The sequence below is a fragment of the Glycine max genome, chromosome 12, assembly GCF_000004515.6.
Source record: "Glycine max cultivar Williams 82 chromosome 12, Glycine_max_v4.0, whole genome shotgun sequence".
In the NCBI taxonomy this organism is placed as follows: domain Eukaryota; kingdom Viridiplantae; phylum Streptophyta; class Magnoliopsida; order Fabales; family Fabaceae; genus Glycine; species Glycine max.
The window spans coordinates 8,135,210-8,279,388 of NC_038248.2; the positions used below are offsets into that span (position 1 = coordinate 8,135,210).

General features: G+C 33.9%; 9 protein-coding genes and 2 pseudogenes across 10 annotated transcripts; 5 read left to right on the forward strand and 6 right to left on the reverse strand.

Annotated features, from left to right (window-relative positions):
• Positions 1-6,418: 6,418 nt before the first annotated feature.
• On the reverse strand, positions 6,419-6,880 carry LOC100792178 (uncharacterized). Its single transcript, XM_003540779.4, has one exon. It carries the CDS (start codon positions 6,878-6,880, stop codon positions 6,419-6,421), a length of 462 nt encoding a protein of 153 aa, XP_003540827.1.
• A 15,676-nt stretch (positions 6,881-22,556) lies between these two features.
• LOC100793234 (outer envelope protein 61) lies at positions 22,557-27,487 on the reverse strand. Its single transcript, XM_006592303.4, has 11 exons — positions 27,005-27,487; positions 26,233-26,463; positions 25,744-25,800; positions 25,473-25,601; positions 25,103-25,180; positions 24,944-25,014; positions 24,607-24,656; positions 24,305-24,488; positions 23,637-24,198; positions 23,182-23,325; positions 22,557-23,001 (listed from the first exon to the last, which is right to left on the reverse strand). Exons 1-11 carry the CDS (start codon positions 27,098-27,100, stop codon positions 22,855-22,857), a joined length of 1,749 nt encoding a protein of 582 aa, XP_006592366.1. The 5' UTR covers positions 27,101-27,487; the 3' UTR covers positions 22,557-22,854.
• A 4,440-nt stretch (positions 27,488-31,927) lies between these two features.
• Positions 31,928-37,586, forward strand: LOC100793772 (condensin complex subunit 2). Its single transcript, XM_003540781.5, has 14 exons — positions 31,928-32,309; positions 32,397-32,498; positions 33,105-33,222; positions 33,525-33,592; positions 33,668-33,728; positions 33,832-34,032; positions 34,129-34,415; positions 34,543-34,690; positions 34,777-35,033; positions 35,160-35,190; positions 35,560-35,705; positions 35,873-35,983; positions 36,252-36,515; positions 37,181-37,586. The coding sequence occupies exons 1-13, from the start codon at positions 32,052-32,054 to the stop codon at positions 36,468-36,470; spliced, it is 2,007 nt and encodes a 668-aa protein (XP_003540829.1). The 5' UTR covers positions 31,928-32,051; the 3' UTR covers positions 36,471-36,515; positions 37,181-37,586.
• Positions 37,587-38,500: 914 nt separating this feature from the next.
• On the reverse strand, positions 38,501-40,998 carry LOC100527412 (uncharacterized). Its single transcript, NM_001248775.2, has 3 exons — positions 40,590-40,998; positions 39,822-39,845; positions 38,501-39,127 (listed from the first exon to the last, which is right to left on the reverse strand). Exons 1-3 carry the CDS (start codon positions 40,786-40,788, stop codon positions 38,781-38,783), a joined length of 570 nt encoding a protein of 189 aa, NP_001235704.1. The 5' UTR covers positions 40,789-40,998; the 3' UTR covers positions 38,501-38,780.
• Positions 40,999-65,428: 24,430 nt separating this feature from the next.
• On the reverse strand, positions 65,429-65,989 carry LOC100794294 (uncharacterized). The gene has a single exon (XM_006592976.1). It carries the CDS (start codon positions 65,987-65,989, stop codon positions 65,429-65,431), a length of 561 nt encoding a protein of 186 aa, XP_006593039.1.
• Positions 65,990-76,651: 10,662 nt separating this feature from the next.
• Positions 76,652-79,749, forward strand: LOC100794810 (uncharacterized). Its single transcript, XM_026124767.1, has 2 exons — positions 76,652-78,262; positions 79,705-79,749. The coding sequence occupies exons 1-2, from the start codon at positions 76,652-76,654 to the stop codon at positions 79,747-79,749; spliced, it is 1,656 nt and encodes a 551-aa protein (XP_025980552.1).
• A 6,048-nt stretch (positions 79,750-85,797) lies between these two features.
• On the reverse strand, positions 85,798-93,996 carry LOC100500469 (cellulose synthase-like protein H1). 2 transcript variants are annotated; one of them, XM_006592305.4, is made up of 9 exons: positions 93,701-93,996; positions 92,957-93,284; positions 92,503-92,625; positions 91,312-91,428; positions 90,838-91,050; positions 90,566-90,674; positions 88,471-88,658; positions 87,170-87,520; positions 85,798-86,508 (listed from the first exon to the last, which is right to left on the reverse strand). In XM_006592305.4, exons 1-9 carry the CDS (start codon positions 93,955-93,957, stop codon positions 85,954-85,956), a joined length of 2,241 nt encoding a protein of 746 aa, XP_006592368.1. In that variant the 5' UTR covers positions 93,958-93,996; the 3' UTR covers positions 85,798-85,953. The 2 variants fall into 2 exon arrangements, with proteins under 2 accessions (XP_006592368.1, XP_006592369.1); XM_006592306.4 differs by lacking the exon at positions 91,312-91,428.
• Positions 93,997-105,063: 11,067 nt separating this feature from the next.
• On the reverse strand, positions 105,064-106,222 carry LOC100796924 (cellulose synthase-like protein H2; annotated as a pseudogene).
• A 903-nt stretch (positions 106,223-107,125) lies between these two features.
• LOC102661675 (uncharacterized) lies at positions 107,126-107,914 on the forward strand. Its single transcript, XM_006592978.1, has 2 exons — positions 107,126-107,482; positions 107,576-107,914. Exons 1-2 carry the CDS (start codon positions 107,126-107,128, stop codon positions 107,912-107,914), a joined length of 696 nt encoding a protein of 231 aa, XP_006593041.1.
• A 2,530-nt stretch (positions 107,915-110,444) lies between these two features.
• Positions 110,445-118,139, forward strand: LOC100797457 (protein usf-like; annotated as a pseudogene).
• Positions 118,140-125,647: 7,508 nt separating this feature from the next.
• LOC100797998 (probable WRKY transcription factor 31) lies at positions 125,648-129,155 on the forward strand. Its single transcript, XM_003540786.5, has 5 exons — positions 125,648-126,324; positions 126,591-126,689; positions 126,826-127,383; positions 127,486-127,599; positions 128,386-129,155. Exons 1-5 carry the CDS (start codon positions 125,926-125,928, stop codon positions 129,058-129,060), a joined length of 1,845 nt encoding a protein of 614 aa, XP_003540834.1. The 5' UTR covers positions 125,648-125,925; the 3' UTR covers positions 129,061-129,155.
• Positions 129,156-144,179: the final 15,024 nt, after the last annotated feature.

Below are 144,179 nucleotides of genomic sequence, written 5' to 3' on the forward strand. Positions count from 1 at the left end.
TAATTCAATTCACGTTATTTCAACACTTTATCATTTAAATTTCATATTTCAATCACTCATCACATTATTCATGAATCACCCACTCAATCAAGGCATAACAACACTTGTTGATTTCATAATAAATAATTCACATGCATTATGCAACAATTATACTAAGACTCAAGTCTATATGCAATGTGGTTTCATATCAATGAAAAACCACATTGGGGCGTTTAGGAGTACATAACAAGACACACCACACAATGGGTATGTCAGGTCACTCTCACTAAGTAAAATCATAAGGTGACCAGTCAGGGTTACTCTGTTTTGTAAGAATTCTCCAACTACATGGGATCAACATAGGCTTAAAGGAGCACTCAAATCGAGTATATTTACCCCCAAGGCCTAGACTCCGAAGAATCTGTTTGGGCCTCAATTTCCTGATTCAGGTTCAACCCCTAAAATATTTTTTTTGCATGCAGACACTGTTCATGAATTATACAATACCCACGATCTCACACTTATATTTCAAACATATTTAACAAGTTGCGCTACATTTTAACCTTTCAGGATCCTAACTAGGAATCCTCACATTGTTCGTATAACATTGCGCATAAAAAATTTCTCTAGGTAAACACTGATCGGGTTACTGTATAACTCATAATTCATTAGACAAGTAATATCACTACAAATATTAATCACACACTCATTCACAACCATATCTCATGTCTACAATTTAACCTTTCACAATTTAACTAATTACAAAATATACTTAACAATTAAAAAAAAATATAATGATAATAACATAGCACCTCTAACTTCAAGACTTATAAACAAATATATATAACATATTACTGTACAATTATATGTAATACTATATATATATATATATATTAAAGCATTCACATAAACATTAAAAAATATTAACATAATTATATTAAAATTTTAATATAAAATTATTAATAATATATATATATATATATATATATATATATATATATATATATATATCAATTTGAACGGACATATTTTATATATATATATATATATATATATATATATAACAAATAAAAAAAATTATATACTTATATTGATTTATATGAAAAACATGTATATCTATATTCTAAACATATTTCAACTAAGTCACCAACATCAAGAAAATGCCTAATTACAATGTAAATAAAGCTTTAGTTAATTTTTTTAAATGATTTTAGTCAATTCAATTATCCAATAACTCCTACACATTAATTTCATGATGAGAAATCACCTACGCAGAATAAAATATAAAGTTTGTGAAATAAGAGTGTCAATATATGTACGAGTATATATTGCGGCGTAAATTTTTTTTTAAAAAAAATAAAAATAAAAAATCAACTAGATTGAAAGGCCAATATATATGATATAAATAAAATCACTAGCACACAATTTTTATGCTAATTATAAAGAATCCTAATTCCTAAGGTACACACCCACATAGGAACACATCAATTTTACAATAAATTTGTATCAGAACACCAATTGGTTCATCAAACATACTCAATCCGCGATTAAAACATGAAAACATAATTGAACTTCATAAAACACCCCAAAATAACCCAAAAATTGATCCTTTAGGAATCCCTACACATGTTTATTCTAATCCCCGAGTGTGAGTAGCTCATCTCTTATCTCGATGTAGTTGCTCAAACGTTCTTTGTTAGAAATTGTGGCGTTTCTGGTGCTCTCTAGAGCTCCTCCTCCGGTTGTTCTGTTAGGACTCTTGTGCCTCAGAAGAAGAAAAAGAAACAGAATGTTTTTGTAAAAGCTACTCTAGGTTAAAAGTTAGTTTATATAGTGGGGAATTTATGACCTAATTAATTTTATTTATTTATTTAAAATGAAAAACCCAAAAGGCATGGCTGTTACAATATGCAGCAAGCAACCATGTGCCTTGCAGAGTTGGACCAGTCACCTTTGACATCAACATTGGAGTAAATGAAGCCATTTTTTAATACAATTGTCAAGCTTCTAGTTGCAACGTGTGCTTGTGAGTTAACTTGGATCAGTGCACTTGAAGCTCCCTACAGTGATGAAAGTCTAAAGGTTCATTTCATTTACTCAGATTTTGTAATTGTAGTTCATGTTCTTTTTTGCTGATTAAAAATACAATCATTTTGCTCTTGGGAACATAATTTACTATTATCCTTTGTCCTGATCTTTGGTAGACCTCATTGCAGGATATCTTCCAGTTGATTGTTGGTTCTTTTCGCGGTCTAAGTGATACAAATGGTTCATCCTTTGGCTGGAGAGTTGTCATATTGGAGACTCTCGCGAAATATAGATCATGTGGTGTGATGTTGGATCTTGGATGTCATGATCTAGTGAATGAAATGTGTTCCGTATTTTCTTTGTGGTTGTTAGGATTATCATGAAATCTTTATCTATTGAATTATGAAATGTGTCTTGCTATATAAACAGATCATCTAGTATAAGGCTTGATTGTTGTTGTTTTTGTTGAAGCTTTAAAGTGAGGCAAGAGTTAAGAAGATATGACTTAATCATCTCTTGTGTGTCAGATTTTCTACGTTTGTTCCTCTTGCTGCAACAACATCTTGCTCTTCCAAAAGTATTATTGGACTTATCCCTAAAACATGAATAATATGAGTGAATGATATGTTGAAGGTGACAATAATTAATAAATGAAACAATTATGTTATGTTAACTAATAAATGAACGAACTGTGTTGTGGAAAATTTTAATACACTTCTAACATGTCCCCTCATTTCATGTTCCTAATTGTCAGGTATGATAATTCAGAGTATGTGGATTAACGACATTGGCATAGATACAAGGTTTGCCTATGAACATCCTTTTTGGTGACTGCATGATCTATTTTGGAGATTGATGGTTCTGTAATTTGACATTGACATTATGCAGGTAAATGCAAATGTTATTGGAACTTTAGAAGAAGATGGACTAAAATTTATTGGGAAGGATGAAAGTGGAAAATGAATGGATGTAAGTTTTTAGCTTGGGTAATGTTGCGATGCAAAGCAATATTAACTTGGTGGAAACCAAGGTTGAGAATCTCAGTTTCAATTGGATGTGGTTGCATTTGTTATCCTGCTTTTGTATTTCTGCTTTCTATATATTATTGTTACACAAAATTCACTTTTTTATCACCTGTTTCCTGCATGGACACTGCATCTATTTTCTCGATGTTTAGAAATTCTTCTTGTGTGGATCTTAGAGCTTCCAAGTCATCCATTCTATGTAGGTGCACAATTCCAAGTCATCCACACTGCATCCATGTGAAATAGATATAAGATATTCTTATTTAAATAAGGATACCTTGACAACACATGTATACAATTTGAAACTTTTTTTTTGAAAGTCACATAAGAATTGAAACTTGAAAGAGAAAGCAATAGAAGAATTAAAAATAATAATTAGGAATGCCAAATATCAATCTTATTTTTAATATTCTTCAAGGATTGCTCTTATATGGGATATAATGTTGTTCTTAATACTCACTCTTCTCATTTAATATTCTTTCAGGATTACAATGCAAAGCTATCTGATTTTGGATTGGCAAAAGACGATCCTGAAAAAGATGACACCCATGTTTCAACCTGAGTTATGGGTACACACGGCTACACAACTCCATAATATGTCATGACAGGTACGTAACCTTACAGCTTTAAATTTTCAATTAATCCACTTTCCATATAATAATAGTAATAATACCAAAATATAACATAGTCATGATAATTAAAGATTTATAAGTCATTTTTTTATAATAAAAAATGTAACATTTAACTCGAGTAAACATGTAGTATTAATTAATAAAGGTCAAATATGTTTTCGGTTTGTACTTTCAATGATTTTTTTTTCAGAATTTAAACTTTAATCAATTTAATACTTAAATTTTATAAAAAGTAATGATTTTCGTCATTCTTCATGATGAAAATCGTCTTTGATAAGAAACAAAAATCATTACTTTTCTAAAATTTAGGAATTAAATTGATGAAGATTAAAGTATGAGAAGTAATATCAATTTTTTTCTAAAAATACAAAAATTAAAAATATATTTTATCCAAATAATAATATAATATATAATTAGTAGTTAATCATCCACTTGAGCTAGAATTCTTGTAGCTAACTCAATATACTTTTTTTTATAGGTCACTTGACAGCAAGATCATCTGCTTTGTGTATATTTTAGAGCTTCCAAGTTTTAGCTAACTCAATATATTATTTTAATTTTTTGTTTAAAAAATATTCTAAGACACTTATTTAAAAAATCGTCTTAGAATCTAAATTTATTTTAATTTTTTATAAAAAAAAATATACATTCTAAAACAATTATTGAACAAACCGTCTTAGAATGTAATCCTTTTAAGACGGTTATTTTCTTGAGAACCATCTTAAAATGTGTAGTTTTTCTAAGATGAATTTTTAAGAACCGTTGTAAAAAGTCAAAACTTTCTACGATATTGACTACAAAGACAATTTAAAAAATTGTCTTTGAATGTATCGTATAACCAATGTAAAAACATCTTTTTAGAGTAGTGTTTACTGGAATAGTGGTAGAATATTGTAAATCCCTTAGTAGAAATGATCTTCTTTTTATAAGAGGGGTGGGAATCCAGTGGCATACGAGTTGGCTAGGTGCATGCTTGGTTTTCAAAAATACTTTTTGAGGCATAAGTAACATTCCTAAAGGATCAGGACTCTTATTTTTGTTTTTATCTGTTTGAATTTGTATTTAAACGTGTGCATAATATTTTTAACTTCAATCCAAAAATGCATTAAGTTAGTTTTCAGCTTAGATGAGAATTTTTGGATAGATGAGATCCCTTACAAATTAGATTTGTTGTTGACTCAAATGTAATTTCATATGATATTTTACAATAATATTCTCAATATTCTCGCTAAAAAAATAAATGAATAACAATAAAAAAAACAATTTACATGCATGTCCTATTTTGTCATGTAAAAAGTGCATGTATACTAGACTTATAAAAAAAACCCATGAAAATTCTATAAAAAACAAAGTTTAATAACTATACATTAACAATATAAAATAAATTTATATTATTACTTAATTACAAATAAGATAACATACATACAAGTTTATGCCTTTGAAAGGAAGACAACACAATTTGTAAAATTAACAAAGAAAAAGCAGCATATTTTAGTTAATAGGAAGGAAATTTTTCCATACAAACAAAATAACAGTCAAGTTTTGCAATTAAAATTCAAATTCAACACATAAGCTATTGTCACCATAAATTTGAACAAGGATTTTTATTCTAGAGTGAGGACTAAGTTGTGGATGGTAACCATCACACCCATTCAGCCTCCAAATTTCCAGCGTGGATTTTAATTCTATTGCCCGAATGCCAAGACATAGTCAACGACAACTACATACTCTCAAATATCATACCTATTACTTTCACTAAGTCGTCCCCAAGTCGCATTGGCGTTTAACATTATTACGGTGTTTGGTTTCTATCTGATACGTTAGTCGTTGATGTGATTTTTTCCGTATGTTAAGAACCTAGTAATTAGGTGTTTGAATCAGCATGTAGCACTCACGTCTTGACCTCAAAACTACACCAAAAAAGAAAGAGATACGAAGAAACTGATGTTTGTTGCTTTTATTATTTTTTAAACAATCAAACATCAACATGCGACATATTGCTGCATTACAATTTCTATACCTCAAGTGTGTTTGATTTAATGTTAGTTTGATCGAATACAAATTTTTATTTATATTTTATGAGAAATAAAAATTCAGAATTTTTGACACGGTTAATCAAACAAATGCCCACTTGATGAAAAACAATGATCTAAAACGGCATCTTTTAGCTCCATGTAGCAGAGAATAATATATATTATTTTCTTTAAAAAAAAAAGAGAGACCAAACAAATTAACAGTAGTATACCTAGCTAGCTTAAAATTGCACCACGGAATTGCAGAATTGGAGGAAAATATAAAAAAGCTACCCACAAGGCCACAACCAAAAGGTTCTTAATTTCTTATATTTATAAATTGCAGAAACGGATAATAACCGTCTAGTGGGGGGAAAAAACTTTTATATACACTTATATACAAGAGATGAAGAGAATGTTCCTCCATATCAGCATTACCAAAGTTCAAAGCAAAACCAAAACATCAGTTCTAAGATACACCATGTTTGGATCCTATCAATTTCAGGAAAAATTAAACACTTTCTTAAAAAAATTGTACCAGATGCTTCTAATTAGGAAATATCCGGAAACAAAGCAAAATAAAATCCAAGCACACGTTGAGCCATAACATAACATCAACACATCGCTGTCTCATTTGGCTTTTTCCACTCACACGAACATAGCTTCTGCCGTATTCATCTCCACGTGTCCCACAACACAACCTCGCCGAAGCGCTTCACAAAACGACGCCGTTTCGACGCGGTTAGGGTTGACGCTGAGACTCGCTCCGCCAGAACCCGGTTCCCGCGAACCGGGCCCACATCTCCATCTCCAATCCTTCTTCTTCTTCCTCTTCCTCTTCCTCTTCCTCTTCCTCCTTGCCCTTCTCGTTCTCGGACTCTTTTTCATTCTTGAGAAACTCTTCAAAGAACATGGGCCCCACCGCGAAGTCGAGCGCGTCCACGCTGCTCGATCTCTGCGGCTGCAACAGCACGACGTCGGTGCTGTTCTTCTTCGGCAAACGGCGCCGTCTCTTATTCGCAGCCTTCTTCACGAGTCTCTTGGGGAGTTTGTACACCGCGAGGACGACGAGGTTGACGACCGTGCAAGGACAGCAGCAGCACACGGCTGCGCAGTCGGCCGCGACGCCGCCGGCCACCTCGCCGACGCCGCGTCTCCGGTGGCCGTGGGCCGGCTGCGGACGGACCATGACTTGGTGAGCCATTGATTGGAGAAAGAAAAGAAAAAGAGAGAGATTGTTTTTAACGGTTTTTTGTTTTTTGTTTGAATGTTGGAGAGAGTGTGAAAATGGATGGTGGTGCTTGAAATAAGGGATGATGTGAGAGAAAGAAATGAATTGAGCAAATTTGAAGAAAATAGAATCAGGGGAGGTTGTTGCGGATGGCTCTCTCGTTACGGAAGTCGTGTTCGCACTTCACACTGAAAGTGATGCACCCGTTTCATATACTTATAATATGGTACGTTATACTTATAGGATTAATCACTTTTTTTTTTCTCTAATTTTTTTAAAAATTCAATTCAAGGATAAATTACTCAATTTTATCTGTAAAGGTGTAATACTGTAATAAATTAGTTCCTAAAAATTAAGAAATATAAATTTAGTTTTAAATATTTAAAAAATATGATAAATTAATCTCATAATTAAATTTATGAGATTATTTTATTAAAAAGTCGTACCTATGTTTTGTAGAGAGGAAAAAAATTGAAGGAGGAAAATAAAATTTGAAATTTAAATTAGAAGGAGAAAGGAAAAAAAAATTAAATTTATTATTTCATAATATTAACTTTTTTTCATATTTTCTTTTCATTTTCTACTCAATCAGACAAAGGAAGAGACATCATTATGTATGTTTTCTTTTCTCTCAATGTTCATTTTTTTACTTTCACTCATTTCAAACACACTCGTAATATTTAAGGATTAATTTGATGATAAATTATATTTTTTATGATCAATTTAGTATCAAGTTGTAAAATTTAAGAATTAATTTGTTGCATTTTTTGTATATTTAAGAACTAAATTTAAAATTTTCATTTTTTAAGACCAATTTATTAACGTTTCACGGGGAGATGTAGCCTGACTAAATTTGAGTTATCTTATTTTATCGAGATCAAACTTAATCTATTATTGTATTTACCAAAATCGGGAGTTGATTGACATTAGGAGAGATGTAGCTTGACTCCACGATTCGCACGTTAGACTATAGGTTATTAGGATAACATGAGGGGAACATGCAATTCAAACTCAAATAACTTGGATAAGATGAGATAAAACTTTATATTTACGGATAGGAGTTTTAAGTCTTTAATTGCAACTCTTGTAAATAACCCCAGACATGTGTCCAAACAAATTAAAAATTTCTTTTATTAAGAGTAAGAATTCTAGACATGTATCCAGACAAAAACTTCTTAAGTAGATAAGTGTAAATATGAAAGAGGAGAACATATAAATAAATAAAAAGTAAAACTGGAAGAGAGAAAAAAAATTTTAAAATTTGGAGGGGATTTTTTTAATTAAAGAGTGACATGTGTATGGGCAAAAACTTCTTTCCCTGAGAGTAAGTACATAAATAATAATTAATTTTGATAATAAATAAATATATAAATTTATCATAATATAATACATAAATAATATAATGTTATAATAATATGATAAATCATAAATGTATTCTTATATATGTGATAATAAAAATAATAATGATAAGCATAGAGAGTTTTGACTTCCAAAATGATAAAGATTTTTTTCTTATAAGTATAAATATGAAAGAGGAAAAAAGATAAAAAGAAAAAAGTTAAAAAAAGAAGATAGAGAAAAGTTAAAAAGAAATATAATTTTTGGAGGAAGATTTTCTAATTAAAGAGTGAGATGTGTTCACGTAAAAACTTCTTCTATTAAGAATAAGTAGATAGATATTAGAATTTTTAATTATTAAGATTATTTTTTTCCATTAGTTACTTTTTTACTATATTTTCCTATGAATAATGAGTTATGTAATTAAGAAACATTAATGTAAAGTTGAAAAAAAAATTAAGAGTTTTCTTTTTTTTCTCCTCTCTAATTGTGTTGTACTATTGTATTGTACTTTAGTTCCTAAATAAAAAATATACCAGCTCCTATTCCTAATCATATCCAAGCTGCTCATGACCCTTCTAGAATAACTGAAGTCTGAAACTGCGCTTTTTTTTTTTAGCTTCATACAATGCGTCGCCACTAGCTTAATTATTTAATTAATTACACGCGGAAGTATATCAGATTTTGGGTAAGACTTGTTTGTCTATATGTCAATTCTAGACAGATTGTAAAATCGTGTATGTCAAACACATTAGGTTAGGTGGTGTTTTAAAGAAAATAGTATTAGCATACGATTTCAAATTAGTTTTTAATTGTGACCGTTTAAATTCTTTTTTGATAAAGTGGTTAAAATCTATGTTCGGAATTGGTAAAATCATATCAGAACCTTTAGGTTTTAACCAAGCAAGCTAAGACATAGTTACGTGGTCAATATTTTTAGTCTATCCAATTAACCAGGTTTGTATGAGTTATATACATGATCTATTACTAATTTCATCAGAATTGTTGCGGGTCCACATAACATGTAATATCCTATCATTAATTTATTTATTTCATCAAGGAATTCAAGTCCAATAAGAACTGATAAAGAAAAAGGTCCAATGAGAGAAAAATTAATAAACCATAATTCGAATATTATATCAAGCATACGTTAACTCTATTTTTGGTGAATACCAAGCATATGTTAACGGAATAGCCTATTTAGTTATAGTATTATCTTTTCGTTTATATCTTAAAATTTGTGCTAATTAACAGAAACACACACGCATCAACAAAATAAAATTAATCTGGAAAATGAGATCCCAAAATGTTGGCTTACATTGAAGAAGTCCTTTTTCGACCCAGATATCTTTGCTGATTTGCATAAGCTTTTGTATGCATGTTTCCTTAAGGTGGGAAAAAACTATAATTGATAATTAGTTTCCTCTGCTAACATGTAGATAGTTATAAGGGTAAATATCAAGCTCAATTACGTAGATTTTATATAGATTTTTAATGATACTGATTTTTTTTTTCATATTATCATTCAATCGATCACAAATTGCTATTATGATATAAAAAAAAGTTTATAAAATTTACTTTAAAAGTATATTAAAAATGATTTTTTATAGGTTGGTAGTGTAAAAATTGTTACACTAACGATTTATGTTTTTTAAAATCATAAAATAAAAGTTATAAATAATCATAAATCATTTATAAGTTGAAATATTTTTTCTCTTTTGTCCTAAATTGTCTTAGTTGTAAATTAAGGCTTTTGCGGGAAGAAATTGGGATCTATTATCGTATAATACATTTTTGAAGGAGATGAAGGACTTCAAATGTGATTAAGTTCCAAAAATAAAGATCAATTCCATAATTTATATGTAAAAATATCTTAAGAGTCCTACCAAAAAGTGAAAAAAAATAATTATGGTGATTAAAAGAAATTTACTTTCATATAAAAAAATAACAACTAAAAGATCTAGTTGGATTAGTTAAACCTGGCACGTGAATTATTGTAAATCTATAATACTTATCTTTCATTAATTCTTATGGATAAAAAAGAACAAGCTAACTAACTCAAAGTACAATTATAGTATCTACATGAAGGGAGCACCGAGAGGGTAATGGGTAGTAAGTAAAGTATATGTGTAGAGGAATCCATGTCTCATGAGAATAAATATTTCATATCCTTCTTTCGCGATGATTTACTTAGGAATAAAATATACTTGAGTTAATTATTTTTATTACTTCATAACAAATACATGATAAATTTCCCTTTCCTACTATATTATTGGGACTAAAAAAAACTATCTGTAAAACAATCACCTCCTTAAAATAAAGTAACATTTGTAAGAAAAAAAAATAAAGTAACATTTTTCAAAAAAAAAGTAAATTATATATATATATCTCCTGAAATTTAAAAAAATTATACATGTTATTTTTAAAACTTACACAAACTCCTTAAATGTCATCTAAATATTTGATAGGATCAAGTTATTTGTGTTGACAATTTTGATTAAAAAATGCTAAAATATATTTTTTATCTTTATAAATATGAAAAAATTTAAAATTCATCATTGTAAAAAAAATTTATCTATTTTTCGTATTCACAAAATTTAAATTTGTTACTTTTTGCGTGAAATTAAATTCGGGTACATCTGAACCTATATGTATGTTGGTGTAAAAAATGTCAAATTTTTTAAATTTTTTACATCATTTTTTTAATTTTTTTAATCAAAATTGTCAACAAACATAATTTTTTACAACCAAATGCTTAAACGAAATTTAGAAGATTTTTATAAATTTTAAAAATAAAAAAGAGGATGTAATTTTTTTAAACCTAAAAAAACATATGTAATTTTTTAAAACCTTAGAAAAAATTTATGTATACTTTTTAAAATGAGAAAAAATATATGAAATCCTTTTTAATTTCAAGTACTTGTAATTTACTCTTTTTAAAATATGTAAAATTTAGCTTGCATCCTTATCGGTTCGACATCACTAGCCAGTGACAAACCATCTATTATATTCTGATAGTAACACACATGGCTGTGTGTCCCTGCTGTTGCCTTGCTCCATGTGGCTGCTTTTGTTTATGATTATCATCCGATGCCTATTGTTTTGGTTTCACAATAAAGTGCTTTAATGGGTTAGCTAGTGGTTTTCCGTTTCATTTTTCTGGCTGCTCATGAGATAATTGAGTATTTTTAATTAATAGTTCATTTTCTTAATTACGTTATTATAATATGCACAAATTATCAAGTTCCGTCTAGAAGAAAATTGATTAAAATATATTTTTTATCTTTATAAAATTAAAAATATTTAAATTTTATTTTTATAAAAATTTTAGTATTTTTTTTGTTCTTACAAAATTTAATATACTACTTTTTTTGGTATGGACTCTGAAGCTAGACTAGGTTAATTCACATACCTTTGTCCAACTCTTCTATGATTTTCGAAACTTTCAATGGTGGTGGACTGGTGGAGGTATTGTTAGTTGCTTTTGTGATTGTGATTATGGCTGTGGTGAGTCTGGAATTAATGTTGTTGTGTTGTTTTGATTGTGATTTTGAACCTGTGATTTAATGGGGTTTCAAGAAGATGGACTAGGATGGGAAAGAGGAGTTCAAAAATTTTGTGTAATTTTTTAGATTTTGTGAATTTTTAATCCTAAAACTTATTTGTTAAAATTTAAATTAAAAATTATACAGGCTAAAATATTATAAATTTTAATTTTATAAGGATGAAAAAAATATCAAGACTTTGCAAAACATAATTTAAATATTTTTAAATTTTATGAGGAAAAATATATATTTTTATCTTTTCTACTGCATAGACAACGTTATTTCGTTTGTTAGTAAAAAAAAGAAGATAAAACACAATCTAAATATTTTTAATTTTATGAGGGGAAAAAATATATTTTTATCTTTTCTACTGCATAGACAGCGTTAATTATTTCGTTCTAGTAAAACAAAGAAAAAAAAAAGATGCATATACGGATATTTATTACTCAGCTTGCAAGTGAATTCTCTGTCGTTGATATATAATTGAAGTATATCAGAAGTTGTAAATCTAATGGTGGTTAAAGGAAATTTTTATACTTCAATAATAATATTATTATTACACTTTATCCTTTAAACTCTAAAGTGCACTCTCACTTTTTTTGGGGGGTGATTTACGTTCTCTCACTTTAGAGGAGTGAAATCCTAATTTGATATTAAAATAGAAAAAACGAAAATTTGAAAAGTTTAGATGCAGTTAAAAGATATAACTGTAGAATCGAAAGTATTGATCCTTGTCTTGACATTTTAATGAATCGAATAGTGATTCAAGGTTTAATGTTGCAACTATAGTTAAATTAGTAATAATTAAATAATATTATTTTAATTTGCAATATAATATAATAAGGAATTTTTAAAAAAAAAACACGCGCATATATATATATATATATATATATATATATATATATATATATATATATATATATATATATATATATATAATTAACGTAAGATTCGTGTGGGAGTTCTTTGTCTAGTCTAGTTATGGGTATTTATTTAATAAATAAAAAAATATAAATATTTTATTTATAATATTATTTTAAAAAATATTTAAATCATTAATTTTTCAGTAAATATATATTGAATAAATTTTGTATCAATTCTTTCAATTTAGTTTTGTATTAGTTTCAAGTGATTTTAGATGATATTTTGATTTCTATTCATACTTATTTAAATTTAATATTAAATTGATAATAAACATCGATTTTAAAATTTTTATAACTATAATAATGATTGAAACAGTTAATATTAATTATATTTACAATAATTACATGTAAATCACGTATTTTTGGAATCACATGAAAAGTCAAAAGATAATAGACACAATCATATTTAATATTGGGCTTTTAATATTAAGTTGATATGAGATTTGAATCATGAATGTATCTTTGAAATTATAAATTATCCTTAATGAGATAATACCTCTCCAACCCTAACATCCTGCTCCTTTAGAAATCATTTATCCTAGCACCTCCTTTCTCGTGATGGCAGCTCCCGCAATGGCATCTTTCCCTCCTGTGAAAGTTGTTGTTCTTCCCATGACGACTCTCCTCCTTCTCTCATGCCACCTCAACCCTCCTCGCCACAGCTCTTCATATGCTCTCTTTCCTTTGTGTATCACCATTCAAGATAAGTTCCTTTCGTCTCATTTAGGTTCTGGTGGGGGGTTGGGTTCTAGTAGGAAAGGTTTTCTCTTTTAGGTTCTAGTGGGAGGTTGGGTTTTAGTAGGAAAGATTTTCAGTTCAAAAATAGATATTCTAGAACATGTGTTTCGTATATGTTATAAACACATGAAAAATATACTCATTCAAAAAGAAAAAAATGTACGTTGAGTATTAATAAAAAAAATACAAATTACATAAAACAATTCAAAATAATTTTTTTAAATGTTGAATGGAAAGTATACAAGATAAAACATCATATAGCATAATTCTACACCTAAGCAAAGCATAGCCAAGACATAATAGCATTATAAACCCTTAAAAAGGTGCCAAACCCCTAAGCAAAACGTAATAGCTTTGTAATACTTCTATACCACCACCACAAAGTTGCATTTCTTAGTTTACCATCCTCAGGAAGCATCTTTGCTACATCTTCAGATACCTTTCAGTTACCTTGCCACATTTCCTATCACTTTTGCCACTGTTTTAGACTCTTCAACCACAAACTTTACCTCTCTTGAATGCTGAAAACAGTTTCGAAGCAGAGCAAACCCAACCTTAGAAAACAAAAGATATGGCAGACTCGTCTAGCGTCGCTATTGTTGAAACTGATAGCATTATTGGAGTAAGAAAACACATCTCAACAACGTTTTTGTAGCAGTTCCAAAACATTCTATGTTGTTGGTCTGTGATTTGAAAAATTACAGTTGGTGATTTGAAATTGATACAATGTGAAAATCCCAAAAAGTTGTTCACCTGTTGCTTGTACATCTCAAAAACCTAATGCTAAAATACCTTCAAACCTTACATTGTCTTAGCATAGTTAAATGCTTGGTTTAGCTTAATCATGGTTAATGGTTAGAACTCTAGTTAGTTAGTTAGTTAGAAGTTAGTTATTCCAACTAACTTGTGTATATATAACTGCCGTAATAGCATGTAACTAACTAATTTTTACACTTCAATAACAGATCAAGCTTATTCTTTTTTTCTCTTTTGCTTTCTCTGCAAGTTTTCCAAGCTTGCATTTCTCTCCCATGGTTGATATAAAATCTATGATGGTATCAAAGCTCTTCCTTTGAAGAGCCCTGCTGCGCTACTTATATTCTTCCTCTCGATTATCATATCCTTCATTCTTACATCATGAGTGAACAACAACAAGATCAATCACTTAATGTACACAGTCCTTATTACCTTTATCTGGGAGAAAATCCAGCGATAGCTTTGGTTTCTTCGGTTCTTGATTCATCCAATTATAATTCATGGAGTCGATCTATGCTTATTGCATTAAGTGCAAAGAACAAATCTGAGTTTGTCGATGGTTTTATTCAAAGACCTGCATCAGATCATGCACTTCATGCAGCTTGGAAGAGGTGCAATAATATGGTGATTTCGTGGTTGGTTCATTCAATCTCTCTTTCAATTAGGCAAACATACTATGGATGGATAATGCACAAGGTATTTTGGAAAGACTTAAAATCACGATATTCACAAGGAGACCTTTTAAGAATTTTAGAATTGCAGCAAGACATGACACCAATTAAACAAGGTGACAAGTCTATAACTGAGTATTTTACAAGATTACGTGTAATTTGGGACGAGTTAGAGAGTTATAGACTTGATCCTATATGTGTTTGTAATCCAAAATGTTCATGTGATGCACTTAGTAATGTTTTAGAGAGGAAGAAACAGGATCATGTGATGCAATTTCTTAGAGGACTGAATGATCAATTTAGTACTATTAGATCTAATGTCTTGATGATGGATCCACTACCTAGCATAGCTAAGGTTTTCTCATATGCAGTACAACAAGAAAGGAAAATTAACATAAATGATGCATTAGGAAGCACTAGTTTGATTAATGTAGCAAACACTAACTCATCAAACTCACCCTTTTCATGTACATATTATGGTAAGGATTGGCATATTGTTGATCAATGTTATAGAAAAAATGGATTTCCTCATAATCCATCTTCTAGAAGAGGAAGAAGTGGTTCAACTGGTTTTGGTCGAGGAAATTCAGGTGGAAGAGGCAATGAAATTTGTACTCACTGTGGTTTTACTAATCACACTGTTGATGAATTTTATAGAAAGCATGGATACCCTCCTGGTCATAAATATCATAAGCCTCAAGGACCATCAACCAATAATGTAAATGTTGTAAAAGATAAAAATGCAAATTCAAATGTAGAGCAGAATCAAGAGGCGCAAGGTTCAGATGTCAAATTGACTGCTCAACAATACAAAGCCTTAATGACACTACTGCAACAACAAGGATCTTCAAGTCACAATAGTTCACATGTGAATCAGATTGACACAATGATTGGTTCTGGTCATGTACTTATAGGTAATGTGTCATCAATAAGTTGTAGTATGAGCAAGGCAGGTGAGAATGAATGGATATTGGACTCAGGTGCCATAGACCATGTTACACCCTCTTCTGACTTGTATTCTTCATGTAGACAAATAAGTCTCATTATTGTTAAACTTCCCACTAGTTATATAGTTACTACAACATATGCAGGCACTGTTAGATTTTCTCATTCCTTATACCTTGAGGAGGTATTATACATTCCAAGTTTTTAGTTTAATTTGATTTCTATATCAAAGTTATTGTCTTCTTTGTCATGTAAGCTAACCTTTATGGTTGACACTTGTTTTATTCAGAATGTACAAACCTTACAGAGGATTGGTACAGTTGATTTGGTGGATGGTCTTTATAAGCTCAACATGAAGAAATTTGATTTTGTTTCTGTCATAGCTTTTGTTTCTTCTAATATTTCTACTTGCTCATGTAATAAAGCACCTATTGATCTTTAGCACTTTCGATTAAGACACCCCTCATTTGAAAGATTGCAATTGTTGAAGCAATCGCATCCTTTACTTTCGGTTGACAAATAATTTATATGTCCAACTTGCCATCATGCAAAATAAAGAAAATTTTCTTTTCCTAACAGTGATTCACATTCCTCTTCCCCCTTCTCTCTTATACATGTTGATATTTGGAGTCCATGTCATATTACTTCTTTAAATGGTCATAAATATTTTCTTACCGTAGTGTATGATCACTCAAGATTTGTCTAGATATTTCTTATGAAATCTAAAGCAGAAACTCAATCTCATTTAAAGTCTTTTGTTTCATTTGTTGAAAGGAAATTTGGTACAAAAGTAAAAATGATTCTCTCAGATAATGGTTCAGAGTTCATCATGAAACAATTTTATGATGAATCCGGTATCATACATCAAACTTCTTGTGTTGAAACTTCCCAACAAAATGAGATTGTCGAACGAAAACATCAACATTTACTTAATGCACTAGATATCTACTCTTTCAGTCTAACTTGCCTCTTGTCTTTTGGTCCTATGCTCTTATTCATTCTACTACTCTTATAAAATGTATGCATACTCCCTTCCTTGACAACAAAGCTCCTTATGAGAAACTCTATGGGCATCCCTATGACATTACCATTCTAAGAGTCTTTGGTTGTTTTTGTTTTCCTAGCACACTTTCTGCAAATAGGAAGAAGCTAGATCCTAGAGCTGCTACTTCTGTTTTTCTGGGCTTCAAGTCACATACAAAAGGTTATGTCACTTTTGATCTTAAAATAAAGGCCATCAGTGTATCCAGGAATGTTATCTTTTATGAAGATTGTTTTCCTTTCAATGTCCAGGATTCTCATGATCCCATTACTGTTTTGCCTATACCAATTTCTTCTTTTCATGATGGCATTGAATTTCCTACCTCCACTTCTTCCATATTACCATTTGTCCCACCTGATTTTTCTCCTGCAGCCTTTACACCCACAGAAATACCACAAACTTTTAGAAAATCAGAAAGACAGATTCAAAGACCAGGCAAATATAAAGATTTTCATGTTAGCTATTTACCATCAACTGTTGCCAATCACTCTACAGGTAGTCTTTATCCCTTAAGTTTTGTACTTTCTTATAACAGATTATCTCCATCTTATCATAGTGCAATTTTATCTTTCACTCAACAAGTTGAACCTAAGTCATATAGTGAGGCATCCAAAGATCCTAATTGGATTCAAGCCATGAATGTTGAGATTCAGGCATTAGAAGCTAATCATACATGGACACTTACTGATCTTCCTCCACATAAGACTGCCAATGGTTGTAAGTGGGTCTATAAAATCAAACATAAATTAGATGGTTCAATAGAACGATACAAGGCGAGATTAGTTGCCAAGGGATACACTCAAGTGGAGGGTCAGGACTATCTAGATACTTTTTCTCCAATGGCTAAATTGACTACAGTCAGACTATTACTTGCTCTAACTGCTATTAACAAATGACACTTAAGGCAGCTTGATGTAAATAATGCTTTCTTACATGGAGATTTAAATGAAGAAGTTTACATGGTGATTCCTCAAGGTATTAATCCAAAAAAGCCAGGTTTAGTGTGCAGACTTCAAAGGTCTTCGTATGGGTTGAAACAGGCCAATAGGCAATGGTATCCATGTTATCCTTTTTTCTGATATTTCATGGTTACAAACAATGTGCTTTTGACTATTCTTTATTTCTAAAACATCAACACAATTCTATCACTGCTTTGTTGGTTTATGTGGATGATATAGTCTTATTTGGAAACAATTTTATTGAGATTCAGAATATTACACACCTATTGGATAATGCTTTCAAAATTAAGGATTTGGATGATCTAAGGTTCTTTCTAGGCTTTGAAGTGGCTCGTACTTCTATTGGTATCAATCTTTTCCAAAGAAAGTATGCATTAGATATTCTTACTGATATTGGCATGTTGGGTTCTAAACCAATATCCACTCCCTCTGATTACACTACCAGATTGCATCAACATTCTGGTTCTCCTTTCTCAGCTAAAGATGCCTCTTCTTACACGAGATTAATAGGTAGATTAATCTACTTAACAAACACAAGGCCTGATATCACATTTGTTGTTCAACATTTAAGTCAGTTTGTGGCTTAGCTAACTTTAGCTCGTCAACAAGTTGCTTCCCAAATTCTAAGATACATCAAAGGGTCTCCCGGTGCAGGCATTTTCTTTTCAGTAGATAGTTTTATCCAATTGAAAGGCTTTAGTGATTCAGAGTGGGCTGGCTGCATTGACACTACAAGATTTATTACAGGATTTGCTGTTTATCTTGGTTCTTCTTTAATTTCATGGAAATCTAAGAAGCAAGATACTTTTTCTATAAGCTCTTCAGAAGTTGAATACATAGCTCTAGCCAGTGCCACTTGCGAGCTGCAGTGGCTAACCTTTCTATTAGAAGAATTCAAAGTTATTTTCCATCAACCTGTTGTTCTGTACTGTGATAACAAGTCAACTTTACATATTGCTACAATTCCTGTGTTTCATGAAAGGACCAAGCATATCGAAATTGATTGCCATATCATTTGAAAGGAGATCCTTGTAAGGCTTGTCAAACCAATAACTTCTGCCAATCAACTTGCAGATATATACACCAAAGCACTTATGCATGGTGCTTTTTAGTTCTTATACACCAAATCAGGAATGTCCAACATTCATTCCTAGCTTCAGGGGGGATCTTAGTATAGTTAGATGCTTAGTTTAGCTTGATCATGGTTGATGGTTAGAACTCTAGTTAGTTATTTAGTTAAAAGTTAGTTATTCCAACTAACTTGTGTAATATTGCTGCCATAACATCACGTAACTAACTAATTTTTACACTTCAATAACAAATCAAGCTTATTCTTCTTTTCTCTTTTGCTTTCTCTACAAATTTTCCAAGCTTGCATTTCTCTCCCATGACTAATATCAAATCTATGACACTGCCAAGTATAATTAGAAGCTCAGGATGCATTGCATAGGATTCATAATCCAGTTTGATAAGGAATAAAAGAACCCCCTGCAGCCTTGTTCCATTACCAAGTCAGCACTTGAATTTTCTCTAACAGCTCAAAAGATAGTTATAAAGGCAATAGAAATTCTAATTAACTAATGGACTAAAATTTTATAAATCCTAATGAAGCCAAAAATTGCAATACTACTCTCAAGAATGATGTCCTAGACTCTGATATTTCATGTTGTCCATACAGTTGAACCTTTTCAATAACATAGTTTTGACATGGCTAGAAATTGAAAACCATGCATTCGTCCAACTTCTTTTGTACTCCCTATCCAACTAGGTATTTGCTGAAAAGCCAGAAGAAGAAGAAAAACCACTTAGAATAAACCTGAAAGATACAACATATCATTAATGATTAAAATGCCGTGAGTTTAAATTATCACCCAAATAAAGAATAGATTGAATTTGCCTCCTTCAATATTATTATTGGGTTTTGTTCGGTTGAGTGAAACTCATAGCATTAGAGCCTCACATTTTTTTTTCAATTAATATATGAAACATGTTATTTTAGAACCATAACAGCAGAATTCTTACATCAAGTTTAGCAGTAAAAATCATTCCAATAGAAAAACAACTCTACAAATGAGTAAATGATAATTTTTTCAGAAAAATAAGACGGATTTAATATATCAACTCACATGCAAAAATATTCTAACGTTTCTCAAAAGTTTTACAAACAATGACATAGTAACATCTAATGTTTACAAATAATTACATAATCTCATCATTGCCTCAAAATCATAGAGCCATGGTCAGGCATGGACCAAAGGAGCAAATTATCATGATCTTGGACTCAAATTCAAACTAAACTTTGTTAATATCACAGCAAGCCTTTCCAATCAAATTAACTAAGGATCAGCCTCAATTCCAAAAACTTAGCAATGTATAAAAGAAACAAGTCAATCTTTTGTAGTACTCCAATTTTGACAAATTCCGGTCCTAGTTGAGAAGTCATCAATGCATAAAAAATAATTACTATTGAAACTCAACTATGCTATTCTAGAATCAAGATTAACAGAAAACATTTGATTGGAGCCGAGACAAATAGTTGACGATAATTGGAATTATCTGAAAGAAAAAGAGACAAAGGTATTTAAACTGTGAGCAAATATTTTATATGGAGGGAAGGTGTAAAAAGAAAGCGAGATAAGTTAGCAAATGCGACCACTATTTTTAATGCAAGTAAACTACTTTTGATCATGAAGATTTCCTACATTTGAATATTCAACTGCAAGAACCTCAATCCAAATTAGATAGAGAAGTCTATAAAATGCTACAGCCAAGAACCACAATCATTTTGAAGGCAACACCTATTATAGATCAGCTCTGTCCTAAAAACCAGAACCACTATCATTGTAGCACCCCACCTATTAAAATACTTATGCAAGGTAGTAGACCGTTGAAATTGCACCAGTTGTCTTCAGTTAAAATGAATGAGAGGGTACATTATAGTACCAACACAAAAGCAAATGGAGAAAAAACTGGTAACACTATGGTGTACATCATGAAGAAACTCTAGCGGAGCCTAGCCTCGTTTCAATCAAGAGAAAGAAAATAATTCTCATGCAAATTTTATCCACCCACGTAAAATTCCTTGCTGGATCAACTTAATAGTCTCGCACATTTTTAATTGTCCATTGTTATACACATATTGGCCCATACATCTCTTTTCCTTTAAAAACCTGAAGTGTAATAGAAAAAGTATTCATAACAGTAAGAAAGAAAATTCATTATAACAAAAATTAAACTTATTCAAGAATTAAATAAAAACATAATACTGGAAAGGCATATGACTTGTCAACATTGGAAATATAGACAGCAAGCTAAACTTGAAGAAAACCCTTTCAAGAAGAAGCTAACCAATGAAGATCTCACTTAATAAGCACAAGTAGGGAAGATAAGAAGATAAGTTGCAAAGCAACAATAAAAGACAGCAACATGAGAAGATAAGAAGCAAAATTCAGTCCTATCAAGCATACTGCTGTATGAAATAATATTGACCTCTCAACAACTGAATATAACCATCACTCTTTAGTCCACACAATTTTCTAAATATAAGCCAGACAACCATTAATGAAAGCTCTGCTTTAAGATATTTGGTGACAACCAAAAATCCCAAAAATTCAAACTTCATGCCAAACTTTATCCAATAATGAAAGCTCTGCATTAAGATAAATCAATAAAATATTTAAGAGTTTGGAATCTTTGTAAGTGTTTCTTGAGATGAGACACAACAATGAAGCAATCTTCGATCAAGTGAGTTTGTCAACAAAATTCCAACAGTCAGCTATATCACAGAATTTTGGTGGAAGAAAACAAAAAACATGAATAATTGCATCGAATCTTTCACGTAACTGAAAACAAAGAAGATCATGATTTGATGGTTAGGCACTTGAGTTGACAAATAGGATCCATTATTTTGTCCACGTTATAGAAAGAACTAATTCTGTCGAGCACTCTTAGCTGTGAAATTCAAGCATACACATTATGTATAACCACATGAAAAACGTGCAGAATTTAAGGCTAACTCAGGTAAATCATTGTTAATTGAATAGTGATTTAGCACCCTCTATCTCCCCGATAACATTGTTATGTTATAGGTACTACCAATGTGGATGATCTTAGTTATTATACATGCAGTGCATTCTTAATTTGGTTCCTATAAAAATTAAGAATGTGATACATATACATGTGGACCAAATTAATGTTATATTTATAGAGACCAAATTAAGAGTGTACTATACATATAAGGATCAAATGATCAAATTAAGAAGGCATTACATATATAGAGACCAACGTAAGAGTCAACAATCAACATAGAACGGTTATAGACGACATCTTCACAACAAAGACCAAACTAGTTTACTAATTTAATTTTTACGTACAAAAACCAAATTGAAAATCCACGACACATGTAATGATCATTAAATTATGTATTTGACCAAATTGTTATCTATGACTATGGCTATACACCACAGCCACCACACATGACCTAAAGACTTTACTTGGTTGGAAAATGACTGTCACAACTCACTAACAAGTCCACGTTTGACACGACTTTGAAAACGGGAGATGAGACAACAAATAACTAGATAAAGCATATCACATTAAGACTCGGATAAAACTATATCCTCAAATTATTAGTTCTACATGTGAGTGAGGAAAGCATATAAAAGGGAATCGTGTAAATTTTATAAATAATAACGCACCAGACCAATGCTACATTAGGATTAGGGTATAAGAATGACAAAAGGTTACAAATTTATTGAATGGTAGGGTCCTTCCAAGTGCTAAATGGCAAACAACTCAAAAGCTAATATGTTACAACAAAAAAAAAAAGTGCCAATCACATCCACAATTTGGACATATCTGATGAGAAGCCATTTTGGCATTGCTTTCCAGAAAACCAATAATATGTCCCCTCCTCTCTCCAATGTCTCTTGGCTGAGACAATACATTCAATCATCTCATATTCTCATCACACAAGAAGGTTATGCCTGAGTTTGAATGCCCAAGGAATCTCATAATGTTTGCCCCTTACTCTAGCCACCAATGAAGCCTAACCGGTGAAGAATGACAGCCAAAATGAGCATTAATATAGCAAAGATCATGCCAGGTTTCCCTAGCAGCCAGTTCTTTGTCTTTCTCGCAGATTCAACTCCTCTTTGAATCCTGTCTGCCCAAAGCATCTACAAAGACAGTGAAAAGATTCATCTTAGTACTACTGTACAAGTCTATAACCATCCAACCTAAGTTTATCTACCCTATATTTCCTAGAATTGCCACACCTTTATTTTACCATCCTCATCTAAGGTAAAATTTTTGTTTACAAACTAAGAATATATTGTAGAGTTTGGAGAAGAAGATACCATTTTATCCAAGCTCTCCGGTGATAAGGATGACATGGCTTGCTGAGCTTTTGCAGCTTCTTCTGGTGAAAGCTTAACACCAAATTGTTCACCCATGTTAGCCATCATTTCCGGGCTCATATTTTTAACCATGGATGTGAACATCTGCCAAAACAACATTAAAAAATTACGGGAATACACATATAAATGCCAAAGACAAGAATGTTTCAAGATAGAGAATCTGTACTACTTGCCAAAAGAAAATACAAAATGAGCATATGAAAAGTCAATCTCAGACAACAGAAGTGACAACTAAAGAGCAACACATTTACATAATTAAAGGGAATACTTGATCAGAAATTACTCCTTAGTAACATGACAAGTAAAAGGGGCAAGTTGATTGCATTTATTCCAGCCAGGTATGTGGAAGAAAGCTAGAGATCATTTTATCTCCTTAACAAGAAATACAAACATACCTTCCGCATAGCTGGATCTTTCATCTGGTTTCTCATCTGTTCTTGGAGATTGGCACTTGAGGAAGGGAAGTTTGACTGAGAAGCATTTCTCATATTTGAAAACACATTATGAGAACTTGATTCTCCAAAAGCAGTAGTTCCATTAGTACTTGATGATGGTAAGTTTGACCGGGAAACATTTCTTTCATTCTCATCTACTGCTGCTGCTAATGGAGTAGATTCTTTCCCTTTCAGTGAGGATGCCATTTCAAACATCCTCTTAAGGTCATCTGCTGGCATTTTACTAATCATATCACTTGCTGCTTTAAACATATCAGGTGTCACATTTGGAGGCATTGATCCAGGGTTGAAAGAAGAATCAGGGGAACCTCCTCTAAAAATTGGATTATCCCCTTGAAATGAAGAAGCCATGTCAAGCATTCTTTGAAGTTCCTCAGGTGACATTTTACTAACCATATCAGAGGTAGTTTTAATCATATCTGGAGACACATCTTTGAATTGTCCAGCATTCAAAGAAGCCAGTGTGGCAGGATCGGTATTTGAAATAAAGTTTTGGAATGATCTAAAAAAAGAAAAGAAAAAAAAGAATGTAAATCTTTTGTAGACCAATCGTTAAATTGAAAACAAACATAAAATGCTTAGAAACTTTATAAAAAAATGCTAACTACCTGACAGCTTCAGGATCTTTTTTCAATGCATCTAAACTGTCTGTCTTTGTTTTTGGAATTCCATTGTTGGCTGTACTGTAACTCTTAGAGGAGTCACCAGATTTTTTTAGTTGAACCACCGATTGTTTCAAAGAGCTTCCAGAAGGAACATCCTCAACTTCAGTTATTTCTTCAGTTACTATTCCTAGATGCATTATGCCAAAACTGAATTGTTAAATCTGACATCTATTTATAAGCATAAAGCTCATGAGGATTAGGCGAAGTGAAAGGTAAAGTAGAAAATAAGTGAGGGGAACACATACTTCTAGGTGCATGCTCACCACCTTCCATTGCCAATTTTTCCTTGGTATCCCTGAAATAAGCACTTCATATCAGCTTACTTCCAATATATCAATTCCTTCATTATAGGTTATACAAGATTCAATCAGGAAAAACAGAATGGTAAACAGCTCACAGATATACTTAACTCAGCATACAATCAATTGTTTACATTAATTTGAAGCAAAATCAATCTTAAATAATAATTAGAGACTCATCAGTTACAACAGCAGATGTGTCATATATGTAATAAGTAGATCAATAAATAGTTCTGTTTCTAATATAGATGCAAGTATGTAGTAGAAGGGAGCAAGATCATACCGTAAAAGCTCTGTAATTGTATCATCATCAGGGGACACTTCAAGTGCCATGCTCAGATCAGAAACAGCATCCTAAAAAAATTACAAATGTCATTGAATATAAACCAAATTCCACATCAACCTTAATGTTAAAATGTTAGTCAAGTAACAAGAAGCTCACTTTTAGTAGACCCAGTTCCTTATAAGCTTGACCTCTTCGATAAAGAGCCTTAAGGTTCTTCGCATCATATGCCAAAACCTACCATAGTTAAAGCACATTAATGCACTGCTATATAAAACAGCCAACTTTCAAGCAATGAACTTAAAATAATAGCAAATTACAATCTAAGACCATAATCCAAATTTGCATTGTTACAAAAGCAAGACAAAAGGGAGCAACTATTTTCTTGCATAATACAATTACAATGTAATTTTCTTTCCAATCTTCTAAGCTGATAAATTTCCTCATAATACCACTACTTAAATATTACAGTTGGCTATTACAATTAGCATCATATTTCAATGGTAAGAGAAAAAGGAATTACAAATACCTCAGAACCTTCTTTTATGCATTCATTATACTGGCTTGTCTTCAAGTAACAGGACATCAAGTTCAGAGAGCATGCCAAAAGAAGCTTTCTACTCTGGAAAGATGGTACCTCTTTAATGTTTTCCTTAGCCTAGAATATATAAAACGAAATTAATGTAATAGAACCAAAAAAAACAGATAATTTCATCATAAGTTTCAATTCTCAAAACAAGGATAAATAAGAGAAAGAGGTGTGGGAGAGAATGTTAAGCGGCCACAAAAAGTTTACTTACAAGCATATACTTCTTCAAAGCATCATTGTACCTTCCTTGATTATGAAGATCATTTCCCTGCAAGATTTAATTTTAGTTTATCAAGGCACATGATAGATTTTTACAGAAACTGAAAAACTATAAAAATATATCAGGGTAGTACACAGAGTATAACAGATGTCTTATTATGCAATGACAACGAGTTCCTTTTCTGATCAGACCATTCTATGGAACTAAAGTATTATCCAAATGTAATTTTATGTATGTATGTGTGTGTGTGTGTGTGTGTGTTAGAATGTAGTTGTTAACTGCTCTTTCAAACCACAAACAAGGTGAACTGCAAGAATAGTGGAACTTACTCCAGGTTTTCTTTTGCCTACAACCTTGGATTCATTGCAAGTCACACATATAATTCATCAATATCAGATAAAGAAAAAAAAATCCCATGGTTGTTTAAGATTCGTGTTTCACAAAGGCACAACCAGCTGAAGTTCTCACTATACGACTCACCTGCTTCTTCAACATCTCAGCCGCACTCAACTGATATTTGATCTGGGCATCAACCCGGGATCGCATCGCTGCCACTTCCTCAGGACTCGCATTAGCCACCTTCTCACCAATCTCGGCCATTTCTTCCGGACGGGTATGCTTTAATTGCTCTGCAGCAAGTTTAAAGTCTTCAGCACTCATGTTCTTCATGCTCTCCGAGGCCATCCTCATCAGCTCTGGATTAGACATCATCTGCAATCCCAAGAAACATCGCACAACACCACAATTAACATTGATCCTAGATAGCAAACCTCGGCATCAAAACCCAAAACATGTTCCCTCATATCAAAAACCATAACCAACACACTTATCCTAAATACTAACATTTCATACCCTAACGTTCAAATTTAAATATCCACAAAACACGGACATTAAAAGAAGGGTTTGAACCACAAAAAATCTCTTCCCACCCCCCCCCCCCCCCCCACCACACCCCCAGGAGAAGAATTCCATTAAAAAAGGGCCACGATTTTTTGTTTTCACAAACGAATTTGTGTTCATTCTGAACAATGTTTTAAAAAAGTTCCACAACAGAAATTTCAGCTGCAACATCAAGGTATTTTTACTCATCGCGACTGCAATTTCCCGCAATATCAAGGATCACGACAAAACTGCGACCGCGACCGCAATTTAAAACCTTGATCCTGACATTGCACCTCAAAGCACAAAACAAAATGCGACAAAAGTCACAAACACAATTGCAGAGGCAAGAAGAGGAAGAGAAAAGACACGCCTGTTGTTGGATCCGAGCCAACTCAGCGGGTGACATGCGACTCATCTGCTCCTGAGCGATCTTCATCAAATCGGGATCCATCATACCGTTGAACATTCTCGATACCCAATTGAAATCTAAGCAACCCCAGCACGTCAAAAACGAAGCTTGAGACGATTCCCAATGATGAGAGGGAAAAGGGGGATGCTTTTGTTTTTGTTCAATAGAATTGGAGAAAGTTGCAGAGGTTAAGGAAAGTTTCCTAGTTATGTGTGTTTTGGGAAACTTGAGGAGAAGGTGTTGTGTTGGGAAATTGAGGAACAGGGGAATTGTTGGAAAGAAAAGAGGAAGAAGGGGTCCGATTTGGAGGTGCCGCCTGCCAAACCTGAAAAGAGGAAAAATTAAAAGTAAAATAGGAATGGAACAGGAATGTGAGAGAACCCCTAACAAACAAAACAAGAGTCGAATATGCGTAAAGAGTGCCGACGAAATTACTCTCTTGCCCTTGACACGTTTTTGTTGTCCTTAATTTTCTTCAGGTTTATAGATGTAATTGGAGCATGATATAACATGAACAAGACTATTTAAGATAAGATAAGATGAATTATTATATTTTATTTTAAATAATTATTTGATATATTTATAAGTTATAATTAATTTATGATAAATATTATCAATATATTTTTTAACACACTTTTTCATATATTATTTTTCTTTTATCAATTAAAATATATTAAAAATTATAAAATTAGGAGAGAAATTCAATAAATAATACATGAGACTCATTAAATTTTATGGTTTTCAATATATTTCAACAACCAATAAAAAATGATAAATTCAAAAGAATGTGTTAGAGATAATAATATGACCATAACATTTCTCTTAATCTATTTTATTACTCATCTCATTTTGTTGGGTCAACCTAATTTTTATTTTTTTTAAATATTGAGTTAAAATGTAATTATATTATATATACTTATAAAAAGATTTATATTCAACATCTTATTGTATACATATTTATAGAAAAATGGTTCCCCTTATTTTTTATGATTTTACCTATTGTTTGGGAGAGAAGAAAAAAAAGAAGGAGAGAAAATTATAAAATTTAAATTAAAAAAGTTTAAATTTTTTTCTTTTATAAATCAACTATTTTTCTTATTTTTATTTCACTTTCTCCCCAACATAAACAAAGAAAAATACATCGTCATTTGTGTTTTCTTTTTTCTTTATTTTTTTCTTCCACTTTCATCCCTTAAAAAACATTTATCAATAGTAATTTCTCATAATTTTTTTGCCTGAGTTTTTAGTCCTTGTTGCTAACTTAGAAAATCAAAATGATAATGTAATATCTACATTGACATTCATGTGACAAGTTACATTGGACTACTAGTCTGACGTGACAACCACATGATAAAATATTATTCTTTAAATTTAGTTTGATTTTTTTTTTTGGTTTCAAAATCATCATAAAAGATAAATTATGGAAATGATCTCTCGTTTTATCACAATTTACATATTTAATTCTTAAGAAAAGTTTGACTGATTTTAGTCTTTAAATATTTGTTTGTATTTTTGTCCCTCACATTAACTTAGATTGTTAAACTTAATAGTTAATTAATTATTATTTTTACATAACTTGTATTATTATTTAACAACAATTCCATATCTAATAATAATCATACTTGTGACTATGATACATGTTTCCTTGTATCACTGCTTTCACCATCCATATCTTATTTGCTTCCAGGTGAAAGGTTTGAAAATATGATCAAATTAGATTGATCACCTCCGCTTCAAGAGAATGACCATTGTTTGTATGTTTCAGACTATGTTGTGTAATGAAAATTGTTGTTTCCACCAAGGGTACACAACAATTGTATTGTAGAACCCAACTATCAAGGAATTCAAGGTCACTCATCTTAATCCTACTAACTTTCCACCATCTCAGGTGGATCTTATATCCTTGTCTTTGTGGATTTCATGATGAAGATGATTACAAGGAGATTTGACATATGAACTTTTATCATGTTACCAATTATGAACATGACATGGAAAAATTGCCTCTACCACGTTTCCCTTTATGGCAAATATATAATTTGAAAAGTAACTCTTGGAATAGATTTGATGTATGTTTGATCTTGATGGTGTAAGTGACCATGTATACCTGGTATATAATATGTAATTAGCTAGCACATGATTTAATGGTGTTATTTGACTTGAACAATGAGATCTTTCTTATGACACCTTTACCCTCAAACATGGTTGTTAGTCTTATCTGGAATTGATGGTGAGACAATTAGTAGTGTTAAATGGATCATTTGCTTTGATCACAAATAATGAAAAAAAAAAACAATATTTTTCACATTTTAATTTTGTGACAAACTTGGCATGAAGGAGTAGTGGATTGAACTCTTCATTGTTGGTCTATTCTCACATGGTGTACATCTTATTAGAGTAAGAAAAAAGGTTGATATAACTTTCATCAAAGATAATGAACCTATTGTGACTTAATTACTCGAGTGATTAAGAAATTCGGTATTAAAAGAATTATTCGGTCTTAGATATTATTATATAAGGAAAACTTTTTTTCCATTTATTTCAATTGAAGGAATGTATAATTAATTTTTTTTCCTTATTTAAGTTCAACTTTTACCTAAGAGATTCATGTTTCTTCTCATTGTTAATCGATTAACAAACGAATTAAATCGAACAAGTAGTAAAAATGGTAAGACTAAGTATCGTGTCTATAAGAACTTTGTTTATGTAAGACAATTTGTGTAAAACCAAATTTTTAAGCAATTGAAAAGGATAAGTTGATTTAATTTTAATGTAAAGGTGCAAAAATTTAAAGGCTATGATCTGCAAGCAAGATAAAAACATAACAATCTTCACATGAACGAAAGATCGAACACTTGGAATGCGAAGGGTGTAAACAATAATTAAAAGACATAGTTAGGGATAATGGTGATACTAAACCAATATCTCACTAATAATGAATGTTTCTCCCTATTGAATGAAGTTCCTATGTCATCTCGACTCACTATAATCTTCTAACGTTGATTCCTCAATTGCTAGAAGCTTTATAACTTAACCTCACTCCTAATTTCTTAGCAAGTGCAATTAAATGATTTGATATGAGCAATAGTCATTAAGAGACTAACAAATATCACTCTATTCCTAGAAGAGACACCCATTAGTTACCATTCTCAAAACTTAGTTTTCAAAACATTTTCCAATGACAAAGAAAAAAAGATTTTCATTGATTTGAAACTATCAAAAGAAAATAATAATGGTTTTCAATTTTATCCAAAAAAGGGGGGATGCACCCTTTTTTGAAATGATCCATTGTTAGAAATATATTCTATTACCTTTATTGATAATAATTAAAAATTTTGCCGAGATACTATTTTTTTCAAATTCCCAACTAGTTGGAAGATTATAGGGATTGGAAGAGAGAAATGTATATTAAATGCACGTATAATGGCATTCAATTATCCGAAAGAGAATTTCCCAAAAAATGGGTAACAAATGGTATTTAGATAAAGATATTATTTCTTTTTTGTCCAAAACCTTGGCACAAATCTAAGCTACAATCCAATGGTAAGAAAAAAGATTTAATGAAAAAAAAACTAAAATATAAGTGTATGATTGATCAATCCACAAACTAGCATTAAAAATAGAGAAATGGAAATAACATAAAACATTCATTAAATAGGTAGTTAAGATAATTACATGAGAGTTGCTAGTACACCAATCCCCAATTATGAGAAGAAAACTAGCCTCTCATAGTCATTGACATGTGAGGCATGGAGGGGGGATGATTACAAGAGAAGAGACGAAGAAAAATGAAGGAAAAATGATGAAAAACTCAAAAACTCAATGATTTTTCCCTAAAATCTAGGTTGATTCCTTTTTGATTCCAATGAGAATGTCCTTTTATATTTGGCTCAAGGCCCTTGTTTTGTCACTTCACTTTAGACACTATTTGTTGGATGAGCTCTTTTGAATTCTCGTATTGAATGATTTTTTATTCCTTCCCGAGGGATTTGCTTGCAGGACAAGTTCCTCATATGATCTAGTCCTCTTTCTTCGCTCTTGAGTTGACACATGGTCTTTTCTACCCGAGCTTCCTTGTTGGGCGAGCTTTCTTTTAGCGACAACTTCCCTTCTTCTTCTTGGTGTTCCAAAACTCTAATAAAAATAAAAGAAAAACTAATAAAATGCTTAATGTTTTATTTACCATACTAAAGTTCCATGAAAGCATTAAATTCTAACTATTTCAGACGAAACTAAACAAAAATTAAAGAAAAAACAAATAAATTAGTAAGTAAAATTGATGCCAAAAGTAATCATGCACAACAATAATTACTTATTAGGATATATTTCCTTGCATTCAAAGTGGCTAATTCGAAAACCAAAACTTGTTCAATCTGATTTACATACATTAAAATTGTGAAACTTAATTGATGTTAAAAATTAATATAATATTAATTTATTTATTTATTAATTTTTAATTATAATATAATTTATAGATTTAAAATTATTAATCATATAAAACCAAATATTTTTTAGTGTACAAAGATTTAGAACTTATTTTTTTTATAAACTACCCAAACCCTTGCTTATTAAGTTTGACCTTAGTATTAAAAAAATTATATGTATTCAAATATTTTTTATCATAATTTTTTTTATTCTATAGATTACAATTTACATTACATAAATTAAAATTCAAATACTAATTAAATTCTTTATTTTTTGGGTATTCACCCAAATGTTTACTTAAAAAGATCAATTTGAGATTTCAATCTCAATTGAATCAACGATCTATTATCCATTTTTATTTTGAAACAGAAAAAAAAAAGCCATCACGATTCCCACTTGAGACACGTGCCCTTCTTTTGAAAAGTAAAATGTGTTTCTAAATTCTCAGCGAACTACCAATTCAAATCACAGAAATGGAGGGAAACCACCTCAATTCCGTTTCTCCCAAATCTCTCTGATTCCGACGTTCTCACTTCCGAACCGAACCAAAAAAACCCTATCACCGTTCCGCAAAGCAAATCCCTCCATGGCGGAAACCCTAAGCCCCAACCCCACGATGGATCAGAAGCAGAGGCTCCGCATCCTGTCCCCGACCAGCCCCTTCATCCTGGGCTCCAACGACGACAAGCTCGAACGCGCCCAGGCACGCGACGCACGCGCCACCGCCATCCGCCGCAAGAGCCTCGCCCTCAATCAGCCCCTTCAGCCCAACTCCGATCCCTGCCTCAACAAACAGCAGATCATCGACTTGTTCCAAAACTGCATCAAACTCGCCAGCGAAAACGTAAACACCCCCCCCCCCCCCCCCCCACAAAAAAAAAACAAAAAGAAGAAATAATTTTTTTATTTTTTTTATTTTGTGTGCTTGCAGAAAATTAATCAGAAAAATACGTGGGAGTTGAACCTGATTGACCACCTCACAGATATCATCAAGGCGGAAGAAGAAAATGATGCGGAGACTAATTTTCAAAAGGTATGTTATAATTGATGTTAAATTATTCATCTTCCCCCTTGGTTGTTTCCATTTTATAGTTTAGTTTCGAGAAAATTGTAAATTTTAGTTCTTACACATGCTTGAAAGTTAAGCTTTAGTCTCTAACAATGACAGCAGAGAAAATTTTCTGGTTGCATAAAACTGCTACAACAACATTCTGGTGGTGATAAACCACTACAACAATTGCCTAGGGGACTAAAGCTTATAATTTTCTCTCACAGGAACTAAAACTTAAAATGAGGACAGGTGTAGGGATCAAATAAATAGTTTAGCCTGTGATTACTTTGCAGTTTGATAAATTATGAGATTTTTGTTATTTAAGGTTTTATTGGATAGTGTTATGTCACCTGCGATACTAACAAATCCATATGCAATGCACATATATTTAAATTTAAATTGGTATGCTGAAGGGTGGTTCCATTGTTTATAGATTGCATAAATTAACTTCCTATAGTGATTATTTTTTTAATCAACAAGAGTGAATTTGTTACCATTGTAACCATTCTCACAGCAATGGCACAAGAAGTGAAGTTATGTTTGTGTAGAATGTAGATGTTCATTGAAATTGAAATTTTGTTTGGGCAGGCAAGCTGCACTCTTGAGGCTGGAGTCAAAATTTATTCATTAAGGGTGGATTCAGTGCATTCTGAGGCATATAAAGTTCTTGGTGGGATGAATAGAGCAGGCCAAGAAGCTGAGGAAGGTTTCAATTTATATACCCTTTTATCAAGCATAGTGCAGCTTTTGCCCTCTTATCATTTTCGTTTATTGAAAAATGAAAAAATGCATTTGTAGTGAGCTCCCTTGGTGATTGCTTTGTGGGCGGAGGTTATGTGGGATTGTTTTGCTTCCTTATCATATAACTAGTGCTCTAATTCTGAATAATGTTTGGTAACTAATGATTAATGAATGTTTGAATGACTTTGAATTCAGAGTGCAATACATTATTTTTGGTTTTGTAATCTTTCGTTCTCAATTAGTTCTAATGCTAAGCCATGATGTCAGATACTACCCTGAATGGTGTTAATATTGAAAGTGGACAAGTAGAAAGCAGGAAAGAAACGAGCAAAAAGGTCTGTGGTCTTTGGATCTCTGGACTTGACTGGTTAAACATTTTGCTTAGTTTTAAGAGTTGTTTTTGCATGCAGTTGTCACCTTTGTCAACATTGGAATCATCTTTTGAGGCACTTAATGTAAAGAAGTTCGATGGTGATCTCAAATCCTATTTTATTTCTGTTACTTGTTTGCTGAGGCGTTGTGTTGAGGTTGTGCTGAAAATGGGTTATACTATTGTTTTTTTTTTTTGTTAAAGCTGCATTTGTCGTGGATCCTCTCTATCGCCAAACAACAGCAAAATTCGATGAAGGTGGAGCCAAGGGTCTTTTAATGAATAATCTCGGTGTATATGGTGACTGTAGGGTGCTCTTTGATTCACAAGAAGTTCCTGCTAAGTGTATGGCAAGCCAAAATCAATCTGATATTTCAGATACTATTGATCTTTCCTTTGCCAAAGGTTTGTTACTTTTTGAATACTATGGCGTGAAACTGTTGTTACATCTGCAAAAGAACACATTCAATGTGGACAATGATGACTTACTTTCGTCTGTAGATTGTATTGATCAAATGGTGTTGGACATGCGTGTAAAGGATGAAATTTCTCCAAGTCTCAGGACTATAGTAAACCAATTTGATGAAAGTAACAGAAGACCCGCTGATATTCAACTTCAAGGCCAGAATTCAGCTGAAGATCTTGACAATGCTGATAATAATGAAAATGGTTTTTACAGAGAAGAATATGAGAACTGCATGGCCTGGAGTGATGATCGTGATGACCAAACAGTTGTTGCCGATCCAGGTTATAATGATGCAGATCCAAGTTTTCCCAGTTACCCTCAGGTTTTTCTGTTTTTCAAACATAGAAACATATGACTGTCTTGAATGAGCTTTTAAATTTTTTCTTTAAATATTTTAATATGTGAATGATGCACTTGTTTTAAAAACATTCCAAATCTTGTACTTGTAGGACAATGATGAGCCATTTCCTTCCCCAGAAATTGATATGGATGGCAGATTTGAAAATGTTGACGGGTATTTATTTTTGAGTCTGGGTTTTAGTTCAAAACAAAATGCATGGGCAGGGCCTGATCATTGGAAGTATCGAAAATCCAAAGGTGGGGTTTGGATGCCAGATAAAGATTTTAATACTTATATATTTTTAGAATTCAGTAAGGTAATTATTTTAGAATCTTTATTGTAGTCTCAGAGGTTCATCCTACTTCTGAAGATGGGTCGACCCTAAAAAGTAGACAGCCAAAGAGTAAGAGACAAACTGAAGTTGATTTAAATTTCACAAATTCTCTTGAGAAAAAAATGCTAGATACATTTTCTCCTCCCAAGAATCCCAAATTGTTACTGCTTCCTGAAAGCAGATTACCTTGCAATACAAAACTTCCTGAGGATTGTCACTATCAGCCAGAAGATCTTGTCAAGTTATTTCTTCTGTCTAATGTAAAGGTAGTTTCTTTTAGATGAGTTTCAAAGTGTTCTCACTGGTGATTTCTTGTCAAGTTTCTTTTAGATATGTGAAGACATGTAGCGGTGTTTATTTTATATATCTGATGATTTCTATTCTTTCTTTAGTGTCTCGGGAGGAAGGCAAACAGGTTCTCAGGTAAAATTTGCAGTTGTAAATTTGTGATTTCAATATATGTGTGTGTGTGTGTGAAGTATGAATTGATTTTTAAATTCTATGAAAATTTGTAAATTTATTCTATTTCATAAGACTATCAACACAATAGTTGAATTGCTAAAAATATAACTTCTATCAAAATTAGTTAAAACTTAAAAAAGTGTCGTTTTCCCAAGTTTGACGAGGTGTAATTGATCCTATTAAATTACACCAACTTCACACTTTGGTGTAATGTGATCTCATCTCTCGCTTTATATACATAAATATAAAAAAAATTTAGAGAACATTTTAGCACGTTTTCAGCTGTCACTAGATTGTGTTTCAGCTCTCAAGTTCCTGTGTTTTTTGCAGATGGATCTAGAGAACAATCCGATGAATATGAATCATTCCCTTCGTGGGATAATGGAAGTGTTTGTGGGGATGACGCTGGTGACTACGGAGGTGATCTTCATGGTGACATGGAGGACACCGACACTCTTGTTACTCAGCCTCGTCAGGTGGGTTTTGACTTTTAGTGAATAATTTACACACTTGCTCTTGATATATTGTTTTAGATAAAGTGATGAAAGAATAACGGTTACAGATAATCCTTATCATTAATTCAGTCGAAAATATGGCAGTTAGAACTCACGTATATCATATTTTCAAATTTCAAATGACACAGGTCAGTAAAATTGAAGTCCAGTATGACAAGACTTCCAAACAAGTCGATGTTCATGCACTAAAAATTACTCTTTGGGACCATGTTCAAGAATCTGTTAAACTTCCTTTAGAGGTATGTTAAGATTTCTCCATTTCCTAGGACTCTAGGAGTGCCGAGCACAAAATATGTGTTGTCTAGTTTTAAACTTTTTAAATTAATCTTTCCCCTCACGAGTTATTTCAATTTTCTTTCGGATCCTGTTTCATTGCTAACACTGTACATTTTTTCCTTACCATCATATCTCTAAATAAGCAATTTAAGTTATTTTTCTATTTGTGGTTGAATTGTAAGTACTAATTCTTATATTGATTTGTTTTTTGACCCTCTCTTTATTCTAAAGGGTCAAAAAGATACCTTATCTTTCAGGAATATATTAGCCAACTTTCCTAGCGAATGCAATGCTGCTGCAACAATTAGTGACATCTCTCCTCATCTGTGCTTCATATGTCTATTGCATTTGGCAAACGAGAAAGGATTGAGCATTCAAAACTCCCCTAATTTGGATGATCTTGCCATACGGTTTCCACAAGTTGCTGATTCTATGAGGGGAACAGTTTAGATTCCTCTTCACTCAATTATTCTTCAGCTCAGGAATCAAGAAACGGTATGTGCACTTACGATTGCTTTAGGTACTGTTCTTGTCAAAATTGGATTGATGGATGTTCATTTCATTGGTTCCCCTTGCTTGTTCCGATGTTTTTTCCCCTTTCAAGATAAGATAAGCACGTTTTTTGAGAAATGTTTTTTTTTTCACCTTTGGAAATTTCCCCAAAAACCTGTTGACTAAAAACTTTGCTGACTCAGGTAATCTAAACACGCTTCCGAGATTTTTCGCCTTCTTATTTTTGTTCATAAGCATCTGCTAATTGAACTTTCTCAATCATTATTAGGGTAGTTAATTATTATTAAAGGATTTAGATAATAGATTTGGCTGTAAAACCTTGATAAAAAAACTTGAAATCAACATTATTCCTAAGGTTGGACTTCAATATGTCTTTTTTTGTGTGTTTGATTTCACATTAGGGAATTGATTCTGAGTTCAGAATTGATTTTAGTGCATATATTTGGTTTCACATTATAAAAAATTTTAAAATTTATTTTAAATTCATAATTAATTTTGAGTTGAAGTATTTTTGAGGAATTTGTGTTTCAAAATTTATATGCTCTTTCAAACATGCACTACACGTATAACTCAACAATCAATTTTGGCTTGATTCATTCATTCAGAGTTCAGACACGTGAGATGCATATTTATGTTGTCATTTTCAGATGGGGACTGTTTTACTAGTGAAACACGTCCAAGAAAGCATTGAAGTGAGCAACAAGTTTGTGGTTGGAGGTTGCAAATATCAGTTTGCTTATGGTGGTTTAACACTCGTTAAGGAAATTTCAGACCTATAATGGCTCCTTGTTATTATTCTGTACATGAAAGTATGCAACACATGTAGTGCTCAATTTCATTCTCCACTGCAGCCCGTTACATGAAAGTATTCAACACATGTAGTACGAGAATGGCTAGTGTTGGTATAAACAAAGGCATAGACTGATGGATGAGCGACTGATTATTGAATCGCACTTACCTATCCCTCCATTTTCTATTAATTGTCAAACTGAAATAATCAAATTTATTTGTAAATAATAATAATAATAATAGTAGTAGTAGTAGTAAGTTTTATTTATCTGCCTGAATTAGGATGTATTTAGATAACTAACTAAATTATGTTCCTAATCTTTTCGTGTATGACTTTATTATTTCTTGAAATAAAGTAAAAAGCACTTTCGATAAGCTATTAAAAAAATCTTATGAAAATAAACTAAAAATAATTTGAGTTATAACTTTTTTTTATGAAGTTATAACTTGTTTTTGAAAGTTAAATAAGCGGTATAAACGTTTTTAGTTGTTCTCAATCATTCATTGAGTTGGTAATTGATTACCTACGTAATTCGGTGCCAATTTTACATATTGCATTTGGTGTCATTAGACCTGGTTATGGACTTGAATTACATATAAATTTTCAATGAACAATAACTATTTCAAGACAGTTTTTAATGATACTGCGATTGTTTTACTATTGCTATTTTATAACCTGCTATTTTTATTATTTTTCCTCATTTTGAATTGTACATATAAGGGTAATATTTATTTTTGGAAATTAGAAAAGACTTAAAAATATAATAGAATTAGAAAACACTTACTATTTATATCATTTCCTTTTAAACTAACCTTACCCTGTATCACATACTACACTTGGTTTAACCACGAAATTTATTCATGGGCAGTCATTTTGGATATCATTCTACACTTGAATACAAGTTAGAACATTGTTGCAAGGGTCAAATGGGTAAAAGTGCTTAAACAGTACGACATATTCTGATTGATCGGTAATAGAAATGGTTGATGGATAAAACCCAAAAAAATTGTTCATGGATTTTTTTATTGTAAATTAACTAAGCTCCAAGAACTGAATAAATACTTTAAATTGATTGGGCAAAATTAATTTAGTTGATGGACCCAGGAGATTCTTCTATTATCCTTGTCAATCAAACCTAAAATTGATTAAACACAACGAAGAAGCAACAGTCTGAGCCTTGGTTCAAATCAGAAGCAAAAAAATAATACAAAAAGATAGTCTCAATATTCTTTATGCAAGTTTTACCCAACATTTGACGATTTCTAGCTTTAAACGGTGTTACACATGGAATAAATACCCAAAAAAGAATGATAGAAAATACAACAACATTTGTATTTTACACTTGACCTTTCGTGAACACATATGAGCCTCGATGACTTGCTTTTGCTATCACCAGCATTTGAAAACTATTGTAGTATTATGCAACCACTCACCTCCATGGAGACCGTGTAATGTATCTAAGAACTCTGTACTTTCCCTTGAGAGTGTGCATGAGAATTGGCAAGCCCTTCCTTCCACCCTTTCTTGCGCGCTCTAAGTTCCCATAATGCAGTTAGCTTCTTCTGCGTGACTAATGTCAACTCAGCCTTCTCCCTAGCCTCCTCGCACGTTTCCATCCCTGAATTGCACTTGTCTGCTTCCTTCTGATACTGAGATGCAATCTTCTTTGCCTCAAGCAATGCCATGTCAGCATGTTGCTGATTTTCCACGGCTTGGTTCTCCCGTAGCTTGAGTTCTTCTGCCAATAGCTCAGCAAAATTCTTTTCAGTGTCTCCACTCACTTCTGGATCAGGCTTTGCACAATCTGAATAACAGTTCAAATCAAGAAAAGAAAAAGTAGTTGGTAAATTTAGTTGAATCCAAACAATGCATCAATAAAAACAATGTTTTATGACAATGCGGCTGCGGGGAAAATAAAATGTGTCATTGAGCGTATTTAAAGTGGGCATCAACACACCAGAACCATGAAGCAACATGTAATCCGAGCAAGTTTAGTACAGCACAAAAAGGATATATGAATTCTTATTAGTTTGATACCTTAATTTAAACACAATAGATACTAAGTTGCTTAAAGCAATATTGAGCAACAAAAGCACCAAAATATTATTTAGCACATTGACACGAATACTGGGTTGACATAAAACAAAATGTTATAGTAGACATAGTCCATGATAAATGGATTTTTTAAAGATGAAAATAGGCCTGTAATATCTGTTTTTGTTTTTTACAATAAAAAAGGAAAACATACAAAAGATGCATGAGATTTAGGATCCTAAATGATGATCTCATATAAGGATAAATATGTAGCTATCTTACTGCTTAACGTGAGAACAATGTTACTTTAATACCTACAATCCTACCACCAATCCACCATAAAAGTATGTGTACATAGAAAAAAGTATAACAAGTACAAAATGGGTGCTGACCAAAAAAAAAAAAAAAGTACAAAATGGGCTATTTATATAATTCACAGTAGTTCATCAAGGAGACAAACCAACCTCCGAAGGAAGTGTTGCTCAGTCCTGCAGAAACACACAGAAAGAAACTGAAATAAGTACATGCTCAATTTGCAGTTAGATGAAGAGAAGGGACAACCAGTACATTACGATAAAACCACAAAGTCATTCAATTGGAAATAGCACAAAATTTTGAAACTATAATTTATGTGATTATGGAATTTTCAAATTTATTAGTGATAACCAAAGGAAATAACAGCATCCGAGGTTATAGTACTTAGTTTCATATTTGCTTATACATAAAAATAGGTTATGTGGGGATGACTAAGCCTGATAAGTTTGACAGTGAATGTGCAAATCAATATGGCTGCAACTTTTAACTGCTTTTAGTTAGATGGACGATGGGCAGTTACTTTATTCATAAGATCTTGTGGGAAAAACCCAAAACCCTAGGTATAATAATGTCAAAGAAGCAAACCAATCTGCAACATCGATTGACACGTTCTATTAACAGTGTCTTCTCATCAAATCACTAATGCCAGAGCACATGAATCAGAAGGTTAAAGGGATCAAATTGCTTATATCAGTGGAAGGAGTCATGATTCAACTTTCACAATTGAACTATTCCCATTTTACATAACTAAAAAAATAAAATAAAAATACCAACACAACCCAGATCTTAAAAACTCATCCAAAACCCAGATTGGACAACCCAATTAAGAAAATATTAGTTTTTGAGCAAGATCATGAGATGAGTAATTGAGAAACTAACGAAATCAGATCTGAGAGAGAGAGAGAGGAGAGAAAGACCTTGTGGAATAGAAAGAATGGGTTGTGAAGAGCAATCGCAGATGCAGGGGGCACAAGTAGAAGAAGAGTGGTTGACCGCAGCCAAACCTTCAACGAAATGCCAGTAGAGAGGGGGACCCACTATGTACCCTGCTATGAAGAGCGCCACCACCACCAAACTCACCCTCAACAACACGGCTTTTGATTGGTTCAGAGCCATGTTTTTCGCTCTGTGTTGGCACACACAAACAGAAGAAGACAGCAACAACTAAATGAAATCTAGAGAGAGAAAAAGAATGATGGGTGGTGTTGTGGGAAAGTTAAGGTTGTTTATCTGGAGGCGTCGGCAATGTCAAAGTGGAAAGATTGACAAGAGTTACCACTACACTGCTTCATCTTCTGTCTTCCACTTTTCTCCATTTTTAATATCTTTTTCCCCTTTGTTTATCGAGAGATTTCATTTTGATGACACTTACTGTCCTGCAGAATAAATTGTCTTTTTTTATGGTTTAATTAACTTTTTTATACATAGAAAATACGTTATTTTTATATTATTATTTAATATTTTTTTTTCAATGAACTTGAAAAATTTAAAAATAACCTATTTTTCATATATAAAAAATATATTAAGCCAATCTCAAAAATAATTTTTTTAGTTAACAAATGATAAATTTTTTTTTTATCAAAATAAATAATTTAACTTTAGATAAAATGACAAATAATCAATTTTATTATTTCATTAAAAATAAAAATAAAAATGATAATCATAAATTTAAGTTACGTTTAAAAATGAATCTTATAAATCAATAAGAATAATTTGCTTCTCAAACACTTTTATATGATCAAATAAATTTGTAAACTTGTTAAAAAATTACAAATTAATTAAAATAATTTGATGAACACATATGTAATTTACTTTTATATAGATTTAAGAAATTTTATCCTATTTATTTTTTAAGATAATTCATCATTCAGAATAAGAAATAAATTAAATTAATAAGATATTTTTTTATTGGTAGAAATAAAAAAATATTATTTGAAATTTATAATAACTCGTCTATCAATTTATCATGTTTAAGCAACTGAACTAAATTAATAATAATATTAAAGATGAAATTAAAGGGTTAAAATGCGTATATTTAATATCCCGACGAAGTTAAAAGAGAATCCAACAAGAGATTAAATGATGAGACACATATTTTGGGTCTAAGGAAGAGTGAGGAAAGACATAATATGTTACATGCATGTTGCATGCGTACATTGATCATAAACAATAAAGCACGAACTGTATATGGTTTAAATATGTTTTTCACATATGAAAAATTAGATCATTTTCAGATTATTACCTACAAATTCATTTTATTTTTCAAATAACAACCTAAAAAAAAATTATGTTTCAATTTACTACATGCGTTAGTCTCATTCCGTTAACTGATTATATGATAGACGAATTGACACATCATCAAGCCTAATCACTAACATGTGATTGTCACGTATGTTATTAAAGGTAATGTTTGTGACAATGAAATATTAGTGATAAGACATAATGACATGACACTATCATCACTTAACGGAAGGAGACTAACAATAAGTAATATATTGAAATATAAATTTTTTTCATGTACCTAATTGAAAAAAAATCTTAAGTTGTAATTTAAAAGCGATCTATTTTCTATGTATGATAACTTATTTAAGCTTTTTTTTTTAAAAAAAAATACACAATAAAATTTCAAATTTAGAATTAAAAAAAACAAATATTTTTTTATTGTTTTTTTATTTTTACTAGCATTATAGTTTATCTATGGCACAAAAGAAATGTTTATTTATATAATTTAAATTTACAATAAATAATAATTCTATATATATATATATTATAATTAAAATTTATAATAAATGAATACTTTTGAACATATAAATTCAGTTTTAGAATTATGGTAAATTGTGATATAATGTTATTTATAATTATTAAAAATTTATTTTAAAACAATAGTTAAATTTAACTTAGAACTAAAAATATTAAAAAAATATAAATTGAAAGAAATAAAAAATTAAGAAAAAATACCATGGTTGAAGAAAAGTCCCTAAAAATGACACCTAAAGACACTCTCGTTCAAAAATTACATCAATAAAGAAAAAACTCTACTCTAGTAAGCATTCTGTTGACTTTAAAACTATGGTTGGCTTAGAATATCTTCAACATACAAGTGATTATATGAGTTATTTAAAATTAAACAATGTTGCTCAATAATATTTTTTATGAGCAGATGACTTAACAGTACATTAATTGAGTTATTTAGATAAATAACTGTTTCTACTAATTCGTACCAGTAAAAAGAAAATATTTTTTTAGTCAAAAAATTTATAAAATTTTTAGTTTGTTAGAATGTTAGTTTTGTTAGCAGAGAGAAAATTGAACCCTGCGACCTTTTCCCTCTTCCCATCCAATGTTGCTTTAACAACTTTAGTATTGACGTATTTTATCTTTTTTTTTTTGCAAAGTTCTTAAATCTATATGACATTGTAGAGCATAACATTTTAAGATAAGCAATTCATTTTGAACGATTTGTCATTGCTACATGATAATTTGATGCCTACTTTAATTTATTTCAAACTCTTCAATTAATTTATTTAGAAAATGAAGTGGATTAGAAGGTCATAGGGGGGGGGGGGGGGGAAAAAGGGGCATTTGACCGACTGTGACTTTTTTTGCAAGAAAGCACACAATTTATGAAGTTATTTTTTAGACTACTAGCTTTGATTTCAAAAGCTTTGTTACGAGAAGAGCTAATCCTTTTATATTTCTTTGGATGAAAATGATTGTCTAATAAAATACTTCCAAGTTACTCATGAAATATTGTTTCAGAAGCTACTTCAAAAAGTTTAGATTCTAATTAATGTAGATTTTGGTTTTATCTTATCTAAAGAAAAATAGATGTTGCTTATCATCCTTGAAACACATTTTGTAAAAAATTCTTATGAATTATATAAAAAGACATATCTTTTTAAAGTCCAAAACAAAAAGAAAGTAAGCAACCTTGGGCTACATTCCATCCCTGCACTTATAGGATTTCCACTAACACAAGCACCACTCATGGTATTATTTCTTCTGAAGCCTCCACAAGCTCTTACAACTAGTATTCTCCAAGCCTTTATAGACTCCTCCCAAGTATTCTTTTTAAAATCCTTTCCAGGCTTCACCTGGGTATTCTTTCCAAAAGCCTCTCAAGGCTTCACTTCAATATTCTCTAAGTCTTTGTAGGCTTTTCCCAAGTATTGTTTCAAAAAGCCTTTCTAGCCTTTAAACCCAAAGTAGCAACTGCTACTTGACTCACACAACACTTTGTCATATTCTCTCAACTTCTAGAAGCAGTAATCCCCTGCTTGCTCTCCTGATGTTCCATATCCTAAAAGGTTTTGTTTAAGGACAAATATCTAATAAAACTTTTAGGAAGCACTCATTAGTAAGGCTCTACTGAAGAGGTGTTTACACATACACTCTATGGCTAAATGGATTTGGATCTAAAGTCATTGAAAGCCTAGGCTAAGGAAGACTATTGTTAGAAGAAAATGATATATATACGTATAATACAACTTCTTGATCTATACAATCTCTATCCTATTTTCCTTCCTAGCAATGGGCTTCAACAACTATTCCTCCTTTCATAGAGCTTGCAAGTGGCTATTGCTGGTTTCTTGAGAGGCTTGAGGGACAAGGAGATTCGTTGTGTGTTATCCTTATCAAAATAGGTAGATCATCTTTTTTCCTTAGTTAGATGACAGCTTGAACACAATTTAAATTTTGAAATTGTTATTGTTTGTGTTTGTCACGTTAGTGGCTCATGACTTCTCCTTTCTCCAACTTAGTCATGAGTTTGCTACTTTAGAGAAGTGAGTCTTTTGTAGATATTGAGTGTTCTCCTTTCTTTATATCACAACAACTTTGTTAAGAACACTTCTTTTATTTTTTGGTTGCCTTGCTTTGATTAGGATTTGTAGGTGAAAACAAGCTCTCTTCTCTAGAATCACTTGTGTCTTTTGGAGAGCTTGTTGCTTTAGATGTAATGCCTTAGTGCATTATTGCATGGTTTCTTCCTTTATTGCTTCTGGTGAGTGCTTCTGAATAATGTAGACACGTCTATCTTCTCAACTTTCTTTTGAATTGCATCTTATGACGATCTTTTAGTCATGTCTAGCTTTTGGTATCTATCCTTTGACTAAAGATACCTCCAAAATTATACTTCTAGTCATATACAAATTATGATATCTTCACTTTGAACTAGAAAACATGACTACCCTCCTACTTTTAGTATTTGCTCCTGAAGTTGGACATACCCTAAGCATGGAAACTCTTCACTATAGGCCCATTCTTTACACCTTCTCCATGCTTTTGGATTAGGTCCTATCTTTTAAATCACTTAAGACAAACCATTAGTAACATAAGTCTAAAGAATTCAGATTTTTTTTTCTCTTAAAAGTTTGTTTCATTAAAATATTTTGATTCATAAAAAAGGTTCTTCTTCAACAGAAAGTACTTGTGAACTTTTTGGGTTTTGAAAGCCTAAAATTAATCTCAAAACTTTAAGATAAAACATCATGTGATATATATAAGCAACTGGATATGACTATGTGTCTTATGCCACTTCAACATCTATCATAAGATACAACATTAGAACAACTCAATGCAATCCATAAGTACATATATGTACAACTCTTAAAAGATAAAATATCCTAAACATCTAAGTTGATCAATATTATACATAAACTAATCAAAGAAAAAAAGATAAAAATCACATCTTTACATCCATGCATGCCCATCCATGATGTTTCCAAAACAATGGTTCACTTCTTAACTATTTGCTTCCACAAACATAAAGTTCGAGTTCATCATAATCACAATCACGTGCCACAACACATGCAAGGTAACTTTACAAAAACCAACATACTTAAAATAATTTAAAACTCAATAAATAAAACATATTTAAAAAATTTAAAGGTCAAATAATAAAAACATTCAACTAAGATAAAAGAGCACCTCGAGTACAACTATCATGAATCACAATCAATTGTCAACATCATAATTCAACCATTAAATATCATCATCATAAGTTTATTAGTCATTATCACCATGCACACCAAATTAACACAATCATAAAAAATGAACTCTACTCAATGGAGATTCACACTACATGGGCGATCATCATAGGCCCCATCCCTCAACAAGGTACTCATCTTCGACCATTGGAGAGTCTCCTGACTAATCCAACAAAAGAATTGTAGTTTTGTTGAAATAGATAAATATGAATAGTGTCTTACCTCGATCAAGCCCTAACCTTTAGAGGAGTTCATCCACTCATCTATTCTATAGAGTCATTCAGTGTTAGGCCTACATTATTTATAATTTCTAAGAGTAATTATAGTATTTGTGTAATTCTAATTATCATTAACTAACATTGCGTGATTTATTATTTGTATTATTATTTAATTCCCTAAATTTACTCATTCATTATTTATTAATTGAAGATTCATTAGTGATACTTAACTTTTAAAAGCTTTTATACAATCTATTAGTGATAGATCATACCATCTAGGCATCTAGCTTATCGTAGAATGAACATCCACTTGTTCTCTAACCTTATTTGGAGAGGACTATCTTTACAAGTAGGATAGGGTGAAAACGTTCATCAAATCCTGTTAGAGTGCTAAAACTACTCTACTTGTACTCATAAGAAAACACCATTAAAGAACTATAAAGAAAATTAGGAAGAAGATAAAAATAACAACTCATATATTTTTCATTAATGATAAAAGGTAAAGAAGGATACACTTATATAACCCTAAAGGATTTTAATCAATGGATAATAATTATCCAAGTGTCAACATCTCATTATTTATAATAAAAGCAAGAGTACATTACAAATACCTCCCCTGATGTTTATCATATTACACATGTGTCCCTTCTTTTTTTTTTCACATTACTTTGGCCTCCCCTCCCATAACACCATTAATTAACGTTTACATCTTTTTTTTCCAAACCCATATTGCCCTTCTCTATTTCCAACAAACATTGGAACAACCAAACATTGATGCTCTCTACAGAAGGAAGAGTCATGTCGTGCCACGTTGTAGCACAACTCAACGACATCATGGGGTTTGGCGGTGCCACTGGGAAGAGCCTCGCTGATAATTGTGAAATCCGAGTTAATTTGATAGTCAATTTTGGCTAATAATGATTGCAATTTCTTCACTTTACTATTGTTTTTTATGAAATAATGGAGAAATTAACATCTTTGCAATTTTTTGATTATCAAAAGTCAAAAGAAGAAGATTTTAAGTGCTTTAGAAGGAAATTGATGCAAAAATTGGAAGAAAAAGACTTGAACAAAAGTTGGAAGAATTGGACAGCCAGCTCAGCGCGCATGCTTGCTTAGCGACCAACACACACTTAGCGTGAAGAAGGCCCATGAGAAAGCCCAAGGTCGCGCTTAGTGCGAACACCGCGCTAAACGCGTGATAAATCACCATTCCCTCTAAGCCCAGGAGTGCATGCTCAACGTGAAGTCTACATGAAAAGTAAGCTACCTTAGACCTATAAAAAGAGTATGAAGCAGAAGGGAAAGACACATTGAGTCTCAAAGCTCTCTAGGGAAGAAATCCAAAGCCTGAGCCTATTTCATAGGGGAAACCCTCCTTCTTTAGTCATTCCTCCCTTTCTTTCTTCTAGTTATCCAACCCTTCTTCCATCCATATTAGCCCCTGAAGTGTAAAGCCTATCATGGCTATGAGAGACTAAACCCCCATTGTTGGGAGCCTGACATACCAAACTCTTGTAATGTAATTCTGTTCCATTATCTATTCAATGTAATCTTGTTTCTATTGCTCTTCTCTGTGCTTCTCTGTTTATTATGGTTTGATCATCCATATAATGTTTAGGGGATAATGCATTGAAAAATAGTTATTTTCTAAAGAACTGGGGAAATGTATCTAAATAAAATCATTGCTAGAAATAGATTGATATTTGTTTTGCCCAATTCATGCATCTTTAATCTTAATGTGATTTATTAATTTTTATCTTTGCAAAAAAAATTGGGAGAAAAGAATAAATAAGTTAGGCTCTTCATGTGAGAAATCAAAGATAGAATGTCTTAGTAGATGTGGGTAGAAACAAGGATTTCATTAGATAGAGAAAATCATTAACATTGCATTACAAGTAGTTTTGGCATACTAGGCCCTAACATAATCAGATTATGAATTCATCTTTCTACATTTAAATTATTGTTTATTTTTCTTGCTATCTCTTTTTTTTTTTCCTTTTACCCCCAAATTTCACACTTACAATTTCTTATCTCATCTAATTTTTCTAATCGCTTAATAATTGGGTTTGCATCTGTCGTAAACTACCATTCGGCGGGAGGGTGAGGCGAAACAAAATGGTGCATCTTCTCATGAAGAAAATGCACGAAGTTGCCACCAACGTTTATTCGAGAAAAACGTTAGAAAAACCAAAAAGACAGAGGTCTGTGGATTTTGAAAATAAGGGTTTGGGAGTTGTTTACGCACGGGGAAGGTATTAGCACCCCACGCATCCATCACAAGGGACGACAACCTTTAATCGAGTATGCAAAAACGTGACTTCAAAATTATGTATTTCCCTTTTTATATTTTTTATATTTTTTATGTGTTTTCCCTTTTTATATTTTTTATTTTTTTGGGGTCGACAAGGGTGTTGCCCTTGTTCCTACGTATCTTTAGGTGCGATGAGGAATTTAAACCTACATAGTTCTTTAAGTCTGAAAGTTTGTGTATTACATTGATTTTATGTTTTTTGAAAGATTGATTTTAATTGCGAACAAAAGTCATTTAAGGCGTTGGACCTTGAAACGATCTTTTGATTTTTGAAAAGAGAAGAGAATCGTTAAGGCGTTGGACCTTGAAACGATCTCAAGTGATATTTGATAAAAAGAAAATAGTTATGAGTTGGTTTTATCTTGGTTTTTGCTTATTAACCTTCAACCTTTTTTTTAAGATAACTTGCGACACTAATGATCGGTTAAAACTTACTTTACAAAAGAATAGCGATTACCAATGATAAGAGAAGGAGATGAAGATGCATAAAACAATAAAAAGGACCCCCCTAAGGGTACATACATCATGTTCAAATCCTTAAAGACAAACACTAACCGAATGACGAACAAAGAACGAATGAAGAACGATGTAGAAGTCGATTACGGTCGCAATTCGGTAGTGCCTCGGCCTTGTTTTTCTCTTCTTTCTTCTTCTTCTCTCTGATTTCTCTCAATTTCTCTCAATGCTGGACCTTGGAACCCCCCTCTCAGTCCTTCTTCACACCTATTTATAGAAAAACAAGACATTTGGGACAAAGGCAGCTCGCCCAGGCGAGCTGTTGCTTCACTTTGAAGTAACCTTGCTCGTCAGGCGAGCTGGTTACTTCACCATGAAGTTATTTGGTGGCCCAGCCAAGCCAGAGGCTAGCCTGAGCGAGCTAGGGACTAAAAATCTCCCTGAAATGACCCATTTGCCCCTCCCCTTTGGTATCTTTCACAAACTTGATCAAAACATTGAATGATCATCTGTTTTGGACTGTAACTGGCGTTCAACACCATAAGCCGACTAACAAGGATCAAAAGATCAACAAACCAATAGTTCCCGGATGAAATTAGGGTGTGATAGTTGCCCCTCTTTACTTATCTTTTATTGGAAATAAAAGGGAAATAAAGATAAGGACACTAATTTTGTTCGAGCGATCCTGCCATTTGACCGGGCAACTAGCGAAAACCAAGAAAACATGAGGACATTGAAGTTCTATAGAGTAGAAGATATCTGAAGTTCTTTTTTTTATATACATACATACATATATACATACATACATATATATATATATATATATATATATATATATATATATATATATATATATATATATATCTTTTTCTTTTAAAAGCATAGAAACAGAGGACGTCGTGTCCTACGAAGCACAAAGACAAGGACATTGAGTCCTATAAAAGACAAAAGATGTTGAAATCTTTGAAATATAAATAAAGACATTGTAGTTTTTCGAAAGCGTAAATGACTGAAGACATTGAAGTCTTTGAAAAGTAAATGAAGACATTGTCGTCTTTTGAAAGCGTAAATGACTGAAGACATTGAAATTTTTTGAAAAGTAAATGAAGACATTGTCGTCTTTTGAAAGCGTAAATGACTGAAGACATTGAAGTCTTTTGAAATGTAAATGAAGACATTTTCATCTTGAAAGCGTAAATGATTGAAGACATTGAAGTCTTTTGAAAAGTAAATGAAGACATTGTCGTCTTTTGAAAGCGCAAATGACTGAAGACATTGAAGTCTTTTGAAATGTAAATGAATACATTTTCGTCTTAAAAGCGTAAATGACTAAAGACATTGAAGTCTTTTGAAATGTAAATAAAGACATTGTCATCTTTTGAAAGCGTAAATGACTGAAAACATTGAAGTCTTTTGAAATGTAAAGAAGACTGTGATAGTCTTGACAAAAGACATTGAAGTCTTTGAAATGTAAAGAAGGTTGTGATAGTCTTGACGAAAGACATTGAAGTCTTTGAAATGTAAAGAAGACTGTGATATTCTTGACAAAAGACATTGAAGTCTTTGGAATGTAAAGAAGCAGATGACCTTGATTGTCTCTACAAGACAAAAGACTATGATATTCTTTGAAAAGTAAAGGTGGACGACATTGATAGTCTCCGCAAGACAAAAGACTCTAATGGTCTTTGAAAAGTAAAGGAGCATATGACCTTGATTGTTTCTGCAAGACAACAGACTATGATAGTCTTGGAAATGTAAAGACAGATGACATTGATAGTCTCCACACGACAAAAGACTCTGATGGTCTTTGAAAAGTAAAGGTTGATTGTCTCTGCAAGACAACAGACTATGATAGTCTTGGAAATGTAAAGACGGATGGCATTGATAGTCTCCGCACGACAAAAGACTCTTATGGTCTTTGAAAGGTAAAGGAGCAGATGACCTTGATTGTCTCTGCAAGACAAAAGACTTTGATAGTCTTTGAAATGTAAATGACAAAGGACTTTGAGTCCTATGAAAGCATAAAGACAGAGGACTTTGAGTCCTATGAAAGATTAAGACAGAGGACTTTGAGTCCTATGAAAGATAAAGACAGAGGACTTTGAGTCCTATGAAAAATAAAAGCAAGGACTTTGAGTCCTATGAAAGATAAAGACATAGGACTTTGAGTCCTATGTGTTGGATCAAGTGGCCTCAGAATAATTAAGAAGGGGGGGTTGAATTAATTATTCCTAAACCTTTACTAATTAAAAAATTACTCTTCTAAGGCTTTTACTAAGTTGTTAAGAGAATAAGGAGTAGAAGAGAAACTTAACAGAAAGTAAAAGCGGAAATTAAATGCACAGTGGAAATTAAAAAAGTAGGGAAGAAGGAGACAAACACACAAAAGTTTTTATACTGGTTCGACAACAACCCGTGCCTACATCCAATCCCCAAGCGACCTACAGTCCTTGAGATTTCTTTCAACCTTGTAAAAATCCTTTTACAAGCAAAGATCCACAAGGGATGTACCCTCCCTTGTTCTCTTTGAACCTAGTGGATGTACCCTCCACTAGAACTGATCCACAAGAGATGTACCCTCTCTTGTTCTTAGTTAAACCCAAGTAGATGTACCCTCTACTTGTACCACAAAGGATGTATCCTCCAATGTGTTAAGACAAAGATCTTAGGCGGTTAAACCTTTGATACTTTGTGAATGGGGATACAAAAGAATTCTCAGGCGATTAGTCCTTTGAACACTTTTGTATAAGGGAAAGGGAAGAATCAAAAGAATTCTCAGACTGTGTCGTTTTGAATTCTTTGACAAGGAAGAAGGGAGACACAAAAGAATTCAGGAGGTTAGTCCTTTGTTCTTTTGGAAAAGGGAGAAGAGAGACACAAAAAGAATTCAAGCGGTTAGTCCTTGGCGAATTCTTTTTGGCAAAGGGAGAAGAGATGAAAAGAATGAATAACACAAGTTTTCAAGGTTCAGAAAACCAGAAAACTTTGGAAAGCTTTTGGCACAAAGAAGAAGAAGAAGTTCAAAGAGATTCAAGGCTTGTAAAGGATTGTATATAATTGATTGGAAAAGTATATTGAAAAGCAAATCAAAGCCTTGCTTTTATAGACTCTTCATGTCTGGCCAAGAGGACCATTTAGAAGAGTTATAACTTTTAGAAAAACTTAAAAACAATTTGAAAAAGTCAAAAACCTTTTGAAAAGTTACATCTTTTGATTTATTCAGAAACAATTACTGGTAATCGATTACCAAATCAGTGTAATCGATTACACAAGACTTTTATGTGAAAGGATGTGACTCTTCACATTTGAATTTGAATTTCAACGTTGAAAGGCACTAGTAATCAATTACCAAAACATTGTAATCGGTTACAACTTTTTGAAATTAATTGGAACGTTATAAATTCAGTTTGAAAACTTTTTCAAATCCATTTTGCTACTGGTAATCGATTACAATAATCTAGTAATCGATTACCAGAGAGTAAAAACTCTTTGGTAAACATGTTTTGAGAAAAATCCATGTGCTACTCAGTTTTTGAAAAAACCTTTTCATACTTATCTTGATTAAGCTTTTTCTTGATTCTTGAATAGCCTTTTCTTGATTCTTGAATCTTGAGTCTTGAACCTTGATCTCTTGAATCTTGATTCTTGATTCTTGAATTCAACTTTCCTCTTGAATATTGAAGTGTTCTTGATTCTATCTTGAACATCTTGAACTCATTCTTTGATTGACCTTAGAGTTTTTTGTCATCATATTTTTTTATCATCTTTGTTATCATCAAAACATCTTTGAATCACTCTTGATTCATCATGAAGCTTTGCTTCTACACTATGAAAGATAAAGATAGAGGAATTTGAGTCCTATGAAAGATAAAGACATAGGACTTTGAGTCCTATAAAAGATAAAAGTGAGGCGAGGACTTTGAGTCCTATGAAACAAGCCAATAGGTACTAGTACTGAAGGGCTTAACCTTATGAGAAAGCAAGAGGTTGACTCTTTGAGAGGGCTTCTCATCCTAAACTCAAAAGATAGGACATTAGATTTGAGAATTTGGTATATAAAGAGAAATCTATGCACTTATATCCTAACATGATTTTTGGGATGCAGATGCATGAAACCTTCATCTTGAAATGGAGTAAAATGCAAATGGTTTTGAATCATGAAAATTGTGTAATGCTCATTACATTCTTTCCTATTTTTGTAATTTTGATTTGATTTTTTTTCTTTTTGTGGAAAACACAGATTGACTGTCTCTTTTTGAAAGATGTGATAGCTCATGCAACCTCATCCTATCTTTCACAAATCTCTTTGGGGACTCCCTTAGAGTGTATGTTTCGATTTAATCACTTGACAATTTTGGATGATGGCAGTGGAGCTGTTTGACATTTAATCAATCAATTGAAATATTGATCCTAGGGTTCGTCCCATTCCTTTTAAAAACTTTGATTATTCTGCACAGCAAGAAAACATAATGCTTTGGGATCAATCATGCGCCCCACTGAAGGATGGCAATGGATTGTCACACTTTGGTATGTGACCAAGTGAAACTTTCCTGATTTAAGGTCATAGAGTGATGCCAAGGGTCTGTCGATCCCGCTGAAACTTGATGACATGAGCTGATCCCGAAAGAATTTATACAACAAAAGGCCACCCTTGGATTCAAAGGGAATCCTAAGAAGTCTGCATGAGCGACTAACATCAAATGTACCCTACTATCACAATCATCTTTGGGCATTTTCCACGAGCTCCTGGTCGAATGAGTTTTCTTCTCAAATGTATAAGTGCGAAACCTCGAGGATTCTTTATATATATATATATATATATATATATATATATATATATATATTCAACAATCATCAGCATGTACGGGTTTCATTCCAGAATCCCAACTTAAAAGCAAAATCAGTCATTCCTTGATCCACATGGGCTTTATTGGGCTTGTAACGTGGTTAGGGGTAAGAGAGCTATGAAAGAAAAGATCAGAGAGGCTCAAAGAGTGTTTAAGGGCTATATTGAGTAGGAACTTGAGAGTCTTGCTTGTACTTTATTCATTTCAACTTTTGAGTTGGACTCTACTCCTTTTGTCTTATACATTAATCCTTATTGCACTTTTTGTGTCTTCCTTGTAAAATCTAGAGATCTTTTGTCTTTTTTTTTCTTCACTCGCCTTTGGCGGATGTTATTTTGTTTTTTTTGCTCAACTTCATGCATGTGTTGTTTGCATTGCTCTTCTCGCCAGTTTAGTGGTGGTTCCCACTCAGGGTTTCTATTTTGCTTTTGCTGTTTTTTTTTTTGTTTTTTAGAAAACAAATATACTCTGGCTCGGAGGGGGTAGCAAAGGATAAACTAGTGTTTGAGATGTTGAAACATGGCCATGTGTCATTTCAAATCTTGACTTAGATCCTTTCGCAGTTTGGATTTTGGGACAAAACCTTAATAACACGCCCTTGATTGTTTTTTTTATATCAACCCTAATTTTTGCTTAGGCCGCCCTTTTGGGTTTTCAACTTATTGGGTGAGAACTTATAATTTGCCTCTAGGTTTGCCTGAGGCTCATGTATAGTGTCTCTCATTGCCCTAGTGTAGGGCTCTGAGGTATCCATTGTTGTCTTTTGTCATGACCTTGTAGCAAGGAAAAATGAAAGAAACTGTGTAGATTCTCGAAAATGAATTTTCAAGGACGAGAAACATTTAAAGGATTTTCAATTGATAGATTAAGTTGAACGACTCCTTTTCTTGATAACTCACTTTTCTCTCTAAAAGACAACTTTTAGGAATGATAAAATGAGGTCATATGAATGTTTGTACTTCTTATTTTGATTTAAAAAACAATCAATCAAACGTTCTTTTTCTTCTTTTATACTTTTCGTTTATGGCACCCCTACCAAACGTATAGAACGAGTAGTATCTGATTGAACAGACTTGGAGATCAACTCAGGAGCGCAAGTCACTTGAGCAAAGAAACCAATGGCTTACATTCACATTCTAGTGAAAGTTAAATAAGCAAAGATGTAATCATGAGAGAATGAGATAAGGACATCAAATTTATCCATATTATTAGCATTGTGACTATTGTTTACAGTAATGGCATCAACTTGAAAATCCTAATGAGTCATTGGAGACATCTAACAACAACCTTCAAATTGCCCCATGCATAGTAGTGCTTGCCAATGTCAGAATTCACAAGCATTTATCCTCCTCAAATTTTAGCCAGCCTGCATCAATAAGATTTTGCACCTTATGTTTCAGGGTCATACAATGCTCAATGGAATGTCCCAGAACTTCTCCATGATAAACACATGTTGCGTTCGAGTTGTATCCTCAGAAAAATGGAGGTTAGGGAACCTTGGCCGGGGTTATGGCTACCATTGCATTATTGAGTAGATATAGGAGTAAGTTAGCATATGACACCAGAATTGGGGTGAATTCTTCAAGCTTCTTTGTTGGAAAATCCCTTCTCTGGTTGGTGTTAAGGGTGGTGTTTGGTATTGGATGATTTAGGGGTGGCCTTTGTGGATGATTGAGTGTTCTTGGTTGATAGGGTGGTGGGTAATGAGAAGGGCTAATATTGGCTGAGTATTGATATTGTTGAGTTGGTGGGAAATTTGACCATGTAGGAGCGACAGTGACAGCATGGGTTCGTCCCTTCTTCTCATTTTCTCCATTTGCCCAGGCTTCCTATTCACCAAAGCAGGATAATCAAATTTGCCTCTTCTCAAACCCACTTCGATCCTTTCGCTGGCGAAAACTAAATTGGCAAAGCTTGAAGGTGTGTAACCCACCATCTTCTCATAGTAGAACACTGGTATCGTGTCCACTATCATTGTTATCATCTCCTTCTCCGTCATTGGGGGTGCTACTTGAGCTGCCAGATCCCTCCACCTTTGGGCGTATTCTTTGAAAGATTCATACTCTTTTTTACACATGTTCTGCGGCTGCATCCTATCCGGAGCCATATCAGAATTATACTGATACTACCTAATGAAGGCAACCATTAGGTCCTTCCAAGAATGGACTCGGGAAGGTTCCAAATTAGTATACCAGGTGACGGCTGCCCCAGTAATACTTTCCTGGAAGAAATACATCAACAATTTTTCATCTTTCGCGTATGCCCCCATTTTTCTGCTGTACATCTTCAGGTAATTCTTGGGGCAAGTAGTCCCCTTGTACTTATCGAAATTTGGCACCTTGAACTTCGGAGGACAACGACATCGGGCATTATGCACAGTTCTGCCACGTCAGGAAAGGCATAATCCCCGCCTCCTTCAATAGCCCTCAACCTTTCCTCTATATGATCAAATTTCTCCCTTTCTCCCCTGACAGGAGGCAATCTTTCCAATGCAAAATGCTAGAGTTGTGGTTGTGGGCGATACTGAGGGCCCTCCAAAGTGTTTGGTAGGGGTACATGTTTCACCTGTTTACAACTACGAAATTTATCAGCAAGTGTACTGAGTCACACAAGTAGTATAAAACGGTAAGACCGAGTATCGTATCCACAGGGAGTTTGTTTCATTCATAAAAATGTTCATTTAATGAGTAGACATTTGTATAACATCATGAAATGGAAATAAAAATAGGATATAGTTGAAACTCTAGAGATAACTACAAAATTAACTAAGTAAATGCGAAAGATAAATAGATGATTAAAACGTTGGGTCCTTCTACTGAGTAACTTGATACAATTAAGGGTTTTTCTCTATCTAATGTTGTTTATGTGTTCTATGTTGAGGACAATTATCCCAAACACCGATGTCTCGTGTGAATGGGCTAATTCTAATTAAACTCCATTCTCAGATCCCTCTTCGAACTTAGCCTAACCGAACAAGATTAAGATCACAACATATTAAAAACTAGAGTCCCTGCACTCCGTGTCCAGACAATACAATTATCTAGCCTTGCTCTATCCAGTTCCAAGGATTCAAAACATTTCCTAATACTAAAAATCCTAACTTTACACACAAATGGATGATCAGACCAAAAGCATGAAGGAATTAAGTGCAGAAAGAAGCAATGAACACATCAAAACAACATTCAATAGATATTAAAGAGTATTTACATCAAGGCTCAGTAGAAATTCCCAACCAAGAACTTAGCCTTTCATCGCAAGGAAACACCTTTCAATTACAATAGGAGGCTTTGGAAGCAAAATTCAAATTACACAGTGGTTGGGATGTCTCCTCCACCTCTTGGAACCTAGAAATTACTCCTAATCCTAAAATCCTCTTGAAAGTTGAGGTTTTTGGCTTCCTTGCTCTGTTTTTGCGCCTCTGTTTTGCTCTCTATGCTCTTGGATATCTCCCCCTTGATTTTTCCAACTTCAGCCTTTAAAGGGCTTTCTGACCTCGAAGGCTCGCTTAACGCCATTTTCACGCTAAGCGCGAGTTAGTAATTTTTCGCTGAGGGCCAGAAGGACAAACTACTTGCTGGGTGAGCTGATGGCACACTGAACGTGTGCATGCATGGCAGATTCTTTTCCAAATTCTCCTCACTCGCTAAGCGGGCTGATGTCTCGCTTAGCAGATGTTGCTCGCTAAGCGCATATGCCTCGCTTAGCGAGACACCAACTACAACAACCTTTTATTTCTTCATCTTTTCACCTGAAACTGAAGTTGAAAACTCATTAACTCACATTGATGGGCATATCTACTGCATAAAAATCAAACTAAACCTAGAAATATATACAAACCTACAAAAAGAACCATAAATTGGGGAAAAAATATGATTTTCATAAAGCTTTTCATCACAAAAGTTAGTCGTAAATTGTTAGGACTTTGGCAAGTGCACCAAATCGTGACAAGTAGTAAAGCTCGGAAGTCCGAGTGTCGTGTCCGCAGGGATTTTATTGCACTTATTCAATACCTCTCAATTTGTAAGTGGGAGTAAAGTAGTAAAGTAGGAATGAAAGTAGGAATAGAAACGAGTGCAATTACTAAAACAAATAAGTAAAAGGGAAAACAATTGATAGAAATGCCAAGACTAGACAAACCCAATTGGCCTACGATGCATGTAAGTATGATATTCATTACCAATGAAATGGTGTTAGTTCTACCCACATCTGTTGACTACTTGCCCCTGATGCCTCACGTTGGCAAGCCTATTTTAACTACCTATCTCCCAAATGCCTTTGCGAAGATTCAATAATTAAAATGCGTTAAGATTAAGTTCTAGATGTTGCTTAGATGCATGGGCAGTGAGTTATCATTCTATGCCTAGTAATGCTAACCCAATGATTCTTTTCTTTAGATGTTCTATTAGGTGTTACCCTTTCCCAAGCGTATAACCCCTAAAACTGATGCATGCATTGAATCTTAAATATTATTGAGAATTACCCTCTCCCGAGCGATTAAAACCCAAAAAGAGATCTAAGAATGAATGCAAGAATAAAAGAAAAGAAATAGAACAGAAAAACCTGGAATAAATTCCTTTGCATTGATAACTGTTGAAGCTCATTGTACATCGTTGGCTTTTTAGGCCTGCCAGGCCCTAGCTAGGGGTTTAGCCACTCATGGCCATTGAGGGCTTACAACTGGGAATGAAAGAAAGCTAGGCTAACAAAACAAAGAATGTAGAGAGGGAAGAGAACTCAGGCTTGAAGTATTGAGAGTGATGTTCTGAGATGGGATGATATTTCCTTGGGACTGCCTCTCTATTTATAGTGGCTGTAGTGGGCTTACGGGCCTTCGTAGTCGCGCTCAGCGCCACACCTAGCGCTTAGCGCGTTCAGATCGCGCGCTGGGCGCGCCATGTACACTGGGCCTGTGCTTCTGTTGGATCGGGCGCTGGGCGCCTAGCTGGGCTTAGCGCGCGCAACGGTTTCCACCTTCGTGCTTAACGCCACGCTCAGCGCCTGCAGTTAGCTGCACGCTTAGCGCCTGGTGCGCGCTGAGCGCCCCTATTGGATTGGGCCTGCTTCAGAATTTCTTTTTTTTTTTTCTTCCTTTCTGTGCCACTTTTGCTAAATGCAACCTTATTTTTTGTATCTGCAACCAGAAATTCAATTTAAATTAATTTTCTCACTTTTAATTACAAATAACTGCTAAATAATTAATTTTAAGCCAAAATTTGACTATTTAACTCCTATAAATTCACACTTATTTAGCAGTTATCAAAATCCCCCAAATTAAACTTTGCTTGTCCCCAAGCAAACTAAGAATAGAAATAATTTCCAAACAAGTTCTGAGTGTTTCAACGCTATCAATGGCCTTAGTTCCTCCTTCTTCCAGTGGTCCTTTCCGCATCTGTCAACATCTCAAAATGAAAGCATAAAACACACAAGTGGTTAGTTAGTCCTTTGGAATCTTGATCAAATCTGGCTTGCCTTACTTTCCTCACAAGGCTGGTGTTTTCCTCTGCTCACAAGTGTATGGTTTAGTGTCTGCAATTTCTAACAACCTGCAAGTAAGATTCCAAAGTTTTGCATTTCCTCTCAAGTACAATTATCTTTAGTTACCTTCAGGTGGATCACTAAGGACTTTATCGGCTTGTATTGGGGCTTGGCTTAAAAAATATTGTTTTTTCTTGAAGATTAAAAGTAGGATTAAGAGAGCAAAAATTTCTAATACTTTCGATGCCTTTTTCTTAACCCTTTTATTTCCCCGCAACACTTTTCTTTTGACACCTCTCTTGCTCTTTGTTTCTGCCCTTTATTTTACTCATGATGATTTTTTTTTTCTGGAATAAACTGGGCTTCTAATTTGTGAGAGGTGTCTTACTACGTGTTGTACTATTGTCTTAGCTACCTATTTTCCAAAATCCCCCAAATTAAGACCTTTATAACCCATTTTTGCTCTCTTATCATCCTAAAGGGTAGGACTTATCATTTTATTGGCTCAAGGGTTAATTTGGAATGATATATAGGCTCAATCATGGGTGCAAAGGGGAAAAAAACTGATGTCGGGTTGGCTTTTTGGCTAAGTAGCTAGGTATAACAAACATGGCCTTGATCATATCCACCTTAAGTAACTATTCTAACAATCCAAGAGTGATGCAAAACCAGGAACTTAAAAACAAGCGTTTTCTCTCACAATTAAGTTCACACTCTCACCGGAATTAAAACAAGTATACGGCATACCAGTTATGACCTTGTTCCATCAGACTATCCTTCCCACCTTGTGCTATTCATGTTCCATTTCCTGACCTGACTCGTGCTTCCAGAACCAATGTTTCCAGGGACTAGTGGCATCTCAAGTGTTTCAACCTTTTAGAATAAGCTCAAAAATTATGACTGCTCAAGTTATCATGCAATTATTATTCAGAAAACAAATGCTAAATCTCTCATGTTATTACTACTGCTTCTTTTTAATACCTAAACAGACCACAAAACACAAAAGAAAACAAAACATAAAAGAAACATCAGAACATAAAAGGGAAACATCAAGAAAAATCAACTGCCTCCGCCCAAGTCCGCCCATGGGCCCAGTCAGCAGTGGCTAAGTCAGCAATGAGGTCCTCATCGACTGCAGGATCCTCAGCGGCTCCAGAAGGCTCTTCCCCCCTGTCAGTGGAGGGCTGGTCTCCTGGCCAGGCGACTCGCTGACGATAGGCCTCTGGAGTGGTGAGCGGGGGGTCCATCTGCAGGTGTAGGGACAGCCTATGCATATTCTCCATGATGAGCTGCTGTCCAACGTGAAGGGACCTCAGCATCTGCCCATGCATGTCCATGGATGCTGAGGTGAAAGCAGGTGGATGTTGCGGTCGCTGGGATGGCTGAGACGGAGACTGGGTAGGGAGAGGGGCCTCGGGAGCTGATGCTGAAGCTCTGGTACGTGTGCGGCGAGGCCCAGGGAACGTGATCGATGGGTCGGCGGGGTTCCAGTAGTTCTTCTTCACATAAGCTAGGTTGATCGCAGGGCTGAGTGACTCAAAGATCAGGGTATCAGAAACCACCCCCTGAATGTCACACAGCGCTGTAATCAACGCTGGGAACCCGAGCCTCAAGGTGCTGGACTGGGCAATCTGGCTGATCTGCTGTGATATAAAGCTGCCCACATCCATGTCCATGCGGCTCACCAAACCGTAGATCAAGTGGGCCCTGTCAAGATTAACATCAGAAGTATGAGAAGTGGGCGCAAGATCGTAGTAAGAAAGGACACTCCATGTCTGAGCAAGTGTCGTCATGTCCTTCCTCAGGAGCTTCCAGGGGAGACCATCAGCATTAAGGACAAAGCGCCCCCCTGGAGTGCACAGTGTGGCCGCGATGGTGTCAGGATCGGGGTGAGTGCTGAGGTATCTGGTGTATGCTGTATACTCCTCCCCGTCCTCCAAAATAACTGGGGTGTCGAGGAAGTCGTTAATGGTGTCAGCATCAAAACGAACGACCTGTCCTCGCACCCTGCAGAATCATGGACTGTGGTCCTCTGGATCATAAAGGTTCGAATAGAACTCTTTCACCAGAGCCACGTCAATCCGCTTCTCCGGAAGGTGAGTCAGCACCTGGTCCCATCTGCGCCTCCTGAGTTCCTGGAGGAACTCGTCAAACATCCCGGGTCCCAGTTCAACATTCCTCTCCGGAAGGATGTTCCGGAGCTGAATGTTGTCTTGGTACCTGTGCCAAGCAATCTCAGATGTGAAGCGGGAAGTGTCCCAGTTGGACGCTTCCCCTGGTGTGGGCACGGCACGGCGCTTGCGAGAAGCCATCTGCAACAAAACAAAGTCCACAAAAAAACAGCAAACAGATTGCAGTTAGTAATTAGTGGGGGTGCGAAAAGTAAACAAATTAGGGGTGAAAATAGTAAAGAAGGGGGTGCAGAAAGTAAAGAAGAAGGGGGGTGAAGTTAGAAGGAAGGGGGGTGTGAAAAGCAAAGCAGAAGGGCTTTTGGACCCCGAGGCCCAGCCCCGCGCTTGGCGCGCCTCCCTGCAGCTGCTGCTGGCACGCGCTTAGCGCCACTCGCACTCGCTTAGCGCGTTCACTGATACAGTTGAGCGCGCTTAGCGCGACAGTGCGGCTAAGCGAGCGCTTCGTGGTAGCTCCTGTGTCTTGCAGCGGCTGAGCGCGCTCCTCGTGTTGTTCTTCACTTGGTTTGCTCCCGCTAAGCCTATGCGCAAGGCTTAGCGTGATGATACCTGCAGATTAGGTTAACCTATGTTCAAAACCATGTCTTACCTATGAAATCCGCGTGAAATAGCACAGGGACACAGATATCGGCAAGTAGAGAAAGAGAGAATGCAGAGAGGAAAGGAGAGGGCGTAAGAAAAGGAAAAAAGAGAATGTGGGCTTCTGAAATAAAAACCCCTGGGAGGCAACTGAGGGGTTGGGGAGTTTCGAAAACTCCCCAGAATTTATGGCATTCGCGCTTAGCGCGTCTGGGCGCTGAGTGCACCAAGGAAAAACGTCCCTTGGTTGCCCCTCAGTTTCAAAATTTAAATTTTAAATCTTACCTAGGCGCTTAGCGCGACGTCGGGCACTAAGCGCGTGACTTCGTGCAGCCCACTGGACTTCTGCTCTTAGCACCCCTCCTTTTGCTGTCTGTACCTGTGGACCTTTGCTTTTCGTACCCCCTGTTTGCTATTCACACTTGCTGGGCCTTTTTTTTTTTTTTTTTTTTTTTTTTTTTTTTTACACAAAAACAAAATACTACAACTTTACACTAAATGTTGGGTTGCCTCCCAACCAGCGCTTAGTTTATTGTCCTTAGCTAGACAGTAGGCTCTCTCAAGGATCATTTAAATAGATAATGGTCGTCAATCGCTCTAATTGTCCTCCGTTATACGGCTTTAAGCGCTGGCCATTGACGATCCATTTCTTCTCGAAGCTCCCTTCTCTAGGGTCCACCAATTCCACTGCTCCATGAGGTCTAACTTCTTTTATGATAAAAGGCCCAGACCACTTGGATTTCAGCTTACCTGGAAACAGCCTTAGTCTTGAGTTAAAGAGCAATACCTGCTGTCCTGGCTGGAATTCTCTCCTCTGTAATTTCTTATCATGATATGTCTTTGTTCTTTCCTTGTAAATTCTGGACGATTCATAGGCATTCAGTCTCATCTCTTCTAACTCCTGAAGCTGCAATTTCCTCTTTTCTCCGCATGCATTTTTGTCAAAGTTAAGCAATCGGAGAGCCCAATATGCTTTGTGCTCCAACTCCACTGGTAAATGGCATGACTTCCCATACACTAGCTGGAACGGTGATAAGCCGATGGGGGTCTTGAACGCTGTCCTATAGGCCCAGAGAGTATCATCGAGCTTCAAGGCCCAATCCTTTCTGGATGATGCAACTGTCTTCTCAAGGATTCGCTTGAGCTCCCTGTTAGAGATTTCTGCTTGGCCATTCGTCTGAGGATGATAAGGTGTGGCCACCTTATGTCGGACATTATAGTGCTCCAGGACTTTCTTCAACTGATTGTTGCAGAAATGTGTTCCTCCATCACTGATCAAGGCTCGTGGGACTCCAAAGCGGGAGAAAATGTTCTTCTTTAGAAACTTGATTACAACCCTGGCATCGTCCTTCGGCGTAGCTATGGCCTCCACCCACTTGGAGACATAGTCAACTGCTACCAAGATGTAAATATTCCCGTATGACGAAGGCAGGGGTCCCATGAAGTCTATGCCCCAACAGTCAAAGATTTCCACCTCCATGATGTTCTGCAACGGCATCTCATTTCTCCGTGATATCCCCCCTGTTCTCTGGCATCTATCACAACAACGCACAAACTCGTAAGCATCTTTAAAAAGAGAGGGCCAGAAAAAACCTGATTGTAACACTTTTGCTGCTGTTCTGTCCCCGCTATGATGTCCGCCGTATGATGAACTGTGACAGTGCCAAAGAATGCTTCGTGCTTCTTCCTTTGTGACACATCTTCTCAATACATTATCTGCCCCTGCTTTGAACAAGTGGGGGTCATCCCAAACATAGAAGCGTGTGTCGTGTAGGAACTTCTTCCTCTGATTCCAAGTGTACTCCTCTGGAATGACTCCCGTGGCTTTGTAGTTTGCCATGTCTGCAAACTAAGGTCTGGTGGTAACCTGCAAAAGAAACTCATCAGGAAATTCATCTCTTACCTCAGGCTCTTCCTTAGTGACTTCTTCATTCTTTAACCGAGATAAGTGATCGGCTACCACATTCTCGGATCCTCTCTTATCCTTAATGATGATGTCAAATTCCTGCAATAAGAGGACCCATCTAATCAACCTTGGCTTCGAATCGGTCTTGGCGAGCAGGTGCTTGATGGCAGCATGATCTGTGAAAATGGTGACCTTCGATCCTATCAAGTATGATCTGAACTTCTCCAAGGCAAAGACAACAGCTAGCATTTCCTTCTCCGTGGTGGCATAGTTCAACTGTGCTTCATTTAGGACCCTGCTAGCATAATAAATAGCATGAAATACCTTATCGTGTCTCTGTCCAAGGACTGCTCCTATGGCATAATCACTGGCATCGCACATCAGCTCAAAGTCTTTACTCCAGTCGGGTGCAATCATCACAGGTGCAGTAGTAAACTTGTCTTTCAGTGTCTGAAATGCTGCTGAACATTCTTCATCAAACTTGAAGGCCACATCTTTATTCAGCAGGTTGCTTAGGGGTCTAGCAATCTTTGAAAAATCCTTGATGAATCTCCTGTAGAACCCTGCATGCCCCAAGAAACTTCGGACACCTTTAACATTCAGTGGTGGTGGCAGCTTCTCTATAACCTCTATCTTTGCCCGGTCAACTTCAATCCCTCTAGCTGAGATCTTGTGGCCCATGACTATGCCTTCTCGGACCATGAAATGACACTTCTCCCAATTCAGGACTAGATTAGTCTCTACGCACCTCTGAAGTACCATCTCTAGGTTCCTCAAGCAACTATCGAATGAGGATCCGAAAACCGAGAAGTCATCCATGAACACTTCGATGCTTTTCTCCACCATGTCTGAAAAAATGGCCAGCATGCACCTCTGAAATGTGGCTGGTGCATTACATAACCCGAATGGCATCCTTCTGTAAGCAAAGACGCCAAAAGGGCATGTGAAGGCCGTCTTCTCCTGGTCTCTAGGGTCCACCGCAATCTGATTATATCCTGAGTATCCATCCAAAAAACAATAATACGCCTGCCCTGCAAGTCTCTCCAGCATCTGATCCATGAACGGTAGAGGGAAGTGGTCCTTTCGGGTGGCCTCATTCAGCTTGCGATAGTCGATGCACATTCGCCAGCCCGTGACAGTCCTTGTTGGTATCAGGTCATTCTTCTCATTCCGCACCACTGTCATTCCACCTTTCTTGGGAACCACCTGTACTGGGCTTACCCAAGCAGTATCAGAGATGGGGTATATGAGTCCCGCCTCCAAGAGCTTGAGTACCTCCTTTCTGACCTCTTCCTTCATTGTCGGATTTAGCCTTCTCTGGGGTTGCCGGATTGGCTTGTAATCCTCTTCCATCATTATCCTGTGCATGCAATAAGCAGGGCTGATTCCCTTGAGATCCGATATATGCCATCCAATAGCTTCCCTGTGTCTCTTGAGGATACCTACTAACCTGTTTTCTTCTTCTATTGTGAGTGCATTGCTGATTACGACAGGCTTGTCTTCCTCCAAGAACACATACTTTAGGTGATCTGGCAATATCTTCAACTCTACCTTCTTCTTCTCGGACGGAACTTTCTCTTGTAGCTTCTCAAACTTGGCTTCTCCCTCCGGAATACTGTCTTGTCGATCCAAGTCTTCCAAGCAAGCCTTTAGATCTTCCTCTTCTTCACTGGTCAGACAGTCCAAAGCATTAACCATTGCTTTCTCCAGTGAAGACTGTGGTGTCTCGAGAATACTGACATCCTCCTTATCAATCTCTTCTACTCTGAAACACTTCCAACCTTCCTATGGATACTTCATTGCTTTGAAGAGGTCGAAGGTGATCTTCTGGTTGTCAATACTCAGCTCCAAGTTCCCATTCCCCATATCCACCACACAGTTGGCAGTCAGCATGAATGGTCTGCCTAAAATGAGGGGAATGTCTGCGTCTTCTTCGATATCCATGATCACAAAGTCCACCGGGAAAGTAAAGTGGCGGACCTTGACTAGGACATCTTCTACCACCCCGTAAGGTCGTGTAATCGAACGGTCTTCTAGCTGAAGTGTCATCTTGGTAGGATCGATCTTCAGATTCCCAATTCTTTTGCACATTGACAAGGGCATCAGATTGATGCTTGCTCCTAAGTCAATGAGGGCCTTATTCACTGTCTCCTTCCCTATGGTGCATGGGATGGTAACACTTCCGGGATCCTTAAACTTCTTGGGTAGCTTCCTCTGTATTATAGCGCTGCAGTTACCCCCTACCACAATGTTCTCATTGTCTATGTACTTCCCCTTCTTGGTGAGGATGTCCTTCATAAATTTGGAGTAGAGGGGCATCTGCTGTAAGGCTTCCCCGAATGGCATAGTGATCTCCAGCCCTTTGAATATTTCCAAGAAACGCTTGAAGTAGCGTTCCTTGTTCTTCTTGGTGGGCACCACAGGATATGGGAGATCTTGTGGTAGGGCTGGTGGTTCTTCTTTCCTGGCTTCCCGTGCTTTCTAGCTCTTGGTTTTAGGTGGTGATGCCACCTTCTCTTCTACTTCTGTCCTATCCTCCTGTGTCTCTGTCTTATCTTCCTTTGTCTGGTCTTCTTCCTCAACCTTACCTTCCTCTTGTGCTTTCCTCTGCCCTCGAGTTAGCACAGCCTTGCATTCTTCCTTTGGATTCTTCTCTGTGTTAGCCCCGAAAGTTCTAGTGGGCCTTTCAGCTTTGTCTTGTGCCAATTGGCCCATTTGAACTTCCAGGTTCCGAATGGCTGCATCCGTGCTCTTCTGATGGGACCGTGTCTCCTGGATGAATTGTAGCAAGAGCTCTTCTATGTTGGTGGGCTTGTCTTGCTGATTGGGGCCCTGGCTAGGATGCTGGTATGGCGGTTGGTATGGTTGTTGATTCCTCTGCTCCTTGTACTGATTTCCCTGATTCCTCCACCCTGAACCTTGCGTGAAGTTCCTTCCTTGATTGAATCCTGGTGGCCCATGATTGAATCCTGCTCCCCCTTGGTGGAATCCAGATGAGTTCCCCTGGTTATAACCCTGATATCCGCGATTTGGTACGCCCATATAGTTTACTTCTCGAGAAGTATCCTGTTGGCTTACACACTGTCCAGGCTCATGGGTTCCTCCGCATGTGGGGCATCCTTCTACCTGCAAAACAGAAGAGTGGGAAGAACTTACCGCTTGTAACTGTTGAGGTAGTTTGCTGAGGGTTTCGGTAAGGGCTTCAATCTGCCTCGTCAACAGCTTATTCTGTGCCAATGTCGCGTCTTGCGTGCCAAGTTCCAAAAGGCTTCTTTTTGTAGGCACATAGCTTCGATCACGAAGGATTGCTTGATCACTGGCCGCCATGTTCTCGATGAGCTCCATTGCTTCCTCCGGAGTCTTCAACTTGATTTTTCCCCCTGCGGACGCGTCTAGTAGCTGTTTCGAGTGGGGCCGCAAGCCATCGATGAATATATTCAGTTGTACCGGCTCGCTATATCCGTGTGTCGGTGTCTTTCGTAACAGCCCGTGGAAACGGTCTAGTGCTTCGCTGAGGGACTCATTCGGAAATTGGTGGAAGGAGGAAATCTCCATTTTCCCTTCGGCGGTCTTCGACTCTGGGAAGTATTTCTTTAAAAACTTTTCCACCACTTCTTCCCAGGTTCTTAAGCTGTTGCCTTTGAAAGAGTGCAACCATCGTTTTGCCTCTCCTGCTAGAGAAAAGGAGAAGAGGTTAAGGCGTACCGCATCTTCTGGGACTCCAGCGATCTTTACAGTGTTGCATATTTCAATGTATGAGGCAAGGTGAGCATATGGATCTTCGCTTGGAAGACCATGGAAGAGATTCCCTTGAATAAGCTGGATAAGGGAATGCGGGTAGGAGATATTTGCTGCTTGCACCTCCGGTCTTGCAATACTTGTGAAGAACTGAGGAGTAGCGGTGTTGGAGAAGTCTTCTAAGGTGACTCTTCGTGCCTGTTCCCCGTCCATTTCAGCGTGATGTGGAGAGAGAGGAGGTGATGTGTGACTGCTTCCTTCGGTGTCCTGTTCCCTTCTTCTTCTTGCAGCGTTGTTACGCCGACAAGTGGCTTCGATTTCCAAGTTGATAAGGACCACGTCTCCAGATGCAATCCTAAGTCGCATAAAAACAAGAAGGCACTACCCGTGCAATTATAGAGGAAAGAAAGAAAGAATAGAAGTAAAGAGAAAATACTGATAAAGTAAGCCAAGAAAAGAAGAATCGGGCTTACAAACTGATATAGTATTAAGTGCGAAAACAAAATCCCCGGCAACGGCGCCAAAAACTTGTTAGGACTTTGGCAAGTGCACCAAATCGTGACAAGTAGTAAAGCTCGGAAGTCCGAGTGTCGTGTCCGCAGGGATTTTATTGCACTTATTCAATACCTCTCAATTTGTAAGTGGGAGTAAAGTAGTAAAGTAGGAATGAAAGTAGGAATAGAAACGAGTGCAATTACTAAAACAAATAAGTAAAAGGGAAAACAATTGATAGAAATGCCAAGACTAGACAAACCCAATTGGCCTACGATGCATGTAAGTATGATATTCATTACCAATGAAATGGTGTTAGTTCTACCCACATCTGTTGACTACTTGCCCCTGATGCCTCACGTTGGCAAGCCTATTTTAACTACCTATCTCCCAAATGCCTTTGCGAAGATTCAATAATTAAAATGCGTTAAGATTAAGTTCTAGATGTTGCTTAGATGCATGGGCAGTGAGTTATCATTCTATGCCTAGTAATGCTAACCCAATGATTCTTTTCTTTAGATGTTCTATTAGGTGTTACCCTTTCCCAAGCGTATAACCCCTAAAACTGATGCATGCATTGAATCTTAAATATTATTGAGAATTACCCTCTCCCGAGCGATTAAAACCCAAAAAGAGATCTAAGAATGAATGCAAGAATAAAAGAAAAGAAATAGAACAGAAAAACCTGGAATAAATTCCTTTGCATTGATAACTGTTGAAGCTCATTGTACATCGTTGGCTTTTTAGGCCTGCCAGGCCCTAGCTAGGGGTTTAGCCACTCATGGCCATTGAGGGCTTACAACTGGGAATGAAAGAAAGCTAGGCTAACAAAACAAAGAATGTAGAGAGGGAAGAGAACTCAGGCTTGAAGTACTGAGAGTGATGTTCTGAGATGGGATGATATTTCCTTGGGACTGCCTCTCTATTTATAGTGGCTGTAGTGGGCTTACGGGCCTTCGTAGTCGCGCTCAGCGCCACACCTAGCGCTTAGCGCGTTCAGATCGCGCGCTGGGCGCGCCATGCACGCTGGGCCTGTGCTTCTGTTGGATCGTGCGCTGGGCGCCTAGCTGGGCTTAGCGCGCGTAACGGTTTCCACCTTCGTGCTTAACGCCACGCTCAGCGCCTGCAGTTAGCTGCACGCTTAGCGCCTGGTGCGCGCTGAGCGCCCCTATTGGATTGGGCCTGCTTCAGAATTTCTTCTTTTTTTTTTCTTCCTTTCTGTGCCACTTTTGCTAAATGCAACCTTATTTTTTGTATCTGCAACCAGAAATTCAATTTAAATTAATTTTCTCACTTTTAATTACAAATAACTGCTAAATAATTAATTTTAAGCCAAAATTTGACTATTTAACTCCTATAAATTCACAATTATTTAGCAGTTATCATAAATGATGACCCAACTGCTTGCCCCTTAGTGGCATATCCGAGGTGAGGTTTGAAGTCAGTTAGATTATGGTCTAGGGGTGCTTCATGTGTCTCCCCATGGGTTGAGAGACATGTGCATGATCAGATTGGGGTTGATGGCTCTCAACGGGCATGGGTGCGGAGTTTTCGACATTCTCATTGGAAATGTGTGCAACATTGGGTGGTGTATAGTTGGGAGGCAAGTCATATGGTGGGAAGGAATGCTTGTTCTGAACTTGCACAAAATGGGGGCTGTCCACACTTTCCAACTCTTTGCCTCCCTGACCTACCATATCCGAGGCTGGGTGATTTATTTGATTGAAGCCGGGTGGGTGAGTCGGGTCCACTTCTGTGGTGGTACTTGCAACAACAAGTGTAGCCGTGTTGACTTCCATCATTTTTCTCATACTCATCATGGCTTCCATCATTGTGGCCATTTGCTCTTTCGTGGCCTCCATGTCAGCCTTCATCTGCTCTTGCACCTCCTCTATTTCACTCATTACTCTAGCTTTGGCATGCGTTTGGTAAGGGCGCCATAAAGCGCATTCTTTCCTTTTGATTACAATGATTACAGTTTTGATTTCAAGGAAAGAATTCAATGAGCAATGCCACCAATGAGAAAAGAAAAATAAGCATGGATGTATGTGAATGATGCATTGTTGAAGTATTGCGAATTTTACACAGGACATAAGGTCGAAGCAATTTAGATTTAAACAACATTGTTCCTTACATCTTGTCAGAGTTAAAGTAAAACTGGAAATAAAACATGGACATCAACAGTCCTTAATTTTTTGTAAATTATTTAACTCAAGCATGTGTTGGGAGTAGACAAAGAAGAGATGTAACTCGATCCATCTTCTGCCCCAACTTTTGCAAGCTGGTTACTTCCATACTTGACCTTGACTTGATGAAAACCTTTTCTTAAAGTTCTTGGTTTGACCCCATAATCCAAGGAATAGAAATTTTGATTGTCAATACTTCGATAACATATCATAGAGATGAATGACTAGGGCATACTTATGCTATGCATGGAAAATGCAATTATGAGATCGACATAAGATGCCCGAAGAACCATCATTTCCTAGTTAACCATGCATTAGGTACCATGTTCACATGATTTTCAATCATCTTTTTAAGAGAAATAAGTGTATGATCCCAACATGGTTGGTTTATAGCCGTCAACATGGTACCCAACACATGTAACAAAAAAAATATGGTGTAAACTTCCATGCTTCATTGTGACTTTCTTTTGTTTTTGTTTTTTTTTTGTTTTGTAGAGGAAAATGCAAGGATCATGCATGTGAACTATGAAAATAGAATGTATGCAGTTGGCAGAACAAAAGCATGCTAAATGAAGATGTATGATAATGCAACGACTCATGCAAATGCAATGCATGAATATGATAAATGATAAATGTAGGAATGGTATGTCCATTGCGATGCCATGAAGAGATGCATGATGCAATTAAGGAACATGCCAAAGTGAGTTTGCTATGTGCCCCTAAATCAGGAACCTAATGGAAAGGATCCAAAAGTCCACTTCTAGTGATAATTCCCAAGGATGGTTTCATGTAACTTTACTGGCTTCTAGAGATTTCATCCTCTTAGGTAATACATTGTGGTGATAGGGACTATCAACGACAATGCGTCACTAAAAGAGGAAAACTCTAGATGAGGCTTCACTGTTATCAAGCGAGTTGGAGACCCAACATGACCACAGATCAACCTCCACTCCTTATGGCTCACATAGACCCGGGTATAGGGCCCAATATCTCAATGTGTGTGTGAGGTGTAGGTGTCATGTGTGTGTAGAAAAAATATTCCTAACTATGAATGTAATCGATAGACAACCACACACCAAACATAACAACATAGCAAGGGTTATATACAGATATGGACAAAGCAACAAATAAAAGGGAAAAAGGAACATAAATAAAGAAGAAGTCACAATAAAAACATTGCACACTGATCAAATGACCTAACTCTCTAACAAGTCCCCAGTGGAGTTGCCAATTACCATAACCTATCCTTCAGCGGGAGGGCGAGGCGAAACAAAATGACACATCTTCTCGTGAAGAAAACGCGCGGAGTCGCCACCAAAGTTTATTAGAGAAAAACGTTAGAAAATCCAAAAAGACGGAGGTCTGCAGATTTTGAAAATAAGGGTTCAACAGTTATTTACGCACGGGGAAGTTATTAGCACCCCATGCGCTCGTCACAAGGGACGACAACCTTTAATCGAGTGTGCAAAAACGTGACTTCAAAATTATGTATTTTCCCTTTTTATATTTTTTTTGTGTTTTCCCTTTTTATTTTTTTGGGGTCGACAAGGGTGTTGCCCTTGCTCCTATGTATCCTCAGGTGCGATGAGGAATTCAGACCTACGTAGTTCTTTAAGTCTGAAAGTTTGTGGGTTACATTGATTTTATGTTTTTTGAAAGATTGATTTTAATTGAAAACAAAATTCGTTTAAGGCGTTGGACCTTAAAACGATGTTTTAAACTTTGAAAAGCGGAGAGAGTCGTTTAAGGAGTTGGACCTTGAGACGATCTTTTGATTTTTGAAAAGAGGAGAGAATCGTTAAGGCATTGGACCTTGAAAAAATCTCAAGTGATATTTGATAAAAAGAAATTAGTTATGAATTAGTTTTATCATGGTTTTTGCTTATTAACCTTCAACCTTTTTTTTAAGATAACTTGCGACACAATGATTGGTTAAAACTTACTTTACCAAAGAAAAGCGATTACCGATGATAGGAGAAGGAGATGAAGATGAACAAAACAATAAAGAGGACCCCCCCTAAGGGTACATACATCATGTTCAAATCCTTAAAGACAAACACCAACCGGATGACGAACAAAGAACGAACGAAGAATGATGTAGAAGTCGATTACGGTCGCAATTCGGTAGTGCCTCAGCCTTGTTTTTCTCTTCTTCCTTCTTCTTCTCTCTGATTTCTATCAATTTCTCTCAATGTTGGACCTTGGAACCCCCCTCTCAGCCCTTCTTCACGCCTATTTATAGCAAAACAAGGCATTTGGGACAAAGGCAGCTCGCCCAGGCGAGTTGTTGCTTCACTCTGAAGTAACCTTGCTCGCCAGGTGAGCTGGTTACTTCACCATGAAGTTATTTGGTGGCCCAGGCGAGCAAGAGGCTAGCTTGGGCTAGCTAGGGACCAAAAAACTCCCTGAAATGACCCCTTTGCCCCTCCCCTTCGGTATCTTTCGCAATTTTGATCAAAGCATTGAATGATCATCTGTTTTGCACTATAACTGGCATTCAACATAGTAAGTCAACTAACAAGGATCAAAAGATCAACAAACGATAGTCCCCGGACGAAATTAGGGTATGACAACATCAACTTAAGTACAACCAAAGTCCCTATGGATTTGACACTCGGACTTTTGAGTCTTTTACTACTTAAAATGAATTGGTACACTTGCCAATCAGTTAACACTCTCTTGCATCGCAAGAAGACCCATGAATATGTGATGCTCGTCCACTGTTAGGAACCACTGAGCATGCTACTCATTCGCCAAGAATCGATGTTTCAACAAGATTGATACAAACCCATAAATTAACGATGCGGATGGCAGTGCATGAGGCTTCCCCAGGTATGGAGTACAACGGTGTAGATCTAGATGACGTGCACATGGCCTCAATATAGTCATCAAGATGCTCAAAGGTGACCATCTTTTCATTGATCTTGTCCTCGATGACGCGCATCCTTGTCTGCAGTCAACACTTGCTTCTTGATTTTACTCAAGGGTGAAGGTGTCGTTAGGGTTGAAGAATTGTTGGTCATTGGGATTAGAGGAGTCAGTGCTGGATCGAATCTCAGTGAGGATGTAGTTGGTCTTTTCCATGAGGTTCTGGTTGATGACATTGTTGTTAGAGGAGTCGAGGTTGACATCTATGGTGCCACGTAGGACAAGGATGGTGATGAAACCGCAAAGGATGGCGATCTTGATGTTGTTGAAGGTCTTTTGGATCTTATGGCTATGGGGAAGCATGTTATCACTATTTTGTGTGTTTAAGGTTGACAAACGTGCACTGGTGCTTTGCTTATGGTGGTTCTTTTGCCACATGGAAGTTGAGATAGAATGGAAGCTGAATATTAGGGTGTGGTTTAATATGGATTTTTTTTTCAAACAGTTGGTGGACATGGGATCTTAGGGTATACGAAAGGTCATGGTGCAAATGTAAGGAGCCCAAGAATAAAAAAACATATCAGAATAGTTAAAGTTTCATTAGCTATGTTGATGTTAAATGTCATAATTTGTTCTAATATTAAGAGTTTTTTATGTATACTTTTGTTTCTATCGTAAATAAATGTGGTTTTGGGTATAGTATGTTTCCTTGTATACGTGATCGGGGTAAGGAAGTTGAGAGAGTTGGTGTTAGGTTGACGTGGTTGTCATGTGTATTTTGCCTGGCAAGGATCATATCCTTGGCTGTAATACAAGTTCCTTTTGTAATATATTTTCAATTTTCAATTAGCTTCTAAAAAAAATATAGACTAGAATTCGATAGATCAATTGCAATTGTTTTTTTTTCTTGGAAACAACATGAAACTAACATGGGTTAATCACATGCACAATTCTGTTAATGAAACTAACACCATTTGGGATACATGGAAGACTTGTGTAATGAGAATGTAAATTTTAGGTTGTTTTGAGTAGGGTGAAAGAAGGAAGGGTGTAACTATAATTAGAGTAAACCTCAGGGGAGGTCACTAGAATTTTAGGATATACTTGGGCCTCTTAAAGCCCATCCTAATAATACCCATATGCCTACATTGAACCTTGTCCTCAAGGTTTTGAGAATTTTCTAAACCATTGAAAGTGAAGATGGGTAGGTAATGGATGGTTGAAAAGTTTGAAGCCAACCATCTAAAGCTTGGGGGGTGCACATCATGTATTGGAGATGAATTGAAATTCTAAAATATGAAAGACACTTTAAGGGTAATGGATAGGTGGGGAGCCAACAACGTTGGTATGATGGATGATTTGTGCAAAGGAATGGACGATTGTGATTTAAGTAGGAGGGTCTTTTGAGTTATAAAAACATCTAATGGTGCATTGGGGATATGGGGAAATGGTTAGGGTACAAGTGTCTTGTGGTCAAGTGGGACTGCAAGGGATGTGGTGGTCAAGGTTTTAGAGAGTGGGTTTTGGGAAATCATTGGATTAACAATTGAGCTAGGAAAGACACGTGGTCGGTGTACAATGCTTGCAACATGATGGGGTAAAATGGATGGTTCAAATGTGTGCAAGTTTGGCTTTCACATTCCAATTTGGGAGAATGGAAGGGATTGGAAACACGATGCCACCTACGAAAGCTTTTTATGCATAATGTCCATATCATTGGTTGAGAACTTCATCTTCACGTGCGTCTTCTTTGTGAGTGTTGCGACATGTGCTGGTTTCTTTGAGAACTTGCTTTCCATGAGCTTAATCTTTGACAATGACTTCTTCTACACAATTTGATGTACGGGCTTTGTGGTAGCCATGGATGATGACTTTTGAGATGCATTTATCGGCGATGATTGTTAATGTGTAAAATATGTTAGCCTAGTCATAATGAAATTCCTTCCCTAATTAATTACCGATTCCCAAAATCAACTAAAGCCTAAATCAAGGTCAAAAAATGTTTTTTTTGCCTTAAATCAATACTCTAATGATCATAGACCTATTAATTTAATTCAAAGAATAAAATCAATTATAGGGATGATTAATTAAAGATTAACTAATCTATATGAGATTACCTAAACAATTTGATCATGCAATTTGGTGTAAAACATTCTCTACCTAGATCTACCAATTACATTCAAATGATCTCACTATTATGCAATCAATTGAGTATTAGAATGATCGGTTCCAAACAAACATTAAAATAAGGAAGATAATTAATTAACATAAAACAATGAGAAATTCCATTAAGAATAAGAAGAGGAGTACATTTAGACAATTACATCATAACCTAGACTAGGGGGACTAACCACTCATGATCAGAGCAAAACTAAAAATCGTATCAAAACTAAACATAGACATACCAATAGGAAGGAACGATGATTATAAATTCATCCTAGCGGTGTTGTCCACACTCTTAAGCTCTCAACAACCCTTAAGGTTCTCTCAAATTCGTTAAAAGATAAGAATGAAACTCAAGAATAAACTCTCTTTGAAAGACAGATAGAGGCTTTATTCCTTATTTATAACATTTTATGGAGTTTCTTCATCTATATTTCATTAATTAAAAAATATTATCAATTAGGATTTGAATTTCACAGATGATACTTGCCATCTTTACAGGTGACACATACAAATCACATACATACAAAATTATTACCACACGTTGATAACTGCTAAATAATTGTATTTTGATAGTAGAAAATTAGTCAAATATTGGCCTGAAATTAATTATTTAGCAGTTATTTGTGATTAAAAGTTAGAAAATTAATTAAATTGAATTTTTGGGTGCAGATATAAAAATTGGAGGTGTAACAAGCAAAAAGGGCAGAAAAATTGAAGAAAAGAAGAAAATTTGAAGAAGGCCCAACCCAATATGCATGCTCAGCGCGCGTCACGGGCTAAGCGGGCCAGGAAGTACACGCGCTAAGTGCAGGGTGTCGCACTAAGCGTGCCTACGAAGGCCCAAAGCCCACTTCAGTAGCTATAAATAGAGAGTCAGTCCAAGGGACAGGACACACCACCACAGAACCCCCTCTCCTAGGGGTTTCATTTACTCCCTTTCTTTCTTTCACCCCTCCTCTCATTGTAAAGCCCTCATGACCATGAGTGGCTAATCCCCTAGCTAGGGCCTGGCAGGCCTAAAAAGCCAATGATGTATGGAGCATTTCAAGAGTTATCAATAAAAAGAGGAATTCCCTCCAGGTTCTTTATTTATTTACCGTTCTTTCTTTTTACATCCTGTATCTCTGAACTTGCTTTCTATTCGGGTTTAGTCCACTCGGGAGAGGGTAAAGCCTAATTAGGGGTAAGGAATGAATACTTGAATCTGTTTTAAGGGTTAGGCCACTCGGGAGAGGGTAACGCTTAAGAGAACACTAAAAGGAGGAAATTACTTTGTTTTCCGTACTTGATTATTTGCATATTCCAATTTTAAAGCAATTAGTTTTCACTTTTTTTTTTATTTTATTTTACTTTCTTTTTTTGTATCTATTATTTTTTTTAGTTGCTTCATTTTATTTTTCAATTTTTTCTCTTTATTCTTTTCTTTTTTTAAAAGAAATAAATAAAAAATTTAAAAATTAAAAAAAAGATATTTAAGTTTAATTTTTATTCTGTGATAATGTGCACGGTAGTTGTTTCTTTTGTGAACAGTGCATATTCCTTCTTTAAAGAATGCATCATGGCAAAAGATCGTCCGAGGATGACACTAGAGGATTACTCTAGTCCTATTATACCTCAATACTTCACCAGCATAGCCAGACCAGAGGTGCAGGCGGCCAACTTCTCATATCCATATTCCTTGATCCAGTTGATTCAAGGGAATCTATTTCATGGCCTACCAAGTGAAGATCCATACGCACACCTGGCCATATATATCGACATTTGCAACATGGTGAAGATAGTAGGAGTTCCTGAAAATGCAACACGCCTCAATCTTTTCTCTTTTTCACTAGCAGGTAAAGCAAAAATATGGCTTCGCTCGTTTAAGGGGAATAGCTTGCGGACATGGGAAGAAGTTGTAGAGAAATTCTTAAAGAAATACTTTCCAGAATCAAAGACTGTTGAAGGGAAGTTAGAAATCTCTTCCTTCCATCAATTTCTCGATGAATCCCTCAGCGAGGCACTTGACCGCTTCCGCGGACTGTTAAGGAAAACACCTACACATGGGTACAGTGAACCGGTGCAACTAAACATCTTCATAGATGGCCTGCGACCACAATCAAAGCAATTACTAGATGCATCCGCAGGAGGGAAGATCAAGCTAAAGACATCGGAGGAGGCAATGAAACTCATAGAAAACATGGCAGCTAGTGATCACGCCATTCTTCGTGATCGCACATATGCACCAACAAAGAGAAGCCTTCTAGAACTCACCACTCAAGATGCAATCTTGGCTCAAAAGAAGTTGTTGTCCCAACAAATAGAAGCCCTGACAGAGACCCTCAACAAGCTTCCACAGCAACTACAAGCGGTAAGTCCTTCTCACTCTTCTGTTATGAAGGTAAGGGGATGTCACATATGTGGAGGAACACATGAGTCAGGCTTATGCATGGTCCAAGATGAAGCATCCAATGAAGTTAACTACATGGGCAGTCATAATCATCAAGGATTCCATCAAAGAGGACCACCAGGATTCTATCAGAGCGATAATTTTTTGCAGGACCACGATTGGAGATATTATCCAAGTAATAACTTCAACCAAGGGGGTTCACCCTATCAGCATCCTAGTCAGGGTCCGAGTCAGCAAGAGAAGCCGCCTATCAGTATAGAGGAAATGCTCTTAAGTTTCATCCAAGAGACAAGGGCAAACGCTCAGGAGACGAAGGCATTCATCCAGGCAAATGCTCAAGAGAAAAAAACATTCATCCAGGAGACGAGATCACATCAAAAGAGCACAGATGCAGCCATCAGAAACCTGGAGATACAAATAGGCCAACTAGCTGAGTCAATTGCTGAAAAGCCCACTGAAACCTTTGCGGTAAATGCTGAGATGAAGCCCAAAGAGGATTGCAAGGTAATTTTCACTGAGAGAGAAGAGGAAGAAAAGAAAACTGAGGAAGATGTGCGTGATGGGGAAGGAGAAAAGAAGGAAGAAACAGAAAGAAATGAGGAGAAAGCACAACAATGGGAGAAGTACTCACAAGTAGAAATTCAGCAAGAAAGTATTCTCCAAGTCAATACCCCTCCTCATCAACTGATTGTCAAGGAAGAAAGGCATGGAAAACATGAGAAAGCCTTAAGTGTCATTCTTTCCTTGATCGCTACCACTTCTCTTGCAATAATGTGGAAGGTGCTTCCAAAATACACGAGTTTCATGGCGTCTCTAACTAAGAGGCGAAAATGCAAGGAAGATGTGTTCTACGTGACCTTCATGCCACCTTGAAGGCATTTGACTCGTCAAGCTAATGACGTTAAAGAAGCGCTTACTGGGAGGCAACCCAGGATTTCTTACTTTATCTCTCTTTTAGTTAATCGCATTTTGTTTTTTTTAGGATAGTTGTGTTATTTCTTTTCTTTATTTTGATTTTATGCATTTTGATTTCAGCAATTTAATTTCAGTAGTTTAAATTTATGCGTGAATAAATAAATTGCATGATAACTTGAGAAATGACAATTCTGAGTTTGTTCTGAAAGGTCCAACACTTGAAAGGCTACTAGTCATTGGAAAACACTGGTCTTGGAAGCAAAAGTTAGATCAAGGAATGAAACATGATTCACGGAAAAGGAAAGGTTAGCTTGATGGAATGAGGACACATCTGGTACGCTAATACTGAATTAATCCCGGTGAGAGTGTGACCTTAATTGTGAGAGAAAACGCCTATTTTTAAACTCTTAGTTTTGCATCATTCTTGGACTGTTAAAACTAGTTACTTAAGGTGGATATGATCAAGGCCATGTTTGCTTTATTTCACCCACTCAGCCAAAAAGCCAACCCAACATAATTTTATCCCTTGCACCTATATTGAGCCGAAAGAATTATAATGATTTATTCTAAGTAGAACCCTAAGCCAAGAAATTGATATTCCTGACCGTGTGTAGGATTCTAAGAGAGTAGTAGGGTTCCAAATGATAATAAGGCCTTAATTTGGGGGATTTTGAACAAATGGGTAAAGTAGCCAAGGAAATAACACACACTAGAACACCTCTAAGTAATTGTGAGCCCATTGTTATTATTATGCTTATTATTGAAAAAAAAGAAAAAAAAGAAGATAAAAAAATGGAAAAAGAAAAAGAAATATATATATATATATATATATATATATATATATATATATATATATATATATATATATATATATATATATATATATATAATAAATAAAAAGGGCCAGAATGAAAAAGAGAAGTGTCCGTGGAAAGTGCTAAAGGAAAAAAGGGGCTTAAAGTGGGAAATAGGTCTTGGCAAGAAATCAAATTTTTGGAATGTATGCTCTCTTATAATCTTATATTTTGAATTTCCAAGAAAAACCATGATTCTTTGTTAGCCAGACCCCATTACAAGCCATAAAAGTCCTTAGTGATCCACCGAAGGTAATTAAGGCTAACCTTAACCGAGATGAAGTACAAAACTCTTGAGTTTTATTTACAGGTTGTTAAAATTGCAAACACTTGACCAGACACTTGTGAGCAGAGAGAAACACCAGCTTTGTAAGGAAGTAAGGCAAGCCGGACCTGTTGGAATTCTAGATAATTGACTTGTTTCTGCTCTTGTGTTTATGCTTTTATTTTAAGATCATGACAGATGCAAAGAGACCAGTCAAAGGATCAAGGAATTGAAGTCATGGAAAGTGTTGGAATGCTTGGAACTTACTTGAGAAAATTTTTGCTTAAGAATGGAATAATTTTATTTGCTTGGGGACAAGCAAAGTTTAATTTGGGGGATTTTGATAACTGCTAAATAATTGTATTTTGATAGTAGAAAATTAGTCAAATATTGGTATGAAATTAATTATTTAGCATTTATTTGTGATTAAAAGTTAGAAAATTAATTAAATTGAATTTTTGGGTGCAGATATAAAAATTGGAGGTGTAACAAGCAAAAAGGGCAGAAAAATTGAAGAAAAGAAGAAAATTTGAAGAAGGCCCAACCCAATATGCACGCTCAGCGTGCGTCACGGGTTAAGCGGGCCAGGAAGTACACGCGCTAAGCGCAGGGTGTCGCGATAAGCGCGCCTACGAAGGCCTAAAGCCCACTTCAGTAGCTATAAATAGAGAGTCAGTCCAAGGGACAGGACACACCACCACAGAACCCCCTCTCCTAGGGGTTTCATTTACTTTCTTTCTTTCACCCCTCCTCTCATTGTAAAGCCCTCATGACCATGAGTGGCTAATCCCCTAGCTAGGGCCTGGCAGGCCTAAAAAGCCAATGATGTATGGAGCATTTCAAGAGTTATCAATAAAAAGAGGAATTCTCTCCAGGTTCTTTATTTATTTACCGTTCTCTCTTTTTACATCCTGTATCTTTGAACTTGCTTTCTGTTAGGGTTTAGTCCACTCGGGAGAGGGTAAAGCCTAATTAGGGGTAAAGAATGAATACTTGAATTTTTTTTAAGGGTTAGGCCACTCAGGAGAGGGGGTAACGCTTAAGAGAACACTAAAAGGAGGAAATTATCGGGTTATCTTTTAGAGGGTTTTTCTTCCAGTTTCTTTTATCTGCGTTTCTTTCTTGCTTATTCTGCATCTTGGACTTTGTTTTCTATTAGTCTTTAGGCCACTCGGGAGAGGGTAAAGCCTAATTAGGGATAAGGAATGAATGCGTGAATCGGTTTTAAGGGTTAGACCACTCGGGAGAGGGTAACGCTTAATAGAACAATTAAAGAAATAAATCATTGGGTTAGCATGACTTAATGCCTCAATGCCCATGCTTTAGCAAACATCTAGAATGTAATCTTAAGGCATCTTAGTTATTGAGTCTTCGCAAAGGGCATTTGGAAGATAGGTAATTAAGGTAGGCTTGTCATCATGAGGCATCAGGGGCAAGTAGATGGATAGATGTGGGGCAGAATTAGTTCACTGGTATTGATAACAGACAAATCCAGAATCCATATATCTAGACTAATTAGACTTGTCAGGTTTTAGCGATTTTAATATATAGATTTTAGTCTCTATTTTTATTGTTGGTTTTTCTTAGAAGTAGTTATTCCTTATTTTACTGTTGGGTTTTAGGAGTAAGTATTTAGATTTAGTAGATTTAGATTTTATTTATTTGAATTTCGTAGAAGTAGCTATCTTTATCGCAATTTAAATATTTTATCTTCTATTTTGATCTTTCAATCTTTTATCCTTTTCTTTTATCTTCTAATTTTATCTTTTAATATCTTATCTTTTCTTTTATCTTCTAATTTTATCTTTAAATATCTTATCTTTTCTTTACCTTATCTGCTATCTTTCTTTATCTTTTATTTTAAATTCTTATCTCTTGCTTTTAAATTGGGTTTGCATTAATCTAAGTACAAACAAAGTCCCTGTGGATTCGACACTTGGACTTCCGAGAATTTTACTACTTGTGACGATTTGGTACACTTGCCAACGAGTTAACACACGTGTACAAAATTACCGCACACATTCAAAATTATCGTGATAGTGATCTTCTAATTACCTCTAAAAATTCATGATATTTAGCTTTTTTTTTTACATGAAATCTCTTAAGCACTTGTCTTTCATAAACTTACACTAAATTGTGAATTTTGCCAAATAAAACATATCAAAATGCATGAAAATGACATGAAAACTCATCCAAATACAATCAAATATGAATTTATCAATTACAACATAGGAATATGTGAGAGGCTTGTGTCATATGTTATTGTTGGTGGTGATTGAAACAAGGGGTAGGGTGGGAGTGTAGTTGAATTGGTGGTTGATGCGTGTTTTTAGGTGGTATATTGGTTGTGTATAAACTAAAAATGTTGGTTAAGGTTTTGGAAAGGTGGGGTACAAATGGAAGAACGAGCATTGTAGTGAGTGTTTTGAAATTGAAAGGGAGAAGGGGGAGGTTGTTATGGGTTGAAAACCCCCCGTTGAGGATTTGACAAAACATAATAAAGCATTGAGGATTCAATGAAAGAGGGTTGTATTGGGGTGGTGTTTTGAGTTAACAGTGGTGAGGGGAATGAAGGAAATGTTGGAGCGTGAGGGTCGGAAAGGAAAGATGGAGATGGATTCGTGAGATTAAATTTAATGTTTGGAAGATTTAGTGTGTTAAGGGTGGGTGAGAGTAAGTATGTGTGAGGGGTATGAGTCAAAAGGGAAAAATTGGTGTCAGTTGCCATTGTGGTGGTGACCATGGTGGTAGTGATAATTGCGATTGTGGACTGCAGATTTGTGTTTGGTGGTGGAGTAAGAAAATAATAAGGTTATGATGGAAAATCTTGATGTTGGGTGGATGACAACGATGGCCATTGCAGCGAGGTTTGGGAACGGTAGTAGAGATGTCTGTAGATGGTGGTGGTGGTGGTGGGTGCGGGTGGTGAGTAATAGCTATAGTGGGTGATGGTTGGTGACGTGGGAGGTGAGTAAGCGGATGAAAGCAACATTTGTTAGAGTGCTAAAACTACTATACTTCTACTCCTAGGAAAACACCATTAAAGAGCTATAAAGAAAACTAGGAAGAAGATAAAAATAACACTTATATTTTTCATTGATGATAATAGGTAAAGAAAGATACACTTATATAACCCTAAGAATGTGTTTGGTAGGGGATTTTTTTTTATTCCTGGGAATCATGTTTCTTGGGAATGAATAAAACTTATTTGGTTGACAATTGACAATCTTTAAATAAGTTTCCTAACAATCAAAGAATTACACATATTTTTACTAATTATTTTAATTATTTACCATATTATATAATTTAATAAAGATAACAATGTTTTTATAGTTGTAAAAAAGAAAAATTAAACCTTAGAAAGTAGGCCGATTTCCAAATGTTCCCAAGATAAAAATTTTGTGGGAAGTTAATTAAAAGACATTTTTGAGAAACATCTTTTCTTAGGAATGTTATTTTCTTAAAATGCTTACCAAACATGAGAAATTAAGTTTTTCAACATATGATTCCCAAGAAATAAAAAATTTATGTCCTATCGAATGTCCCCTAAAGGATGTTAATTAATGGATAATAATTATTCAAGTGTCAACATCTCATTATTTATAATAAAAACAATAATACAAATATATACTTCAACCTATATAATCTTTCAACTACTTTAATTTAAAGATATATCTGGGCCTCTTAAAGCCCATCCTAACAAATACACTCACCGTATCCTATGTCATTATATTGAATGTAGATCATGAACCTCTAAGAACTAATCTCTTGGAGTTCTTTGTCTTAAGTTTGAATGGACACAAGATGATGCCAACAAGATGAAATTTAATGCAAAGGCAAGGTATCTGATATTAAAGTCTTCGATTTCAAGTCAACTAAATAGATATAGGACACCATGAAGGTAGTAGCAATATGATGAGGACAAAGATCAATCTAGCTACTGGTTAGATATATGAAGGAAGATGAGGCCATTAATGACATAATTGGAAGATCCCAAACAATTCTTATTAACGATTTTAGAGCTCTTAAGAAATAGATACCATAGAAGAAAACAACATCAAGCTTTTTGACAACCTTCTTAAGGAGTGAAATTAAGAACTTAAGATCATTGATCATTGTTCTCCAAGAACTGGGGATCTTAGTTTCGTAAAGATGGAAGATATTTTGAGATCTCCTAAGATCCATGAGCTCTATTTGAACCACAAAAGTTTAGTGAAGAAGAGAAATTCTATTGCTTTTAAATTTAGGAACTCTAAAGACAGATAAAGTCTATCCAAGTTAGAAAGGATGAGGAGGAGAGTGAGGATACACAAAATTCTCAGGATGAAAACTACTTTGAGACTAAAGATGAAATGTCCCTAATCTAAAAAAGAATTTGTTAGATGATATTATGAAAGACTAAGAACTAGCTTTTTGTCGACAAGGTAGCAAGATTTAAAAGAAAGTTAGTAAGGAAGACAAAGTAGAGATTATTTGGTTTGAGTGTAATAAATTTGAGCATACATGAAAGTTGTCATGAAGAAGTTCTTAGGAAAGAAAAAGGTCTCATGATGACATGAGAAGATATTGACAACAACAATTCTAAGAGTGAAGAATGTAGAAGCAAATATGTCATGAAGTTTTGATGATGCCAAAGAAACGTGCTTCTCATGTTTGATCCAAGGCAAGACTCCAAGAAATACAAGATAAATGACGAATCTAGTCTCTAGAGTCTTAAAAAGAGTTTCTAAATTGATGATGCACAAGTTATGTCCAAAGTATTTTTTTAAGAATTCATGAAAGTGGTATTTACTCTTTGGTAATCGATTACCAGTGACCAAAATGCTTTCTGAAATGTTTTTAAAATGTTTTTAAATATTTTTGAAAGCTTATAATCGATTACACAAGGCTTATAATCGATTACCAGAAGTTTTAAACATTTTAAAACAACCTTTAGAAATTTGAATTTAAATTTCAAAGTCTGCAATCAATTACCAGAGTTAAAATTCAAATTTCAAATGTGAAGAGTCACAACTCTTCAGAAAACAACTGTGTAATCGATTACACCATTTTGGTAATCGATTACCAGTGAGGAATTTTCGAAAATAACTCCCAACAGTCACATCTTTTCATATATAGGTGACTTGGGACACGAATTTCCTCAGAGTTTTTATTGAACAAAAAAAAGTCTTATCCTCTCAAAAATCAAATTGTCTTATCCTCTAAAAAATTCTTTGGCCAAAACACTTGCAAATTCAATAAGGAATCATTGAGTGATCTTCATTGTATTATCTTTCTCTTAAAAGAGAGAATTTTTCTTCTTCCTCTTCTTATTCAAAGAGAAACTGGTTAAGGGACCGAGGGTCTCTTGTTGTATGGTTATCTGAACACAAAGGAAGGATTGTCCTTGTGTGGTTCAAACATTGTAAAAGGAATTTTACAAGATAGTGAAAATCTCAAGGAAGTTGCTTGGGGACTAGACGTAGGCACAGGACGTGGCTGAACCAGTATAAACTGAGTTTGGATTTTCTCTTCCCTTAAACTTCTTTTAGTTGTTGTTATTTATCTTTTGCATTAAAGAAGTTTATTTTGAATTGTCTTTTTAATAATTCATAATAAGGGTACATTAAAATTTTTAAAAAGGAGAGTTAAAATTTTAATTGAGGAAATAGTCTTTGATATCTTAATTCAACCTCCCTTCTTAAGATATCTGAAGTCATTTGTTTAACAAAGAAAACACTACAAAAGAAAAAAAAATGATAATTTTCATTTAAACAGAAAAATAAGTTAATACCTTCTTATCGATTATTCCTTATATCCCTCTGAGACATACAATTATTTTCTCACTTTGTTTTTTAGAAATCACATAATTTCTTATCATTGTAATATTTCCTTAGTAAAGGTATATTTATCTTAAATTGTAATAATTTAAAATCAATAAAACAAATCATATTTATACTCTTTGAATTTGGATAAAGTTAGTGGTGAAAGGTGATAACAAATCACAATTCTTCATCTTTCGATAAGTACTGGTTCATTGGATTTTCTTTGTTTCATTTTTTATATGCAAATGAGAAAGTATAAAGTCATTTTTTCTGGTTCATTTTATATGTGGTTATGGAGGTACAATGAAATTAGATTTGGTGGTGATTAGAGGCGATTTAATAGTGCATTGTGAAAGCTTTATCATCCAATCAAAAATTGATAAAAAGAAACAAAAAGAAATCTTTATATCAGTAGTTTTTCTTTAAAGTATCATTATATTATTAGTTTCACTATCTAAACATAAAAAAATAATCGTATGTAATACGATATAGTATATTTATTTTTAAATTTTTTGGCATAAACACATCTTAATTAAAATCAAAGGGGGCAACTTTTTGTTGTGGTATTTTTATATATATTAACAAACATTTCCTTATTTATTAATGATGGCTTATCCATGTTTCTGAACCCCATCAACTAGTAATGATCCTTCTACATAGGTGTACAAAGAGACATGTCAATATAGCTGCTTTGCATATTGTGGACATGGGAATCCTATACTTTCCTGTCTCAAATAATCCTCTCAGAAATGGCCAATAGCAAATCATCAAATAAACACTACAGAAAATCTCACCTAGTCCACTTCCATTCCTACTCGGAGTTGGCACTGGTGGTTGCAACCCTAATAACTTGATAACCATTGCTGTCAATTGCAACAACAAAATGGTAGTGCCTGGCAAGAAAACTACGGACTCATCGAAGGTGTACCTTCCAGCATCCTTATCATCTAGAACATTTCCTGTTGGGGGTAAGTCTTTCTTTGTTACGTCAAACACAGTTTCAGATATTCTTAACAACTTGAGTAGGACACTAAGAAATGCACAAAAACCAGCATTCATGGATGTTATTCTTGACATCCTTTGATTGTTCCACCACTCTCGAACTGATAACCCTGCTGCCAAATATTCGCATACAGTATATACCTTGTAAATTGCAAAAAATGCAATAGGGATACGTATTCCTAGGTCCTGGATTGAGCAAAATACAAGGTTATAATTAACATTCATTTATATATTTTGGAAATAAATATAAACATAATATAACTTAGACCTACGAATTTGGAACTAAACAAAATATAAGGTTGCATCATTATGTGCATATAAATTTATAGCTCTACATACTTGCATATATATATATATATATAGCACTCATTACATTAATCACTTTTTACTATATTTGTTATTTTAAAAGAAACTGTTGTGTATGATTCCTATAGATAAAATATACAGAGAAATAATAGGAACACCATCTCTTAATATACCAACTATTATTAAGTGGAATTTGTGTAAGATTAAGTAATGATATGAGTTTTACTCTTTATCTGGTGGGGTCTCATTTCACATATATATATATATAGAGAGAGAGAGGTTACAAGTAAATTTTATCTACCAATAAAAAATTATATCACTAATTTATATTTCTCAAATATTAAAAGTATGCATAATTTGTTATATAAGAGATGTTTTTGTAGTTTTCCTAACTAAAAGATAGTAGTAGTACTATATTAAACATCAATTTCAAAGAAAATTGTCTGGACCTTGGAAAAATGAACGATATTATTAGTTTTTGTTTTGTTGATGTATTCTTGTTATTCGTTTGTTTTGTTTTCAACATTTTTTGTATACTAACCTGGGGCAAGAAATTGGAGTTGGTGATGATGCAATATGCAAGGAGACATGCATAACATACTTCAAAGACTGGTTGCAGACCCCAATTGATAATCCACATATATGCTAAGCACTGCCTCAAAGTAAGCTTACGGAAAAGGGAAGAAATAATAGGACAATGCTTGCATATGAAGATTTCAAGCATTCCTGTGGCCCATCTCTTTTGCTGGGCCATTGAAGTTGGGCCACCTCCTGGAGCAAAACCAGTGAAGGGAATTGGGCTTGGTGTACACAATTCTGATCTCCAACCTTTCTCATGTATGGTCAGCCCGGTGAGTACGTCTTCTGTTATTGATCCATATATCCAACCCACCTCAAATTTTTTTTAAGAAAAAAACGTCAACTTCATTTCAATCAATTTGACAAAAAACTAATGAGGATTTTTTTTTTCTTTCAAGATAAAATAATGAATTTTGTAGCAGTACTCTTTTTCTAGCATTTTATGACAAAGTAATATCTTAACCTTATGTGTGTATATAGTTGAATAGTGAAGTTTGAATTTTTTTTTTAACTTTTTCTTGTTACTAGATATGTCCTTTATACAAACATACACATATTGAAGAAAAGAGTAAATTATATTGACGTCTTTTGAGATTCTTTCAGATTATACACAATACCTTATTTTTTTTAAAATGTTTCTAATAACCTTCCTTAACATGAATTCATGATGTAATTAATATTTTTAAAATAATTAATGGGTTAGTGTAGTGTATAATGAATATCAATGTATTATTTTTTAAACAATTAATGAATTAGTATAGGGGAATAAAAGAAAAGATATCGTGTATAATTTGAAAAAACTTCAAAGTGTAATTTATTTTAAAAAAAATTATTTATTCTTCTTTGGAGTAAATTACAATATTATTTCTTCAAATTTGGTGTAATTACATAATTATTTCATGTTTTTTAATCATTACATTCACATCTCTTTATAGGGGATATTAATGTAAGATTTAAGAGGGAATTGAGAATATCAGTGTAATATTTTCAAACATATAAGAGAGTGTTAATATAATATTTTCAAAATTAAAGGAAATTTAGTATAAGAAAATTTAAAATGGTGGAATTATGTGTAATTTGATAAAAGTTAAAGGTATATTGATGTAATTTACTCCTTTCTTTATTATATGTAGTTGTATAAACATATATAGTGAAAACTAATTCCAAAAGTTAAATAGTGAAAGAATTGTGCATGTTTAGTTGCATATTTTTAAAGGAATTATTATTGATCTAAAAACTCTCTAAAATATTTATTTTTAAGACCTGTTTGCCCCATCCTGTGCCATATTCATATCCACAACCGGCAACTTGGCTTGCTACGTCAACAACATTCGAAATATTAATATCATTAGGCGAATATATCCTCCCTTTCAAAGCAAAAGCAGCTGATTTCAGAAAATCCTTTGAAGCCCCAAATTTTTCTTTGAATTCCTCGTCTGATATGCCGCTTCCTGAAAAATTGGCTAGAATGTGTAAGATAATAAATAGAAATTAAATTAATAGAGTAAATTATTAGACATGACAATGGGGCAGGGCGGAAATGAGTATTGTCTCCCCAGTCCTCAACCCCAACTCCCCAACATATACTCGTACCTGTTCCCAATACCCGACGGGTTAAATTTTGTTATCTTATCTCCGTACTTGTCGGGTATCGAGTATCTCCGTCCCCAGTTGTAATTATTTTTTTTGTAAAAAAATTATTTTGAAAATCTGATTTTAAAAAAATTGATTATTACACATCTATTTTTAACTAATTGTATTTGGAGAACATTTGTCTACAAAAATCATCAAGAAAATAATATTAAATTATGTAAAAATTATAAAAAAATTAACAAATAATTAATAAAATTTTAATAATTTCATGATCGGAACGGGTATGAGAATGAGTATGGGATAGGTAGTGGCATCCCCGTCCCTAACCCAGATCCCGATTAAAAAAGTTAGGTAATTCTCAAATTCAAACTTGTATTTGGTCAACTAAGATATTCTCTGTCAGAATCAGAATGGGTTTAAACGGATAACCACAAATACGAGCTTCATTTTCATGTTTATAAACTATGGGCAGTATAGATATGCTTAACATGTTGATCTTTCCATCAAAAGAAATTTAACGTTTAAATTAGGTAGGTTATTTTATTTTCAAACCAACTTCTAATCAAAAGTCAAACAAGAGAGTTTTTTTTTTTTTTTTTCCTTTGGAAAGCAATAATTTTCCTAAAAACTAATCTAATCAAGCATGCCTCAAAGTATCTCGATCAAGAAGAATGACATGAAAAACGTTCTTTGGTGTATGTACCAGGAGTTATAACCTAAATTAACACACTGTTTATGATCGGAAGACCAAAAAACTAGCAGTTTTAAAGGACAAAATTAATGTCATATTTATTTTATAAGGTTTATCTATTTGATCCAAGGTTAAAATGGGGTTCAATAATCCCATTTTCAATGATCAATAAAATTTAAACCATTATCTTATTTAAATTCTACCATTAATGCCTTTTTAAGAAAAATCAATTAATGTAATTACTATTATATTTAATGCTTCATTCTTTCTCTAAGCTAAAATTTCATGTATAATATGCATAACACATGTCATACATTTTGCTTTTCATACTCTCTTTTGTTATTTTTATTTTATTAATTTTACAACATACAATATAATATTTTTTTAATTTTTTTATAACATTTTGTTATAATTATTAATTATAAATTATAAATAAACATTATAATTGTGAAATTATAGATAAAATTATGAAAATTGAAATTATAACATTTTTATTATCACGTACAGGTCATATTATTTATTAATTTAATAAATAAAGAGTTATATCATAATTGTTAATTACAAGTTGATAATTGGAATTATGCAAAAATGCATAAATATATGTAATAAAATATAAAAAAATAAATCTTAATAATTATTTTTTAATTAATTATAAAAAAATATACTCTTTTTTCACTTAAGATAAATAGTTTTAATTTATTTTAAAACTAGAAAAAATAATTTTAATTTATTAATCTGAATTAGTATGTAAAATTATCTTAAAAAAATTCAATGCCTCACAACTTCAAGGGTGAAAGTAATAGTTTACTCACGAATACTTGTTAAAATACTCTTCTTTATATATATATATATATATATATATATATATATATATATATATATATAATAATTAACTAATTTTAATAATTAAATTTTAAAAAAATAATAGTGAGGAAGTAAAATAATTCTTTTAGAATTACTCTTGTAGTAATTTATCTCCATAAAACATAAATATATCTTTGTCTAGTAACAAGTACCCTCTTCCAATTGAAATCAATGAAAATATAAATATATCTCTGTATAGTAACAAAGTACCCTTTTCAATGTTATCCGGAGAACGACCATAAATAACTTTTCTTCTATGGAAGCAGTTTGTTCCCCCGTAGAAAGGTCCTTGCAGTCCAGCTAATCCGGGCGCCAAGTTCTGCATTATTTAGAAAGGGAATTTTATTTTGAGAAGTGAGGAATTGACTTATAAAACTTATATATGCTAGTAAAAAAGTTTAATATTTTGTGACAGCACATATATTTATCTTTGTAGCGTAAAGAGTTTTCTTCTATAAAGATTAATGTTTAATAACGATCACCTTGAACAAAATTGTCATCTGGTTCCCAAAAGGATCGTCCTTCAATGTAGCATAGAATTGTTGGGGACATTGAACAAACGCAACTTCTTTTTCTCCCTTGGGATCAAGCAAAATGCTCAACGCATGCAGAACAATCTTTGGATTACTTACAATCATGTCACAATCCACGTTCAACATAAAGGGAGCGTTGGTTATCAACCCAGAAACTCTTGTCTGAAATATAATTGACGAAGTTGAATTAAAGTAAAGAATATGTATGACTGAAAAGGTGCTAGTAGTTTATGTTGAAAAACATATGGCAGAGATAATAAAAATGAAAAAGAAGTTAAAAACTGGATATGCTAGTGCATACAATAAGCTAACCATGTGACTTTAGTACTTTAAATTGAACTAAACTAACCAAAGTATATATAGTTTGATAAAGTGAGATTCACATTTGAGAAATTAAACTAAAAAAACTCAGATTATTCTCACCAACACATTCATGGCACCGGCTTTGAAATGATGGGGCTGTTTTGGCCTCTTCTCTCTAGATATGTAGATTAAATGAGGCAATCCATCTGCAAGGCTTTCATTGTTCTCCCATATAACCTTACAAATTCATAAATGTAAGATATATATGTTTTATTAAATACGTTTTCTTTTTATTTCTTACTAGTATAGGACAGAATAAGATGAATAAAGATAATATATACAACTTTAATATATTTTTATCGAGAAATGATCAAATTACATTATTCTATAATTTGATATATAATATAATTTTTATTAATCCAATAATTGAGTTACATTTATATATTATCGAGATTGCATATGTTAAATTTTGTTTAAATTAAATATTTAGAAGTTAATCAAATTATTTATATTTTAATATATTTTAAAAAATTTATATTATATCAATTTTAATTATATGAACGAAATGACAAATAATTTTGAATTAATATGAAATTTTATACATATAATCTATGCGAAAGAAATTTTCAATCAAATAATAAATTTTTAAAAAAATTATTTAATTAAAAGTTGTTGAATGATATAATAATTGACTAAAATTACACGGTGTAATTTTATCATTTCTTTTTTTGTTTCTTATAAATTTAATTTTATTTACTTTCAATTTTTTTATTTTCTTATTTTGATAATCATCAAAATTTATAATTCTGATCATTATCGAAAAAAATTATCATTACTTAATGTGACATACAACACGAAATATATGTCATGAAATGTAACATGAAATTAATGATTAGATACATATTATGTTATATGAATTATTTTAAAAAAATTATGAAAATTAAAATTTATATATTTTTAAAAGATTTAAATAAAAATTATATTTATAAGGACTAAAAAATATTTTAGTCCAATAACACTGATATGTTAGTATGTTACATTGTTACTAACAACAGCCTAATATATATTGTAGCATATGAATATCTGAGATACTTAGTGTAACAATACTATTTATCTGTATACTAGTTTTTTTTTCACCATAAACAAATCAAAATAAAAAAAACACTATTGAAAAACAATTATGACAAGATAAACCAGATATATAATGTAAATGAATACTGAAAGAATAACATTTATTATTGGTATCGTCCAAAACTTCAGCACACGTGATGTAAATAATGGAGTATGTAGTAGCCTTGTAGTTATATATACCTGAATTATGGACGGATGGTTTGTCCTCTCAGTGTTTGAGAAAGTCGCAAATTCTCCAAGACATGGATTTGATTTTGTAAAAGAATCCAAGTCTATTTTGCGGCTAAGTTGATCATACATATCCTGCCAAGTGCCAACACACAACGAGGCAAAACCGTTTAGAAGTTTATACATGGTGAAAGAAAACCTAAGTTAAATTAATAATTTAGTTCTTATGTAAAAACTTGAATATGAGATTTTTTAATTCAAAATATCTACAATAAAAAATAATCTCACGTGCATGACCGGACTGAAAATTATTAATTTAACCATAAAACTTTTATAGATTGCTTCTATTTCTTTGTCCTTTGTCCTCAACTTTTATATAAAATTTACTATATATCTATTTTTTTTAAAGGAATAGATATATTATATATCTATGTATATAACATTATGATATAATTATGGAACTTACCTTCATTTTTAACCATTCTTGTTTGAACTTTGGCGTGTTGTTGGCTGTAGAGACCTCAGGTTTGTCAAAGAAATATCTGAGTGGAGCTCTAACTTGGACTTCGTACTTCTTACAAAAAGGTACCCAAAATTTTGCAAATTTAGAGGCTTCCTGAAGAGCGTAGAAGGTAAGAGGGGAGCAACCATCATCAGAAACATAACAAGCTAGCTTGTGAGCTGGGTAATCAAGTGCCAACAGAGATAACACAGTGTTCACTGTGATAATCGGTGGTTCAAGTTCAGGATCTGCTGTTGTCACAAACAAGTCCACTGGCGGAAGCTCTTGCACACTGCTCACAAAACTCACCAATGATCAGCATCAAATTAAAGGAATACATGCACAATCAATTATAACAATGAATGCATTATACACTAAAAAAAAATTCCATATATTTTGGCTTGTCCAGTTGTTCCTTGTTATTAGTTCAGCATGGCACCAGTTAGTGTAAATATTATGAGTTAATTAGGAGTATATGATTCACTAGGTCAGCCTAGTGGTGGGAGATTAGAGTAGCATGCATGAGGTCATATGTTTCAACTTGTGCGATTAAATCGTATAAAAATAAATAAATAAATTACATTGATAGTAAATCATATATATATATATATATATATATATATATATATATATATATATATATACCATATAAACTTAATATTTATGCCAGCAATCGGTTTTTAGCAAAGGGAGTAAATAATTAGATACCTTTGCAAGAGACGATCTGGGTAGGTTTTGGTTACTGCTGGACTCCATTGAGTGGTTAGGGCTAAAAACCAAGAGATGGTGAACCACGACTCACATAAAAAGGCAACAAACCAAGGGAAAGAGTAGTTGTTGATAGAGATAACACGGTAACCAAGCAACCATAAGAGGAGGACTGAAAGCAAGCTTTCCGTTACCCTTTTGTAATTGTGCTTGTACCAGAATTTCTCATAGAGGGGCAGAGAGTTTTGGTTGGCCATTGAAAACTAAGGTGATACGTAAAAGGTGTGTGTATATGATAATATATTATCATCAACCAAGGTGTTATTTATAACAAATAAATGGATTTTTTTATCATCAAAATTAATAAATGGATGTTCTGCCTTTGCTCATAAAAAAAAAACTTAGTTGATCCCCCTTTCAAGTAAGAGACAAAAAATGACAACATTTACTGGCTGGTCCTAGATGCTTCTTTGTTGTTATTATTATGCCAGAAGCTCAATTATTGGAGGTTTTATTGTTAGTTTGTTTGCACCCATTTTCTACTTACTTGTCATTGGTCATCTAGAGGTTTTAGAATCCCATATATACGTATATAAAAGATACAAAGCAAGAGATCGTTACATGTCACTCAAAAAATGTGATAAAATTAGGTACATAAATTATTAGCCACGATTGTTCAACACAAGATATATGGTCCATTTGTTATATAGAAACACACACTAGGCGATGTAGTAGTGGCAGGCAGGACCGCTAGAGGTTATATAGAAACACACACTAGGCGATGTAGTAGTGGCAGGCATGCAGGACAGCTAGAGGTTATATAGAAACACACACTTTGCGGTCCATATAAGTTTTCAAAAGTATTCAGACCTCACGGGTCACAAATTGTTGCTAAAAGGGATTGATCAAAGACGTATATAGCATATATATCCTCCACCTCTATTTTGATGCAAGATTTTCTTTCATGTTGGGCATACTTTATTCTCAATTAAGGAAAAAATGCACTAATAAATACGTAACAAAAACAACATTTATTTCTAATTTATTTTCCAAACAAACAAAAGTAACAAAATATGTAAGAGAAACTAGTTGCCAAAGTGACTTCCCTTCTATACACAAATGACCAACGAAAACAATATATTTAGACCTAACTTGTCATTAATTAAGATTCGTTTAGAAAAAGTTGAAGTGCAATGAATCACAAGTATATATGCCAATACTGTGCATTTAACCTCTTTCATTTTCTGCCGATTCAAATATTTTTTTTCACGTAATTTCACCCCTCGCGATTTCTTAACTAGCCTTAACTACAAAGTAAATTGAGATATTTTGGGTAAATTCCAAATAACACACTGTTATTCAGATCGTTGTCTCAACTACTCCCATGTGGTTTAAAGGAATCATTTTGCTTGCATGTGAGTTATCTGTTAATTAAACTTACACATTTGAATAACATTGTCAAAATAATAAGAGTTGGTGATGGAGAATTAACTACTATTTGAAGTTTTGAACACTAATTGCAAATTTTGTAACCAAGAATTTTCATGAGATAAGTTGCACATGTAACATGATCGAGGTAAGTTTATGGTTTAATCGTACACGAGATAAATTGACGAGTTGCAAGGGTGGCTTCTAGGCATTTCTTGCAGTGTAATGACCTTTTTTTCTTTTAAATTTTTTTGGCATAAAATATAGAACAAACTGCAAAATGCAAAGAAAGAGAGAGAAAATTTAAGGTAAAATAAGTTGATATAAAATGGGGGCATTTGTCTAATTTCTGGACAGTTTTTATATATAACTATAGATAATTAAAGAGAAAAATGGTGATGCTATCATATATGAGTTAGCCTGTCGCTTTGTTGATGCACGAGTCATACAAATGACGGCAAGCAATTAGAGGTTTTTTAAAAATAATTTATTGCTTTCAAGTCCTTAAAATACTTAAGTTTTTCTCACTTTTAAAGATCCTTATTAGCTTATGAGACTTGTTTCACTATTATAAAATTACTTTTCTAATACGGTAAAAAACACGATACAACAATGGTCGTTGACTGTCGTAGAAACTCACAAAAGTTAAACCTTTTAACGACAGGTAAAAAAATACCGTCTTAGAAAGGAAGCAACTTTCAAAGACGGTGATTACGTCAACATCATCTTTGAAAGTAAGATTTCTAAGACGGTATTTACGTAAACATAGTCTTACAATGTTTACTTTCAAAGATGATATTTACGTAAGCACCGTTCTTGAATTAAATATTATTTTTAATTATTCATATTTTTTCTGAATGATATCCCATCAGAAAAAATATAAATAATTAAAAATAATTTATATTAACATGATTGTAATTAATATTAATAGTAAAATTTATTTATTAAATAAATATTTAAATGATAGATTAAATCAAAATACGAGGTTCACAAATTATTTATATTTATTTTATCATTTAAATATTAATTTTATAAATAAATTTTAATATTAATTACAAGAGATTAACAAAATAAAAATTCCCTAAACAATTTCATACAAAATACAAGTTATTATAATTTTTTATATAAAGTTATTATAATTTCTAAGACAAATTCTTAAATTAAATAATTATTTTTTAGAAAAATTAAGAGGATCAAGTACCTCGTCTTTGACAGGATTGATGATATTATCTCTTACAACATACATAAAGAGAAGTTGAACAAACAAAAAAACACTACAAGAAATATTTAAAAATTCCACAAATTAGTATTTATAGATTTTAAACTGAAATTTAAAAAAACAAAAAAAGACTACATAAAACTAACTAATCTAAGTCATCAAATATTTGTTAAACAAGTAAGAAGGAGAGCAAATAACAATGACAAATCATACCGAAGAAAAACTAGGGAAGAGTTCGACTCAAGGCTAACTTAAGAGATTTTTTAATTAGGATTCTGTGTAGTTACACTTTTGCTCAAAATTGCATCCAGAAATGTAACAACAACATGGCCCTATTGACACTAACCATATAAAATGACTCACATTCATCACTCAGAAAAACCAGTTTGGTTAGCTGCAGTGGACAATGAAAAGTTGTGAGTAAAATAGTCCTACCTGATCCAATGTGCAACACTTCCTAATCAATCCAACAAGGTAATTTTCACTCAGTTGTTCTTTAAGCTTCTTGAGGCCCTGTTTTGCTTTTGAGAGTTCCTCAGCGCGTCCTGTACCACAAACTCAAAGGCATTAATTACAGAGAACTCCACCAAAATATAAATATACAAGCATCTTGCTTGGATGCCGTAATAAGATAGCAATTAAGTATAAAATAGAGGTATCATATTTTTGCAATTTATCATATTGAAAGAATTCCCAAATAGAATACAAAAAATTCACATTTAACGGTTAGGATGAGTAGATGTTAATTTTTTTTTTAAAAAAACCTTATTAATCTATTAATGAAATGTAAAAATAAGGTTAATTGAGTGTGAGGATAAGAATTAAACTCCCACTCATCAAAAGGTGTACTTTAGGAAGAAAAAGGCAAGGGCAGCAGGGCATTAGAGGCAGATGAGCACAAAGAAGGAAACATGGGTAGGGATCACTTTGAGGGTCTATCTATTAAGATTGGTTAGTTACAATTAGCCAGTGTCATCAATAAACACGTAAATAAGTAAATATCCATGAAACTAAATGAAAATTTACATGATAATTGATTATTAGTTAAGTAAGGGCAGAGGGTTAGTCAACAAAATGACAAACATGCTTACACAGAGCTGTAGTTTTCATTATTTCCTAAACTAACTCTACAAAACAAGAAATAAAGTGAAAATATAAATTGTTTTCTCAAATTTCATAGTATATTATTGACAACAACGAAGAAGGTAAGATTGAATACTTTCAAATGATTTATCAGTTGAAGCAGTCTCTCTTCTGTAGTTTCCTTTTTCTCATTCTCCTCCTCTAGAATAATGGATTTAGAATCTCCATATGCTGCAATTTAAATCTTGTAAGATGCAATTTTATGACAGTAAGAGAAATAAAAAATTGATCAATTTAAAAGTAAAAAACAAAGACTAAGGGATGTTATGCAATATTATCATGTTATGTAAAAATTATTAATTTCATTATAGACATTCATAAGTTAAGCATGTATAAAGTGCACATGGCTAAAACTTGCAAATGCTTACTTCCAAAAGAGTGCAATCACAATCAACAAAAAGTTTATACAAATTATTCATCTTTTCAATCGACTTATTTCTATCAGCCACTATGAGAGCCAAACCATCAACAACTTTGGCAACACCTTCGTCAGTAATTCCTTCAAAAACATCAATAGGTACCTACTAGAAAGAAAGAGTACATCAAGTATATCTTGCAAAAAAGACTGCTAAGGTGAAAAATATATACTTTCCCTTTCTAATTTATTAGTCCTATTATACAGTTTATTTGAATTTATATAAGGCTTAAATTTATTTTTTCCAGATAAATTAGTGTTTCTCCATTTATAATTTTTATAAGTTTCTTTTTTTAATTTTAATATCTATAAGTTGATGTTTTTCCAATTTTAGCTTCTCTGATTTTTTTCATTTATAATTCTTGTAAGTTTGTAATTTTTTAATTTTAATTCAATTAAGATTCTAACATTTTCATGACTTATAAGTTCGTACTTAAAAAAATTAAAATTAAAAAATATAAATAGAGATTGTAGAACTCACTCTGTAGCCAATTGGTTGCAAATATAAATAAAGTGCTAGTAACAAGCTACAAATAATCCCATAAGTTAGAAGCTAATCAATATTAAACAACGTCATGAGTATAAGAAAGTGCTAGTAACAAGCCAAACACCATCGTAGTTAAATCTGGCCATTTTCTTTTCATTATTAGTCTCTCCCCGTAGTCTCAAACTAGATTCAAGCCTTGCAGCATTCAGTGCATCAGCTAACACAATAAAGTAATTAAGATCAAGAAATTATTGTTGTGTCTATTTGAAGAAAAGAAAATAATGACTTTCAATAGGATTTTTCACCACATTTATGTTATTTAGGGACATAAAATAGTCTAGAGCAAATTACATATATTTCAGTGAATGCCAATGGAAGTGATACATAATAACCTTAGCTAAAAAGTAATTAAATAAACAATAATTAATTCTTTGAATGTAAATTCTAAATTATAAGTGACATGCATTTAGATAATAATCAATGAAAGTTTTATTTGATGTGTAGAATTACAATTTTTTGCAATCATTATAAAGCCTAGAGACATATAGATAATTTCTACATTTTAAGTCCTTGTTCATGTGAAAAGCATGGCTCTGTGCATATGGTTCAGCCAATACAGAGTATGAGAGTTATGCAAGGTTTTGACCATAGATACTAGAATCATTCAATATTAAATTGCATACCCAATTGTGTATCAAATTGACCATAAATAAAGGCTTGTAATATAATTCCAAACAACAACAATAGCCTTGGTCAGATATCAATAGTAGTAATTTTCTTTGGTTTGGATCATGGCAGCATTTGTGATACCCTCTACCCTTACAATTATAACTAACTAATTAAATAAATCATACAAAATTTAATTAAAAGATTATAAACACATAATAATAAAAGAAGGAAAAAAACATGCAAAATTAATTAATAATTTTTCTTTTTAAACACATTTAATTTAAATCAATTCAAAAGGATAAAGGTTCACATCCACTTAGTGAAAACATAATAGAATTTTTTTTTAATAAAAGGTAAGATTATCTCGACTCAAAACAAGGTCGTCCACTCTAAATAAATAATAAAAAGAAACTAAAGTAGAAAAGTATAACGCAATTATATCATTCAGTAAATCATAACATGTGAAAATCATAATATGCGAAGTAAAATCCTATGCCCCAATGTCACACTTATCAGAGCATATCCCTATCACAGACTAAGTCTCTCCATCTCTAGCATGTGACTCATCATATGAAGGCTCACCTGAAACAAAGTGGCAATCAGCCCAAACACAAACACACACCGGGAGTGAGTTATCACATTCGTATATAATAAAATATTAGAGCATGTGAAACATATAATACTTAAAGCTGAATTTATATAAATAACATTACTGCACAAAATCGCACACATTATTCACACCCATTCAAGTTTATACACTCCATAAAATAACATCAACCACAATTGTTAACTCAATGAAATTCAAACACAAGCGTTATGCAACAATTATACTAAGACTCAAGTCTATATGCAATGTGATACCATGTCAGTGAAAAACAACACTGGGGCGCTTAGGAGTACATGACAAAGCACACCACACAATGGGTATACTCGGTCACTCTCACTAAGTAACATCATAAGGTGACCAGTCAGGGTTACTCTGTTTTGCGAGAATGCTCCAACCACATGGGATCAACATGGGCTTAAAGGAGCACTCAAACCGAGTATCTTTACCCCCAAGGCCTAGACTCCGAAGAATCCGTTTGGGCCTCACCTTCCTGATTCAGGTCCAACCCCTAAAAAAATTTTTTTACATGCAGACACTATTTATGAGTTATATAATACCCACGACCTCACTCTTATATTTCAAACATATTTAACAAATTGCGCTATAGTTTAACCCTTCAGGATCCTAACTAGGAATCCTACAATTTCCTTTAACACTGCGCATAAAAGTTCTCTCAAGGTAAACACTGGTCGGGTTACTGTATAACTCATAACTCACATGACAAGTAATATCACTACAAATATCAATCACACACTCATTCACAACCATATTTTATGTCTAAAGTTTAACATTTCACACTTTAACTAATTACAAAATATACTCAACAATTAAATAACAATGTATAATAATAATAATAACATACAATATTTAACTTCAAGGCTTATAAACAAGTAACTATAAAATACACATAAAATATATATATAAGTATATTATATTCAATATATATATATATATATATATAACAACATATATATATATATATATAACATATAAAAAGTATTAAATATATATTAATATAAAATAATCACAATAATATCAAATATATCATTAAGTAAATACAAATTATATATATAACAATAAAATATATATACTCATATTGATTTCTATGAACAACATGTATACCTATATTCTAAATATATTTCAACTAAGTTACCAACATCAAGAAAATGCCTAATTACAATGTGAATACAACTTTAGTTAATTTCTTTTAATGATTTTAGCCAATTCAATTATCCAACAATCCCTACACATATGAATTTCATGACAAGAAATCACCCACGTGAAATAAAATATAAAGTTTGTAAAAAAAAATAGTATCAATATATATGTACACATATACACTGCGGTGTGAAAAAAAATAATAAAAAAAAATAAAAAGAACAAGATTGAAAGGCCAACATATCTAGTATAAACAAAATCACCACCACACAATTTTTATGCTAATTATAAGGAATTCTAATTCCTAAGGTACACACCTAACACATGAACACATCAATTCTACAACAAACTCGCAACAAAACACCAATTGGTTCATCAAACACACTCAATCCGCGATTAAACATGAAAACATAATTAAATTCATAAACACCCCAAAATAACCCAAAAATTGACCCTCTAGGGATCCTTACACATGTTCATTCTAATTCCCAAGCGTGAGTAACTCATCCCTTACCTCAAGGTAGTCGCTTAAATGTTCTCTGTTAGCAATGGTGGCGTCTCTGGTGCTCTCTAGAGCTCCTCCTCTGGTTATTCTGCTAGGGTTCTTGTGCGTCAGAAAAGAAAAAAGGACAGAAGTGTTTTGTAAAAGCTACTCTAGGTTAACATTTGGTTTATATAGTGGAGATTTATGACCTAATTATATTTTTTTTTACTTATTTATTTATTTATTTATTAACTTATTACTGTATTAATTTATTAACAGTTACGACTGTTACAATTCCACCCCCCTAAAAAAAAGGTTTTGTCCCTGAAACTTACCAGTATCGAATAAGGTAGGATATGCATCACGCATCTGACCCTCTAGTTCCCAGGTGGCATCCTCGCCCGAAGCACTTCCCCATACTACTTTGACCAAGGGAATCTCTTTCCCCCTTAGCTACTTAACCATACGATCGTCAATCCTCAGTGGTTGTGTTTCATATGTCAAGTTCTCTTTCACTTGGACATTATCCAATTCGATCACGTGCGACGGATCATGGACATATTTTCTGAGCTGAGAGATATGGAAGACACTGTGGAGATTTGAGAGATGGTGGCAAAGCCACCTAATACGCAACTAGGCCGACACGCTTTAGGATTTCAAAGGGACCAATGAATCTAGATGTGAGCTTACGGGACTTCAACGCCCTACCAACCCCAGTCCACGGAGTGACTCTCAGAAATACATGATCACCTATAGCAAATTCAAGATCCTTTCTTCTCTTATCATAGTAGCTCTTCTGCCTACTTTGGGCTGCTCTCATCCTTTCTTGGATCAACTTAACCTTTTCAGTGGTCTGTTGAACTACCTCAGGTCCTAAGGCAATGCTCTCACTGGAATCTACCCAACATAAAGGTGTCCTACATCTTCTACCATACAATACCTCGTAAGGCGCCATACCTATTTATTTATTAACTTATTACTGTATTATTTATTTATTAATAGTTACGACTGTTACAGCATTAGCATGAAGCATCTCTCTGCCTTAGAAATGAAGAAATTTCTTTTCCATAACAAACATAATTATACCTAAATACTTATTCATTGACATATTGTTAATTAAGCAAAAATTTAACTACAAAGAACATGATGAATTACTCTCGGACCTTACACTGCCATTCTAGAGCCTTAACAATTGATTGATTTAATCACTATAATGAGTAATTAATACATGACAATAATAGAATCAGTCAACTCATTTCAAGAGCCTAGTAAAGCTAGTGTGTAATAAGATAGAAATAACAACAATAACAATTTTAAAAGTTAACATTAGACCATGAATTATGAAAAAGCATAGAGTAACACATCCAATAAATCCTAGTAATAAGGGAAACTATGAGCTATCCCATAAAGTCTAAAGAATTAGTAAACTTTTCTCATAATAGTTTTAGAAATTTCAGTGGATCACTGATCACCAATTTTTGTTTGAACCAAAGGAAAGTGCAGAGAAAATGGTATAAAAGTCACCTATTTGTGACTTAGAAATCAAGAGAACATCATGGACCACACTGACTGTTCTTGTAGGGACTATCACTAAGATGTCTTTGACTCCACGAAGAGACTCCACAAGGAGGCCTAATCTCTCTATGTACATTGGTCTTCCATCTTTGTCCACTCTATGATGTCCTTGGGGATAATATTGCAAGACTTCATCAATTTCTTTGAATCCAAAATCTTGGTATAAAGGGCACAAAAGAGTTAAAAAGAGAAAAGAAACTTGCAAAAAAAAAAAAAAACTGCCAACAAGTAAAGCAATAGCATACAATAATATAATAAACAAATCCCCTCAAGCCCCACAAAACATTGTTGTTACAAGTACCTCCGTGATGGTGTCGACACCAAACTCCTTCCTCCATTTGAGCATTTCAGAGGAGGCTTTGAGAGGAGAGATGAGAGGAGCCTTTGAGCTTCTTGGAGAGGCCACCAGCGGCGGCGGAATCATTAGGAACCTCCTCGACAAGGTAGACGTAGATGTAGGTGTCGCCGCTCTCTGCCTCGCCTGCAACCGCGATATCCACTCCGCCAACCCCCTCGCCAGCCGCCACGAGCGCATCCCTGTCACGTCGTTCTTCGAGTCCATAAACTCAGTCAAGGTCTCCGACGCCAACGCTGACGCTCACGTTAGCACCGAGGAGGCCGAGACCGCGTCCTGGCTGCTACCTAATCCGAAGACAGATCTAAATTCGTCTCAGTACTTGTTCTCCGAAATCGAACCAGTTCCTTACATAGATCTAGATTACGCGACCATGGATCCAAAGTCGGAGCAGAAAAGTTCCGCCACCGCTGACGACATCGTTCCGGTGCAGAGCAACTTCGAGTCGTTCACCTACAAGCACCAAACTTCTTTCGAACTAGAACCTTTGGAGTGAAAAGTAAGAGCAGATAAAGATACACGGGCATTATGTTTTAATTTTAATTAAACCAATTAAAGACGGTGTTTATAAAATCATCGTCGTGTTCTCTCTTGACTTCAAAGACGGTGCATATCCGCACCGTCTTAAATCATTTTAAATAAAATAATTTATTTTATAAAATAAATGTCATTGCGCTTTCTACAATGGTATTGCAGTACCCGTCATTGAACAAGTAATTTTAAGACGGATTTGAGTAACACCGTCTTCATATAGTAGCTTCAAATTACAAAAATGCCACCGGATATATTTTTAAGACGTTTGCGTCACGACCGTCGTAAAAACCGCGTCGTGGAAAGTCCTTTTTTAGTAGTGTTTTAAGTTTAACATAGATGAGGCCTCCTACTTGTACAAAATGTTGGTTTGAATATTGGTTGAGTTTTCGTGTCTCTTTGGTATCAGAAATCATAATTTGGTTCATAAGTCAATCCTAATATTATACGGTACTTTTAGTATATTAATCTACATTAGTTTTTGTTTCTTGTGTTGTATATTATTAGTAACGAGATTATTGTTTTTATTGTGGGAAGATACTTCTCGTGTTCTTATTCATTACGAGGAAGATACATGCTACAACTAAATAATAAGACTAAAATCGTATTATTTACTTTAATTTGTTTAATTTTATTGTATCTGCAATTCTTAATTCTATAATTTCTATTATTGATAGAGATAGAGTTACATCATATATATATATATATGTGTGTGTGTGTGTGTGTGTGTGTGTGTGTGTGTTACGATTCATTTCTTATCCTTATGTGTGTGTGTGTGTGTGTGTGTGTGTGTTACAATTCATTTCTTATCCTTAGGTCCATTAGTATTGATATTTCTGTATTTGACTTTTAATAATAATAGATAATGGATAAGTATCTCATTTAGTTAGGTTTTAGAAGAAATTTGTTATATTTTTGTTTGAGTGTGTTTGTTATAAATATATTGTTTATATCAATCAATTGTATCAGTGAAGCATCAAAATTGATATTTTTATTACTTTTAGTTGTAGAATGATAGGAGTAGAAAGTAGATTCTTTCATCTATATATCAATCAGTACAACACAACCATCTCACCAATAGGGTATTAGAAATTTTTTCAAAAAGATGTGAATGAAATGTACAGATCTGGGTCAGATACTCAATCTTCAGAATCTAGCTAATCATAATATAATTAGTAGTGATGACATGATGTGTAAATTAAATATGTGGGGTGAAAGTTGAAAGTACAAAGCATTTATTCTTCAAATGTAACTTTTTATCTGGTGTTTCAAATGATGGCTTATCCATGTTTCTAAACCCCATCAACTAGTAATGATCCTTCGACATAGGTGTACAAAGAGAGATGTTAAGATAACTGATTTGAATATTGTGGACTGGAGAATTCTATACTTTCTTGTCTTAAATAGTCCTCTCAGAAATGGCCAATAGCAAATCATCAAATAAACACTACAGAAAATCTCACCTAGTCCACTTCCATTCCCACTCGGAGTTGGCACTGCTGGTTGCAACCCTAATAACTTGATAAACATTGTTGTCAGTTGCAACAACAAAATGGTAGTGCCTGGCAAGAAAACTAGGGACTCATCGAAGGTGTACCTTCCAGCATCCTTATCATCTCCAACATCCTCAGCTGGGGGTAAATCTTTCTTTATTATGTCAAACACAGTTTCAAATATTCTTAACAACTTAAGTAGGACACTAAGAAATGCACAAAAGCCAGCATTCATGGGTGTTATTCTTGACATTCTTTTATTGTTCCACCATGCTCGAATTTATTGTCCTTCTGCCAAATATTCTGATACAGTATATATCTTGTAAATTACTAGAAAAGCAGCGGGAATACATATGCCTTGGTCCTGGATTGAACAATATATATACTAAGTTAACGTCATTTATATAATAAATATAAACATGATATAATATTGTTGACCTAGGGAATTGGATCTAAACAAAATATAAGATTGTATCATCGTGTGTATATAAATTTATAGCTCTAGATACTTGCATGTTCATTAAAAATATAAGGAAAAAAATTATATTTATCTCTCTTTAAGTTAGTAGTCATTAAATTAACAATGTTACACTATCTTTATTATTTTTAAAGAAATCTTTGTGTATGATATCCCTGAACAAAATATAAAGAGATAGGAGCACAATCTCTTATACATTTTTTGTTTTGTTATGTATTCATATTCATTTAGTTTGTTTTGTTTTCAATATAAATTTTTTATGCTTACCTGGGGCAAGAAATTGGAGTTGGTGATGATGCAATATGCAAGGAGACGGGCATAACATACTTCAAAGGTTGGTCACATGCCCCAATTGATAATCCACATATATGCGAAGCATTGTCTTAAAGTAAGCTTACGAAAAAGTGTGCTAATAATAGGGCAATGCTTGCAACAGAAGATCTCAAGCAATCCTGTGGCCCATCTCTTTTGTTGGGCCATTGAAGTTGGGCCAATTCCTGGAGCGAAACCTGTGAAGGCAATTGGGCTTGATATACAGAATTCTGATCTCCAACCTTTTGGGACATGCTAGGTGCATCCAACACTGCTGGTGCACCCAACAATTATGTGAATGGGCAAAATTGTCCTTGTTTAAAATTTTAAAAATGAAGCGCACCCATCACAGTCCCCACCTTTCCGCCTTCTTGCTTTTCTTCTCTTCCTTCTTCCTCCGTGTGCGTCTCTTCCCTCTAGCTGCCATTTCCGTTCGTCTTCGAAGCTTTTTGTGGTGTTGTTGATGCATTTCTTCCTCAAGGTTAGTATCTCCCCTCCCCTCCCCTCCTAGATTGTTTATTTAGTTTAGGAGAAGCTGGATGTAGAAGACGAAGTGAACTCTAGGGTAGAAGACTTGCCTGGAACCTGTAACGGTTTGGTTTCCGGAACAAGTTCTTCCGGATGGTTCTTCGGAAGAAGAAACTTAACATTCCGGAAGAAGTTCTTCCAGAGAACCATCTAGAAGAACCTTGTTCCGGAAGAACAAAATGTTCATCCGGAACAAGTTCTTCCGAAAACAGGAATTATTTTTTTTAATGTTGTTATTTTTTTTATAAATTAAGTTGTGTTTGTTTAATGATAGAAATATTTATGCTTGCATGGTGGTATATAAAAAAATTACTTAAATATTATAAATTAGGTTAAATTTTTGTTTATTATATTTTTATTTTATATTTTTGTTTAGTGGTTGAGTATGTAGGGTTTAGTTTAGGGTAGTCAACAATGCTTAGGGTAGTGTGATTAGGGTTTATAACGTAAGACTGAAGATTTATGTAAATATATGTAGGTTTTTAATTATATGAATAGTTTATTTGACCCAAAAAAATATGTGTTCTTCATTATTTGTAGATCATGGTTAGAACACGAGGTTTAGGTCATGCTTTAGCTAGAGTTATAGGGCGAGGTAGACAGGATGAACATATTGCAGTTGATGAGGGTGTTCCTCAGGTGACTAAGGATGTTCCTCATATGGCGGAGGATGTTCCTCAAATGACTGAGGATGTCCCTCATATGGTTGACGATGTTCCTCAAATGAGTGAAGATGCACCTCAAATGACTGCGGACGTAGATGTGACTATTGCAGAGGACTTAGGTCGTGATGGTGTTGAAGGGTCACATGCTGATGAGGGATTCCCTGGTGGGCCCCGTGACCCATCAGTTCTTACTTCATTTGCGAAGCATGTCGCACATGCCATTTGGACTGGACAGGTATTATAATTTGTTAATTTTTTCTTCTTGATTTGTTTGCCATTAACTTTTTTTTATATTTGTGTATTTGGAATGATTTGTACTTCAATTCAGGAGCATCCTGAGCCGAATTTGGTGTCACACGGGAGGAAGGTGGCGTTAATTGGGAGGCTAGTGCCTGAGATTAAAGGGCTGGTTGCCGCCACAGGATTAAGTCCATTGATCGGATGTTTAGTTGTAACTGGCGATCTTGGACTTATATCCACATTTGTGGAGATGTGGCACAGGGAGACCAACACCTTCCACCTTCCAGTAGGAGAGTTGACAATCACACTAGATGATGTGTCGTCACTCCTCCATCTCCCTATCAGTGGCGCCTTCCAAAACTTCGAGGCTCTTTCCGTCGACGAGACAATATTTTTGTTGATGGAATTGTTCGAGGTGTCCGATTAGGAGGCTAGAGCCGAGACAGTACGAGCGCGCAGGGCATATGTACGCCTCTCATGGGTTCGGGAGATCTATGAGATGAGATGCCAGGCACGACGATGGATTGTAGCAGCTCGTGCTTATCTCATGCACCTGGTCGGTTGCACTATTTTTTCTAACAAGAGTGCAACATATGTTCATGTGGTGCATCTAGAGGCTTTTCATGACCTGGGTCAGAGTGGGGGCTATGTCTGGGGAGCTGCAACCCTGGTTCATATGTATGACCAGTTAGATGAAGCTTCTAGGACCACGACAGGGCAGATTGGGGGGTACCTTACTTTATTACAGGTAAATTTTGTGTTCGTAATATGTTACATTGGATTATGATGTAAACATGTTTTTATGTTATGATAACCTAATTTTTTTTTGTAGTGCTGAATCTATGAGCACTTTTCGAGTGTGCATCAATGCGTCACTGATGATGCGTATGAGGAGACGTTCTCTCGTGCCTCCCGGTGGCTGAAGACGAAGACTCATATGAAGGGAATTACAGGAGCACCATACTGGGCATGTTGGCGAGGGGGAGGAAGGCTTGAGGGCTGGTTAAACAGTGATTGATATTTGAGCAGAAGCTCATCAATGGCGGGAATGGGGTGAGGTGGGTCACTGGCTATTTTGGGTTGAGGGATAGGTAGAAGGGATAAGTGAAATAAACCCGAAGTGGAGTTAATGGTGATCAAGCGCTTCACCTGATAGGCCGAGATTGGGTTGGTGTCCACTTGAACGTCAACATGGAGATTAAATTGGCCTACCAAAAAAGGTGAACTGCATAGTAAAAGCGGTGTAGTCAGTAACGACTGGGCCTAACATACGTAACCATTCCACACCCAAAACGACGTCGGCTCCACTTAATGGCAAGACGCGCAAGGTGACGACGAAGGTGTGATCTTGGATGAGTATCTTGGTATCAGGGCACAGTTGCCGACAGTCCAAAATGGAGCCATTGCCTACCATCACTCTGAGAGGCATCATATCTTGCATGGGTAGATTGAGGAACTTCGCAACACCGGGATGAACAAATTTATGAGTGCTGCCACTGTCCACTAGTATGGTGACGCGAGTGTTGTTGATAAGACCATATAATCTGAAGGTGTCCGTGGCCGGCACGCCAGCCATGGCATGGAGACTTATATAAGGTTGAAGCGAAGTTGGGTCGAAAAGCTGGCTGGGATCATCTATGATTGGGTCGGGTTCGGTCACGGAAGGGTTTGAGGGTTCTACTGTGATCATCTCCGATGGTGGAGACTCATCGGACTCTGTGATAAAGAAGAGAACTCGCCCTTTACAACGATGGGATGAGCTCCATTTTTCATCACAATTATAACACAGGCCTATTTCGCGCCTGTAGGCCATGTCTTCTTGGGTTCTTTGGAGGAAAGGGGGTTTCGGTCGAGCTGTCTGGGTAGTGTGAGGGTTAGAGGGGGTGGGGTTATTTGGTGGTGGGTGGCCAAATAAGGACCGGATGTGTTTCCGGTGATCGTTAATTTTGTCTTCCTGAAGACGAGCAAGAGCTGTAGGTTTAGGTAAAGATACATGTTGGAAAGCTTGTACCTCACGACGTATTTAGGGACTCAGGCCAGAGATGAAATAGTTGAGGAGAACCGATGGTGACAATCCGGTGATATGATTTGCTAGCTTTTCAAATTCCGTTAGGTACTCCGTTACTGTACCTTGTTGAATCAACTTGAACAAAGCTCCGTGTGGGTCATCGTAGATCGAGGGGGCGAAGCGAGATTCGATTGCTTGGAGGAGAGCTGGCCACGAAGTGATAACTCCGTTCCTGAACATCCACTGAAACCAGCTGAGTGCAGGACCATCAAGGTAGAAGGAAGCTACCATGATACGATCCTCTTCTGGAGTTCCTTGGTAGTCGAAAGACTGGGAGATTTTGAAGATCCATCCAAGCGGGTCATGACCGTCAAAACGCGAAACGTCAAGCTTGACTGGTGGCCGAGGGACCTAAGGAGGTGGTGGCGTAGTGGAAGACATGTGAGAGAGACGCTCGCACATGGCCTCAAACTTGTTGGCCAAGTCAGAATGTTTCTCGGTGAGGGAAGCAATGGCCTCCTCGAGGCGATCTGTGGTGGTGCAGCGGGTTCCATGCTCTGCCATGGAAAAGGGCAGGTCAGACCAGTTGTTGAGAGTAAGAGGAAGAAGATGGAATGTCTTGGTTCGAGGTCAAGGTCCCTCCTACTAAACTAAGCTTTTTCTCTGAATATTCTCTATGTTTTATTCATGCAGGCAAACCCTTTATATACAATTGTGCTCGTACTGCTATGGTGCATACCTACTTTACAGTGCTGTTACAACAAACTAACGGCCTGTAACTAACTAACGGCTATGCTAATCTCACTAATGGATGCATGCAACTTCATACGTAATTGTCTAGGTATTTGGGTTGTGTGGTATTCCTCTTTGGCCTTTCTTTATGTGTTTCTTCTGGTGCCAACGCGATGTCTTCCATGTTCTCTCCACTGTTGGTGCTATCAGAATTGTTGTGATTCAGGAGTGGTGGGGTGTGGACTTTGAAATTAAAAATCATGCTGTGATGATTTCTCAACTTGGTCGTGGATATAAAGCTCTTATTCCAGAGTAAGATATCTGTTACCAGTTGCCAACTAAAATCTCTTAATCTTTAGTCTTTGTATTGTGCACTAGTAGCATATGTTGTATTCAGATTTTTTTATGGGTTTTTGCCTTTTTTGCCCAGTCTCTACAAAGGAAAGGTTGGTCTGGATGTTGCAGAAGCACAACATTTGTTTGATGGTCTTGATTGGCAAGGTGCTGTAAAAGATATCAGTGCTTCCAGTTAACTGGCTTAAGGCAAATGGTTCAAAGAAGGTTTGTTCCTGATCATGTGTTGTCAAGATAAAAAAAATTGATTTATTTTTAACCTCCCTCTTAACTTTACTGTCACATTCTTATATATTGACCCGCGTCTGAAGAATCATTTTGTTTTTACTTTTTATCACCATTCTGTGATTGCAGAAGGTTTTTTTGTGTTTTATCAACCCATGAATATGAAGGCATAAACTAGCCTTTGCTTAAGATTAGGTAAGTTAGCTTGAGGGTTTGATACTCTGCATTAGGCATGATAGAATAAGCTAATACAATACATTTATATTGTTGCTTTGGTACGAGGACTGTATTTTATAAGTTTTTCATCAAACCCCTTTTAACATTAAAATAATTAGATAGCTTAATTGAGATTTGAGGGTGGAAATCATGAAAAGACTTCCCTATGAAAATCATAAACTTTCCATTACAAATCATAGGTTGCAAACACATGTTACCCGTCATATTGATTTTCCCATACATAGGCATTCACCATGAAAAGTTGAAAATCCAACAATTCCTGGTAATTTTAAAATTGACCAAGCCTGGTGCTATCGAGTCGGATAAAGCCTTATTATCATGTCTATGTTGCTTCTTATTTTTGTTCCAAAAATTTGGGGTGCAAATATTTTAGAATTTTAATCTAGTGAGTCAAGATAGGCTCAACCAAACACTTATCGTACTTGGGAAACATCTTCCTTTCATTTTTTTTTCAGAAAATTTTGCATTATGATCATGACAATGAATTGATTCATATAATTAGATGGGAATTATTTTACAGGCATTTTTATAACATTTCACACAGTGCATAATTTTGATGTGCTTTTGTGTGTTATATTGTTTGTCATGACATGATTTGTTTGTCAACAGTGTGCTTATTAATGTAGTTTGAAAGTAAAAGAGCATGGGAATTAATTCTGATTCGAATCATATAATTTAGGTCCTTTATTTCTCATGAATTAACATGCCAAAAGTGATGCATAATATTGAATATGGTTGTTCTGTTCTTTCTGTTTTGTTTTTTTTTTAAATACTTTCTAAATTTAAAAATACCATTTTGCTTAAATTTGAGATAAGTCACTGGTTAAACAAATTGTGAATTTATCTTTAATTGCATCAGGTTGGTGTTACTGGATTTTGTATGGGGGGTGCTCTCTCTGTTGCAAGCTCAGTCTTGGTTCCAAATGTTGATGCTGCTGTAGCTTTTTATGGAGCTCCTTCTTCTGAGCTTGCAGACCCTGCCCAAGCCAAGGCTCCTATTCAGGCCCACTTTGGAGAGCTGGATAATTTTGTTGGATTTTCAGATGTTACAGTATGAGAATATGTTTGCAACACACATTGCTGTTCCTTTTTTAAGCTGGCTTGTTTTCCAAGTAAATATCATTGTTTTTTTTCCTGGAAGGGAGCTGCCTACCTTCTAAAGCATACATGTAGTTGCTTTTGGTGAGGATTAATATGCAGAGGGACTCTTGATTTTACAAACACTACTTAAAAAAGTGCTTTCTACATCGGACCTTTAACATCGGTTATTCCAAAACCGATGTTAAAAAAAGCGCGGTGGCATTTTTGTAAATAAGTAGACTTAGTTAACATCGGTTTTGGAAAAACCGATGTTAGTATGCCGTTGTTAACATCGGTTTTGTAAAAACCGATGTTATCAAGTCGATGTTAACATTGGTTTTATTAAAACCGATGTTACGTAGTTGATGGTAACATCGGTTATTTTAAAAAAACATGGATGAAATCACAATTAAAAAGCACAACTACCTATCTTTCAGATTCCTTTGGTTAATTTGTCTTGTCTCCTTATGTGGTGGGGTTTTGTTTAATAATATTATACTTTTACCTTCCAAAAAAAACTTATGACTGATCCTCTTTTCATTAATCCAATTTTGTATGTTATTGTATAAAAGATCATGGGTTCTCCACCTGCCTCCACTACTCCTCCTCCTCCTTCTCCTCCTCGTCCTCCTCCTACTTCGGACGCATCGGCTTCGACGTTTGCCGTGAAGCGGACACGCAAAGCCTCATGTCTATGATCGTTGTCCACTAGACCTCCTGGTGTTGAGAGACCAGTGGTGCATGTTGATCCTGCTACAGGGAAGGCCGACGGTCCCCACAAGAAGAAATTAAGAACCTATTTGGGGATTGTGGCACGTGATAAGGTGGACATCACCTACGAGAACTGGAAGGAGGTCCCTACTGCTCAGAAGGACCTGATTTGGGAGGATATTCAGGTATTTCTCTTTTCTTATTTGATTGTGTGTAATTAATAGCCAAAAAATTTCATTATTGTAACAAATAAACTTTGTTTCATGTTGTCAGGCGGAATTTGATATCCCAGAGGCTTTTGACAGTAGGACGAAAAGGAAGTTACTACAGACCGTGGGGGAGAGATGGAGGCAGTTTAAATCAGACCTCACGAGGAAATGGGCCCTTGCAGCCGATCAGGACGGTGTCGAGGACACTGTCTGTGACAAATACGACATCAACAAGGAAAAGTGGGCCCAATTTTGCCAGACTCGCAGAGACCATTCTTGGGAGATATGTTCCTTTGCCATTTAAGTTGTTTTTCATATTAAACATGATGTTGTTATACTTCATTCTACCCATTTCAAACATTATTGTTTAATTTTTCCAGGATGTGCGCATCAAGGCACAGGCCATCCAGAAGCAGAATACTGCCCCCCACGTTTTGTCTCGTGGGGGTTATGATTATTTGGAGCAGAAACTCCTGGCTGAGAAGACCAAGAAGAAGCTGCAGGAAGCTGCACAGTCAGGAAGCGTTGATGGCGTCATCGACCCTCCATCCCCGGTCAGATGCCACGTGAAGTGGAAGATGGCCCGCACGAAGAAGACATGGGAGATGACGACTGAGGCCGCAAAGGAAATCGCTCAGAAGATTGTAAGTCATTTTCAACTAAACATTACAATTATGTTTGAATATTTTGAGAATGTCATGTACCACTGTGTGTTTTCTGTGCAGGATTCGTTTGAGGAGCAGGCCACACAGGGATCGTTCGTCCCCCATGGATGTCAGGATGTTCTGGCCACTGCTATTGGACGTCCAGAGCACCTTGGACGTGTCCGTGCTGCTGGAGTCGGTGTCACCATCAAGCAATACTTTGGATCAGCTCCACAGACGTCCCGCAGCGCTTCATCCCTGCCTCCTGACGAATTACAGCAGCTGACTCAGCAGATCAGGGACCAACTAGAGGAGTCCATCACAGAGAAAGTGACGAGGCAGGTCATGGCATCCTTCAGCTAACTTCAGTCACAGATGAAATCTCAAGGACCTCCTGAGCCTCTGGTTGGTCCTGGTCCCTCCGGTCCTCGGGTGAGCACAAAGGGGAGTTGTGTTGATCCCTCAGGAAACGATCCTGAGACGGGTGACTCTAACAGGTGCGACTTGTACATAGAAGCAGATCCTGCCCGCCTGGTTGCCGTGGGGAGAGTTTATGAGGGATCCACTCTTGTTCATAACACTCCTTTGTTGCCTGGCCAAGTAAATGTGAGTGTGGACGAGGTTAAAGATGCAAATGCTCCAGTTCCTGTACCCACTGATGAGGTTTCCTTAGTGGGGCAGACACTTCACACCTTCCTTGCTTGGCCGACACATCTGGTCAAGTCTTTATCACACCAGGTACTTATTGTCCTTAATATATGTTTCTTCTTTTAAAATTAATTCATTAAATGTGCCTCAAATTTGGCTATTTAACTTTGTTTCATGAACATGTAGTTGTGTCTCCGCCAAAACCACCTCCGAAGCCCGATCCGGAGGTCGATAATCCGCTTTATCTGATGACATTGACCATCCCAGAGCTTTTCTTGAGGCCTTATCAGGTTAGATGGGATGCCACCATGTTTGGGGTCGTTAATCCAGATTTTCCCGTGTACATAAAGCACGAAGACCTCTCCGAAATCACACACGATGGTCAATGTCTCAGCATATCAGTGTTACAGTTGTGGATTCTGTAAGTCTTTATATAAAAGGCTTTTATTTACCTAAGTTATGGCTTTCAATTCATAAATATTTAACTTTGACTTAACATAAACAGGCATCTCACTGAAACATGTATGCGAGCGAGGAATTTTGATATCTATGGATTCTTCGAGCCTCAGTCCATTCAGAGGTCTGGGCAATCGCAATTTGAATCTGAAAGTTACATAAAGAGTTGGATGCAAAGTTCACAACGCGATGTGTATCTTGGAGCCTACCTAAATGGGTAAGTCACAAAATAAAAAAATTTAATTAATGTTTACTAATGTACTAACCCATTTTAGGTTCCACTGCAGCGGACATTGGCAGATGGTGGTCATCCTGCCCAAGGAACACTTAGTTGTCTGGTTTTGTTCATTGCATAACAGGCCAGATAACTACCTTAAGGGGATTATTAATAGGTTAGTGTTCTTTTCAATACATTTTCATTGTAATACCTCAACGTACAACACCAGTTTTTAATTGTTACTCATATGGAACAATGCTATCAAGGGTCTTGATGATGCTCCACAGCCTAAATCAAAGGCTCATGCTAGGTGTATTGTCGTCAAGGTACGTCATTTACATAAAACTTCCACTTATATATATTTCTTTATGTGTCTATACACTAGTTGTTTAATTAATATGATTTATTTAATCATGCAGTATTTTAACGACCCTAGACCATTGGAGCCTGAGAGATTAAAAGCATTGTGGATCCAGTGGGCACAGTTTTATCTCTGAGTTAGAGATCAGGCCTAGGATTTAGAGATATTTTTTAACATTTTTGACATTTTCTATGTAACATGAACATTGAATTCATTTGTTGATTGTTCTTTATAATATATAAATCAATTATTTGATGTTTATTATCATTAAAACTGCTTGAAAGCAGAATAAAATGTTTATTTGTTGTGAATTAGGCCTCCTGAAATTGCATTTGACAGGTACAATTTTGGGTTTACTGTAAAAACAGAAAGTATATATAAAAAAAAAATTGAAAACAACATCGGTTATTAACAAAAACCGATGTTATAATAACCAACATCGGTTATAATAGAAAACCGATGTTAACGTTTGTATATTAACATCGGTTTTTTGTGTATAACCGATGTCAGTGTTTGTATTTTAACATCGGTTATCTGTAAATAACCGATGTCAACTAGTGTACATTAACATCGGTTAGTTATAAATAACCGATGTGAATATTTGAATATTAACATCGGTTATTTATAATTAACCGATGTTATACACAAAGAACTACACCAATAAGTGTATGCATCATCAACGTTGACATCGGTTTTCTAGCAAAACCGATGTTAAAGACATATATTAACATCGGTTTTACTTGAAAACCGATGTTAACGTTCATCATGCGTACACTTTTTTTGTTGTTGTTCATTGTGTTTAACATCGGTTATTTAGAGAACCGACGTTGTTATATGTATGTTAACATCGGTTCTCCAAAATCGATGTTAACATTCATACATTCAACATCGTCACTTTCAACATCGATTTTAGAACCGATGTAGAATGTTCTAAATAACCGACGTTGAAAGTGTATTTTCTAATAGTGAAAGATGGTGTGTGCTTACTAGAAAACTTAATGATGGAGGGTTGTAAATGAGAAATGAAAATCATTATATGCTTTATGGTTAAGAAAATAAATAGGAAGAAAGGACATTTATAGCCTAGTGATTGATTGGCTTAGACTGTAGATAAATGATTTTAAAGTTGTTTGTTTGGGTAGTGTAACGTAAAATCAATTCTAAATAAATCTTAATTGAAGCGATATTTGGGAAATTTTTGCTTCCCTATGCAAGCAAAGCATACCCTAAGTAATGTTGAGGTAGTCTTGAAGCTTTTATGATACACAGTCCAATTTCTCCCCATGAGGTATCTTATAAAGGACAAAACTTCGATGTCTACTGGCCATGAATTTCCCCACCTTGTGACCCTAGAATTTTACCTCTTAAAGAAACAAAACCTATTAGGCTTTAACCTTTTTGTCATTCTTATGCCGCCAATGCACATAAGATGTAAAATGCTATAAATGTTAATTTGGTTGCTTTGGTAATACAACTAAAACCTTAACTTTTAAGTTTTATATTCTCTTGAAGCAATACCTTATTTTCTCCTTTAAGTTTTATATGGCATCACTCAATGTAAATTTTCAGGCCAGTTGCATCATTTAACTGCTACAACAGTTCCATCATCTGACATTTTAACTAGAAAATATTTGTTTGTAAATGGGGAAGGGAAATGGGTGAGAACACTTGTTGATGTTTTGAGTCTCCAAATTCTTTACTTCATGCGGTATTGTTAGAACAAAGAAGAATATGGATGAAAGTTTGAAAAAAAATGGAGAAAAAAAAGGCTTCAAGTCTCATATCGTTCAGGATAAACACTTGAATAGTGTTTCACTCCCTATATATAGAAAGTCTCTTTCTTCATTTTTTCTTGTCTCATTTGAGAAGCATTTCCTCAACTTTTCTTTCTCCCTCTCATATTTCAGCTGATGCATTTTCGGCAAACTTCTCCCTCTTTCTTTCTGTCGCTCTAAAATTTTAGTTGACTATAATAGTGAGTTTTTAAATCATATTTTTGGTTGGCTATAAGAGTGACTTTTCAAGTCATATTTTCGGTTGGCTATAAAAGTGACTTTTCAAGTCATATTTTTTATTAGTTATAATAGTGACTTTTCAAATCATATTTTCGCTTGGCTATAATAGTGACTTTTTTAGTCATATTTTCGGTTAGCTATAAGAGTGACTTTTCAAGTCATATTTTCGGTTGACTATAAGAGTGATTTTTCAAGTCATATTTTCAGTTGGCTATTAGAGTGACTTTTCAAGTCATATTTTCGATTAGCTGTTAGAGTGATTTTCAAGTCATATTTTTAGGTGGTTTTAGAGTGATTTTTCAAGTCATACAAGAGGGTGTAATTCTATAAAGGTTCTCTCAGTGCAATGGGAATCTTATACAGTAATCTGGGCTGTTTTATCCTGAGAACTTCGTGGTTGATAGTCTGCTTGCACAATTTTTTACAGTGTCACAAAACGTCTTAAAGAAAGCGACATTGTCTGCGACTCAGCCAATAATTTTTTCGGTTTGTCATAACTTATTGTTACAACAAGTATCATGTTTGAATATTGTTAGATGTCTCAGACTGCCAAGGCCTTGGAGGAGAAGCTGAAAACATCTGGTTTTCCACATGAGATACACATATATCCTGGCAATGGACATGCATTCATGAACAGGTCTCCAGAAGGAATCAAGAGGAGGAAGAGCATAGGAATGCCCGACGAAGACGAAGCCGCAGTTCAGCTCGCATTGTCTCGCTTTCAGTCATGGATGACACATTATTTATCCAGCTAAATAATTTATTAACAATGCCTCAATGGTATGATAGCATGATATACTTCTAATTCTATCTTTGATTAGTAGTTTAGTATAACTCTTAATGGCCCCATAAACTCTAAATATGGTGCTTTGTTTCCTTATGGGTGGATACATACACACTTGAGGAATTTGACTTGGGAATAATTTTGAAACGATTTTAGTTTGTCTATAGTATGGTATCATTTACTTATGGGTGGGATACATACACCCTTATAAGTAAATATGGTCTTTCTTTATTGGTATCATTTCTCCATTTTATGATCTAGTTTTTGTCTTGCTTTTATGCGTGCAAAAACTGACAACTTTTTGTTGAAATGGCAATTGAATCAAAGCTAATGATACAAGGAGTGTTGGACAGGTGTCAATAGTACTGCAATGGGTTTGGACACGATTTAAGATTTGCATATTTCAACAACTCATCGGATTTATGATTCCATTCATATTTGTCTGTCTTTTTCTATGCAATTTGTTTTTAGTTAGAAATTTGAGTTTAAGTATTATTTATCAATCCTTCTGCCAAATCAAACTTGTGGTAGAGATAGAATAAACAAACATCAAAGTCAAAATATGGATGGATAGCTTGTGAAAACTCTCTGTTTACTATATTAAGATATGCGGACACTTTGACATTGTAGGAAATCACTTTTTTTTTCGGTAAATGTTAATTTATTAATTTTTGTTAGAAATATTACTTGGGATCTCCTCTCTCCCTTCTGCCTTCATCTTTTTCCAATCAACAAATCAACTTTATATCTCTTTACCAAACAACATTGGTCTTCACTCTTATTTCATAAGTATGGAAGTTGTTTGTTTAAGCTGATTAATGTTGCACTTTCCTTATAAACCTTGGTGCAATTTGACTTTATATTATAATAATATTATCTTAAGAGATGAGATGATCGTGTATGAATCGAATAGTTCACATGTGCTAGTGAGCCACGGGGTTCACGGTCTATTGCAAAGAGCTTATCTTAATTATTCTTAGGTCCACCTTTGGTTAATTTATTTATTGTATTCGTCTTAGAAGATGTATAAGCTGGTTCAGCTTGATGTGACATAACTACGCAACGAACCAATTATTTTGGCTTCTCAAACAGCTTAGGAAACAAAAATTGTAGTCAAATTTGATTTGATTATCTCCATATTTAATTGCACTTAGAAGAAGAAAGACAGTTTTGGTGGATACTTTAGCTTTTTATTGTGCCTGCGTGAAGTGTGAACGCAGTGCTAGTGTCATGGATCTGAAGGCTTTGAAGAAAACGATCACGTGAGAAAGGACTAATATAAAATATAAAGCTTAAATAGCTACAATCCGACCAATCTCTTTATGTATAATAATGACAAATCGATCTTTTTTTTTAATTTAATTTAAAATATGTATTTGCAATAATAACGTAGTACACGTCGAGTATAAATAAAGTCTTAGTTTCTTTATTTTAATGATAAATGATTAAATATACTTTATAAATTCATTATACTTTTATCCGTAGTATCTTGTATACCAATAGAAATTCAAACAAACAAATAGACACAAGCACAAGAAACAGCATGGATTCGAAAACAGGTTTATGGTACCTTATTACAATGACTTAATTGCATTTTTATCTATTAGTTTGGGTTGTATGTGATTTTTGTCTTTCAACTTTTTCTTTGAACTAGTTAAGTTTTTCAACTTTTAAAACTAAAGCAAATTTGGTTGTGCCGTCTAAAACCCTCAAATTATTATTTTCTCTCTAAATTATTTTTACAAGCCTTCCGAAAACTCTAACCTATCCACAATATCCCTTGGCGAGTTGTTGCAATTAGGTGTATGAAAAATTGAAAATGATCCTATTGTATTACAAGGTCATGTCATGTCTTGTATGTACTAGGATGATGAAGGAGTTTCTGCGGTGCTCTGGGAATCCTTGCAAAGCGAAGGCTGCAATTCTCATCGTGGATGTCTTAACAACAAGGACCCTTTTTTAACTACCATATTATTGGTGCGAATGAAATTCAATGTGAGTTATAAAACAATTTTAAAAACATAGAAATCATAAATTGATATAGTAAAAATGATAAAATTTGAAGAATTTATATATGGTTAGATGAGCAAGTACAAATAAAATTGCTCTCTAGCTTGGTTTGCAATATTGTTGCATATAACAATTTGTTTTCCTCTGTATATGTGTTCTCTCTATATTATACCATGTACTATTTAGAACCCAGAAAACAAATTCGATTTAAGGATGCATTTGGTTGGAAATAAGTTTTTGATTTCTCGGGAATCAAAGATTGAAAAACTTAGGTAGCATTTGGTTTGAATATTTATTTTCTATTTTCATTTGTTATCATTTTCTAAAAATAATTTTCATTTTCAATATTTAAAAAACATGTATTAAGAAGAAAATGTGGATTTATTGTTTTCAATTTTGAGCCTATTAAAATATTTTCTAAATTTTAAACAAATGTATTTGTACTCCTATTTTTTGTTTTCTTTGAAAATAAAAATAGAAAACACTCAAATCAAATATTATCTTAATTTTTCATATTTGATATGCATTTTAAAAAATAAAATTTGGGAGAAAGGATGTTGTGTGAGAATATTGTCTAATTAGTTTCCTATGAAAAATAACCCATGAGAGAGGTGGAAATTTTACTTTCACGGGTTTAATTCTTATTTTATTACAATAAATATATCATGTTATTCTTTATTAAATTATATAATATGATAAATAATTAAATAATTGATAAAAAATACATCTAACTCTTTGATTTATAAAACACTTATCTAAAAATTCATCATCATCAACCAAACAAATTTTATTCATTTTTAGAAAACATGATTCTTAAACATGAAAAAAAAAATATCCTCTAGCAGACATTTCCTAAGTCTTAAAAGTTGAAAAATAAATCTCATTTATTTAAAATAATTTTTAGTCAAACCTAACTAAATCTCATCCCTAATTGCATTCACACATGTGTCTTCTCCCGCTTTATATATATAAAGATTGTTTTAACTTAACTAAAACTTTTGAGTTTAAGAATCCTAAGTATGTAACCTCTTTAAATACATTTATTTTTTATCATATTAATTATTACTATTATTATTATATTTATCAATTTCTTTCATTTTTCTTCGTATTAGAGCTTTGTTGACGCACCAAAGTAATTAAGTTTATCTACTTTCCATCAAGCTACGTAATATAATTATATGTTTTTCCAATAATTAAGTCTTCCACAATATCCAGAGTTTCTTTCAAGTTTAAATACATGCATACCCAAAACACATGGTTTTGGTTACGTGTCTTAGAACCTCCGAAGAAATTAGAGGGACTATATATAACGAGGCAAAAGCTGGTTCCAGTTAGGTTGGAAAATTATTATGAGGTTCATCATCACTTTCTTTCTGTGATGTTAGACTCGAAGAAGTAAAACCCCCCTATATATTCTAATCAAATAAATAACATAAACTCATTAATTTTCTAATTAAAATAATCCAAAAGCAGTCATAAAAAGTTGCTATGATTCTTAACAAAACTCAGTTGGAGAATTGAAAATTCCACATAAACTGCCAGCTGGTGTATTATTGTTACAGAAAATAATCTATGCATTAAACATGTAAATGTCTTTACAATATTATTCAATTACAAAATAACAGATGATAATTTTATTTATTTATATATTAATTATTTTGAAAATTATATTAATCAATTTTTTAAATTCATATTAGCTATCTTTAATTTTTATATATATATATATATATATATATATATATATATACACTTTCATTTCCTAATAGTTCCTTAAATTACACTCGCTTCTTCTTATTTTAAAATTTTTACTTTCAGTTTTTTAAAAGATTTTAATATGTCATATATTTTAATAAATGAATTAGTAGTTGTGAATATCCATGAAAGAACCTTCCATGAATCTTTTTTTTAACTTTTAAAGTCACTAATAATCAATTTTCGACATGATATTATTGATTTTCAAACTATAATGAATAAAAAGGTGTTTTGAATAATCAAATTATGAGTTTCAAAACTCTATATATGTTGAATTATTTTTCATTTTTAAAGTTTCAAAGTTTAGAGAAAAATTCTAAATTAATTTCCAATAAAATTAAGAGTCATAAAAGGAGAAAAATTAATATTAATTTTTAAACATAAAAATATACTAGATTATAACATATGTTAATTTCTTAGGATAAGTAATATAGTCTCTAAAATAAAAATAAAGAAATAATGTAATTTAAGCACCAGAGAGTACAATTTACTGTAATTTAGTCTTAATACAAGGAGAATGTCAGTGAGAAAATGGAGAATCCAAAATCAACCAACAATTACATATGAACACTCTTTAATTCTAAATTAGTGGAAGAAAGACATTCCATGCTTATATTTTTTTTTTTGGATAAATATAAAGATAAATGGAATTTTTTTTTGGACCCAGGCATTCCTAAGTCGAGAGTTAAATATTAATTTCTCAATGTACGAAGATTCATTTAAAAGACCACATTTTTTAACATATTTTTTTCATATGCATTATACATGGACTACACTTCGTGTCTACATTTAAAATTTCTTTAAATAAATATTGAGGGAAATGGATGTATCAAAAATATAAAACCAGATATAGTAATATGTAGTTAAAACAAAAATACAGGTAAAACAAAATTGGAAATAGAGTATTGAGAGAGTCGCTACCAAAAAAAAAAAAAGTATTGAGAGAGGAGATTACAGCTAAAGAAATATAGAGACCAAATTAGAATATTGACTTTATTATTTATGATAGATATAAGTATAGATAATTTTTTTTATTATTATATCATATCACTTCACATTATTAGAATAAATAATAATTTTTATCCCTAATTATCCCTAAAATATTATTCTATTTTCTAAATAGTCTTTAAAATAAATAAATTATATAAATAATTTCTCAAACATTAAAAATCATACAAAATAATTTCTTAAATATTAAAAAAAAGATTTTAAATTAGTCTTTGAACCCCAGTAAACATCATTAATGTAAGAACTAAATTAATAAATATTTATTATTTTAGAGATAATATATATATATATATATATATATATACTTATTAGTTATAAAAAATATTTGAAGAACTAAATTGATAGTTTATTTCATATAGGCTAAAATATGTTTTTCGTCTTTATGAATATCGAAATGTTCAGAATTCATTCCTGTAAAAAAATTTATATGTTTTTTTTCTCTTAAAATTTAAATGTGTTGTTTTTTAGCAAGTTTAGATGAATCCAAGCCTACATGACATTTTAAAAAAAATTAAATTAGAGGCTAAAATATATTTTTCGTCCTTATAAATATCGAAATGTTTGAAATCCATCCCTGTAAAATTTTGAGTCTTTTTTTCGTCTTTAAAAAATTAGAATTTGTTACTTTTTGACCCAGAGGTACATTCAGGTATCTGAACTTACGTGTCATTTTTTCATTGGTTTCATTGATAACTATGAGAATGAGTAATTTTGGAGAAAAAATCCACAAATTTGTAAATCTCTTTTTTCTAACTTCCTTCTTTCCTAACTTTCTTCCTTCTTTGAATTTAAATAAATAATTTTTTTTCTTTTCTTTTTTAAATGTTCTATTCAACTACAATGGTCAGTACCACATTATTGACCTTCTCATCTTCTTATGCTTCTTTGATCCCCATTCCTTCTGAAAACTTAACACCTTCATTCTTAAACTCAATGTTACGAATACCAATTTCAATGTTCTATTGGAATCAAACATCGTAGACAAACTCAACAACCTAGCTTTCAAATTCACTTCTCTCTTGGATTAGCTTGGTGGGCTGAGAAGATGAAGAAAGTTAGAGAAGAAGAATTTACAAATTTGTGGATTTTTTTCTTTATTTTGTGGTAGGTTTTAATCTCCAAAAATCACCCACTCATATAGTCATCAATGGAACCAACGAGACAGTGACGTGCAGGTTTGGATACACAAACCTATGACCTGACCAAAAAGTAATAGATTTTAATTTTTTGAGGACAAAAAAAGACTCAAAATTTTATAGGGGCGAATTTTGAATATTTCAAAATTTATAAGAATAAAAAATATATTTTAACCTATAATTTAATTTTAAAAAAATTTCATATAGGCTCGGATTTGTCCACACTTAACTTTAGATAAAAAATAACACATTTTAATTTTAGTAGGATAAAAAATATATCAATTTTTTTTTAATATTTATAAAAACAAAAAACATATTTTTAGCATGTATTATATTTGATACTTCCATCACCTGTGTCGTTTTTTTTTTTTCCAAAATGTCACATAAATATCCATGCATCATTGTTGAAAATTAAATAAGACTAATTAGCCAGGGATTAATTATTTTTTTGTCTGAGGTTCGCCATCTTGTGTTGTATTGTCCAAGTCAAGATTAGAAGTATGCTGGGACCCATACTGAGTCGTCATAGTGTGGGGCCCACTGGGCCCCATTACAACCATTGATTGAGACTACACTTTTCACGAGCCTCATGCGCCGGGCCAATCGGGGCGGTGAATTTTGGGAACGCGTCAATAGGGTCCTTCTCCTTCCTTCATGCCTTCATTCACACCAAATCAACACCTTGTCAATAAAAACACAAAAATACTAATTAATATTATTAATAATATTCCCAAATCCCAAGAAAACAACAAGATTGAATCTCTTACGGAATCTTCCAAATTAATTCAAATTTAGTTTGTGTATGTACCAATATTAATTTCGACAATTTTTTCCCATATGATTGATGGAAATTGTTGAATATGGTTCGGTAAACTAACTTACGTTCCGGGAGAGAGGCTTTGTATCCAAAATTTCTTTCCAAGTTATTAAATTTGTAATTGAATTTTTATACACCATAATTAAGAATGAGCAATCTCCCCTATACTATTAGGTTTGGAAAAATAATATAATCTCTATTTTCAAACTTATATTTATGAGAGTTTATAAAGTATACAATTCAAAAGTAACATAATTAAATACACCACTTCTTAATATCTTTTATTCTCGTGATTTTCGTTTTACAATTTTAAAATAAAATTAATTTAGGTCTTATTCAGATTAGACTATCTTTCAAAACAAACAAATTAAATAATAATATACCTATTACAGAAAGTGAGCTGTACAAAAATAATTATTATACACAAAATTGAACGGATTTTAATTCTAATGTGTTACAATTATACCGACTTTTATCCCCCTTTGCGCAAACGGTTAACTATAATCTCGCTTGTTAAACTTAAATTTGTCTATTTTTATACTATTAATTTTCGTACTTATCTTGTCACTGAACAAGAAAAAATCAATTTTCTTTTCGTACTTATCTTCATCATCCATCCATTATTCATTTAATTTAAAACACAAATAGATGGGATTCGTCTCAAACAAAGTATTTCAGTTTAGAAGATAAAATGAAAAAATTACACACCCATATATAATTAAATCATAACTAGGTTAAAACAACTAAGAGCATATTTTTTTCTCATGATGAATATGTAGTCATGTACCATTCTTTATATTCTCTTTTAATATTGACAAGTATTTCTCCACATGTAAAACTCAGATCAAATGTAATAATACTTGAACGTTCAAAGCCAAGAGAAGAGAGACAAAACAACTACACTAGTTCTGGTCATCTTCTCAAGTCTCAGTCTCAGTTCTCCCATTTTTGTGCCGAGTCCACTGCATCCTTTGTAAAGCCTTCACAGACTTCTTCTCTCTATCTCTCTTTCTCTTTTCTCTTTCTTGGAATTTATGATTAGACGTGGTGGGCTATCCATGGATTCAGATCCAATTGGGAGCTTCTTCCTCCATAAGCCAATTGTTCTCAACTCTTTCTCAGCTGAAGACACAAACAACCACAACCCCGAGTGGAAAAAACTCAGTCTTCACAACAACAACATGGATGCCACAGTTACCACAAAAGACTACACCATCCCCTTCCGAATCAACCTTAGCTGTTCTTCTGCAGACAATCATGATGATGTCTCTTCACCAACATCTCTCCGTAGCAGAACCGAGATGGACTTCTTCTCCAACAAGAACAGTACCAAAGATGATGACAACAACATCGTTGCTGCGGCTGGTTCTGCCTCTCTCCCCGACAATGATCATCATTCCATCTCTCCACCCACGTTGGATTTAAAAGTAAACGTGAGTCACCTACTCATCTTCATATTTTACATGTTACATGTTATATCACGGACAAAACTTAGATACAGTTTCTTAGATGTTTTTATAGTTCTATCAGAATTGGAGTTTTATTACGAAAATTCAACTCTAATCGGACTTAGAGAAGTGCATATGTGAAAGTTTTGTTCTTTTATATATATAAGCTTTTGAAATTGAGCTCAATCTCTTTTTCTGTATGATCATATCTTGTGGGTGTGCTAATGAATTTGATACTTTTTGTTTAATAGACTTGTCTGAATCTTCTTACTACCAATGCTAGTAGCGATCAATCTATGGTGGAAGATGAGATATCACCCAATTCAGAAGACAAAGAAACTAAGAAAGAGGTAAAGATAGATATGTATAGCACATATCTAGTTTAATTAATTTAATGATATTACAACATGTCATGGGGTGTTTCTCTTTTTTGTTTTATTTCGGGGTATTTCAAAATTGAGCGTTTGCCATGAACCGTTTGTTCAGATGGCTGATCTTCAAGGTGATCTTGAGAGAATCAAAAGGGAGAATCAAAAGTTGAGGGACACGCTTGATGAGGTTAACACCAACTACAACGCGCTTCAGATGCACTTTATGAATATGATGCAGGAGCGGAAGGGCGAGGAAGGTGAAGATCAGCAAGAAGTGTCTGATGGCAAGGTTAAAGAGAAGAAGCAGGGTCAGAGTGGTGGTGGGGTATTGGTGTCAAGGCAGTTTATGGATCTTGGGTTGGCTAGCGCTGATATTGAACCCTCATCTTCATCAGGGGGAATAAGAAGTCAAGATAGATCAGGATCACCCAACATAGATGTGGCTTCCAAGGGATTAGGGACTAGTAACAATGATGGGAATAATAGTGTTAATGATGAAGAAGAGAAGGAGTATGATAGAGGGATTGAGAGCGAAGATAGTCCTTCAGGGCATGCTGATAAAGTTCCAAGGTTCAGTAGTCCTTCAAAGAATAATAATGTTGATCAGGCTGAGGCTGAGGCTACTATGAGGAAGGCAAGAGTTTCTGTTAGAGCTCGATCCGAAGCACCCATGGTACGTAATTAAGAGTGCATGTTCTTCAATTTTGGAAAAATTGTTCTCATGGTTAATTGTTGTTCATTTTAGCTGATGGAGAAGTTTTTTACTTTGGCTCAGATTACTGATGGGTGTCAATGGAGAAAGTACGGGCAGAAGATGGCCAAAGGAAACCCATGTCCTAGAGCTTATTATAGATGTACCATGGCTGCTGGTTGCCCAGTTAGAAAACAGGTATATTATATGTGATGTCCACTATAAAGCTTGATTTCCAGTTTTGAAACAAAAATTAATGATGATTCCACACTTCCACACTTCTTGAGCTGAATACACACCCTTAGGAGGAAGGGAGAGAATAATGGATGTGACAAGAGATATAAATACAAGATAGGAAAGGAAGAGGTTAGGGAGAGAATAAGAGATATGATATAACATGGTAAAATTATATTATGAACTGAAAAAATCAAATTTGGTACTAAAATATTTGGCATTAGTCATTAACTTTATTGATTGGCTTAAAGGTCTTAAAATACAGTTAAGATTTTTGAAGTTTGGTGAATGCAATTGTGGCTGCATGATATGAATTGCATTTGTCTAATTTTTTTTACAATATCAAGAATCTTGATAAAATCGGAATCTCAATTTAAAATCTGAGTCAATTAATTATTACTAAACAAGTTTGCAATTTTGCATACACATATAATGTTAATTTTTGTGTGTGTAAATATTAATTATTAGTATTATTAGTTTCTACTAGAAAAAACAAAATTAAATTTTGAATCGATGTTTTGTTTCTCCTCTTCTTCTTTCTCTATTTATCATTGAACCAATCTTATATCTTATCATAGTATTAATCCTAATGATTTTTTGAGATTCATTTATTGAAGTTTGATAAGAGTACAAACTACTATTAAATTGAAGAATGTTTAGTTTCAAGGCTTATTTTTTAGTTCTTCAACATGGGTAGGTTAAAAATCAAGTGGTTTTTCTAATCCAACATTTGGTACTTAAAATTAACAGGTACAAAGGTGTGCTGAAGACCGAACAGTCCTTATCACAACCTATGAAGGAAATCACAACCATCCTTTGCCTCCAACAGCAATGGCAATGGCACAAACCACATCCTCAGCAGCAAGAATGTTGCTTTCTGGATCCATGTCAAGTGCTGACAGCATAATGAATGCAGACTTCCTCACAAGGACACTCCTTCCTTGCTCTTCAAGCATGGCCACTATCTCAGCATCTGCTCCATTCCCAACAGTTACATTAGACCTAACTCATTCTCCAAACCCTCTACAGTTCCCAAGGCAGCAGCATCCAAACCAGTTGCAAATTGGTGTCCCTCAGAATTTTGCAAACTCCCCATCATCTTTAATGCCTCAGATATTCGGACAAGCACTTTACAACCAATCAAAGTTTTCTGGCCTACAAATGTCATCACATGATACAGCAGACCCTTCTTCACAATTTGGTTACCAACCTCATCAAGTTCCACCACACCTTGCTGACACAGTTGGTGCTGCCATTGCTACTGATCCCAATTTCACTTCAGCATTGGCAGCTGCTATCACTTCCATCATTGGTGGTGCTCAGCAACAACACAGCAACATTAATAATAATAGTAACAATAATGTCAACATGACAGCCAACATCAACAATGGCAATGGCAACAGCAATGGCAACGGAAAGCAATAAAATCAGCAATTCCAATAGGGAATTAGTTGACCCCTTTCAATTTTTTTACGACATTAATTTAATTTGATTAAATTAATTAAGTTGATTTTATGACCTTTTTATTTGTTCATTTGTTTTTTTTTTTTTTTGGGATGCAGGAAACCGTTACTATTTGACATAGATAATTTTTTATTTGGTTATAGACTTAAATTATATCAGTTGTTATCTCCCTCAGTCGTAGTTTGCTGAAAACTGCATACAAAAACAAACAGAAATTTTATATATAAAAGAAAAGGAACAACTTTTGTTTCCTCACATATTTTGAAAAAAATATGGACTTGGATGTCCTTATTCCTTTGTAATTTTTCTCATGGTAGAAGCTAAATCTTGTGAAAAAGAAAAATCGGGATGATAAAAGAAGATATCACTATTGCGTGTAACAAATGACATTATATGGAAAGGGAAAAAGAATTCAAGAAAATCGTCTAAGAGTGGTTGAAGAGTATGTCACTCTAGCTTGGACGCGTAAGGATATTTTTATAGCGAGAAAATTAATAAAAAACCGACTCAGAGAGAGTCATCTTCAACTTGCCTTTTGCGTTGCACGATTGCTGGTCAAACAGCTATGTGAATGCAGTTTCTAGTATGTTAAAAATTTGACATCAAGAAATTATTTCGGCCATAATTAATTTTATCTTATTTATTTTTATGCATATATAAAAATACAGCTCAAAATTACATGGAGTAACTTTTTGTTGTTCAACTTTGACTTTAAAAAGTATTTTTCCAAGTGAATATATGGCTAATATATATACTATACAGTAACTATATTGGTTTTAAATTTCTCTTTATTAGTAGTATCTTTTCTGTTGGACGAAAGATACTTTTGCTTTGACAAAATCATTCATCCGCAAAAGGAGATAAAGTAAGGCTCATGGTAATCTCTTGTCAAGTCCTAACTATGAATTTGAGCAATGTTGACTTAAAATCTTATTCATCAAACCTTCCTTAGGAGATGAATATATGCATGTGACGGAGGCACATTTAATACACTGTATCTCCTTAACTTAATATATGGTCTAGCTGATGATGATATATTAATTTTATATGTATTTATATAGAAATTAAATGAGATTCTAAAAATGGCAAGATCGATATTATGTTAAAAATTTGATTTAATTTTGCGTATTTATTTTATTTTTCTTTCATATAAGTGTATATTAAAAAATTTGTCTAAACTACACCTACAAGTGACAAAGACAATTTAACATATGTCATCAAAATAAAATTAAAAGCCCTACCCATATATCAAATTACATGCAATTATAAGTATGTGAATAACTTTATGTAGGTATTGGATTAAGATTTTAAAATATTTTTTAATATATTTTTAAAAAAAATTAAAAGATTTTTGTGAGAATGTAATAATTTTTTAAAAAAATTTAAAAGACTTTTATGATTTGAATTTTGTAATTTAGATTTTAATAGATGTATAAAATATGAATTCACGAGATTTGGAACGACTTTATGACTTTACAAGATTTTAAAAGACTCCATAAATTTTTAGAAAACATTCAAAATTATAAGAGTTTATAAAAAAAAAAATGGATAATATGAAAATTCTTAATTCTTTCCCTCATAAAAATTCAACAACCTTTAACACCCTTAATTTTTCATAAAAATAAATAAGTGAGTCAAGTAATGTATCCTATCTGATTCAACTTTTGAACACAATAAATTCTATTCAATTGACAATTGAAGCTAGTAAAATAGGTTTATGTTATTGCCAAGTTTTTTTTATAGTAAATGATTTTTTTGGAAAGGTAAAGTAAAATATAATATTAGTTATTAAAACAAAAAACAGCCTCCACAAGCCATGAGGAAAGGCACACTAGCTCCAAGATAGGGGTGCACCATGAAGAATAGAAGGTTCCTAATTGAATCATAACTACTTCTATGAATAAGTTTTAATAGATGAGATGAGTTTTAGATAATTCAGCCTACATTGTTAAAAGTGATGTTGTTCCTCGTCAACCAAATCTCCAACATGTTGTATGTTGAAAAATGTATATAAGTTTGCAAGTCTTTATAGTGTTTGAAGCAAATCCCCATTTAAGTATATAACTAAAAATAATTGTATTTGTATTAATAATAAATAAGTTAAATAAGTCACAATGAGTGTCATAAATAACAGCAAATACAAAAAGATAGCAGAGTTATCATAGGTTAAAATACAAAAAGATAAAGTTTCTATATGCCAAAATGTCTACATGTTCATAATATATAGCAAATAATTGAGTTTATATTTTAATAATGAAAAGTTGATAGGGAGAAACAAGAGAAAGGAGAAGCATCTTGTGCATAACAATGGTAAAATTAACATGTAGTTATTGAAGATTATAAGATATTGAGGATTATGAAGTGTTATACATAAATGTCTATATTATTTTCAAGAAAGAAAGAAGAAATTATGAGTAATGAGAAAAAGAGAATCCAAGAAAATCTCTAATGTTTTGTGTAACTATTTGATACATATTTTCTATTAAAAAGTCATAAGAAATCCATCAAAATGCATACTAAAAATATTCATCAAATTTTTTTATATTTTTTAATACTAGATTACTTTTATTAAGTTATAAAAATATTTAATTAAATACTATTAAATTTCTTTGGATCGACACCCATAGCATTAAAAAAAGACTTATTTATATCATTTATAAATAATTTTAATTAAATAACATAAAATTTATTTATATTATTTAAAAATCTTAATTAAATACCTTAATACTTTTTTATATATATATTTTTTTAAATTTTTAATATCTTAATCCAGAAAAGTCTCATAAAGTTATACGTTATTAAAATGAACGTCTGTATACTATACAGACCTAACATGGTTACCAGACCTAAAACGATGTCTCCTATTTGATCAACATATATAGGGCTTCTGGTCAAGCTATTAATTAGATTACTATTCATTGAAGCCTTTTGTTGTTATGTTCTACACGCCAATGCCTAACATTACCAAATCCACTATAGTATTGGGAAATGCTAACTAGATTTTGTGCATTACTTTTGAGTCCAGTTTGGAACTGGTTTGGTCTGTATCGAAGTTAGAGCACTCAGCAGTAAAGTCTTGATGGGTTGGTTGTGACTTGTGGGCTTCATCATTGATTTGGTTGCATGCCTTCTTCGCTGCCAATTTGAAAGCTCAAGTAAGCAAATAGGCTATGATTCTTGAATGGTCAGGCTAATTGCCCATTCCCATGCTTCTGACTAATGTGTTATTCAGCACCAAAAGTAAAGCATCGCCTTTTTTCTTCAAAATTTGGTGCAATCATGAGCAGAGATTAATTATAGTTCTCCACTGCACGAGCCCTCAGTGATCGTACAATTGACATGCCACTACATGCATCCACTTTGATTTGATTAAATAAATTATTGAATTGGATTGGTAAAGTCTCATTTTTGGATTAATTATGTGGATGATTTAACGTTAGCTTTAGTGATTGCATGTAGTAAATTTTCTCGCCATCGTTGAATTTTTACACATCATTTATATCTTGAATTTTAGGAGGTTGATTCTTATGTATTGGTGATCTTTTAACAAAACCTAAGCCAGATTTTAAACCAAAATTTAAAATATTGATATTAAGATTGCGTAGAAAAATAAATATTCAAAGATAACCGTTTTTAGTTAATTTGTTTTGAGCACCTCTTCTTAAACGATGAAATGAAACTATTCAACTATATAATTTGTTTTATTATTCAATTAATTATGTGTTAGTTTGTTTTAAAAAAAAATGTGTATTTTTATTAGTTTGGTGAGAAAATATTTAATTATAAATGATTTTTTTCTGAATATGATGCCTCATCCACCATTTTTTATTAAGCCTTTTATATTAGTTCTTTTTTTTTTTCATTTTACTTCTCTCCAACCCAGCACATCTTAATTAATCACCAAAATCTCCTGAACAATCCTCCATTAAACCTCTTTGTCGCCCCTTACTGGTGTCTTCATTGACTCAACCTTGTATATTAGGTCAGCAAACACACAACACTGCTTCACACAAGAACACATATACGCAATACATAGTTTCAGCACAATACATATATATTCAACATTCCTCCCCCTTATTACAAACAATGACGAAAACAGAAACCTTTCAGCACCATCTACCCCTAGCCTTCCTAGTCAACTATAAATTACTACATAGTATTGAAGCACAAGTGGAAAATAAAATCTCACACTAGATAAAAATAAAAAAAATTTAGTATATACAAGTCAGAAAAAGATTCATAAATCTTAATATTAACATCTTGAATTAAAGTATGGTATTCAAATTGAGATTGGTCTCAAGACTCATTAATATAAATATTTCCTATTTATCCTTTCAGTTTCACAATTATATATAGTTTCGGACTACGTACCATGTGGCTCCTTCACTTATACCCGCAGAATCAACAAGCCACAGCCACCATGCATGGTCGTTCTTCTTCCCCACATCTCGGTCTCAAAAGCTAAGTCAAAACATCAGAAACCACTAGGAATCACAACTCCAATCTCATTTTGACCTTCTCCGCTAACTAACGAATACCAAAACATTGGATTCTGGGTGAATGAAGTCACTGAAAACGTTGAAGTTCTAAGGGATTAGTGTTATGGCGTAGACAGAATTAAAACAATAAAAGGAAACAAACAATTGTGATATATGGTTCGGTCGCTGAGACTTATGGACAATGAAGAGAGTCTATGATTTATATTATTCTTCTTAGACAACATGTATAAAGTTTTAATTACTATAATTAATGTGATGAAACAACTTTTTTTTATTATCTTCAAACAATTTAATTAATTACTATGATTTATATATAAAAGAAGGTTTTATTTTATAAAATGATGTCACATAACACTTTCATATTATTTTTTTCAAATAATTCAATTAATGTATATTTTATATTTTATATTTTATTTTATTAATTTTCAATAAAATGTTATATCAATTATAGTACATAAGAACCATACAAATTGGAATACTTAGATTTTGTATTTATTTATTTATTTATTCGAATTTTATATAATAGGTTGAAGAATCATGTAAATTGATATGGTATGTTTTTATTAATCAAAGTAAAAATATGAAAAATATTTGATTACAAGTATAGTTTAAAATACAATAATTATCATTAAAAGTAAATTTTGCATGAACACAATTAATATAGATTTGTTTCTTTTTTTTTAATTTGCACAGGTAAAATTTAAGTCAATTCATATAAATATATTTTACTATTATAAAATACACATGTGCACAATTTTAATTAATTGTCCAATAAAATAACTTAAGTCAACATTAATTTATTCTATATATTTAGTGAATATTATATATTATAATTTTCATTTTTAAATTCATCACATCACATGTGCGTATATAAAATATATTTAAATATTTATTTATATATTTACTAATAAGGGTGTAAGTAACCTGGATTGAGTTGAGTTTTCTTTATTTTTTAATCCAATTTAATTAAACTTAATTGGGTTAAATTGAATTGTGTTTATTTTTCCAACCCAATCCAACCTTCAATAAATTGGATTGTGTTGGTTATTGGATTAAGCTATTAAAAAAAATGTAACATCTTTAAGTCTTGAAAAAATCTTCAAACTCAAAAATAGTAAAGATATTTTTTATAGAATGGTAAGAATATTTTAAAAATCAGTATTCATAAAACAATATTGTACTATTCATATGATAAATTGAAAAAAATAAAACATAAATATATACACATAATATCATTCATAAAATAATGTTATTATCTTAAAATAAACAAAAAAAAAAAGAGACAAACTTCAAAATAAATGTATTATCTTAAGATAAATAATCTATTACCTTAAGAATGAGATGTGTTGACTTTAGGGTTTCTATATTAGTAATTTAATTGTGCACGGGTTGGATTAGGTCTTGGTCAGGTCCAAACCTGCGAACTCATCAGCCAATCCAATTTTAATCATATTCATTAAACTAAAACCAATCTAATAACTCAATCCAACCATAAAATCTAGTTGGGTTGAATTGAATTGGATGGATTCGCATATTGGGTTTGATTCACTTACACCTCTATCTACTAATATACATTTATTAAAATTGAAACTAAATAAAATATATTAAAAATTCAAATAATATAAAAAGTGCTCTTATAAATTATAAAATATGAATTTAATACCTGTATATGGCACAAGAAACTTAACTAGTTATATAATAACATTAAAATGAGTTCTCCTTAAAAAAGTGATCTCTAAAATGTTGGATCTAATTACGATTCGGTTGTTGATGGATTGACAAGTACACCAATTCGTCCAAAGTAGTAAAGTTAAAACAGAAGTTCAAGTGTCGAATCCACATGAACTTTATTTGTACTTAGGTAGATAAATATTTTATTAATAAATGAAGTTAAAGAAAATTGACTTGAAAAGGTTATTAGAAAAATAATAATTTAAATTGGTAGAAAATTAAATCAAACAAGAGAAAAAATTAAACAAGAATTTAAATTGATTAATTAAAGAGAGAAAATTAGAGAACTCAATAATCTTGTAGAAGTAAATTTAGAAGATGTAAATGTTAAGAACTTAGCCTACCAGAGTTACTCTTGGATGTAATGTTAATAATTTTTCTTTATTTATAATTATTCCAATTTACACCTGCATCTACTAGTATACTCTAACTTTGGTCTCCTGCATGAAAGAATCTAATTTATTTATTTCTGTCTCACATCCCTTTGCAGAGCTAAAATAGTAAATTGCATTAAGAATAGATATGTATAACATGTTAAACAAATATCAATTTATCCCTATTAATGACTTTATTTAGATACTCTTTCTCAGTTCTATTAGAAAATAACGTCTCTCAACACTACTCCTAAAACTTACCATACAAATGGGTGATCAAATCACAAGTAATAATATTAAGCATAAGAAAAGATAATGCAAATGTAATATTCATAAATAAATAGGAAGAAGAATTACATAAAGAGTAGTTGATTGTTAAGTTTCCAACAGAGGAGATTTAACCTCTCATAGTCATAGGAGACTTTACAATTGCAAGAGAGAAATATTTAGTAAAGGGGAATAAGATAAGAAAAGGGGATAGTAGGAAGGAATGACTCTTAATAATTACTTCTCCTTCTTCTACCTTTTGCCTTCTATAAGAAATTGTATTCTCTTGGAATTTTTGTTTATGTTTTTCCTTCTCTTTTCTTCTTTTATAGGTGCATATTAGCTTAGATAAGCGGACTTCTTGCGCTAAGCCCGTGTCTACTTTCTTGAATTAGTCTGTTTTCCTTAATTAACCTATTTTCCTTAATTATCCATACTTTTCTTAATTATCCTCGATTTCCTGAATTACCCTGCTTTTTTTTGCTTTATTTTACTCACTAAGTATCATAAATTCATCCCTTTAAATATTTTATGCACAAAAACTTAAATGATGTTAATTTAACAATTATTTGCTCATAAAGGAAGAATTAGGAGAGAAAAATTACAAATTCTTATATAATTTAATCCCAAAATATACTCATAATTAGCAGTTATCAAACTCCCCCAAATTTAAATCTTTACTTGTACTCAATCAAAAGGAAAAGGTTCAAAGTTTACTATTGACAATTCATGAGATAACTACATACATTCCAAAAAGTTTCATTGGTCAATTCTCAAGTTCACAGTTGTCATAAGTTCATAAAAGGAGCAGAACAAGATGCACTTCAAATGAAATGGTTAGCAAGAAAGACAGATCACAAAGAATAATCACCAACTTCAGTCCTCACAAGGATAGTGTTTCTCTCAATCCCACAAGTGTCTCGATAAAAGTGTTTCAATTATAACAACTGAATTGAAAAATTCTCAATTTTACACATCATCTCAGTCAATGCTATCATACATGCACAATGTGGATCACTAAGGACTTTATTAGACTTGTAATGTGGCTGAACTAACAAAGAAATCATGGTTTTTCTAGGATTCAAAACTTAGGATCTATGACAACATTCATTTTCCCAAATTATTAACAAACTACACCTTAGAATTTTTCACAACACCAACCTTTTTGCTTTACTACTCTTTTCAGCACATTCATTTCCTTTGATGATGATTTACCCCAGCTTTTATTCTTTAAAATAACAATAATATTTTTTTTGCAATAATATTCATATTGGGCTTAGCTAGCCCATTAACTTTCAAAGCATCTTAATGGGTTTCCACCTTGACTTGAATATTTTTCAAATCTCCAAGAACTAAGAACAACGAAAGAAATCTCCTATACAACACACCCTAAAACGTCTCAAGATATGTGTAATTTTACAAAGTCCAAAGTATGCTAAACTTCTCAATAGGCAAAGATGATTTGATTTATATCATACTTAATTCGACTACTATTAAAAAAAAAGATAAATTGTATCATAATTAATTAAATTTCAATTGAAAAATAATTTATATTACCATTCATTTAATTAATTTAAAAAGTAACTTATACAAACCAAAAGTAAGTTTTCATTTTATATTGTGAAAATACAAAACGTATTGCTATTTTGCGTTGTAAACCAATACAAAATGAAAATCCATTTCTGTTTTGATTTGAAATTAGCGGAAACACATTTCTGCAAGCGATATTTTTTGTCAGAAAAACAAATGCAAGGGGTGTAATTAGATAAAATGGTGCACGTTTAACAATTTCCAATAGTCATAGGGAACATGCTAGGTGCACCCAACAATTTATTGAATGGGCCATTATGCCCTTCATTTAAAAATTTAAAAAAGCTTTCCTCCTCTTCCGGAACCACTCTCACTTTCTCGCTGCTTGTTTTCTTCTTCTCTGCTGCGCGTCTTCTCTTCTTCTTCGCGAGCCCAGCTGCTTGTTTTCTTCTTCAGACGCAAATCCTTTGAGGTAGGTGTTCCTAACTTGACATTGCTTTTATTATGCAGTATAGTTGTAGGGTAGGATAGTGGAACCTTAGGGTAGAAGACGCCGAAAAAAATGGGGAAAGGAGTGGTTACAGTGGTGTCTTCTGGAAGACCCGCGAAGACTTCTTCCGGAACTTCCGGAAGAAGGTGTTCTGGAAACTTTCCGGAAGAAGGATTCTTCCGAAAGTAACCAAAGGTCATCTAGAAGAACACTTCTTCCGGAAAGCTTCCAAAACACCTTATTCCGGCAACTTTCCGGAAGAAGTAGTTCTTCCGGAAAATTTCCGGAATAAGGGTTCTTCCGGATGACCTTTGAGTGTTCCGGAAGAACTTTCCAGAAGAATCACTTCTTCCAAAAATTTTCAGGAAGAACTACTTTTTCCGGAAGTTTGTTTTTTTTTTTTTTAAATATTGTTTTTTTAAATGAATGATTATTTTATTTTTATGAATTAAGTAGGTGTTTGTTTTTGAAATTTTATAAAAAAATGAGGTTTGGCTTTTTCATGACAAATGAAGTTGTTTTTTTTATAATTTAAATTGTGTATGTTTACTAAATATTTATTTTTAAATTATTTGTGTTTTGTTTATAAATGAAGTTGTTTATTGTTATAAATTAAGTTGTGTGTGTTTTTGTTTCTTTTTTTTAAATTAGTGTATTTTATTTATAAATAAAGTTGGTTATTTATATAAATTAAGTTGGTTATTTTTGTTAATTGGTTTTGTTTATTTTTTATATGATTTTAGTTGAGTATTTTACTAATTATTTAATTATAAATTACTTATGTTTTTTGTTTATAAATGAAGTTGTTTATTTTTATAAATAAAGTTGTGTGTGTTTTGTAAATTTTTTTTTAAATACTATTTTTTTATAAATGATATAAATTAAGTTGTGTATGTTTTGAATTTTTTTCCCATTTTTGTTTTATTTTTATATATAATTTTAGTTGTGTGTTTTTTTGTTTATAAATAAAGTTGTTTTTTTTATTATAAATGAAGTTGTTTTTTTTATAAATTAATTTGTGGATGTTTACTAATTAATTATTTTTACATTAGTTGTGTTTTTTTTATAAATGAAGTTGTATATTTTTTTTTAAATTAAGTTGTGGATGTTTACTAATTAATTATTTTTACATTAGTTGTGTTTTTTATAAATGAAGTTGTTTATTTTTTTTAAATTAAGTTGTGGATAATTAATTATTTTTACATTAGTTGTGTTTTTTTATAAATGAAGTTGTTTATTTTTTTTAAATTAAGTTGTGGATAATTAATTATTTTTACATTAGTTGTGTTTTTTTATAAATGAAGTTGTTTATTTTTTAAAAAATTAAGTTGTGGATAATTAATTATTTTTACATTAGTTGTGTTTTTTTATAAATGAAGTTGTTTATTTTTTAAAATTAAGTTGTGGATAATTAATTATTTTTACATTAGTTGTGTTTTTTTTATAAATGAAGTTGTTTATTTTTTTTAAATTAAGTTGTGGATAATTAATTATTTTTACATTAGTTGTGTTTTTTATAAATGAAGTTGTTTTTTTTTTAAATTATGTTGTGTGTGTTTTCAAATTTTATTTAAATTAGTCTTATTTTTTTATAAATAGACTTGTTTTATTTTTATAAAGAAAGTTGCGTATGTTTTGACAAAAAAAAATACGTGTTCCACATGATTTGCAGATCATGGCTAGAACACGAGGTTTAGGTCGTGCTATAGGTAGACTTATAGGCAGAGATAGACAGGATGACCGTGATGCAGTTGATGTTTCTGAGAGGCGTAGACCTACTGCATCAGCCCGTAGGCAACGGGTTCATCAAATGACTGCGGATGCACCTGATATGGCTGAGGATGTTCCTGACATGATTGAGGATGTCCCTGATATAGCTGAGGATGCACCTGAGATGACTGCGAACGTACAGGGTGCTGATGGTGCTGAGGGGTCACATGCTGATGATGCTGAGGGATTCCCAGGTGGGCCACGTGACCCATCAGTACTGACATCATTTGCGGACCATGTTGCACACGCCGTTTGGAGTGGACAGGTATTTTAATTTGTTAATTATTTATCATTGTTGATTTGTTTGTCATTAATTTTTTTTTTATAATTGTATAATTTGTACTTCAAATCAGGAACGTCCTGATTTAAAGTTGGTGTCGCATGGGAGGAAGGTGACATTGATTGGGAGGCCCGTGCCTGAGATTGAAGGACTGGTTGGTGCCACAGGATTAAGTCCACTGATCGATTGTTCAATTGTTACTGGCGATCCTGGACTTGTATCCGCATTTGTGGAGAGGTGGCACAGCGAGACCAACACCTTCCACCTTCCGGTAGGAGAGTTGACGATCATATTGGATGATGTGTCATCACTCCTCCATTTCCCTATCACTGGCGCGTTGCACAACTTTCATGCTCTTTCTGCGGAGGAGGCGATCTTTTTGTTGACCGAGTTACTTGAGGTGTTTGTTGAGGAGGCTAGAGCCGAGACAACACGATCACGTGGGGCATACGTACGGCTGAGATGGGTTCGAGACATTTATGAGATGAGATGTCAGGCCCGGCGGTGGATTGTAGCAGCTCGTGCTTATCTGCTGCACCTGGTCGATTGCACTCTTTTTGCTAATAAGAGTGAAACATATGTTCATGTGGTGCACCTAGACGCTTTTTGCGACCTGGGTCAGAGTGATGGTTATGCTTGGGGAGTTGCCGCGCTGATTCATATGTATGACCAGTTAGATGAGGCTTCTAGGACCACCACACGACAGATTGCGGGGTACCTGACTCTATTACAGGTAAATTTTGTGTTTTTAAATATGTTACGTTCGATTATGATTTAAACATGTTTTTATGTTATGTTAACCTCATTTTTTTTGTAGTACTGGATCTATGAGCACTTTCCTAGTGTGCATCAGTGCATCACATATGATGCATACCAGGAGACGTCCCCACGCGCTTCCCGGTGGATGACGTCGAAGGCGCATATGAAGGGAATCACAGGAGCACCGTACAGGGCACGTTGTGATGCTTTGACCATCACAGATGTGTCCTGGTTGCCTTACACTGAGCATCGAGGGGTTAGGGCCTTTGAGCTGATTTCATCATTCCAGGGTCAGCTGAGATGGGGTCATATGGTGGTCACAGCTCGACCGGAGAGGGTGGTATGACAGTTTGGTTACATTCAGAGCATCCCTCCGCCGCCTGTTAGTGCTCAATTGTCACATGATGATATAGATGACAGATGAATGCATTTCTCGGATCACGTACTAGCTGTGGGTGAGCTTTGTCTAGTGCCTGGGCAGGTATCTGCGGATTACATGGAGTGGTTTTTCTAGATATCTCACCCATTCATGATACCGACCCAGGTAGGTGACCAGCCCAGAGATGCACCTGCCGCAGACCCTGAGGAGTACATGCAGCCGCCCAGCCCCCAGATTCCAGTGGCATTTGACCCCCCTCCACCTGCAGTGGTAAGATTTTTTGCGCGTTTAATGTTTGATGAGTTGTTATTTATTTTAAATTTTATAATAAATATTTTTAATCACTGTTACAGGATGATTACGATGGCTATGAGGCGATTGCACAGAGGTTGGAGCGTGTGCTCAACCTTAGGATGGTCGCTGCAAGCATAGAGTTATATGATATTATGCAGGATTGCTTGACAATCGCCAGAGGGGGAGCCAATGCTGATGGAAGTGTCAAGGCTCGACAGAGACGACGCATAGAGCATTGATTATTGTATTTATTTTTTGTTTTGTAGTTGACATGATTTTTTGTATTTGTTACACTTTTTAATTTAATATAGTTGACTTGTTTTGCACAGTTTATTGTTTTATGATATTAACTGACGTATCGATTCTGATTTCGATCGTGGTCCTTAAGCGAAGTTTTGGACTGTTTTTAAATTTTTTTAAAAAAAAGTGAAGCTAAAATCATGAGTTTTGTTCGTAAGAATTACATTAAAAATAAATTTTTTTAGAAAAGAGGCAGAAAATCCAAAAAAATAGGAATCAGATCCTTTTTTTGATGTTTAAGTACCCATGTTTGGGGTTTTTTTTCGTGGGTGTGCGAGTGGCTTAAGACATTGGAGGGACGCTATTTGTCATGTTTGGACGTCAACGAACCCAAAAAAATTATTGCCGTTCCCTGGTTCCATCAAATAACACCTCAAAAAAGAGGCAGAAAACCCAAAAAATCCATATTTTTTCCAGTAGTTAGATTGTACTAACACCTTCAGCAGTTATTCGTTGGTCTTTAGCTCATTAATTTCATATTTTATTAGCGTATCTGAATACTCAAAGCGACCTGGTTGGCGGAAAAACAATCGTCTTACCGTTTGTGATTCGTGAATTCCAAGGGGGGGAATCCCTTTAGGTGCAGCTTGCTTTATTAAATCCTTCAGTTCATCGATGGAACATGTTGAAGGAATTTGAAATTTCTTAGGATTTTTTCCTGTGAACGCGCATCCAACAAATTTGTTCTGCGATGGCATGTTCCATTTCCCGTTGTAATACAGGATCACGTCATGAGTATGGGGCATAGTGCGTTGAAGTAAGTTTATTATTCCATCTGGTGTTCTTCCAATGGTGCATAATAACTCAATCAGACCAACACAAGAAAATTGATCATTACACATTAACATTGTGTTGACATCATCATCATTTATCAATTTCATACACTGAAAACGAATTTGGTTACCTGTATGGGTGAATGGCTTCCGGTAGTGAATTTCATCCAAAAATTATTTGTCGGATAACTGAAGGGTATTGTGTATTCTGATTTTTAGGCTTGCAAAATCACAACTGTTTGGTACTCGAATGGGCATCGGAGTCGAAGTTTGGAAGTAAACCCCAGTATCATTGTGAATAATCGATCCATTTGGAAAAATGAAAGTCAACCTTGAGTTGACAATCGTCTGACTACTAGTTTCTCCTAAAAATGTCATACTTTGTGTATCAATTGGGAGACTATGTGAAAGTAAGATAATGTGTGATTTATTAGCCGTGTCTGCTATATATATACATGGTTGTCACCGACAGATTGCTTCACTTTGTTTACAAAAAAATAGACACGCGTGAATGTGTAGTCAAGTTAGTCAATGTGGTGTCGCGCTCAAACTTTAATACGCATGCATGTCATTATGTGTTGTCAATTATGACAATGATGTATCCTATATGCGTAAATGATTTTTGTTGGACCAACAATTTTTTTGCTTAACGAAACGAGTACTTAATAATATTAATTGGTTATTAATGGCTTACAACAAATTATATCGCATAATGAATACAATTACATAAATAATGCATGTTTAGTCTTCATTTAGGTCGACATAATGTCTTTTGAATAACATCAAGCTTGTGTATTGCTGCATTCTACTAATATATGGAGTTGTCCATTGCTTTGCCTGAGAATAACAATTGCTTGACCACAACAACGTTGGAGGCGGTAAGGGACAATGGTCTTTCAAATAAACCTGTTGTACATGAACAAAGATTATATTATGCGGTGACCGAGTCAAATGAACCAGGGAAGTCATTGCATAATTGTTATACTAACTATATTCAATGTACCTAAACAAAATGATTTCCAAACACGTGACCGACACATATCATGCGGTGCCCAGAAGAATCAGGTGGTGGTTGACTTCTAAGAGGAAAAAATGTCATGCTTTGTTATCGGGACAACGATACAAGGATTACGTTATACCGTGATGCAATCACATATCCCATCTTCGTTATATCCATCCACTTGTCCACACTAACCTGAATCAACCAAACATACACATGTAAGTAATTTAAAGTTTGTTATTAAAAAAATTAACCTAAAAACATACCTTCGAAAATCCATCAACAAGTAGGGACAACTTTAATTGTTCAAATCTCTCTGTGCCACCGAAGAGGTTCATGTACTCATGCGACCACCTGCCAAGTTCTTTAATCAATTCGTTATGCACTAACGGCCACGAATCTTCCCCCATACCTAATAAAGAGGCAATGGATTGATATCCACAGTTACCGTCCGCTTTCACATCCACAACGTCACGAATGAAACCTTGAATGAATGACGCAAATTGATCCAACATCGGGATGATCTTTGTTGGCTGAGGCGGTTCAGAACATGATGCACTACGTTTGACTGGAAAGTTGCTGCTTTGAACAGAATGAAAAGCATCAACATACTCCCAGTAAGACGGATCACGCT

What these genes read in the sequence shown, in the direction of transcription:
- LOC102661675 (XM_006592978.1), top strand. Translation starts at nt 107,126, where the DNA reads ATGGTTAGAACACGAGGTTTAGGTCATGCTTTAGCTAGAGTTATAGGG. An exon ending in ATGCCATTTGGACTGGACAG is followed by an intron (nt 107,483 to 107,575) that starts GTATTATAATTT and finishes ACTTCAATTCAG; the next exon opens with GAGCATCCTGAGCCGAATTT.
- LOC100527412 (NM_001248775.2), bottom strand. Translation starts at nt 40,788, where the DNA reads ATGGCTCTGAACCAATCAAAAGCCGTGTTGTTGAGGGTGAGTTTGGTG. An exon ending in CATTCTTTCTATTCCACAAG is followed by an intron (nt 39,846 to 40,589) that starts GTCTTTCTCTCC and finishes GTGTTTCTGCAG; the next exon opens with GACTGAGCAACACTTCCTTC. An exon ending in GAGCAACACTTCCTTCGGAG is followed by an intron (nt 39,128 to 39,821) that starts GTTGGTTTGTCT and finishes ACTGTTATTCAG; the next exon opens with ATTGTGCAAAGCCTGATCCA.
- LOC100500469 (XM_006592305.4), bottom strand. Translation starts at nt 93,957, where the DNA reads ATGGCCAACCAAAACTCTCTGCCCCTCTATGAGAAATTCTGGTACAAG. An exon ending in AAGAATGGTTAAAAATGAAG is followed by an intron (nt 92,626 to 92,956) that starts GTAAGTTCCATA and finishes GGCACTTGGCAG; the next exon opens with GATATGTATGATCAACTTAG. An exon ending in AGATGACAATTTTGTTCAAG is followed by an intron (nt 90,675 to 90,837) that starts GTGATCGTTATT and finishes TAAATAATGCAG; the next exon opens with AACTTGGCGCCCGGATTAGC.
- LOC100793234 (XM_006592303.4), bottom strand. Translation starts at nt 27,100, where the DNA reads ATGTTCAACGGTATGATGGATCCCGATTTGATGAAGATCGCTCAGGAG. An exon ending in ACAATTACAGAGCTTTTACG is followed by an intron (nt 24,657 to 24,943) that starts GTATGATCTTGC and finishes TGCTTATTTCAG; the next exon opens with GGATACCAAGGAAAAATTGG. An exon ending in AAAGATCCTGAAGCTGTCAG is followed by an intron (nt 24,199 to 24,304) that starts GTAGTTAGCATT and finishes TTCTTTTTTTAG; the next exon opens with ATCATTCCAAAACTTTATTT.
- LOC100797998 (XM_003540786.5), top strand. Translation starts at nt 125,926, where the DNA reads ATGATTAGACGTGGTGGGCTATCCATGGATTCAGATCCAATTGGGAGC. An exon ending in ACAAAGAAACTAAGAAAGAG is followed by an intron (nt 126,690 to 126,825) that starts GTAAAGATAGAT and finishes CCGTTTGTTCAG; the next exon opens with ATGGCTGATCTTCAAGGTGA. An exon ending in GTTGCCCAGTTAGAAAACAG is followed by an intron (nt 127,600 to 128,385) that starts GTATATTATATG and finishes TAAAATTAACAG; the next exon opens with GTACAAAGGTGTGCTGAAGA.
- LOC100794810 (XM_026124767.1), top strand. Translation starts at nt 76,652, where the DNA reads ATGGCAAAAGATCGTCCGAGGATGACACTAGAGGATTACTCTAGTCCT. An exon ending in CTCTTGCAATAATGTGGAAG is followed by an intron (nt 78,263 to 79,704) that starts GTGCTTCCAAAA and finishes TTTTATTTTAAG; the next exon opens with ATCATGACAGATGCAAAGAG.
- LOC100793772 (XM_003540781.5), top strand. Translation starts at nt 32,052, where the DNA reads ATGGCGGAAACCCTAAGCCCCAACCCCACGATGGATCAGAAGCAGAGG. An exon ending in CGGAGACTAATTTTCAAAAG is followed by an intron (nt 32,499 to 33,104) that starts GTATGTTATAAT and finishes TTGTTTGGGCAG; the next exon opens with GCAAGCTGCACTCTTGAGGC. An exon ending in AGGCCAAGAAGCTGAGGAAG is followed by an intron (nt 33,223 to 33,524) that starts GTTTCAATTTAT and finishes CCATGATGTCAG; the next exon opens with ATACTACCCTGAATGGTGTT.
- LOC100792178 (XM_003540779.4), bottom strand. Translation starts at nt 6,880, where the DNA reads ATGGCTCACCAAGTCATGGTCCGTCCGCAGCCGGCCCACGGCCACCGG.
- LOC100794294 (XM_006592976.1), bottom strand. Translation starts at nt 65,989, where the DNA reads ATGCCATTCGGGGAAGCCTTACAGCAGATGCCCCTCTACTCCAAATTT.